Here is a 139,419-nt window from a genome sequence, read left to right as displayed (position 1 = left end):
TGTTTGTATTCATGGGTACTTTAGTTTTTACATAGGGGTAACCTGGAATTACCTTCAACACTTAATGTGCCACTCTGTTGTAGGAATGTGGTCAAAGTGTGGCATGGCCGGTTAACTAGTAGTACAGGCTGAGGACATAGCACATTGTCTATCACTGGAAGGGCTCCAGTAGACCCTGATGTCTGGCAGTGTAGGTGTGTCTCAGAAAAATTGTTCCAGCAATGTTAATTCATCCCAAGTTTGCAAGGCCTGATATGGGAGAATTTTCCAGCATGGAATGTGTGGTAAGAGATCAAACAAAACTTGGTATCTAGAAGTGGATGTGTGCTTGCAGTGGTGGTGGTCTGTCCAATGTGTTTGAGGAATAACACTGCTTGTCAGGGGGGAGTAGTGGAAGAAGGGGATGTTCAGTTGAGCCCCAATGTTAGCTTACGGGTGAACTGGTATCCATCAAGGTCTGATAAGACATATTGTAGTAATTTGGCAGTGTGGAATGTGATGTCCAGGAGTATTTGACACTTCTGAGTGTGGGTGAGGCAGTTAGGGTTTCAGAAGATCCTGAAACCCAACAGTTCATGTCAGTAGCTACATATTAGACCTCCTGTGTATTCCTACACTCCATGACTACTCCTACAAAGCTAGGTAAAGGCTGTGAAAAGTAGATATCACCCTGTAGCTACTGACATGCACTGTTTAGGATTCAGGATCTTCTGACACCCTAACTGCCTCACCCACTCTCAGAAGTATCAAATACTTCTGGACATCACATTCCACACTGCCAATACAGTGATGAGACAGAGTCCTGTATGGTGCAATAAGTAGCAAATAATGTGGGATTAATGTCAATTAGGAATCCAGACCTAGGAATTCATGTAGTGTGTGTGAGAGGGTTTGTTTAGCATAGTATGTCATCTAGCAGTCATTGTGTGGTTTCGTGGGAAGAATTGCATGGCCATATAATTGGAAGTGTAATGTAGGGTGTGTGTGTGTGTGTGTGTGTGTGTGTGATCCTGTGTGTGAGACACCGCCACAACACATCCCCAAACACTTGTGTGTGTGTGAATTAGAAGTGCACTGGAAGCTCTGTGAGTGTATGTGTGAATTAGATTCGGGGCTCTTTGTGTGTGTATATGTGAATGAGAAATGTTAATCCTAGAAAGTATCTCAAGGAGTTAAATTTGAGGAATCTGGCTACTCTCATCGAAGAAACTCCAAACTTAATATGACATCCTATGTGTTTCTGATGTATATTATGATGTCTTCTCTGAGAAATCATCACAGCACCTATGTTTGTGCATTTGCCTCCATATGAAACAAGAATTCCTTCTAATATTGCACACAACTGTTGAATTTGTGACTCAATCCATTCATGGAAAAATGCCTTGCTTGAGAAAAAATACAAAAACATTGGGACTGGAGAGATGGGCAAGCAGTTAAGAGTTGTAGTTGTCCCACTGCCAGGGGCCTCTTAACATATCAAGCCACATAACTGTCACCCACATTCAGAGGACCTAGTTAGGTCCCATCCAGGTTCCTCAGCTACTTTCCAGATTCCATGAGCTCCTATTCACTAGGGTCTTCCCTCTCTTCAACTGAACTCAAAGAGCTCAGCCTGGCGCTTGGCTGTGGGTCTTTACATCTGCTTCTATCTGTTATTGGACATAGACACTATATATGTTGGATTTTGTTGACTCCCCAAGGGAGGTATTACCCCTCTTAGGAATGGGTGGTTTGGGGGTGAGATGGTAGGAGGTGGGGTGGGGTAGGGAGAAGGGGAGGGAGGGAGGGGGAACTGGGCGGTATATAAAATAAAAATAGAGTTTGAAAACAAAAAAGTGTTTTGTGATTAAAAGGATCAATGCAAACAAAGCAGTATAAATTCATAAACAAACAGGACATACCATACAGAAGTTATAGGTAGAAATATAATGGTCAGCAGTGTGGATTTATTTTCAAAAACTGACAAGGAATTCTAGTGGGTAAATTTCTTTTGGTGATTGTACAAAACAGTTGTCTGACACCACAGAGAAACAATTGATTTTTCCAGTACTCTCATGCTTTGCCAGACCTCACAGAATGGAAAAGACAGACTGGGAAGAAAGAACAAGCTATGAGAACAATTATTTGCAAAAGCGCAATGAAAAATTGAGCCTTACTGAGAACCCAGACTGTTAATTTGAATCTCTGAGACTCTAAAAGGCAGCAGGATGGTAAGAAGTAACATTCTCAGTGTTATATTTCTTTGCCCACAGAATTCCTTGGGTGCCAGGTAAGATAGTTTCTGCAACCGTTCAATGTCAAAGCTCTTAGACAGTCTCAGTGGCCATTTGAGTACCACCCTTGCCATAGAAATCCTTCATGGATTTCTATGGGTCCCCCACCATGAAGTATAAGGAACAGCACATCCCTGGTCTCTGTCAGAAAGCAATATCAAACTGTAGCATATTCCTTGCAGATGATGCAACCCTACAAGCCTGAGACAGGGATACCAGATATTAAAGCAGCGGCAGGGACATCAGAAGCAGAAACATAATTTCTACAGAGGAAGCAGGAGCCTGTGACTCCGAGAAGGACTGCAGAGAATTTCAGCAAATCCCTGCCTGTGACGTTTCACTGGCTCAGTCACCTGCAGCAGCATTCCGGAACAGTCTTCCTTTTCTTTAGCCGCTTATAGTCAGGCTTTGGCTAGATCAGGTTCCAGCTGGTACCTGGAATCTAGCCAGGAGCCTGACTGATAAAAGCCTCAGCTACAAAGACTTTTATTACCTCTGGTTGCCTCTGATTGGAAGACTGTGTGCATTCAAATAGAAGGAGGTGTACCAACCAATCAGGATAAAGATCTCAAATCCAGGGATGGAAAGCAAATAATGTGGTAACCTTGGAGATTTCTCCCCCCTCCCTATGCACAGCAGCAACAGCAGGAAAAGTGAAAGTGGAAAATAGGAAAAAATGTAAATGCCCATGAGCTCTGGTTCCAATTAACAAAAGACAAGGCCAGACAATGGTGCCTGTGGGCTGAACACATATCTGGCTGTTTACAGTTAGATCCTTGCTATCTGCAAGAAATGTCCCTTTCTGTCTACGTCATTCTGATTGTGAGTCTGGCCCACCATGCACAGCTTGTGGCTGCCTCTTTATGATCTGTCTGTGTCGGTTTCCCCAAGTGCAATGATTCGATATTTGGATTATAAAACTACATAATGTATTTATGTCTTTTCAGAGTGCCCTACAAAAAGCTTCTTTGTTTGGATAAGGAATATAAATTTTAACTCCTGCTTAAAATATAACCATTTGGCAGAGTATTTCACAATGTCAAATGATAAATAAAGAGGTTTGTCTTTTAGAAAAGAATACCTTAAATATACCTATATTCTCAACAATTCTGTATATATGGTTTTATATAATATTTCACATTTGTCTATAGGCAAGTGGCAACAATTGCTATATCTTGGGTACAACTGATATTCTTAATTATTTTTCAATATTAATATATGAAATAGTGTCTTTGAAAAAATCCACCCTATTCTCCACATTAGAATACTTCCCCATATACCACTATAACTATTCCATTTTAACTTCATATTCTTTCTCTTCAGTAATAACTGAGTTCCATTAAGGCACCTGTGTGTACATGGATATGGGACCATCTACTTTAATATCTGTAGCTTCTCAAGGCAAGAATCCCTGACATAATCTGACTCTACTCATTCATGTACTCATTAAATCCCAACAGCCACTCTGAAAGGAGTTGGGATATGGGATTCTGCATCTAACCATACTGTAATTTTAACAGGCTGAACACAGTATGAGAATTATGCATACAATAACCGATGATGGCAATTAATGAATGCTACTATGCCTACTATCAATCAAGTACTGCTTCAATACAGATGTACATAACAACTAGCTGATTTCAGATAGTGTTTCTCCATTGAACAGAAATTGCCAAACAGACTTGCCTAGCTTGCAAAGCTCAAGGAATTGTACGTCACCACCCTTCCTCATACCTTGGGATTTCATGCTAATACCTGTATGCCTTCGTTTTAATATGTGAATTCTGGAAATAAAACCCAGGTTCATATGTCCACATGAGCATGTTTCTGACTGAGTCATATACCTGGATGTGCATATTACAAATTTAAAGGCAAATAATAAATATGACTCGGGAACAATATTGATGTTCATTTTAGGTAACTATCTTTTCTGCTTCCTCCTTAGCTGTGATTCTGTTCTCATCTGGTTTCAACTTTGGTTCTCTGAACAGTGGACTAAAATAGAATATGGGCAAGTGTCTGTGGCATTCATCTGTGATTGCCAAACATAAAAATGTAACAAAATAAACAAAGAGGACTCTCCTATGTATTCCATCTCAGACTTCAGTCACAATCCACACCTCTGTTGTACATTAGAGTGAGGTTCATTTAAGAATTTATTCAATATTAAGATATTAGATTGATGGGCCCCTATTTAATCCAGACTGTAAATTCTTTACTCACTACCACCATGCTATGATAATGTAAAAACTGCAGCTAACAATATTTACAAAATATCATGATCTTACCACCTTTTTCTAATGTTATAACTTGCCAAATCTTAACCCTTGAAGGGTGTTGGTGCTTGGCCCAAAGTCTAATATGAATTTTTCAGACTTCTATCATGGCCTGGGAAATATTTTATGCATGATACAACAAACCTAACCTACTACTCATGGTTGGTGACATCAGGGATCCTTAAGGCAAACCTTTAGCTGCCAATTTTCCAGAAACAACATAATTTTTGTTTATTCTAAATATATTTCCTTATATCCATAGACTCATTTAGACATTACCTCCAAGAAAACATTCTTTTTGCACCACACAGAAACCATTACCGATTACCACACCTGAGCAAACATCAAAGAAAAACTGAGAATGATGTGTATGACCCACCTGATGGTTCCACAAAATTTACAATTATCTGAAGACTATGATAACATTGAAGAAATTGGACAAGCAGATTACAGTAAGATTCTGTGGAACAGGCTTCTTTCTGTGAGGAAACTAGCTTTTATACAGGATAATGAAGCTACATGCATAAAATATCAAAACATACATATCTAAAAAGGATTAGCATAAAGACACCACAAATTTGTATTTCAACACAGATAAAAATCTATCAAATCTGACATTTTGCTGAAAAACTATAGGCAACTGATGGATGCTAAGAGACAGATAATTATTCCTCTCTAGGGACAAGACCCATGATAGGCTATTCAGTAAAAAGTGTACATGTACATACAAATATACTCATATACATACAACAATAACATAATACACATATCAGGAAGTAGCCATGTGTACATTTGTGTATGTATTAAACAATGGTAATTTATAGGAATTAGTAACCTTTTGATGAATAATGAAGAAGAACTCATGGAAAAAAAACAAGAGTAGGAGAATAAATTACGGAAATAATACAAATGCAATATTTAGTACTCAAGTATATACTTCACAAACAAAGCAAAGAAGCTTATACATATATAACGCATGTATGTATGTGTATACACACACATATATATATGTATATATATATATATATATGAAAATATTTCTGTATATATTTGTGTGCATGTGTGTGTGTATGTTTGTGAAAGGAATTTAAATAACATTATTCCATATTTGGAGGGAGATTTCCACCACAATCACACAGCTAATAACACGGGGTGAAAACACTGGTGCCAGCAATGAGATGTGGGGTCATTGGCCATAAGGGCCCTATAGTCCCCTAATCGAGCCTCACTGACCATTTCCAAAACAATGGCTAAATCTCTACATCATGGTGATATGGCTTATTGCTGAAGATACTACTTACTTACAACAAACAGGCAAAATTGATCCAGTGCTGAATTTGTACCTTCACTGCTAATATATTTAATAGGGCTGAATGATAATAACTCACCCATATCTACAGCTACAAATCCTGCAACATACACTAGTGAGAAGTCTTCAATATACAATCTTGCTGTAATACCATAAATATTATTGTAGTAATCAGTTACTTTATTAGATTTATGTCCAATTCAATGTGATGAAGACATACCTCACACTGGTAATGGGGCCAAGAACCAGAAATAAGATGTTACAGTCTTCTTATCCATTCTGCTAACCTGTGTCTTTCTATGGGCAAGTTAAGAACATTAATATTGAGGGATATTAATGACCATTGATTGTTCATTCTTGTTTGTTTTTGATTCTGTGGTGGTGGTGAAATTATGTGTGAGTTTTCATCCTTTTTTTTCTTTTGGTTGTTGGTAAAGTGGGATTATCTATTGCCTATATTTTTCTGGTTGTAGTTAACTTCCTTGGGTTGCACTTTTCCTTCCAGAACTTTCTGTGGGGCTGGATTGGTGGATATGTATTGTTTGAATCTGGTTTTGTCATGGAATATCTTGTTTACTTCGATCTATATTGATTGAAAGTTTTGCTGTGTATAGGAGTCTGGGCTGGCATCCGTGGTCTATTAGTGTAGGCAGAATATCTATCCAAGACCTTCCACTCAGGCATATACCCAAAAGAAGTACATTCATACAACAAGGACATCCATTCAACAATGTTCATAGCAGCACTATTTGTAATAGCCAGAACCTGGAACAAGATAGATGTCCCTCAGCTGAAGAATTGGTAGAGAAAATGTGGCACATTTACACAATGGAGTACTACTCAGCAGAAAAAAATGGAATCTTGAAATTTGCAGGAAAATGGATGGAACTAGAAGAAACCATTCTGAGTGAGGTAACCCAATCACAAAAAGGAGCAGCAGCCTAAAATCCACACTGCCAGAGAAGCTAGTAAACAAGGAGGACCCTAAGAGAGACATACATGGTCTCCTGGAGAAGGGGAAAGAGACAAAATTTTCCTGAGCAAATTGGGAGCAAGGGAGGTGTGGGGAGGGAGCTATGGGAATGGTAAGTGAAGAGAGGGGTGAGGAAGACACAAGGGAGCAGAAAGGTTGAAGCAGGGGATGAATAGAAGAAAACAAGAAAGGAGATACCATAATAGAGGGAGGCATTTTAAGTTTATAGAGAGTTCAGGCACTAGAGAAAGGTCTGGTTATCTACAAAGATGACACCAACTAACAATCTAAGCAACAGAGGAGAGGCTAATAAATGTCCTCCCCTGATAATGATTGATGCCTGTCTTATATGCCCTCCTATAGCCTTGATCCAGAAGCTGGTGGAAGTAAAAGCAGACACCCAAACTAACCACTGAACTGAATTGGAATCCAGTTGCAGAGAAGAACCAGTGATGGGCAAAGGGGTCCAGACCAGGCTGGTGAAACCCATAGAAACAGCTGACCTGAAAAATGGGATGCTCTTGGTCCCTAGACTGACAGCTGGGATACCAGCATGGGAATGAACAAGACCCCAGGAATGTATGTTTAAATAAGGAGACCTTGGAAATCTATGAGATCTCCTGTAGTAGTTCAGTACTTCTCCCTAGCATAGGTGTGGACTTTGAGAGCCTAATCCACATACAGGGATACTCCCTGAGCCAAGACATATGTGGGTGAGCCTAGGCCCTATCCCAAAGAATATGATGGACTCTGATGACCCCCTATGGAAGGCCTCACCCTCCTTGGGGTCCCGAAAGGATATGTGATATATAGGATATTAGTGAGGGGTGTGATAGGGGATGAGGGGAGGGAGTGGGAACTGGGATTGACATGTAAAACAATCTTGCTCCTAATTCAAATAAAAAATATGAGTTCTTTGAAGGTAAAGAAAAAATGACCAGGTTGGGATTTCTAATATCTTTCCTAATACTTGCAAGTGTTTACAAGACCGATAGGAGGAAAGGACCTGCATACCCATAATCAATTATCTAGGATGCACTGTGCCTGATCCATTCATCTACAGCCCCACACAGCAGCAGATTCTAATAAGGATACATGAAAGTTTTTTTTTTTTTGCTTTAGCTGTACCATGGTGAGATTATCTATGTTCTCAAACCATGTTCTGTGTTTGACAACTTCCAACTACAATGGCTGGCTATTTCCCTTGCTGAAAAATAGACATTGTGCTTGTTTTAGTAAACTCTGCTAGATTTTCCCAGAATAGTATATTAGGCTGTTTGTTGTGTCACTTTCTTTTTCTTACCTTGTGATCAAAGTGTATCCATTAAACAGTGTTCCATTCTTTATAATGGATGAACTGAATATGTACTTTCCCACCAAAACTAAAAGTGCATGGACAGTGGTTTTACTTCCTTACTTTCTACTTTGAATAACATTGCTGTGAGAATTTGTTGAAATGAAACATCATCACTGTTTGTGTGTATGTTTGTTTGTGTGAGAGAGACAGAGAGAGGCAGAGACAGGGACACACACAGAGACACACACACACACACACACACACACACACAGAGACAGAGACAGAGACAGAGACAGAAACAGAGTGGAGGTGTATAAGGCTTAAGAACCTACATGTGTGGAGGTTAAAAGCCAATTCCTAACAATCAGTTTTACTCTGCTGTGGGTTCCAGGAATTGAACTCAGGGTGTCAGACTTGCGCAGAATGTAGAGTGTGTTCTTCCCCTGGGCACTGCATAGTCTGCCCTGTGAAGGTCTGGTGTAGTCAGATATTGTTTTTGCATTTCTCATTGAATGTATCCTAGCATATATTTAAGGCCCAGTATAATTGCTGGGCCTTAAAAGTTCAATATTTAACTGACAATTGTTAAATGGTTGCACAATTCTACCTGCTAGAGGTGAGATTACAGTATCCTGCCTTGTTTGTTTGCTTGTTTATTTGAGGATTTTCCATTCCAGGAATGTCAAAATTCATATTATATATATATATATATATATATATATATATATATATATTCCTAATAATTAATATGGCTTGTAACCATTTTTATAAGTTACATAGAAGTTATACATGTACTGTCCATTTTCAAAAATATATGTCACATTCCTATGAAAAAATTATTTTCTCTTATTCTGCTAGAGAAACAGAGAAATAAGTGAGTACTGAAAGACATACTATTATACCCATAGATTTATACATTTCCCAAGCCTCAACAGAGATGCTTCTCCTTGCACTAGAAGGGAAATAAAACAGAGACGCCCAGGTGAGCTATCTGTAGAAAATAAAAGACTTTGCAGTACTAGGTCCTAAATGGGAATATGCATAAAACATCTCCCTGAATCCCCATAGATCTGAGTTGAATAGCAGAGAGAAATATTGTAACAGATTCAGAGACAGTGAATGACATACCCTGTGGGTTCTAGAATCTGAGTTAATTTAAAGAATAGGAAAGAACGCAATCAAAGTGTAATATTTTAATATATATATACATATATATATATGTATATATATATTAAAACACTAATACACAAAAATATTTTATACTTTGATGAAGCAAATGTGATCTAAATATGTATAATTAGTTTAACATATATAAGAGATTCATGTAAAGAACTACATGAATACAAGGAATGACAAATCTACATGACCACCTCAAAATACAAAAAAACTTTGAGAATCCCTAACCTCTTTCATGATTTCAACAAAAACACTCAAATTTTTTGGTTCTGCAAAAGATCAATGAAAAAAATTTCTCATCAAAGCTCACATGGCAATGTCTCAATTAAGACAAATTCAGTGATTTGGAGGATTAAAACAATGGTGGACAGAGATTTTTTTATTAAAATGATAAAGTCCCTCTCCAAAACTTTGAAAAATCAATGAATAAAAGAAATTGAAGGGTATCAAAATGAACTATACAAATGTTACATAAAGAGGCAGGCAACTATAACTTGAGAATCCAAGCAATGGGTGGGACAGATGGCTCACCATTTCAGAATACTGCCTGCTCTTCCAGAGTATAATAGTTTGATTACTGCATCTACTCAGTAATTCACAAATATGTGTAACTCCAAAGCAGTGATTCTCTAACATTTTCTGGCCATTAAAAGCACAAGACAAGCAGGCATTCAAAGACATTCATGAACTCAAAGCACTTACACAAATTAAATAATTTCATAAAATAACACAAAAGAAAACCTCTTCAGAAAATACTGAATCAAAACCAAGAAAAGCAGACCAAAATTTAACAAGGAGGTAATGGGCATGTGAGCCACAATCATTCCTTTATAGTTCAGTTAACATGTTGCAATATACACATAGAAAATGATAAAAAAGATTTATCCAAATTTAGGAACAGGGAATACTTCACAATTCCCTATTTTATTCATAAAAATACATTGATTCTATCCAAAAGCCCTCATGGCATTATTACAATTGAGGAGAGACACCCATTCATCAGCAGTACTATTGTGAATCATGCCAGATCCATATATGAGTTTGGGGTTTGGGGCATAATTGTACCCAGCACATTAAATGGTACCTACTTGGACTATAGTAGCTAGTTAGTGGACAAGGGATATTTCAGGCCAGTCTAAGATTGGCCTTATCCATATCTCACACAAAAAGCAGTCAATCTACTCAGCAATAAGAACTTTTTATTCAATCCTGATATACAAACAAAAATGTGAAAATAGCCTTTATTCATTTAGGAATTATAGGCTTATTTGGCCAACAACTTACATAGATGTAACCCACTACTAGAACTCCCACTAAAATGTCACAAAATTGGGGCCCCAACAATATCTGCTTTTATACTTTTCTAACATTTGCATGCAAAGGTAATTCCATGCTTTCACACAGTGGTCAGTATCATGTGTGCCTTAGGCAGCAAGAAACCCCCCAAGGATTCTACAACCCCCCTTTTTTGCACTGTTTATAAACTAATGTTCAGTTCCTTATTCCTCAGGTATACATGGTCAGCTCATGTCTTAAATGAGGACCCCAATATGAGAATTGTCAAATATTAGTGTTATTCTGTATTCAAAGAAAAAAACTTATACATTGGTTTGACAAAACAATGAGGTAAATTTCTGAGCCACCTTTCTAAAATAGCAGGCTGCAGGGATGATTAGCTTGGGACAGCATTTCAAAAGTCCATCATTATCTGTTATGAGCAAGAGTCAGAAAAGGAAAAATGTGGCACTAATATCAAATATAAACCAAGTGTCCTAGAGCACCTGTAGATTCAAAATATTAACATTAAGTTTTTATTTCATATATCAATTTCAGATACAATAGTACATATAAGAGTCACTAAGATGGTTAGATGGGGAAGAAATTTTTAGTAATTACACTGAGCTATTCCTCTGTCATAACCTAGTGTGCTTTAGTGGAGCTCTCCTTCATTTGCCCACCACATATTAATTGATGAATCTGTCTAGTATTGCTTTCCTGATCCCCTAACTACATTTGCACCTTAGGTTTCTTCACTTTCATTCTACCTCCAGATTTTTCATACACTTTAGGATTTCCAGATGTGAGAAATCAATGTTATGATAGTGCAGAGAGTTTTCTTTGAAACATGCTTTGCTTTGGATCTGTCCATCGGGATGATTCCTGCAACTAGCACTTTCTCCTTCAATTAGACATTCCTCCAAAACTAGGGATGACTTAAAACCTCATGATGTTAAAGGTTCTATACAGGTTATCTTTGTCTAAACATTTAACCCTTGGTCTCATGGTTGTGTAAAAAAATGTAATAGAAAATGTGGATATTAATATGCACATCATGTTTAAATATACACAGCATAGTAAGCAAATAGCCCTGGATAACTGTCTACACCAGGGATAGACTTCTTTTTCCTGATAATGCTTTACCTTGGATGTCTTCTGCTGAGATTCTTTTCAGTATTTATAGTCTCCCACAATACTATTAGAACAGAATTGGGCAATAAAAGAGATTCCATAATAGAGGGAACCATTATAGGTTTAAAGAGAATTCTGGTACTAGGGAAATGTCCAGAGATCTAAAGTTTGCCCCCTACTAACAATCTAAGCAATAGTTGAGAGGATACCTTAAATACCCTTCTCAGATAATGAGATTGATGATTAGCTTAATGGCTATCCTAGATCCTTCATCCAGCAGATGATGAAAGGAGACTCAGACAACCACTGCTAAACACTGAACTGAAATCTGGATTCCATTTGCAGAGAGTGAGGAGTGATGAGCAAAGGGGTCAAGACCAGGCTGCAGAAACCCACAGAAACAGCCAACCTGAACAAGGTGTTGCTCATGAACACCTGACTGATAGCTGGCAAACCAGCATAGGACTGTTCCAGAACCCCTGAAGGAGGATGTCAGTTTGGAAATCTGGGAAATCTATGGGGACGCTGGTAGTATATTACTATTTATCCCTAGTACACAAATGGACTTTGAGAGCCCACTCCACATAGAGGGACACTCTCTCAAACTAGACATATAGGAGACGGTTTAGGCCCTGCTCCAGATGATATGACAGACTTGAAGATCCCCCATGGAAGGTCTTACCCTCCTTGGGGAATAGATAGGGGTTGGGATGGATGGTAGGGAGTCAGGGGAGGGAGAGGGAACTGGATTGACATGTAAAAGAAGCTTGTTTCTAATTTAAAATTGATCTAATTACCTGTATAAACTTTTCCTCTACAAGAATTACTCGTCTCAGCAAAACCATTATGTTCCAAAAATAGTTGTGAGATGCAAATTGAATTTCATCCTTTTCTAAATCTCTGCTGAAGACTATATTTCAGCTCTAGTAACCTAGTAATCAGACATTGATTCCCTGACATCTGGTTTCCTGAATCATGCTTGGTGCATCGCTATTGTTCTCCAGTCCGTGACATCCATGGAGACGTTCTGTGAGGATGCACAATTGTCCCTAATCACTGATACAAACCAGTGCATTAAATACTGTTTCCCCTGCTCTACCTCATGTTGTGCAGCTTCTGCCTGAAGGTACTTGTTTTGTTGTTTTACTAAATTTGTCTTTTTCCGTGAATTTCAGATGTGTCTCTTTTTCCACTGCCAAAGGAGCCAGTATGTGAGAGATTTTTTTTTCTTTATGGGGCTAAATGTTTTCTATATTTCTACAATTTTTATGTTGTTTGATTTCATTATATTTGTCTCTGGAACCTGACAATAATTATGAAGAATATCTACATGGTAGTTCACTGACTTCTGCTTTCTGTGTGTCAACTTGGGACATATCATTTGTTTGTTTTTTAAGTCACTTCCTTCCTCACAGACACACAACCCTTTCAATATTAGGGTACAAAGCTATGCATTTTAACTATTGGTCTGATCTGGGTCCTCTTCCATTTTTCTCCCCCTACTTATAAAATAAGTAAGTAAACAGTAAACACCTTCATTTGTGTTCTTTTGTAGGATTCACCCACTCTCTCGGGAGACAATCCTAAAATGGCCGCCTAGTATCCCTATCTCACACATCTCCCATCTTAGACAGGCAGTCTCACTCAGTGATATCAGCCTTCCCAGTGACAAATCTGTTTCTATAGAGTGCAAAAGCCATGATGCCTCAAGTATTTATCAATGAAACTTTTTCCTGGATGTGTGACTCACAGGGATGATGTCGAACATACACTTATCAATGAGGTGTGCCACTGATAAACCTGAAAGAAAAGCTTCCATATTATGATTTATCAGAAAGACATATCCCTGCCCTGGTGGTCTTACATTAGTGGTGTTTCTCATTACCCTATATAGTAGCCATGTTAATGCCAGTATCCAGCTTAAACATAACTGGAGTTTTAAAAACTTGCAAGCTAAACTCCTTTATTCAACATGTCCTCTAGTTGTGTATCTCATTCCTTATCTCAATGATAGCATCAATTTACCTTGCAAATGCAACCTTGGTATTGTCATTACAACCCAAATACTTCAAGTACTGATACAATTCCGTTTTTAGTGAAAAATGAAAATACTGCCTAAAACTCCTTCAAATGGCAAAGCAATTTACAAATTTTCTCTGATAAGCAAAGATGTTCTTGGTAAAGCATAGGTGATGGGCTACTTAGTGGAACTGGGGAACTCCAATGCAGAGATGGATCAGAAAGTCTTTTCCTAGTGGGAATGATAGCTTTCAATAGCTGCATAAATGAAGACTTCCTCTACAAGAATTCCCTGACATATATATGCTACACTTCCTGGAGGAAATCTTAATTTAGGGTACACACAGATAACTGGTGGGAGAGAAAGGATGGATAATCAGATAAGGGTCCTGCTAGTCTGCACTTCTATGTGGGAAGGAAAATAGGCAGCAAGCTGAACTTGGTACTGGTCAGGATGTCAGTTGTTTGGCATATAGGATTGTCCTGTGGAAGGAAGCCATTTGCAGAAATTCCAAGGAAACAATTAAAATGATCAGCAATGGCTGACAGGCAGGGTTTGTTGTTTCTCCCTAACAGGTTTGCATTTAGTGATAATAACATTCTTGTCTGGTCTCTGTTCAGCTACAATCCTAAGCCTTAGAGAAGCTAGGCTGCCAGGAGAATACTAAGAGTGGCATAAGGCTCTGCCCTAGAAGAGGAAAAGATAAGATGTCCTTGGTAAATTGGGGGCAAGGGCTAGAAGGGAGGGGATGGGTATATGAGGGATCAGTGTGGTCCAGTTGGTGGCAGGATGGAGGGGGAGAGTAATGAAAGAGAATTTTCAGTAGAGGGGGCCATTACGGGGTTAGCAAGAAACTTGTTGCCAGGGAAACTCCCAGGAACCCACAAGGCTAATTTGTAGAAATAGCTTAGAGGGTGGCTAAACTGACCTTCCTGTGTAATCAGATTAGTGACCACCCTAATTGTCATCACAGAACTTTCATCCAGTAACTGATGGAAGAAGATGCAGAGGTCCAAGAACTCTGCCATGTTCCTCCAGGAGTTCATTTAAAGAGAGAGAGGAGGGAGTTATGTTCAAGGGGGTTTCAAGATCATGACAGGGAAACCCAAAGAGATAGCTGACCTGAGTTATGGGATCTCACAGACTCTGCACTCATAGCTAGGAAATTGCCAAGGGACTTAACTAGGATCTCTGCATTTGGGTGACAGTTGTGTAGCTTGCTCTTTTATGGAGCACCTAGTGGACCAAGACATGCCCTAATGTATGAGCTGGCTCTTTAAAACCATGGGATGCCTTGCCCAGCCTTGATGAGAGGCTTGTTTCTGCCTCAATTTGATATGCCATGCTTTATTGACTCCCATGGGAGGCCTTGCCCTTCCTGAGTGGAGAAAGAGGAGGGGAGGATGGGGTTGGGGTAGAAGAGAGGTAGGGGAAAGAATAGGATGAGAAGAGGGAGGAGAAATTGTGGTTGGCATATAAAATAAAGAAAGAATCTCTATCTTGACTTATGATGACAAGCTTGGAAGTGTTTCTGGGAAGTAGTTGATAGCTTTTCAAGATCCACATGTATTCTGGCACTGACTATAAAAAAATGCAACATAAATTAGTTACTTTCAGCTCACTGATCCTTTCAAACTTAGTCATCAAAGCTTCACACACATGGCTGGCTGCCTTTCAGGCAACTGATTTTTGTTCACAACTGTCCATATTGAAAATGAATTGCCTATTAATATCTATAGTCCTTAATATATTTTAGTAAATAACCAAGAGAGCAAGTATTCAAGGTTGGATAGAGTAACACCTGTACAGAAAACAGTCACTTTGTAGTGGAACTCCAACATATATATATATATGTAAGATGGATCCAAATGGTGATGGGGGGATGCCAGCCCCAAGGATAATCCAGTTAGAGGGATCTATGACATGACCTGTAGACATTTGCAAGTATTTTATCATTAGGATAACAGCTATTTCTTACCATTAGAGGAGCCCTAGCTATATAGACCAGAAAAGAAGAAAGCTTAGCAATAGTGTCTAAAATGGAAAAGTAGTGTGAGGAACAGGAGCAAAGTAGAAATAGCTACTACATATCTCTCTTAATCATGGGAACTAAGAGATTAGGATGATATTTTTTTCAGATTTAGCTTTTGTTTTTTATATCTTTATTTTTATAATTGTAATTAGGCCAATTTTAAATTAGAAACAAGCTTCTTTTACACGTCAATCTCAGTTCCCTCTCCCTCCTCTCCTCCTCTTCCCCCCCACCCTGTATCCCAAACCCTTTCTGCTCCCCAGGGAGGGCAAGGCCTTCCATAGGGGAATCTTCAAAATCTGTCATATCATTTGGATCAGGGCCTAGACCCTCCCCCATGTCTCTAGGCTAAGAGAGTATCCCTCTATGTAGAGTGGGCTCCCAAAGTTAATTTGTGTACTAGGGATAAATACTGATCTACTACCAGAAGCCCCATAGGTTGTCCAGACCTCCAAACTGACATCCTCGTTCAGGTCTGGAACAGTCCTATGTTGGTTTCCCAGCTATCAGTCTAGGGTCCATGAGCAAGCCCTTGCTCGGGTCAACTGTTTCTGTGGGTTTTTCCATCCTGGTCTTGACCCCTTTGCTCATTACTCTGTAACTAGATTCTAGAGTCCATGTCAGTGTTTAGCTGTGGGTGTCTGCTTCTGCTTCCATCAGCTACTGGATGATGTCTCTAGGATGGCATATCTGCTGGTGTGCTAAGAAACGTGCATTCAAACTTCAGAGATTCTTAACCTCTTCTGGTTCTCCTGACAGTGCAGGACTGCACTGCTATACCTATACCTGATTGTAGGAGATGCTTTGAAAAATCTTCCTTTATCCAATTTTAGTAGCCTTAACTAATTCCCCTTCAACCCTGTCTTTGTGATATCCATCAATTAAAAAAACAAAAGCAAAAGCCAACAAACAAAACACCTGTGAGACCTTGAGTATGTGTCACCTTGACACTTTATTCTCACATTCATAATCTATAAACAAGCAAAGGAGCAATGACTCAATAATTTACTTCATTTATGTGAATTCTATAGATGTTGAAATGCCCAGTTTGTTTATGACACATCAACTGAAAAACAGAAACGAATTTGTAAATGCTCAGTGTATGATGGGCTGGAAAATACACAAGCAGCATAGAGAAAAATAATATTCCATCCTATTTATATTTTAAAACAGGTGGATTTGTTGGAATTGTTATAAAGAAAGAATTAGCATTAAGACACAGTCAGGTCCTAAAATTCCAACCTCCTACCACACAGGCTGATAAATTTCCCACTCTCTGTTATAAATGGTCAGGAGGTAGTTTGGCACCTGTCTCTGACCCGGTGCAAATCCACATGAGCTTCCATGATTTGGCCATCTTACAGTTAGGGTCACAAGGCCAGATAAACTGGTAAGTCTTCTTTCCACAAAGTAAATTTATGGACTGAATTTTCTTTTGCAGCAGAGAGGACCAAGGGCTTAATGTATTCAGTAAAGCATTCTGCCACTGAGCCACATATTAAGTCATATAGTTATTTGTCTTACAATATCTTCCCTTCTCCAAAATCATTGTGAGGAATTGTAGAACCTACTGTCTTTGTCAAGGCAAGCAGATGTATTAATACACTAAATAGGGGAAAGGGAACCTGCGGTGGAGAAGTGGCACATATATAGTGAGAGCATCTGCAAGGGTATATCTGTAATCTTCCAGAAAATCCAGACAAACCCATGCTCTTGCTATACCATTCTCTCCCCAAAGTTCATAATTCACTTCCTATATTGAGCCCACAAGAAAATAAAGGCATAGGCTCCCAACTATGCTATAGAAACAGTGGTCATAAAAGATTTGGGGCAGCATGATCAGGCCTCATGTCCTCAGATCAGTCTGGAAGCAAAGTACTAACTTCCAGTTACCCTATGATTTCATGACAAATATTTAAATCACCTCAGAGCTGAAACTCCCCAACAAATCTTTCCTACAAAGAAAGGAACAGCGCCTTCCCTCCTAAGTCAAACAAACCACCCCCTCTTGATTTTCAGAACCCACCACACATTGAAAACAAAGTAAACTTAGCATTTTCAATGCATCAGAAACTTCAAAAGACTACTCCAGGCTGAAGAAACAGAGAACCATATTTCCTTTTTTCCAGTCTAGCCTAGGGAGTTACACTCAGCTATTTCCAGCTCATGTGCCTGGGACTGTGAGATAAGAAGTGATTACAAAGTGGAGTGACTGTCCATGTTGACAATTACTAGTTTTATCAAGTGTGTATCTGCCTTTTGTTACCCAATTAAGAAAAACTATATTGCTTTTATGTGATCCATTCCAAGGTACATTCAAATCAGCCCTCAACAATGCAGGACAGGCATTGCCATATACAAATATTTCCCCATATTTGTCATTCAGGTATATTAACATGAGTAGAGAATTTTGAATATCCTGCATAGGAGTGCTCAAGAATTGTAAAATGAGTTTGGTCAGTTGCAGAAAACCTGAGATTATTTCCCGGTATTGACAGAAGATGAAACTTGTAGAAGGAAAAGTTACAAGGTAGTTTCTCTAATTAGTTAGTGATGTAATGGTCCCAACTTAGGATTCTACAAGTTGAGCTTTGGTTTGCATATTTCAAAAGGTCCCTGGGTCCTCCCATTTCCCTTATTTTCCTGTTTAGACATCAGCCCCTGGAGAAATGAAGATTTCTCCGAGAAATATCTCCCAGAAATAAGAATTCACTATGTCAGTTAGCTTAATTCTGCTTTACCTGTATAACTAAGTCTCTGCAAGTCCTTTAATTGTGCCATTGCTGGAATACCTATACCACTCATTAAAGAGAGCCAAAGAATGTAGGAACAGAAACAGGGATGATGTAAGAGCAATGAAATATGGAAGGGAGGTAGGAAATAGATATGGCTATTGTACGGCAAACTCCCAGAAAAGACTGCATACGTCCTTTACTATCAGGTGTACATAAATTCTATCAAGGAAGGGAAGGATATACGGAGGTCCTATTATATGATGAGGGATATTTCAATTCAATAGATGTAACAGAGAGAATATTACAGTTGGGGGAACAATGTTTGAATAATGCCAGTGTCCTAGTGAAAGACCTAACCGTCACATGCATATGAGGAGCAATAATTGGACCCAGTGGGTTTAAAATAGATAAATGTGTACTTGAAGTTTGGGGGCATAATTTTGATGATGTCTCCATGATTTATTGGAGTGGGCCACAGATATAGATTTATGGAAGGTGGGTGTCATAGCATATGTGAGAAAAACATGTCCTATCCAAATGTGCAAAACATGACTTGGATAGGATAGTAAAGTTAGATCTCCTTATGATACATGTTATATTAATCCAGTTACTCTAGAGAACTCTGACTAAATACACAGTGATTATTTGTGCAAATAGAGATAGACAAATCTACAAGTAAGATCACAGCATCTGTGTCTTTTGATAAATTTCCACTAGTGTCATCATTTTTATATGTTGGTTCTAAAGATGATATCAATCAAGACATATTGACCCCTGAATTACACCTTTATAATCCATAGTAAATTTACTATGTTGCTTTGCTTTCAAATGCACATGGAAACTACTCACAATCTTCCTGTGGATCATAGCCAGGCTCTTGGCCATAGTCAGCATGTGGTTGCCCTTCAGTTTCTCTTCCTGACCATTAAGGATGAATTTACTGATTAATAATTGAAATCTTTTAAGAACTAAAATAAATTTGTGTAAATATACATATGCAATAATATTTCCACATAATTCTAAAGCATGATTTTGATCCTAAAACCTGTCAAATGGCTCACAAGGATGTCTCAATAGTCATATTAATATAATGTAATAAAACAAAAAGTGGCTGTAGGGAGGATTAAGTAAAGTGCACGGCTGACTGTATTGTAGCATTTGGAGAAATTTCAGATTTTCTTTGTTGGTTAATGCACTGCAAGTATACTCAAAATATTTAATTCATGTTCAATCAGAAATTTAATTCCACAAAAGTATTCCAAAGAGCAATATAGGGAGACAGCTGACACAGACTTCTTAACTCCAGGCCCATGATCACACTGTTGTACAAGCCAGCACAACGCAAACAATTATACACACTCAGAAACACACTGTTTAACACCTCACAGTTCAAAAACAAACAGGAATATTTTAAACTGTTGATAGTGAGTTCCTGAGTGAATTTTCTTTGTTTTGCATGGGGAGTAACATACCAAGGAACACAAAACCTGAGGTCTATATGATTTTGAAAGCCTTCCCAAGGTGAGTGTCAGTGGAACCTCAAAAATTTCTTAGTTGACAGTGTATGTAGAAACTCTCAAACATGGCTTCTTCCTCCCAGGATAATTGCAGCCTGAGATGCTACAGAAACCTCTTCCCTAGGTTAGCTAAACCTGCCTCCTTGTTGATCTTATCCCATAGATTAGCTCCTTGTATATATGTTTACAATAAACTGCTTCCATGATCCAGATGCATAAAATAAATGCTTTGAGGTAGCTTGCAAAGTTGATATTCTCCATCAGAGCAAGCAGAGCCCACTTAATCCAAACTTTATTTCCATATATCTGTCCTTGCCTCATTCCCTTGTCCTCTCAGCTACATTAGTGCCGAACAGGCAGAAAACATGCTTAACACTATAATATGATATGACAAAATTAAGGAGATATCTGTTCAAGCAGTATGCCAGTGGGTGGCAAGCTGAGGGCATTCAAGCCATAACATACATGTCCTCCGTAGAGATACCCCATGACAGAGCATACTCTGTGTGGTTTATACACAATTCTCCTGGGATTACCAAACTTTCCATTCATTATCTCATTTATAAGTACTAATAAAATCCTACTTCTAAAATAACAACAACCATCATCAACAGCAACAGAAAGAAATTGAGAATATATACCATGTAGAAAGAGATGTTATACATTCAATGGAGTAAAATGTTTTCAAATCACATGAATGTTAAGTTACCAGATGAATGTCTTACCTGAATAACACATCTAAATATCTAAATAAATAGGCATTTCTCCAAAGATGATACAGCACACTGAAAGAAACATATTTTTTCAATATTTTTATCATAGAGAAATACAAATCTAAACAACTTGAAACAGACTATACAAATCTAACAGGAAAACTATTAATTAGACAAGCTAATTTACTTTGAAGCAAACAAATATGTGATGATATAAAGTTAAACATACCATTCCTGTTTTCAAAAAAAAAAACTAGTACTGGAATTATTTTGTGTAACTGCTTTTTCTCCTTTAAAATTATGCAGACTCATCTATCAAATGCCATAGTATAATAAAACATGTTTTAGGAAAACTCTCTCCAAGTTAACAAAATCATGTTTTTGGCACCCTTACCTTTCTTAGCAGGCTTAATATACTAACTATTGAAAAATAGGGCAAAAATCCTTGAGAATGTTCAGGTCTCTACCTTCTACAGCTTCTTCAAAATGACCAATCCCAACAACTGTGAATTATCCCATAGTACTAAGCTCCTAAATAAAATCATATACAAGTTGGCAGTTGCTCCAGTGAGCCTTGTTACAAATGTCCATGAAAAAGAGAATGGAAACTCTCACTTAATACCATGGGAACTCCTGGACTTATGCTTTACTGGTTCAAAATTATTACAAAAAAGAAGCCTTTGAGTAAAGGAATACAAAATAATAAAGGGGATCTTGCTCAGCTACAGATTATCCTCCCTCACATTTTTATATCTATATGTACTTCTAGCAACATAGTCTCAGTTTTCACTATTAATGCATCATTCTGGGAGGCACGCATATTCTTGTATTGTTACTTGTGATATGCTGTTTTATTGTATCAAAATTGACCATCAGGTCATACACTAAATTCTCCCTCTCTTTCAAATGCTCCACACAATGGAATAGGAGATGCAAAACCAACAGGTCATATGTAAAATATGCAATTGATAAACATTTTGTGATTGAAAGGAACAACTCAGATAAAGTGTATATACACAAATGACATACCACACCAAAGTTATTTTTGGAAAATTAAATTGTTTAAGATTGAGAAGGATATCTGGCAGGTAAATTTCTTTTCTTTCAATGGGAGTGTAGAACACTAGTATGACACCACACAGAAACACCTCACTGTTAAAGATTTTCTAATGACTTTACTGAACTCATTGGGAATAATTAGCAGATAAACTATCAGAACTATTGTTTGCCAAAGCATAGTTATAATTTAAACCTGACTGTTTAATCCCCATTGGAAAGTGGACATCTGACAGCCTTGATGACAAAACACAAGATTACTGTTATAACTTCTTTGATCACAAATGGCCTTGGGTGACAAGTAACAAGACCTGGATAGTGACTAAAAAATTTAAGACTCTCAGAGAACCTCAGGGTGGGGTGCATTGAGAATTGCCCCTGCCATGCAGTTCTTCACAGAGGTACTTCAAGTGATTATAAGGAATAAAACATACCTGGTCTCTATCAGAAAAAGCTTTTCAAAGTGAATCATCTTCCTTGTAGATGATAAAGGATTCATGGACTGTGGCAGGGATGGCAGACCTTAATGTAAAAGCCATGGCTTCAGAGTCAGTGGCATGATTCCTGCATAGGAAAAAGGAGCACATGACTCAGGAGTGTGGAGAATCCCAGCCAGTCCCCATCGTTGCTCAGTTTCCAGTGGTCCTGTTTCCTGCATATCACAGGAATATCCTTTATTCTCTGGAGCAGCATGCTGTCAGGCTTCAGCTAGAATTGGTACCAACTGAAAACTGGATGTTAGCTATAAGCCTTACTGGCAAACCCCCAGAAGCACAGATTTTTCTTATCTGTTTGCCTCTAATTGGAGGATCCTGTACATTTAACTGGAAAATGGGTTAAGAACAAATCATTAAAGAGGTCTCAAACTTAGGCACTGAAAGAAACAAAACTACAATGGTCTTGTAGATCTCCATCAGAGCTTCTGATTCAGGGAAATTTAAAGGAAAAGAAAATAAAATGTAATTTACCATGAGCTCTGGAACCATTAACAATAGACAAAACCATCCACCAATAACTTGGAGCTAACCATGTATCTGGCTGCTTGGTACTAGACGCTATCTATAGACAAGAAAGCCTCCAACTTTCCTAGTACATTTCTGGTTGTGAATCTAGGCTGCCAAGTGCAGATTTCTCTCAAATCTTTGTGATCTTCCTGTGTCAGTTTCCCCACATACTAGATTAAATGGTTGATATATAACCCCACATAAAGTAAAATTAAATAAGAAAAGCTGCTTTCAAGCACTGCTCCAAATATACCAAATTAGCATACTTTACTCAGAGTGCCATAATTATAGAGAAATCATTTCACCCATACTTGTTTTTTTAGCTTAAAGTATATGTATATTCTCAAGAATTCTCTGTGTGTACAAGTTTATAGGTGTGGATGTAGACATGTATGCATGAGGTGACAATCATTTTTATTTCTCAGGTACAACTGATTTCATAAAATATTTTATTCAACACTAGTATGTGAATACTGTGTGTTTGGAAAATTCAACGCATTCTCTACACTAGAATTCCTCTACAATCACTTCTATCACTACTCCATTTGAATTTCATATACTGTTTCTCTCTTTAATAAAAAGCTGAGTTCATTTAAGGTTCCAGAGTGTAGAATATGTGTAGCTACGCATTACAAACATCCCTAAAAAATAGGGGGAGAAGGAATGGGGGTGGGGGAGGGAGAGGGAGAAGGGACTTACATGTGAAACATTATCATTGGCTCATCTGAGAAACTCTTTGTCCCAGGAATACAGTTTGCCTGAGAAGCTAGGTTATCTGGTAGGTATGGGTCCAACACTCTCCTCCAGTGGTGTAGATGGGTCCAAGACACAAATGGCAGCAGATGCTGGGTGACTTGGTATGCTTCTAGGTCTCTCTTGGGGATTTAGTGGCTGGACTTGTCTGAGGGATGTAAGTCACAGAACTCCATTAGAGAAAGATGGGCAGGATAAGGCCTATCTCACACCTCTTCCTGTGGGTGTGGGTACAAGACTGGGATGGCATCAGATGCTGGATGCTTTGGTCTGCCTCCAGGTCACTCTGGGAGATTTGGTGTTGGGATGGGTCCAGGGGCCTTGGTCAGGGGACTGCAAGAGGGAAATGTGTACAGGATTTTAATACTGTAACAAATTCTTAAATGGACCTTACTGGAAAGTAGAAGTAACTAAGTTGGGGAATTTGAAATTCTGAGATGGGATATATGGGAGCATCTTCATTGCTCCTCTTGTTCCATTATCTGTAGGGAGGTCACAGAAGAAGAGTACTGACACTTAACCATCTCCTAATATTTCAGTCCAAAATTCTGTAAACAAATTTGAAGCTGGGGACCTAAAGGACCACATCAGAACTAGGGAGGAGGGAAAATAGATTGTTCCATAGAGTGATCATCAGTGTGATCCTTTAATTGTATTTAGTGCATCACTTTCTGTTATTAAGGTTGTAATATGCACAGTCAATTAGATGGCTCACTCAACAACTTGCTCAGTTGCAAATATGAGCAATTTGGGTTCATTTCAAGAATACACATATTAAAGACCAGGCATAGTGGTTTTAGCATCCAATCCCAAGACATGAGTGAGAAGTGGTTCCAGAAAAATCTCAGACTTTTACTGGCCAGCTAACCTGTCCTCTCAGGAAAACTGTATTCATGGGACAAAGAGATTCTCAGATGAGTCAGTGGTAATATATAACAGCAGGAAGAAAGAGTGATACTGGGCCTGCATTGAGTATGTGAAACCTCAAATCCTACCCATAGTGACACATTTTCTCCAACAAAGCCATACTTCTAATAATGGCATTTCCTATGGACCTAAGTGGGACATTTTCATTCAAATCACCACAAAGGGAAAAATAATTAAATTGTGTTAAAATCTTAAAAAGTAAAGGACATAATTAAAATATAATACTCTATAATAGATGTAAGGAATGTCTGCCACACTAAAATTAATATCCACCAAAGGAGCCTACATAGAATTCCACCAAAGTTTTCTCTGGGGACCCAATGAGTTTATTGGGCTAAGTTACAGAAGAAAGGTGGTGGGCTATGTATTATGTGTATGCTCTGACTCAAAAGCTGCAGTAGAAAGCCTCTGCCCTGGAAAGATGATGTCTCTCCCATACTCTACAAATGAAACCAACTTCCCTGAAATTTCTTGCCCTATATACTACAGACTTTTCCCAAGGTGACACAAAGTTAGTTGAGTTGAATATAAGTTGTAGGAGCATATAGATACTCCATGGAGTGTCTGTTGATCTTTCCTGTCATTTAATGAGGGGTAGCAAATAATCAATAATTCTAGTTAGAGCAATATTTCCCAAGGGACACAGATGAATGCTCAACATGATAGCTGTTTGGTTTGGAGAATAGAAATATACAGCACTTCCACTCATCCTCTAGCTCTTAAATACTTTGCAACTCTCTCTACCTCAAGACTCACTGAACTTTGGAGGTTATCACATAGATATCTGACAAATTCTCCTTCAGGTATAGCAAGTTATAAAATCCCTAAGGATATTTTATGCATATGTCTCTGGAACATTGCTGCTGGGAACCCTTGAGTTTTCTTTCCTACTACAAAGTACAAGTGAGAAAAATGACAAAAAATTGAGAAATGGGAACTATGATATGAACTATATTAATATAGATTTTATATTATGCATATGAACACTTTAGCTGGTACTGAATTTAACCAATCACTAGCAGATTCTTCCTTGTTGGAGACTATGACTTCTCTGCTCACAAGTATTTTCCATGTTTCTCATAGAAGATCTGAATTTTCCACTACTGGAATTAAATCCAGTCCAACATAATCTTTGATTCTTTCCACCTTCCATGACAATAGTGGCACAGCTAATACATCTTGACTTACACTCTATTGCAAAACATTTGATGTCTAAAACAAAGTAAAACATTGGGGCTTAATTATCCACAGCACTCTTCATGGAATCTGATGGGGCTAAAGGACCTAATTCCCAGGGAGTGGACATTTTTGGCAAAGCCAAGCTGTATTTCTCCAAGACACACACCCCAAACTATCAGCCTCCTTAACAATATTACCATGCCATTCAGCCCTGGAACAAAACCAACAAATGTGACAGCAGCCTTGGTCTTTTTAGAACCCTCTACAGGGTCTGTGGCCAATAATTTCTAGGGGACTTAACACATTCCTAGCACTGTGATTCACAGATAACAACTTTAGGGCTTCAACAAGCATCTGCTTTTGCAATTGTGTAATATTAGACAGTTATAAGCAAAGGTTATTGTGAACTTTCTCAGACATATTCATAAGCTTGGTAGTTTGAAAGTAATTTGTCCCCATAAGCTCATAGGGATTGGTACCATGAGGAAATATGGCCTGTAGTAGGTGTGACCTTATTAGAGGAATTGTGTCACTGCGGAGGTGGGCTTAGAGTTCTCCTCTAGTCAAGCTACTCCAAGTGCCACAGCTGATGCCCGGCTGCCTGAAAGATATGGGACTTTCAGCTGCTTCTCCAGTAGCATGTGTAACTGCAGGCTGGGGTTTTCCCTGCTATGGTCATAAGTGACTAAACATCTGAAACTGTAAGCCACCACCTCAGTGAAACATTTTCCTTTACAAGTGCTGCCATGGGCAATAGAAACCCTTCCTCATAGAGGCAGGTAGATCTCTGTGAGCTTGGTAGGCCAGCCAGGGCTACCCAAGGAAAACCTGTCTCACAAAATAAATAAATCAAGATAAAAAAGAGTTCAAACAGCTACCAGTCTTCCTTTAGGTTAGGGTAAAAATTAGCACCCTCTCTGAAACTATTCATGAGAAATTGAGTTTGGTACTACCGGCAATTTTAAGATTAAATTCAGTGGTTTTCACAGAGGCTTAAAAAGAACATGTAGGGCTGGGTATTGGTGGCACACACCTTAAATCCCAGCACTTGGGAGGCAGAGGCAGGCAGATCTTTGTGAGTTCAAGGCCAGCTTAGTCTCCAGAGCAAATGCCAGGATAGGCTCCAAAGCTCCTCAGAGAAACCTGTCTCAAAAAAAAAACAAAAAAATAACATGTAGGAATAAAGTTTGTTTTAATGTTTCCTTCATTTTCATGGTTTGATTGCCTTGAGACACAGTCTCATTTGTAATCCAGACTGGATTCATACTCAACCTCTTCCTTTTGCCTCCTGAGTCCAAAACCTAGCTGGTGTCAGTCAGAACAAGCAATAGCAACCTGCCTAATGTTACTAGTCCCTCTCTATTTAACTTCTACCTCATGGGCCTGGTGGACCCAGTCCCTACCTTTCACACTCAAATATCTGTGTCCTGAACATAACTGGGAGACATCTACAAAATCATGAATATGACAACCGTGTTTTTTTTAAAGACTTTCACATGGTTAAAACTCCTAGCAATGGTGGAGAGGGTGCCTGAATTAGGCTTCCTCTGGAGATAGATTGATGAATACCCAACGATCATCATAGAGCCTTCATCAATGGAACCAAATGCAGAAATCCACAACCAAGAACCAGGCTGAGCTCTGGGAATCCAGTTGAAGAGAAAGAGGATAGAATATGTGAGCAATAGAGACCAAGTTCATGAAGGGGAAAAATATAGAGACAGCCAAACCAAGCTAGTGGAAACTCATGAACTCTAGAATGAGAGTGGTAGAGACTCCAGGGTACTGAACTAGAGATATCATTGAAGATTTCATCCCCTTTGAGATATGCTTTGTTGGCTTCTTATGTGAAATTATTTCACAATAGTAGAGAATTTGGAGATACATTTTAAACAGTGCAAACTGCCTGTTTGAAGAAACATCCCATTACCTTTTGGGAAAAGCACGTTATGCTGGGAAAAAATAAGCCATAAAATTACTCGTCAAAGGCCTTGCAGAGAAGGTAACTCATTGTTCTAAATAAATTTTGAGACTTGCCATTTTATTCCTAAATAACACAAGAGTTGCAAAAAATCCTCTATTAAAAAGAAAAAAAACATACCTGTATTCCTCAACATATTTTTAATTTGCAATTTCTAAAAGTAGATGTTTTCCACGGTCACTAAAATTACTATATGATGTGATGGGTAATCTTCTTGCATGTGTATCAATCATTTGCCACATCTGGTGATTCATAATGAAAGTAAGAATGCCCTCTATACAAAGTAGCAAGCATGGGCTTCTGTAAAGTTCTGAATCTTCTGTGTCACCAACATTCTAAGTGTTACCTTACCATCAGCCTTAACTGCAAGTATATTGCTGAGGATTACCACTGGGGCTGCAAGCTATAATTTGCTTAGCAATGTAGAACTGATTGAAGTGCCCTTCATGGTAATGTAAATTTATGTTCCCAAAGTCTCTGTCTATGTTCATATAAATAAGCATTTAGGATTTCCCAAGTACTTGGACCTGACTCAGAACTTATTTCTATTGAAAATTATTTTATTATATTTTCACTGTTTATGTTATGCCAATGTATTTAAGAAATATGTTACACAAACTTACTCCAAAATAATACTTGGAAAAAAGAAGTAATTAGACTTGTATATGTTTAATAATTATATTGTTGACCAAACTTTCAAGAGAGTAATTAAATTTGAAAACAAAAAATAATCAATGAGGACTACATCTTATATTCCAAGTATAAAAGCATACTGGTATTCTAGAAAGGTTCACAGACAAGAAAATTAAAACAAACCAATTCAAAATTTTTGTATTAAAACCTGTTTTACTGTTACTGATCACAAATAAATAAACTATATATATATATATATATATATATATATATATATATATATATATCAGCATCTTTGAATAGGCCATTGACAAAACACCAAGTAAATTGCAAGGGGTAAAGGGGTAAAGGACCCTTATACTTTGACTGGATTTAAACTTAAAACCCTCATACTAGAAGGATTTAACTGACACAATAGCATGGTCCTCTGAAACAAACACAAAAAACACATAAAGAAATATTTTTAAACAGGCAATTTTGAAAGTATATGAAACATCTGATATTTCCAAAACTCTAAGAACTGTGGTAAAAATGCTCTAGAGACTGTACGTTTACACACACACACACACAAAAATACTTTGAAACCTTCTGCACACTGTGGACACAGGAATTGTGTTCTCTTGATCTGCATTTTCTATTCAATTCAAATATGCAACAATAATCAATTATTTGTGTCAACACATCTTTCTTGACTCTTTCTGTAGCCACCTTGGAATGATTATTCAAACAATATCTTAATTCAGCCAAATATGAGTTAATACATTCAATAGCAAAGACTTACAAAAGATACTTTGCATATGCATCATTTAGATGCTCTATTTCATTCACATTAGGATACTGACAGGGTGATAACTGGAGGATCACCCTGTTGTCTCCATGGAATGTTCAAACAGCTTAATTTCTGAATAACAAATGCCTCTGTGGTGGCTTTTCACATATGGTTTAGTTGGCTGTAATAATTCACATATTTATTTTAATTCAGACTCACATTTAGCACCTGGTCCTGGTCCTAACCACTTCTAAAATCATGTATCTTTATTGTCATGTATCTTCTCTCCTCTCTTACAACAGAACATTTTGAACAAATTGACATTTCCCTAGTAAGAAGATTCATTTCTGTCCATATCTACTGCACTAGATCTTTGAAGGATTTTCCCCTGCTCTCTGTGTATGTATGATTATGTGCCTGTCCTTGTTTGTTGTTTATTGGTGTTATAAATACCAGGACCCAAAGCAATTTGTTTATGAAATGGTTTATTTCATCTTACAGATTATAGCTCTTCATAAAGTGAAATCAGAGCAACCACTTGTGGCAGGGACCTGGATTTTGAAAATAAGAAGAGGCCACAGAGTAATGGTGCTCACAATGGATCGCTTAACTTACTGTCTTATACAATCTGGGACCATCTGCCCAGGATGGAAATTTCTCAAAATAGGCTGCTAATTCCCTCATCAATCGTTAATTCTGAAAACATCCCAAAGTAAATTCCATAGGGGTCAAACTGATGAACAAAATTCTTCATTTGAGATTCATTCTTCCCAAATATATCTATTCTGTAAAGTTATCCAAAACTAATCAGCACAGTGTATGAGTATGAGAATCATCGTATTTATGTCCAAATACACATTGCATAACATGTTGGATTATAGTGAATCCATGTACATCAAGAACTGCATGCAAAAATGAATTATTATGTTTAAAGTCACACAAACAAAATATATGTGAATTAGTTCAGGTGCATTTGCGGTTTGGTTATTCATTACCCAGGATTCACTCATGAAATGGAAGGGGAAGAAAGAGTGTCAAGCTCCAACTCTACGAAGTCAAATAGCCTAAATATGTGCTGTCATGATCTCAGAAGTGAAGCTTTTCAGCCACAACATCTGTCATTTCCCTCAAGGCTCTGGATCACAGAAGCTACTTTTCTAACTATATAATGGATATTAAATTAGGAGACCTTATGCTGCTCAGTATGCACTCACAGTGTACTGGAGGGTTTTTTATTGCTTCTTAAACACTTCCCAAGTGTCCATGTTGTATTTTGCATTCTTTCCTGACATTTCACTAGGATTTCCCTACCCATGTACAACATTTTGTTATACCAACTGCTTTTGGGTAAAACACTTGGTCTTTCTGATCTACCAGTTCAGACTGTAAATCCTATTCTATTGCATTCAGCAGTACATTATATGATATAATCCTAGTATGTGAGTGATAACAGAACACACAGTTACAAAGAATACCTGATGGGTCCACCGATTATAAGGGACTCTGATATGAAATACATAAATGTGAACCCTATTTTAATGGGTTAAATTATTTTTCTCTATGAGGTCCCATTTCCCAGGAATAAGCTAAGAGAATCAGGTAGCATAATCAGTGTGTTTCTTGAAGAAAAATGATTAAATAAAATTTCAGAAATTTAACAACATTAATTCATCTATTAGTGATGAAAGTTGCTATTGTATTATTGTAATTACTACTGTAATAACAAAAGCTTACAAGATAACAAAAGCTTATAATTTCATGTTGTATATTCATGTGAAAAACCCTTAACTTTATCATTAAAAAACGGAGTACACTCACCCTTCAGGTATCTATTCCCCTGTCATTCACAATGTCCTCAGTATGGTCCATCTAGATATCCACATGGAGAAAATTTCCCTCCTGATCAGATTCTAGGAAATCACAGATGCAACAATTAAGTAGCACTGCTGAGCCTTTCTCATCTAATAATCTCCATAAATATTCACAATAACTGCCATTCACTTACAGGGTGATATTGTTAAATGAGACTGACAGCAAATGTTATAGCTCCAAGCTCTCAGAATGTCTCATGGTGACCGGTGAGAACTGACCCTGGTGTAGTAATTCTTCACAGGTACAACAGCAGTCTCATGTTTCTGCCTGATTCTGAAAGCTGGGGGGAACCATCCTTTTTGCAACTGAAGCAGGACTCCAAACCTGCATCAGGAATAATCAATTTTAGAGCAGAAGCACTGATCTCAGAAGCAGAATCAAATTCCAAGCAGACATAACAGGAGCAGGTGACTCTGACTGTGGAAAATCCCAGCAAAACCCTGCCCATCTTGGGTGTCTTGTGTCTTTGTCTCCTGCAGGTCTGGGGAGCAGTCCCAATTCTCTAATGAGAAACATTGCAGTCAAGCCCCTGGCTAGAGCCTGAAACCAGCTGAGAGCTGGACTCCTGCCAGGAGCCTGACCTGCAAAAAGTCTATGTGAATGAACTCATATTAAATTTGCTTGCTTTGATTGGTTTTCTGTGTGCACGGTAATAAAGAACCGATTAAGGACCAATCATAAGAGAGATGTCAAACCTAGGAATGGAAAGCAAAGCCTGCTGTTGCCTGGGAGATCTCAATAGAAGCTGCTGCTCCTTCTCCTCCCCCCTCCCTGCCTTGCCTGGGTGATGCAGCAGACATGGGGGGAAGGGGAAGGAGAGAGACAGAACAAATATTTATCTTTCCACTGAGTTATGGTTCTGAAATTTGACAAAAGAATAAACCCGCCAGTGATGCCTGGAAACTCAAGTCTGGATCTGGCAATTCATAGGCATTAGTCCTGGCTCTATACAAAAGTAAGCCTCCATTTCTGTCTGGTGACTCTCATTGTGAATGTGGACTGTCAAATGGAGCTGCTGCTGACTCTTCCCAATCCTTCTGTGCCAGTTTCTGAAAGCAATGTGATTTTATAATCTATTGCACTGAATCACCGTTTATGTTTGTTGCAGTCCACAAAAGTCAAGGCTTGAATTGTCTAAAGAAAAGGTTTATTCTACTCCTGATTGAGATGTATACAGAATTAACAGTGAGTGTATTAAGATATCATACTGGTAAAGAAAGAATTTAAGAGGAATTCATTTTAGAAAGGAAATAGGAAATGTAAGCATATTTTTACCATTTCAGTACAGCGATACACTGTGTGAATGCTTGTAGTGAATGGAGAATGTCTAAATTGTTTTTTTTTTTTGGGGGGGTATCACTCACCTTTTCAAAATATTTTATTTAAAATTCATAAATATCTATAATATATTTGAAAAATCTAATGCCATACTCTATCCTAGAATTATTCCTCTGAATTCAGTATTAGTATTTCATCAAAATTTATCATAATCTTTTGTATACTCATTGAGTACATATACTACTATTTGTGTTTCTGTTTGTTCTGTTTCCAAAAATGGACTGGCATCATCTACTGGGACATGGGCAGCCTCTCATGTAAAGTCTCCCTGAAGAAGTCTGACTGTAGCCCATCAAATGCCCAGTCTGTCTGATATGGATAATATTTCTTGAATCCTACGTATATCCATAATAATATTTAGCTGGCTTGATCCAAGATCCAGAATTGTACATGCAGTCCTAACTATTATGTGTTCAAATATCTTGTATGCAGCTGTGCTATCATGTCCAGAAAATACTGTTTTAATGCAGAGGTCTATTAATTCTGACTAATTTGACAATGATTCAAAGTGAATTGAATTTTACCATGTAGTCTGGACTAGATGGCCAACAAGATACATTAGTCTTATTGGTTCAAACCATCAAGACCATAAATTTCTTGTTCATACCACAATGACTGTTTTTTTTTTCCTTGGGTATGCTAAAAATAAAACCTAGGTGTTTATAACATCAGGTCACACATGATGCTGACTGAGCCTTCTCTGAGCTCTGCAGATTTTATATTAAAAGCAAAAATAATTGAATTAATATATTTCTGAGGTGACATTCCATGGAGCCTTCAGGTTTTTTTCTACTCCAAATCTGATACTGCCTATAACTTCCTACAAATTCCTAAAAGTTCCATTTAATTATCTGAATCCTCCTAAAGTTGGGAGTACAAAAAAGCACTGGAAAAATAGAGACGTCTAGGGCCTCTGTGACCAACAACTACTGTGGAAGTAACTCACTCTTAACATTGTCATTGGTAATTAGCAATATTAGAACTAAAACAAGGACTTACCATTTGTGGGCAGTTTAACACTTATAGCGAAATTCTATTGTAACTTTTCCATTAGCCTTGGTAAAAGTCACTTGTACTTTATCCATAACTACAGTTCACAAAGATTCTCCAGCAACCTGTTTCCTTTCATCTTTGTGAAATAAATCTCCATGCTTGCCTCTTCAGGTGCACTCACTTATCTCTTTTTTATTTCTTTTTTTTTTAATTAGTTCAAATTAGGAACAAGCTTGTTTCACTTGTCAATAGCTTCTCCTTCTCCCTCTCCCTCTCCCTCTCCCTCTGCCTCTCCTTTCCCCTAACCCCTACCTATTCCCCACCCCATCCACTCTCCACTCCCCAGAAAGGGTAGAGCCCTCGACAGGAGTTCTGCAAAGTCCACCACATCATCCTGGGGCGGGCCTAGCCCATCCCCCATGTATCCAGGCCAAGAGTGCATCCCTTCACCTGGGATGGGCTCTCAAAATAACTTCTTACACCAGGGAAAAATACTAATCCACTACCAGGGGCCCCTAGAGTGCAGACACATCCATGTTCAGGGGTCTGGATCAGTCATGTACTAGCCTCCCAGACAGCTGTCTGGGGTCCATGTGTTCCGCCTTATACAGGCCAGCTGTTTCTGTGACTTTCACCAGCTTGGTACCCACCCCTTTGATCTTTATTCCACCCTCTCTGCAACTAGGTTCAAAAGTTCAGTTCAGTGTATATGTGTGGGTATCTGCCTCTGCTTCCATCAGCCACTGGATGAGGGCTCTAGGATGACATAAAAAGTAGTCATCAGTTTCATTATAGGGGGAGTGCATTTAGGTTATCTCTTCACCATTGCCTAGATTGTCAGTTAGTGTCATCCTAGTAGGTCTCTGGAAATCTCCCTAGTTCCAGAACTCTCTTTGGACCTATAATGGCTCCCTCTGATATGGTATATCTCATCCTGCTCTCCTCTACTCTTCCCCCAGCTCAATATTTCTGCTCCTCCCTTTCCTCCTCTCCTCTTCTCCTCCTCTCATTCTGGCAGCTCCGTCTCCCCTACTCTCAAGCTCCCAATTAGCTCAGGAGTTCCTGCCCCTTCCCGTTTCTGGGGTCCATGCATTTTTCCTTTAGAGTCCTTCTTGTTTGTCTGTTTCCTAGTTTCTTTGATGAAGAGGATTATAGGCTGGTAATACTTTGTTCTGTGTCTAAAATTCATATATGTGTAAGTCCATACCATGTTTGTCTTTTTGTGAGTGGGTTACCTCACTCAGGATGGTTTCTTCTAGTGCCATCCATTTGCCTGCGAATTTCAAGATTCCATTGCTTTTATCTGATGAGTAGTACTCTCTTGTATAAATCTACCACATTTTCTCTATCCATTCTTCAGTTGAGGGGCATCTAGGTTGCTTCCCGATTCAGGCTATTACAAACAATGCTGCTATGAACATGGTTGAACATATGCCCTTGTTGTATGGATGTGCATTATTTGGGTATATGCCCAAGAGAGGAATTGCTGGATATTGAGGTAGACTGATTCCCATTTTTCAGAGCAACTGCCATACTGATTTCCAAAGGGATTGTACAAGATCGCACTCCCACCAGCAATGGAGGAGTGTTCCTTTTCCTCCACATCCTCTCCAGCATAGATTGTCATTGATGTTTTTTATTTTAGCCATTCTGAGAAGTGTGAGGTGGTATCTCAGGGTTGTTTTGAGTTGCATTTCTCTGATGGCCAAGGAAGTCTCCCAATCGTCAAAACAGTCAAAGATCAGCATTATAATATTTATTGAGAAAAAATACTTCGTAGAAAATATTGGCAGAAAACATGAGGCAAATTCTTCAGATACAATATCATATGTGGTAATAAGACTACAGATAGTCTTGGTGAAACTCTTGGGCCATGCAATGCCCATCATTATCTGTTCTCCAGCCAGTGCCGGGCTGTCTCAGGTGATTAAAACTAAAGAGATACTAAGGACAAATATAAGCATGGTCTAACAGCATCATCTCCATTAACATCAAGGAATATCAAGGAATGTTACACTAGCATGGATAGAAGCTAATAAAATAGTTGGCTATCTACGATCCTTAGTCATTTCCTCTGAGACATTCCACTTCCATGCTTGGAACACTTTCAGCTTTTTTCTACCTTTAACCAATTTGGTGAAGCTGGTTCTGCTACTTGACCAGGACAGAAGAAAAAGACAATGATTCCCTGATCTCCCTTGCTGAACGTGTTGCTCAGTTTGGGTTCCTGGGTCATCAGAGAGGCTCAAGGTTGTCATTGTTGCTGTGGTAACAACTGTTGTCTCTCAATGCAATGTAACTGGCTGCGGGAGAAAGCCTGGACTTTATAAAAATACTTCCCCACTGTTATAACTTTCTACAGAGGATAGAGGTAAACTTATAAATCAGGAAGGACAATTTCCCACATCACATCAGGAATTAGCTTTGGTCTTCATCTGTGATTTCTAATAGGGCTTTAAACCTCCTAATTCATTATAAGAGAATTTTGTTGAATTTCAATTTTTTTCTACTTCAGGAACTCAAGCTCAACCCAAGTCTTGCCATATTTGCCTCCCAGTACACAGCATAGTCCTCTTCTTCCATCTTTCCATTCATTTTCCTATCTTCTCCATATGTAATCCCACTTTATGGACACTCATTACATGCTGATCTGTATCAACTGGAAATGCAAGGGACTTTCAAGCTCTTTAAGAACCTGCTTAACAAAGGGCTCAGTGAAGCATGTAAATGTCCATGACAGTCTCAAAATCATTATTGTGAACACGGTACTATCAGCCCCAATCAACTGGGCAACATACTTAGTATTGCATCCCTCAGAATTAATTGGCTCAATAATGTGTGCCACAATTCAAACTGTCCTCTAGCTTCCAATTTCCATAGGGTCTTCTCTGTTAATGGACAAGTATTCCTAATGGCTGATGTGAGACTGATACCATTTGTGCTATGTCAGTCAGATGTCTCAAGGGAGGAAAAATAGTTACATTGCTCAGTTTCTCTGCTTCCACATCCATGAGACTAATCTTGTTACCCCCATTATATAATGTTTATATACCTGTAAGTCTTTGAGTGTCATTTTCTTGTTTAAACATTTTTTTCTTAGCCCAAGCCTTTACTATGTTGAATTTTCTTTGTTTACCATTGCCTTACAAATCTAATCATATGGAAGACTAAAGTCTAAATGCTATACCACAGATTTTCATTTTTTCTGTATCAAAGGCAGGACTCAAATGTTATCTGTTTGTTTTTTGTTTATATTTTTGGTTGTGAGCCTAGCATTTAACGGCTGAGCTATGCATCCTAATTACAACATGACTCTTCCCAATGGCGTTCAGGATTTGGGATGCTTGGTAGTGATCTACATCACTGCTCTAATCTGTATCCCCTTCCCCTAATGTATGTGGGGGTTCCTAATTACCTAATTTCCATATCCCTATCTAATATTATCCCTAGTGTGGGAATGGAATTTGGGTTCCCATTTCATATAGAAGGATACTCCATCAGCCTAGACACACAGCGGAGGGGCTAGGCCCTATCCCAAAGGATATGACAGACACTGAAGATCCCCCATAGAAGGCCTCATTCTCCCTGATGAGCAGAAATGTTATTAGATAGGTAGAATGTTACTGGGGGTAGGGGAGGTAGAGGGAACAGGGAGTGACGTATAAAACATTCTTGTTTCTAATTTAAATAAAGGAATTAATAAAATAAGTATACATAGACTTGTGAGAGAAAAGAAACAGGATAAAATGAATGAAAAGGAAGGAAAGAAGGAAGGAAGGAAAGGAAGGAAGGAAGGAAGGAAGGAAGGAAGGAAGGAAGGAAGGAAGGAAGGAGGGAAGGAAGGAATAAAGAAAGAAAGAAAGAAAGAAAGAAAGAAAGAAAGAAAGAAAGAAAGAAAGAAAGAAAGAAAGAGCGGTGGTGGTGTATGCCTTTAATCCCAGCACTCAGAAGGGAGAGGCAAGCAGATCTCTGTGAAAAGATAAGTTACATATAAGACCTTAGGCTCAGAAAGATAGGATAGATTATAGATTATTTTCTTTAAACCTTGCTAAATGTTAATGGAGTAAATATTATAACTATAGATGTCACTTGATAACTGTATGGGGAAATGCTGACCATGCACATTTGGGGTTGGCACAGGCATGGTCAGATTGATATAGCAAGGCTTTAAATATCAGAGACAAATGCATGTGGTCCTATTTTCCCTCTCCCTTGAACAAACAAGCAGGCATCTGGTGTAAAACTGGTCCCTGGCTCCATTTCATGAGTACTTTCTTAATAAACTATCTGTGATCAATCTAATTCTGATTCCACATTACATTCTGCATTAGATAACTGTTTGGTTATATATTTTACCATGGTAATGTTACGTTCTGCATTAGATAACTGTTTGGTTATATATTTTACCATGGTAATGTTAAAAGCCTTTTTTAAATTTAGACAGAAAAGAGGAAATGATGGGAGAAGTACTTCTGTGTATATGTTTGTCTTAATAATAAAGCACTGTTGGCCAATAAGGAAGCAAGATAGGCAGGACAAGGAGAGAAGGACAATTCTGGGAAATGTAGTAAAGAGAGGTTGCCATGTGATCCCAGGAAAAGAGGATGCACATGTCCAGCATTCTACATAAGATATGTCCTTATAAAATATATAGATTAATAGTTATGGTTGATACTTAAGACTGAGCTAGCAAATAAGAAATCTTAATCATTGTCCAGCAGCATTGCAACTAATATAGGACTCTGTGTGTTATTTGAGGGGCCTGACGTGGGTGGCTGGCAAAAAGATTTAACCTTACAGTGGTGCCTTAATGAACATGCAACTGCATCATAGCTATTTACAAGAAAGCATTCATTTTTGGTCCTTCTGAGAATGACTGTTTACTGACAAATGTAGCATGCTGCTTTTTTTTTTTCTTTGTAATCTTCCAGTATCAGATTCCCCAAATATTGTGATTATATTCACGATGTATCACACTGTATCAAACCTTTTTGTCTGTTCGAGTTTCTCATACAAGCCCACTAGGGGTAAATATAGAAGTGGTGGTTTCTACCTTTACCCTGATCAAGCAACACTCTAATACTCCCTTTTAGCATGGAGTATACTACAATATCGTATTGTTGAAGGGATAACTTAAGATTTGTTTTAGGAACTAAACATTCAAAATGCATGTATATTCTTATCTCTGTCTTCTTCCCTCTTTCTTTGGCTCTGCGGAACACACGACACACGTGTACACATGCGTACACACACACACACACACACACACACACACACACACACACACACACACACACACACACTTTTTTTGGTTTCACAAAACTAACCAAGAACCCATCTCAAATTGACAACTCTCAAAGGGAAAAAAAAATTACTCAACAGCAGGCCCATGCCCAGCCGTATACTTCCAATTAGAAAAGAACCTAGCTATAATTTTGGAGATTTTTCAGGATATTTTTTGCTTATCTTGCAGGTATGTTGTTTGTATTATACTTTCAGAATTGATGATTTTATTGGTATTTATTTTCATTTTTTGTTTTTTTGAGACAGAGTTTCTCTGTGTAGCTTTGGAGCCTATCCTGGCACTCGATCTGGAGACCAGGCTGGCCTCCAACTCACAGAGATTCTCCTGCCTCTGCCTCCCAAGTGCTGGGATTAAAGGCATGCGCCACCAACGCCCAGCAGTATTTTTTTTTCAGTACAGTGTACTCCTGCAAAAAAAGCTGAGCACAGTGCCACATACTGTTTTTTTCTCCTTTTTTATTAGAAAGAAAATTATCTTACATGACAATTCCAGGGCCCTCTCACACCCCTCCTCCCCTGCCCCCCCCCAATAACGCCCTACCTATCCCATACCCTTTCTGCTCCCCAAGGAGGGTGAGGCCTTCCATAGGGGTCTTCAAATCTGTCATATTCTTTGGAATAGGGCCTAGGCCAACCCCCTTGTGTCTAGGCTCAGGGAGTATCCCTCCATGTGGGATGGGCTCCCAAAGTCCATTCCTATAGTAGTGATAAGTACTTATCCACTACAAAAGGCCCCATAGATTTCCAATGTCTCCTCACTGACACCCATATTCAGGGGGTCTGGGTCAGTACAATGTTGGTTTCCCAGCTATTAGTCTGGGGACCAAGAGTTCTCCCTTGTTCAGGAAAGCTGATTCTGTGGGTTTCACCAGCCTGGTATGGACCCCTTTGCTCATTAGTCCTCCTTCTCTTCATCTGGATTTCAGTTCAGTTCCAGGTTTAGGTGTGGGTGTCTGCTTCTACTTCCACCACCTGCTGCATGAAGGCTATACAATGTCATATGAATTAGTCATCAATCTCAATATCAGCAGAGGACATTTAAGGTAGCCTCTTAAATGTTAGTTGATGTTAGTTGTTAGTTGATGCCATCTTTGTAGCTCTCCAGACATTTCCCTAGTGCCTGATTTCTCTTTGAACTTATAATATCTCCCCCAACCCCATAACCGACCGAGGGCTGATCTCTAAAATTTACAAAGAACTCAAAAAAGCTAGTCTCAGAAACACCAAATAATCCAATTAAAAAGTGGGGTACAGAACTAAATAGACAATCCTCAATAGAGGAATCTAAAATAGCTGAAAGACACATAAGAAATTGTTCAACACCCTTTGCCATCAGGAAAATATAAATCAAAACAATTCCAAGATACCATCTTATACCTGTCAGAATGGCTAAAATCAAAAGCACCAATGACAGTTTATGCTGGAAAGGTTGTGGAGAAAGGGGACCGAACACTCCTCCACTGCTCGTGGGAGTGACAACTAGTACAGCCACTTTGGCAACCTGTATGGCAATTCCTCAGGAAAATGGAAATCAGTCTACCATAAGATTCAGCAATTATGGGACAGGGAGGTTGAGTTGGGGGAAGAACAGAAGAGAGCAAGGTAAGAGATAGTATAATAGAGAGACACATGTTATAAGTTCATTGTATATTTTGGAAATCAACCCTCTGTCAGATGTAGGGTTGGTGAAGATATTTTCCCATTCTGTAGGCTGCCATTTTGTCTTGTTGACTGTGTCCTTTGCCTTACAGAAGCTTTTCAGTTTCAGAAGATCTCATTTATTGATTGTGAATCTCAATGTTTGTGCTAGTGGTATTATGTTCAGGATGTGGTCTCTTGTACCAATTTGTTCAAGCATACCTGCCATTCTCTCTACTAAGAGGTTCAGTATGGCTGGATTTATGTTGACTTCTTTGATTCATTTGGATTTAAGTTTTGTGCATGGTGATATATAAATATCTATCTGCAATCTTCTACATGTCCTCATCCAGTTATGCCAGCACCATTTGTTGAAGATGCTTCCTGTTTTTCATTGTATAATTTTACCTTCAGACTTGTTTCCTAGGCAACATACAAGGGGAGTATTCCATATCTTTCTGCCTAGAGGAAAGTCCACGGGACCATGGGAAGAGAGTGCTATGTGCACAGGTGCCTAGACTTACCCTGGAAGTCACTGTTAATCTGCCCAGAAAGGATCCCTCTGAGGACGCATGTTTTTCAATTGACCTTCCCATCTCTCTGTTGAGGACAGCCTGTGTAAAAAGAACATTAAATGCCCAGCACAGTTAATCCCTTCTCAATATGTAACACAAACCTGTCACTGATAAGCCATGTATACATCCCTGTTAATTCCTCAGATCATGTATTAACGTCAAAATTGCATTATATAAAATCTCATATTTATTTATTTATTAGAAAGAAGATAATTTATGTTAATCAAAGGTCCCTCTCATTCCCCTCCTCCCCTGCCCTCCCAACTAATACCCTACCTATCCCAAAGGCACAGAATTTAAACATTCAAACATTTAGAAAAATCAGCCTCTTTAATATATCGAATTATTTTATAAGCCCAAATTATTTAAAAACCCAATGTCTCTGAACTGTTGGGTATAAAATGAAAAGATGATTTAAAACTTTCTTAGCTGTAGCACAGTAACAATCAAATCAAAATCAAAATAAACTCCAACTGTGTAAAATACTTATTATTCATTATGTAGAATCGAATCACAACCTTCTGTGCTCTTCCAAAGCCTTTTATTACTTCCATGTTGGCACCCTCTGCAGATTATCTCCTAGGTATAGGACAGCTTGACTTTGCACATGTTGTTTTCTATTTTGATGTTGTAGTTTTTATGTTTTTTCTTATATGGATTATTTTTTTAAAGTTTAATGATAGTGTTCTCTTTAAGTGTTTATAGAGACCATGTAATAATAAGCTTGCTGATATTTTGAGGAGCCAAGAATAATTTCACTGTTACTGTGTGTTCTATTACCACTCATATAGCAGAATTATATCACTTTGTACTTTGCCAATGATAGAGTTGGATTCAAATCTCCAGTTGTGGATATACAGAAATTCCAAGTTTGTGTCAGTCATGTACTAAAGACTGTGCTGCACAGGAGTATGAAAATCATAAGACAAAAATGTATGAGAAGAGAGAAGATAGTTCATTTCCAAGAGAAAGTTTCAGCCATCAATTAAAAGTCTACAATACATTGTGGGAACATACTGATTTCCATGGGTACCCACACCATCAGGGTTACTACTTCAATATACATAACTATGATGCATTTCTACCTTATTCACATATTCAGTTAGAAAATTAGCTCCTGTGGCCTAGAGCCTGGATGAAGAGTGACAGCTAGCCTATTCCACATGGCTCAATTCTTGAATCAAGGAAGAAAATATTTAGGGTTTTTACTTTGCACATTTGGAACTTGAGAGACTTTCCAAACCATTTCATCTTATAAATGACTCTTGAAAAATAGAAAATCAAACTAAAAATCCACCTTGATTCATGGGGGTTTTCCTATTCATATGTTTTTATTGGCAATAATTCAACTTATACTTCTACATCTTGACTTCAATAGCTATATTTCAAATCAACAGTATAAGCAATGTGTATTTGCAAAGTCTTTACTAGTGTTCATAATATTTCTTAGAGATTTGCCTTTCAATGTGGGTCTTGAGTAATTCTAAACATTTTAGGAGGTCATACACTAAGAGTTATATGGTGGGAATTTATGAACAGTCAGTGTAGACAAAGGGATTTATTTCTTCAACATAAATATTGTCATTTAATGCCTTTTAGGAAATATTTACTATGAACAGGATGAAGAATTTGATGGATCACAATGAGGAAGTTAAATGAGGCAGAGCAAGCAGTGGAAGCATGGAATGTGAGCATAATGTAGTAATTTTCCAAAAAATGTAAGTTTATATTTAGATATATGTGGAAACAACATGAAATTGTGATATTACTTATTACAGAATTTATGGTTTTTATTCTACTATTAATCAGTGTATCTAATCAGAAGGGATTAGGTAAATTCTGTTATAATATTTCTATTTCACTGGGGCATTTTAAATCAATATAGACTAGAATATACTAGCTTGGGCCTATGCCTTTACCTATGAAATGCTAATGCATATACAGAAAAACACCTTGCAGAATAATAGGGTGGACAATTGTCAGTGATATATTTGGCAGAGTACCCATTTTTTCCTCAATAACAGATTGTATTTGTATATAACTAAATTTTGTAGGACCTATGTATTGATATTTTACTCACTATTACCATATCAATAGACTTACACTCCCTTGTCTCTCATACAATAAGGACATCAGTTCAGCTATGTTCATAACAGGGTTGTTTGTAATAGACAGCACCTGGAAGCAACCTAGATGCCCCTCAACCAAAGAATGGATGGACAAAATGTGCTACATGTACACAATGGAGTATTACTCACTGGGGGAAAAACAATGAAATCTTGAAAATTGTGAACAAATAGAAGTACCTGGAAGAAAGCATCCTGTGTTAGGTAACACAACCATATTAAGACAAGCAGTGTATGTGCTCACTCATATATGGATATAGACTTAGAGCAAAGGATGACCAGTCCACAATCCACACTACCAGAGAAAGTAGGAAACAAGGAGGACACCCAAGAGAAGATTGCATGCCCCCCCAAACAGGGAAGGGGCACAAGAACAAATTGAGCAAATTGGGAGCATGGGGAGAGAGAAGAGGGAGGTGGAAAGGGGAGAGGGGAAGGTGAAGAAGGGGGGAGAAGAGGAGAGAACAGAAGTACTGAGATAGGGGAGGAATAGAGGAGGGCAAGAAAGGAGATGCCTTGATAGAGGGAGACAGTACAGGTTTGGAGAGAGGTCTGGCACAGGGAAAATGTTAGGGTATCCACAGGGATGACTACAACTAAGAATCTAGGCAGTGGTGGAGAGGCTGCCTTTGATTCCCTTCCCCTAAAATGAGATTGATGACTATTTTGGTTGCCATTCCTAGAGCTTTCATGCAGTAGATGATGGAAGCCAAACAGAGACCCATAGCTAAACACTGAGCCATACTCCTGGAATGCAGTTGCTGAGAGGGAGGATGGATGAGCAAAGGAGCCAAGACTTTGCTGGAGACACCCTCTGAAACAGTTGACCTGAACAAGTGAGTGGACAGAGACCCTAGTCATAAATCTAGGTAACAAGCATTGGACCAACTAAGCCCTATGAATGTGGGTGTCAGTTAGGAGACCAGGGCAGTCTCTGGGACCTCTAACAGTGGAACCAGTATTTATCTCTAGAGCCCTAATGGACTTTGGGAACCCATTCAGTAGGGAGGGCCTCTGTTGCAGCTCAGATCCAAGAAGGAGGACCTAGGCCCTCCTCCAATTGATGTGGCAGGCTTTGATGATCCCGGGGAGTGGGTGTGGAACAGGTTGAGGGGGTTGGTGGGGAATGCGGTATGATGGGAAGGTGAGGGAAAGTGGGGATTGATATGTAAATAAGAGTGCTTCTAAAATAAAAAAAAGAAAAAGGAAAACATATTTCCATAGCATCCAGATGCAAGGTATTTCGTTAATTAATGATTATTGGATGATGGACCAACTTGCTATTGTTGGGGCCATCCATGGTCTGATGGAGAATCAAATGGACTATACATGGAAGGAGCTAGGGTGAAAGAAGGGTAGAAATGATCTAAGGCATTAATCGTGTATGAATATGTCCAACAATAGTGTAAAATGCCATATATACATATATATAATATATATATATATATATATATATATATATATATATATAAAGAATTTACCTTACAATGGGGAGCAGTCACCAAGGAAACATTTTAGGCCATCAAATAAATCTTCCAGTATCAGAAATGTGTTTTTTTAATTATTCAGTCATTCATTAATAGGATCACAAAAACTCCAAAATCATCACTGGCTTCAGCTAAGGTTATTGGTTATTCTCCACAACCTAATAATAAGGCCTATTCCTACAAATAGTACTACTTATGAAATCCTTACACGGCAAAATTGAGCTTGTGTAGAAGGTATTCTTTACACTACTGGAAGAGAAAAGAAATCATCAATAACACCCAGATACAAATGCTGAAAGTTCAGTGGCTATATGCCTACAGGATATATAGGTGCAATTATTGCACAAATGTTATTGGAGTAACAACTCATTTTTATGGCTTTGTGATGCAAATCCATAAAAAAAAATCACATACCTGACACTGTTAATGCCACTAAAAACCTAAGAAAAGATGGGACGGGGGACTATTGGAAAGCCTATTCATATTATTATGCTAAAGGTACCTATCAATAAAATCTCTCACATAGATGAGTGCATTTTCAACAGTCATTAGGAAAGCTTCTTCCAGTAGATGAGAAATAACAAAACTGGGGTTTCCAAAAATGAGAGACTTTGGAGCACTTGCTCCTAAACAACATGTCTGCACCAAAACTCCAATTCAAACCTCAAATATCTATGCAGAAAAGGAGGTAATAGCATTGTCAGTGTCGAAGATGGGGAATGATTCCACGGAAACAGTATCTTCTAGACAAAATAGGCCTGGTAACTCTGAACCCACAAAGATTGTTTCAGCAAATAAGTCTTGCATATGTTGTATTTCTTTTTTCAAAGCTCCATTGAAAAAGCATAGTATTTCTATTCATAAAAGAAAATGAAGCATTGCTTAGTCTAGAGGTATAATTGCACTGAACAGGAATAAGCTTGATTGTCTTCAGCTATATTAAAAGCCAGATATCATATATGAAATTCTAGTCAGAATATAAATCCATACAAATGTTTTTTGAAAAGGGTTTTCTCTCTTCAATTGTTTCCATTAGGAACTTGAACAAAACACAAAATTTGTCTTCATGAACCACACAAAAGCTTACTCTGACTCTCCCTTCTCGGTGCTTCTCCAGGATGCAATCTTTGCAGGTTGCTATAAATTACTTACATATACCAAGTACTTTCTAACTTTAAAAACATCTGGCTCCACCAAACAAAATGTTCAATAAAATTACTATATCTCCATGTCAATCTCAAGAATCTTGGTGAGTCTTCCGTCCCCCTCCTCCACTAGCCTGACCCCTACATAGGTGAGTGTACCCTCTGCTCCTGTCCTATTTGGACCCAATTTCCCATTCACTCCTGAAAAATCTGGACCTGTGCCTGCTTAGAGTGACCCCACGAAGGAAGGTAGGAGCCCCCTGAATCTGGAAATACCTCACTCTTCCTTCCCTTTTTGGAGGCCTGCCCCCTACTGAGTGAGGAGACTACCAGGAGAGACAAGACCATCCAGAGCTGCAGACCTTGAAGTCGTGGCCCACACACACCACCAGGTGACAAGGGGAGATAAAGACCCCACCAGCACCCACTGGAAGAAGACAAGAGAAGAAGACAGAATAAGAACAAACACAACAACAGAAAGACCAATATGACACCACCAGAATCAAGGGACTCTACAGCAGCAAGATCTGAAAAGCCCAACACAGAGGATGAAGAAGAGATGGACCTCAAAAATTATCTTAGGAAGATGATAGAGATATTTAAAGAGGAAACAAGAAAATCCCTTAAAGAAATAAAGAAAAAAATACAAGCAAAAAAATTACATGAAGTGTGGAAAAGACAAACCAAAAAGTTCAAGAAATAAAGAAATCTCTTAAAGAATCTAAAGAAAGCCAATAAAAAGCAAACAAACAAGAGAAGGAAGCACTCGAAACAGTTCAAAGCATGAAAGCTGAAATAAACAATAAAGGAAACACAGATGAGGTGATGCTGGAAATTGAAAGGCTGGATAAATGATCAGAAACTAAAGATGTTATTATAACCAATAGAATTCAAGAGATGGAAGAGAGAATCTCAGTTGTTGAAGACTTACTAGAGGATATAAAGTCATCGACCAAAGAAAATCTCAAGTCCAACAAATCCCTAACACAAAATATCCAGGAAATATGGGACACCATGAAAAGGCCAAACCTAAGAATAATAGGTATAGAAGAAGGTGAAGAAATACAGCTCAAAGGTATAGAAAACATATTCAAAAATCATAGAAGAAAACTTCCCCAACCTTCAGAAGGATATGCCTATGAAAGTACAAGAAGTTTACAGAACACCAAACAGACTGGACCACAAAACGTAGTCCCCTCAACACATAATAATCAAAACACCAAACCTACATAATAAAGAGAAAATATTAAGAGAAGCAAAGGATAAAGCCCAAGTAACATATAAAGGAAGACCTATCAGAATCATTCCTGACTTCTCAATGGAAAATTTGAAAGCCAAAAGGTCCTGGATAGATATCCCACAAACACTAATGGAGCATGGCTGCCAAGCCAGACTACTGTACCCAGCAAAACTTTCAATCACTATAGATGAAGAAAACAAGATATTCCATGGCAAAATGAGACTTAAACAATACATATCCAGAAATCCAGCACTACAGAAAGTTCTGGAAGGAAAACTCCAATCCAATAAAGATAATTACACTCACAAAAATATAGGCAATAGATAATCCAATTTTACCAAACACAAAAAGAAACAGGAGGGCGAAATCCACACACAATGACACTGCTAACAATAAATCCAAAACAAACCAGAACCAACAATCAATGGACATTTATATCCCTCAATGTCAATGGTGTTAAACTTCCCATAAAAAGATACAGGCTAACAGAATGGATACAAAAACCGAATCCATCCTTTTGTTGTATACAAGAAACACACCTCAACTTCAAAGACAGGATTTACCTCAGAGTAAAGGGTTGGGAAAAGATTCCCCAATGCAATGGGTCCAAGAAAAAAAAGCTGGTATAGCCATCCTAATATCTAACAAATTAGACCTCAAACTAAAATCAATCAAAAGAGATGAAGAAGAACATTTCATACTCATCACAGGAAAAGTCCATCAAGATGAAGTCTCAAACCTGAACATCTCTACCCCAAATATGAAGGCACCCACATTTGGAAAAGAAACCTCACTACAGCTCAAACCACACAAAAAAACCACACACACTTATAGTAGGAGACTTCAACATCCCACTCACACCACTAGACAGGAACACCAGGCAGAAACTTAACAAAGAAACAAAGGATATGAGAGAAGTTATGACCCAACTGGGTTTAACAGATATCGATGGAATATTCCATCCAAACACAAAAGAATATACCTTATTCTTAGTGACACATGGAACCTTCTCTAAAATTGACCACATAGTTGGCAACAAAGAAAACCTCCACATATACAAAAGAATTGGTATAACACCCTGTATCTTATCAGATCACCATGCTTTAAAGCTAGAATTCAACAGCAATACAAATTGTAGAAAACCCACAAACTCATGGAAATTCAATAACACCCAATTCCACTATTCCTGGATTGAGGAATGAATAAAAAGAAATTAAGGACTTCGTAGAATTTAATGAGAATGTAGACACAACATACCCAAACTCATGGGACACTCTGAAAGCAGTGCTAAGAGGAAAGATCATAGCACTAAATGCTCACATGAAGAAACTGGAGAATAGTCACAATAGAGAATTGAGAGAAAACTGAAATCTTTAGAGCAAAAAGAAGCAAACACAATATGGAGGAGTAGACAAGAACACATCAGAAATTCATCTGCTATGATCAATTAGGCTTCCTCCACAGGGATGCAAGGATGGTTCAACAAATGAAAAATCCATCAGTGTAATCCACCATATAATCAAACTGAAAAAGAAAAATCACATGATCATCTCACTAGATGCAGAACAGGCCTTTGACAACATCCAGCATCCCCTCATGATAAAGATCTTGGAGAGATCAGGAATAACAGGGACATATCTAAACATGATAAAAGCAATATACACCAAACCAAAAGCCAACATCCAACTAAATGGAGAGAAACTCAAGACAATTCCTCTAAAATCAGGTACAAGACAAAGCCGTCCACTCTTTCCATATCTCTTCAATATCGTATTTGAAGTGATAGCTAGAGCAATAAGACAAGTAAAGGAGATCAAAGGGATGCAAATTGGAAAGGAAGAAGTCAAACTTTTACTATTTGCAGATGATATCATAGTCTACATAAGTGACCCGAAAAACTCTACCAGGGAACTCCTACATCTGATAAACACCTTCAGGAAAAGGGGGGAGGGAGATGGCAGAATGAGAAGGGAAGAAGAGGGGGAATGCAGAGGACATGAGGAACAGGAAGGTTGAGTCAGGAGAAGAATAGAAGATACCAAGAATGGAGATACCATAATAAAGGGAGATATTTTAGGTTTACAGAGAAATCAGGCACTAGGGAAATGTCTGGTGATCTACAAAGATGACACCAGCTAACAATCTAAGCAACAGAGGAGAGGCTACCCTGATAGTGAGATTGATGACTCACTTATATGCCACCCAGTAGCCCTCATGCAACAGCTGGCAGAAGTAGAAGACAACACCCACAACTTATCACTGAACTGAACTGGAATCCAGATGCAGAGAAGGACAAGTGAAGAGCAAAGGTATCCAGACCAGGCTGGTGAAACCTACAGAAACAACTGACCTGAACATCAGGGAAATCTTGCTACCCAAACTGATAGCTGAGATATCAGCATGGGACTGATCCAGACCCTAGGAACATGGATTTCATTGAGGAAACCTTGGAAATCTGCAGGACCTCCTGTAGCTGTTCAGTACTTATCCCTAGCATAGGTGTGGACTTGGGGAGCCCATTCTACATAGAGGAATACTCCCTGAGCCAAGACACACAGGGGTGGGCCTAGGCCCTATTCCAAAGGATATGATAGACTCTGATGAAACATATGGAAGGCCTCACCATCCAGGGGGAGCAAAAAGGTTATGTGATAGGCCTGGTATTAGTTGGGGGTGCTGGTGGTAGGAAAGGTCGGGAGGGAGAAAGGAACTGAGATTGTCATATAAAACAATCTGGTTTCTAATTCAAATAAAAAAATCAGAAAGAAAAAATACAAAATGGAGGAACAGAAAAAAAAAGAAATTAAGGGGAGAACGGATGCCATTTATATAAGAACTCCAAAAATTAAAAAAAAATACCTTGTGTTTTAATTGTAGCAGTGATAAATAAAATTTGTGACATGGAAGAAGAAAATAAAATAAAAGGAGTTTTAAGTTTTGTGTTATGTTACAAAAAGGAAAATAACTGGGTTATATTTGATATAGTGGATAATCATGTAGGCTACACTAGCTTTCACTTTCAATATTAACATCGAATTAGAATCTGGGATATAAGGTTATTTTATGTACATGTGAAAGAGATTCCACTAATTAAAATCTCATTTAAATAATATTGTGGTATTATGTTAGTTTCTTATAAAATCAAGATAGTAAGAAAAAGTGTTTCACAGATATTTCTCCTCCTTTTTTTTTAAAGTTCATTCAAACATAGAAACTCCAGTAACTTTAGTGACTTTAGCAATTTTCCTCAAGTGTCCCACATTTTTCCCCATTCTATATATTACCAGAATAATACATTGCATTGAATTCCAGATGTGTAACTTTTTGCTGAGAAATAAGTTCTTCACAGTTCAAATCCATGCCTGTGCATTCATCATCATACAAATGATGATGAATTTCATAGTCAAGGCTGGGGAGAGTAATAAAGGTCCATCTCTTCTTTATCTCCTTTCAAGCTCATTTTTTATAGTTCAGTTTCATTTCCCAACCACGTAGGAAATGTTCCCCTCTGAATACTGAATTAAAAAAAAAAAAACATGTGTGCCACCACAACCGGGAATAACAGAAACATATCTAAACATGATAAAAGCAATATACACCAAACCAATAGCCAACATCAAACTAAATGGAGAGAAACTCAGAGAGTTTCCTCTAAAATCAGGAACAAGACAAGGCTGTCCAATCTCTCCAGATATCTTGAATATTGTACTTGAAGTTCTGGCTAGAACAATAAGATAAGAAAAGGGGATCAAAGGGATACAAATTGGAAAGGATGAAGTCAAACTTTCACTATTTTCAGACGACATGATAGTCTACATTAGTGACCTGAAAAATCTACCAGGGAACTCCTACGGCTGATAAACACCTTCAGCAAGGTAGCAGGATACAAAATTAACTCAAAAAAATCAGTAGCCCTACTATATACAGATGATAAATCCAATGAGAAAGAAATCAGGGAAACATCACATTTCACAATATCCACAAGCAACATAAAATATCTTGGGGTAACACTAACCAAAAAGGTGAAAGAATTTTGAGACTTTAAAGAAAGAAATTAAAGAAGATACCAGAAAATAGAAAGATGCCCCATGCTCTTGGATAGGTAGAATTAACATAGTAAAAATGGCAATCCTGCCAAAAGCAATTTACAGATTCAGTGCAATCCCCATCAAAATCCCAACACAGTTTTTCAAAGACTTTGAAAGAACAATACTCAACTTTATGTGGAAAAATAAAAAAAATAAAACAGGATAGCCAAAACAACTCTTTACAATAAAGGATCTTCTGGAGGCATCACCATCCCCTACTTCAAGCTCTACTATAGAGCCATAGTTCTGAAAACAGATTGGTATTGGCACAAAAATAGACAGATAGACCAATGGAATCAAATTGAAAACCCTAAAATTGACCCACGCACCTACGAATACCTTATTTTTGACAAAGGTGCTGAATCTATAAAATGAAAAAAGATAGTATCTTCAACAAATGGTGCTGGTACAATTGGATTTGACATGCAGAAAATTGCAGATAGATCCATACCTGTCACCATTCACAAAACTTAAGTACAAATGGATCAAAAATCTCAGCATAACTCCAGCCACACTGAATCTTCTAGAAGAGAAAGTGGGAATTACCCTTGAACAAATTGGCACAGGAGCCTGCTTCCTGAACATTACAACAGTAGCACAGACATTGAGGTCTGCAATTAATAAATGGGACCTCCTGAAACTGAGAAGCTTCTGCAAGGCAAAGGAAACAGTCAGTAGGACAAAATGACCACCCATAGAATGGGAAAAGATCTTCACCAATCCCACATCTGACAGAGGACTTATTTCAAAAATATATAAGGAGCTCAAGAAGCTAGCCACCAAAACACCAAACAATGAAATTAAAAAGTGGGGTGCAGAACTAAATAGAGAATTCTCAACAGAGGAATCTGAAATGGCTGAAAGACACTTAAGAAAGTGCTCAAAATCCTTGGCCATCAGAGAAATGCAACTCAAAACAACTCTGAGATACCACCTCACACCTGTCAGAATGGCTAAAATCAAAAATACCAATGACAATCTATGCTGGAGAGGATGTGGAGGAAAAGGAACACTCCTCCATTGCTGGTAGGAGTGCAAACTTGTAAGACCACTCTGGAAATCAGTATGGTGGTTGCTCAGAAAAATGGCAATCAGTCTACCTCAAGATCCAGCCATTCCTCTCTTGGGTATATACCCAAATAGGGCATGTACCTACAACAAGGACATATATTCAACCATGTTCATAGCAGCATTGTTTGTAATAGCCAGAACCTGGAAGCAAACTAGATGCCCTTCGACTGAAGAATGGATTCAGAAAATGTGGTACATTTATACAATGGAGTACTACTCAGCAGAAAAAAGCAAGGAATCTTGAAATTCACAGGCAAATGAATGGAACTAGAAGAAACCATCCTGAGTGAGGTAACCCAGTCACACAAAGACAAACATGGTATGTACTCACTCATATATGAATTTTAGACCTGGGGCAAAGGTTTACCAGCCTATAATTCTCGTCATCAAAGAAACTAGGAAACATGAAGGACTCTAAGGGATAAATGGTCCCTAGGAATGGAAGTGGCATGAAATCCTGAACTAATTGGGAGCATGAGGGTAGGAGGCAGGGAGCTGCTACAATAAGAGCAAGAGAAGAGGAGTAGAGGAGAAGAAATGGAGGGGCAGAAATATTGAGTTGGGGGAAGAATAGAGGAGAGAGAGCAGGATGAGAGATACCATATCAGAGGGAGCCACTATAGATCTGAGAAGAGAACTGGAACCAGGGAGATCTCCAGAGACCTACAAGGATGACAGGATCTGACAATCCAGGCAATGGTGGAGAGGATAACCTAAAAGCCATTCCCCTAAAATGAGATTGATGACTTCTCTTTATGCCATCCTAGAGCCTTCATCCAGTGGCTGATGGAAGCAGAGACAGACATCCACAGATATACACTGAGCTGAAATGCGGAATTTAGTTGAAGAGAGGGAGGAATGAAGATCGAAGGGGTCTGTACCAGGTTGGTGAAACCAACAGGACCAGTTGGCCTGAACAAGGGAGAGCACATAGACCCCAGATGCTGTCGGGGAGGCCAGTAAAAGATTGATCCAGATCCCTGAACATCGATGTCAATAAGGAGGACTCTGCACACCAGAGAGCCTCTATTGGCGGATTAGTATTTTTCCCTGGTGCAAGAAGAGACTTTGAGAGCCCATCCCACGTGAAGGGTTACACTCTGGCCCTGGACACATGGGGAAGGGCCCAAGACAGCACAGGAAGATTTGGTGGACTTTGCAGAGCCCCCATTGAGGGCCCTACCCTGCCTGGGGAGTGGTGGGTGGATGGAGTGGGGGGTAGGCTGTGGGTGGGGGAAGAGGGATGGGGGTGAGGGGAGGGAGAGGGAGAAGGGACTTACATGTGAAACAAGCTTGTTCCCTAACTGGAACTAATAAATAAATAAATAAAATGTGTGCTACTACTTAAATTTTAAAATCATTCTTTGGGGTCTATTTGATAATAAAATAGTTAAATTATAAAATACAAGAAAAGAATAAATCCACATTCCCAATGTCAGTAAACTGTAAAGAATGTGCATTAATAATCAAAGCAAAAACCTTAAGAATATAGAAAATGTGTATTTCGGTATGGAAGTAGCACATGTGCATATCTTTAAGTGACAATACTTCTGTGTAATATATAATAATCAAGAATATTTACCCTTGTCATTTCCTTTTCACATTTCCAGGGAGGTTTTCTCTGAACAGTTATTGTGCAAAATAAATACTACACATTTCTGGTTCTTACATGCCTGATACAAAATGCAACCAAGATTTTTTTACAATATTTTTGAAAGGGTATTACTTTGTGTGGAGTAAAGCACACATTAATCAAATATTGTACTTAGGATTAATAATGTACAAATTCCAAAATATATAACAAGATATAAGTTTCAATTTAATTATTTACATGAGCAATCAACAATCCAAATGAAATGGGGAAGCAGGTGGTTTTTACAGTACCATAATTTCAGGGAAGTGATCTTCTCCAGTGTCAGCTTCTCAAGATGTAGGGTGGAAGCATGACTTTAAGGTTTGTGTTTCAACCACACTGAGCAGTACAGATACTATATCAGAAATACATGACATAAATTAAAGCACAACACAGGGAAAATAAATGTGTGTGCTCCCAGTGCTACAAAGATTTAACTAAGAGTACCAATTACATGCATTTATATTTTTAATTGTTTTAATTAATTGATTTCATGAATCCAGTGATTCTCAATGCTGTATAGAGATTAAAAGCATACCATCCATAGTTAAAATATATTACTATTTTTGCCATGTTAAAACTGATTTAAACATCATAAGGAATTTCCATAAGATAGCCAAAATTGGCACACTATTCACATAGGAAATAAAGGTGGAGTACTTTAGATTTTACTCATATTTCAAAACTTAGAAAAAGTTAGTAGGCATGTAGTCATTTGGATGTGGTAAAACAAAGATGAGTGAAATAATTTCAGGTGCTCCAAAATGAACACTTAAATATGTGTATATGATCATGGGTATATGATTGTTCTGCTGTATGTGCACAAGTATTTGGAGGCAAGGTCAACACCAGATCTCTTCCTCCATCCAAATCCTGCTCACTTTTTCAACACAAAATCTGTCATTGATCCTAGAGCCCATGAGTCTGTTAGACTGGCAGACTGATTCTTAGATAACAATGGGTGTGTGTGTGTGTGTGTGTGTGTGTGTGTGTGTGTGTGTGTGTGTGTGTGCAAGCATGAAAAATTAATAATCTCAAAAACTTCTGATATTTTCAGAAGAAACAGTAATTTTCAAAATCATTAAAACAATTGGATACAACATGAAAAATGAATTCCTAACTCATGGGCACACAAAGTAAATTAAAATTTCTGATACACTAATAAATATCTAAATATGAATACTTAGCAAGAACAACAATATACTATGAATTAACTAATTCATTATTAGCTAATTAATGAAAATACTCTGTAAATTGGATTTAGAAATGACTAAAAGGTAAGAAAAGAACACAATTAACATAAAAACACATACATAAAGTGAATATAAACTCACTCAAACAGGTGTGATGACACAAATTCAGGACTTCGAAGGAACAATATTTGCCAAAGAGGTCATGTGTGGGAGGAGCCTAAACATAAGGAAAGACAGTCTGCAAACAAGCCCCATTTACTGCAGGAAATCACCACCTGTCTCTTCAAAAACTTCCTCCTGGAGCTAGAAGAAAGACAGCGGGGAAAAGAGAGGAGAGTAGGAAGGGAGAGAGCAGGAAGATTTACTCAGGGGAAGAACCGAGGAGAGCAAGAAAAGAGATATCACAGTAGAGGGAGCCATTATAGGTTTAAAGAGAATTGTGGCACTAGAGAAATGTCCAGAGATCTATGAGTTCGACCCCAACTAACAAGCTAAGCAGTGGTTGAGAGGGTACCCTAAATGCCCTTCTCGGGTAATGAGATTGATGACTACCTTATACGCTATCCGGAGCCTTAATCCAGTAGCTAATACAAGCAGAGGCAGACACCTACAGTTAACACTGAGCTGAAATCTGCAATCCAGTTGCAGAGCGGGAGGAGTGATGAACAAAGGGGTCAGAACCAAATTGGAGAAACCCATAGGAACAGCTGATCTGAAAAAGTGGTTGCTCATGGACCCCAGACTGATAGCTGGGAAACCAGCACAGGACTGTTCCAGACCTCCTGAGAGAGGATGTCAATTAGGAGGTCTGTGCAATCTATGGGTCCGCTGGTAGTGGATCAGTATTTATCTCTTGTATCCAAATGGACTTTGGGAGCATTCCCCACATGGAGGGATACTCCCTCAACCTAGACACACAGGCGAGGGTCTATGCCCTGCCCCAAATGGTATGACAAACTTTGAAGATTCCCCATGTAAAGCCTCACTCTCCTGAGGAGCAAAAAGAGGTTGGGATGGGGGATGAGGGGCATGGGAGGAGGGGAGGGAGACCCCAATCTGACAGCTGGATAACCAGCAGAGGACCAAACCAGGTCCCCTGAAATGGGTATCAGTTGGGGGGCCTGGGCAGTCTATGGAGCCTCTGGCAGTGTAACCAATATTTATTCCTAATACACAAATGGGCCTTGGGAGGACATTGCCTATAGAGCAATGCTGTCTCAGACAAAACACAGGGGGAGGGCCTCAGTACTGCCCCAAATGATGTGAAGGTCTTTGATAATCCCCCATTGGAGACACCACCTTCCCTGGGGAGTGCATGAGATGGGAGGGGGACTTAGTGGGGAGCATGGGAGGAAGGGAGAGAAAAGAAACTCAGATTGGCATGTAAAATAATATTGTTTTTAATTTAAATAAAATCAGCTAAAAAGAATGGAGAAGAGGAGGATTAGAGATGAGAATTGGAATTATAATACCAAAATGAACACTTAAATATGTGTATATGATCATGGATGTATGAGTTGTTCTGCTATATGTGCACAAATGTATGGAGGCAAGGTCAACACCAGATCACATCCTCAACATACGTCCAGCTACACTGAACCTCTTAGAAGAGAAAGTAGGAAATGCCCTTGAATGAATTGGTACAGGAGACAGCTTCCTGAACTTTACACTTGTAGCACAGACACTGAGATCGGCAATTAATTAATGGGACCTCCTGAAACTGAGAAGATTCTTTAAGGCAAAAGACACATTAAGACAAAACAGCAGCCCACACAATGGGAAAAGAAACTTACCAACCCCACATCTGACAGAGGGCTGATTTCCAAAATTTACAAAATCTCAAGAAGCTAGTTTCCAAAACACCAAATAAACCAATTGAAAAGTGTGGTACAGAACTAAATAGACAATTCTCAATAGAGGAATCTAAAATGGCTGAAAGATAGGTAAAAAAAAAAAAGTGTAGGGGAAACCATAACCACACCTGATAGGGGCTGGCTACAGGTGTGCCTGACCACACCTATGAGGGCATGGTCAGGATGACATAGGGAAGATTTAAGAATAAGGGGCACAAACATGGAAGTCCCCTTCTTCCATTTCATCTTCAGCTTGCTGTACTTACTGCAGACTCGCAGGCTGGCTAGGCCACTCTGTAAGTAAGGCTTTTCCGTAATAAATTCCATTGTATTTTACTTGGATCCATATTGGTAATTCCCACAATAAAAAAGTGCTCAACATCCTTAGCCATCAGGGAAATGAAAAGCAAAACAATTCTGAGATACCATCTTACTACTGTCAGAATGGCTAAAATAAAAAACACCAATGATAACTTATACTAGAGAAGATGTTGAGAAAAGGAAACACTCCTCCACTGCTGGTGGGAGTGCCAACATTTATAGCCACATTGGAAGTCAGCATTAAGATTACTCAGGAAAATAGGAATCAGTGTACCATAGGATCCAACAATTCCACTATTAGTCATTTACCCAAAAGAACCACATTCAAACAACAAGGACATCTGTTCAACTATGTTCATAGCAGCATTATTTGTAATAGCCAGAACCTGGAAGCAACCTACATGCCCCTCAACTGAAGAATAGGTAGAGAAAATGTGGTACATTTACACAATGGAGTACTACTCAGATGGACAAAGGAAAAAAAATGGAATCTTGAAATTCACGGGCAAATGGATGGAACTAGAGGAAACCATTCTGAGCAAGGTAACCCAGGCACAAAAAGACAATCATTTTATGCACTCACTCATATGTGGGTTTCACAAATGGAGAAAAGGATTAACAGCCTACAATCCACAATGCCAGAGAAGCTAGGAAACAAGGAGGACTCTAAGAGTGACTTACATTGTCCACCAGAGAAAGGGAAAGGGGCGAGGTCTCGTGAGCAAATTGGGAGCATGAGGCAAGAGGAGAGGGACGTAGGAGAATGAGAAGGGTAGTAGAGGAGGGATGAGGACATAAGGGAGCAGGAAGGTTGGGTAGATGGAAAAATAGAGGAGAGTAAAATATGAAATACCATCAGAGAGGGAGCCATTATTGGTTTAAAGAGAAATCAGGCATTAGGAAAATGTCCAGAGATCTACAAGGATGACACCAACTAACAATCTAAGCAACAATGGAGAGGCTCTCTTAAATGATCTCCCCTGATAATGAGACTGATGACTAACTTATATGCCATCCTGGAGCCTTCATCCAGTAGCTGATGCAATCAGAAGCAGAGATCACAGCTAAACACTGAGTGAAACTCCTGGAATCCAGGGGTAGAGAGGGGGGAGTGATGAGCAAAGGGGTCAAACCATGCTGGGGAAACCACAGAAACAGCTGACCTGAAAGAGTGGGATCTCATGGACCCTAGTCTGACAGCTGGGGAACCAACATTGGACCAAACCAAGCCTCCTGAATAAGGGTGTCAGTAAGGAGGCCAGGGCAGTCTATGGGACCTCTGACAGTGGAATCAGTATTTATCCCTAGGCAAAAATGGACTTTGCATGCCCATTCCTCATGGAGAGCTACTCTCTCAGTCTAGATACACAGGGGAGGGCCTAGGCCCTCCCCAAACTGATGTGACAGACTTTGATATTTCCTCGTGGAAGGCCTCAACACCCTGGGGAGGGATGGGGGGGATGGGGAGTTGGTGGGGTGCATGGGAGGACAAATGGGAGAGGGATCTGGGATTGGTACGTAATATAAGTTTGATTTAATTTAAATAAATTTTAATTTAAATCTTATTTAAAAGCAGCAGGAATCCTGCTGCTTTTAACAACAGACAAAACCACCCAGTGGCACCAGGAGGCTGATCATGTATTAGGGTGCTTGGTCCTAGAATCTGGCTATTAACCAGAAGTACCCATGTTATTCTGGGACATTCTGAATTCTGCTGATGCTTTGCAACCTGCAGATGTCAGTTTCATCCAGTGCTTTGATAATATGCATGAGCCATCACCCTAATTAGAACTTTATGTATATCACAATGCCCTACAAAGGCCTTCTTTCATTAAAGAAAGAAATGGTGGTTTCAAGCTCCAGTTAAACAGTATACCCAGTGAGAATAGAGTGTCCTAAAGTGTCATGATGGTGATTAAATAATTTAAGGGTTTTTACAAAAACAACACTTAAGCCCTATGTATACATTAACCATTAACTCTCCGTCTTAGTCTCTCTCTCTCTCTCTCTCTCTCTCTCTCTCTCTCTCTCTCTCTGTGTGTGTGTGTGTGTGTGTGTCTCTCTGTCTCTCTGTCTCTCTGTCTCTCTGTCTCTCTCTCTATTTCTCTCTCTCTCTCTCTCTCTCTCTCTCTCTCTCTCTCTCTCTCTCTCTGTGTGTGTGTGTGTGTGTGTTTGCACATGCAGTTCTAGTGTGCGTATAGGTAACATGCTGAAGACAAATTCTACTACTGTTTCTGTGGTGTCTTCATTTCTTAAAAACATTTTATTCAATATGAACTATAAATATTGTTAAATTTGTAAAAAGCCCACCTCCATACTCTGATCTAAAATTGCTTCACCATCACTACTGACACTATTCTATGCTAACTTTGAGAACTCTGACTTGTGGTGTGTGTGTGTGTGTGTGTGTGTGTGTGTGTGTGTGTGTGTGTGTGTGTGTGTTCATATGTGTGTGACTGCATGTCTGTCATGTTTGGAGCCCATTTCCTATCATTTTATGTTTGAGAGTATATCTTAATCACAATATTTCCATTCCCTGTACTTTTTCAAAACTTCTCATATAACACTGCACACTCTCCTTCAACTTTATACCTGGTAGTCATTGTCTAGGTGACTTCATGCTGGTGATATATCTCACAACAAACTGTATTGTCCATACCTCTACCATGAAGCACCACTCTCTTATTTTAAAGACAAACAACAGGGTTAAATTTTCCATTGTAATCTCCACTACTTGTGCAAATTTAGTTCAGTTACTTGTCTCTTTCCCCAAATCAAGGACAAAACCATTTTTATTCCCAAACAAAACTAGATTTTTCTTCTATTCATCTGCAGATTTGTTGTATTCCCACCTGAGGACTTCAGCAGATTGTCTATGCCCAACAGGGACTATATCTTTTATATAGCTGCATACAAAGAGTCCCCTACATTCATGATATCTGACCTAAATACACTTGTCTGTTTGGGAAGCCATTTTCACTTTTGTCAGACTCCATAAAACAATTCATGGAAAATTGGTTATATACACTAAATAACGTTTCTGTGTAACACAAATATTTGTAGAAATCCCAGAGAAAAATAGAATTGTCAGCCCATTGTTAGCTACACTGACAGGCTGCTTTGCAATATAACCAATAGAATCAAGAGTTTTTATATAACAGTGCATTAGTCCTGTTACCAAAATCTATAAAATATCTTATTCTTCTAAATTTAAAGGAGGACTATCAGAATTACACAAGTAATATTTGAATAAATAGTTCTGACAAGAGTTTCTATGAGGAATAAATGAATAAATCTGAAGAAAAACAGAAATAGTAATGATTGTAAAAATGACAAGGAAGTCATTATTTTATATTAACCCACAAATTAGATATGATACGTATAAATACATGCTAAACATTTAATTGAAATTAAGCACACTTGGGGGAGATAACACACTCACCAGGGTAATGAATATATGAATATATATATATATATATATATATATATATATATATATATATATTACAATAACTCTAGAGACAGGCAGGAAAATACTCAGAGTGGTGATTGGTAAGGGGAGTCACAGAGTCCACCATAGGAAGATAGAATACTACTACTGTATTTGGATGCTTCTAAAAAGTGACACTTAAATCCCTATTGAAATAATCACTTCATTTTGGATATCGATCAATGAGAATTTGAACTTGCACTACACCAAACCTGAACACAGGGAACTAATTTTCAGAGAAGGAAGGTGTTAGGAAAGCAGTTATGGGGGTAAGTGATGAAGTGTCCAAAGCATTCTCAAAGCCTTTGAATGACCAGCATGGTAAGATATCATTAAAGATGCACTAGTGGCTCTTATAGCTTATCAGTAAATAGTAACTACCTATTGGGATACAAGGTTTGCCTAACAAGAGAAAATCATTACTTAAAATGTAAAGCAGCAAAGGTCATGTGGCTAGTGAGCCTATAGGACACAGAAAACATTACCACCCCTTTCATTAAACATTATAAGCTTTAAATACATTATAAAATAAATCCTTATACTCACACAATATAGTTGACCCAGGAATACTAATGATATTAATCAGGTTGTGCTTGTATAAACGTGGTGTGTGTGTGTGTGTGTGTGTGTGTGTGTGTGTGTGTGTGTGTGTGTGTGTGTGTACCCATTTACATATATACATGTAACAACAATGTAAAAAGGGATCACGGGTTTGAACAAGAAGAAGGAGGCATGAATAGGAGGTTTTGCAAAACAATTAATGAGAATTTTTTAAAGTACATAAAATTTTAAACTAGGCTTAGACATACTTCCCTGCTACTTGTCTCTTTTAGAAAGACATAAAGGAAGGAGCATTCACCCAGAACAGGGTATCCATAAAATTAAAATGGATGCACTAATCTGCTGCTTATTGAGCCAAAGAGTTTTGGGGTTTACAGATGGAATTCAGACACATGAATCATCAAAAAATCAAACAGAGCAATAGTGATTACTTGGGAATGCTGCAAGCAGCAATACTGCAAAATTTATGGAAGACAGAACTTAAAGATGATAACTAAATGATGATTGTTACACATTTCTAAGGTTTGAAATGTTTATTCATGGCAACAAAACCAAAAATAATATTTATGTCTAATTACAAAATTGACTTCAAAAATGTATATCTTGTCACATATGTCTTTGATAACTATTTTATGTTTTACCAATTATGGAAACTGGATCATATAAAGAACTGTCCTTTTGGAAACTTACGCAATAAAACAATAAGGAGAACGAGGTTCTGAGTCTCTGCATAGACTGTATTTAAAGTTTAAACTTCATTTTATTACAAAACAGAGCTTCAAATCAAAAGTTACAAAATTTGAGGCCTGAAAACTGTAGCAAGAATAAATTCTTAAATCTAATAATTATGTGAATTACTAATTTACTGAAACATTTTAAAAAAATAAAATGTAAAGAATAAATTTCCAGACAATTTCTTATTCATAAAATTATTTAATGTGCTTAGAACTATATTTGTTAACTAGTTAAAGTCAAATGTAATTCATTTAAAGAAAAAAATCTTGGAGGAGAAATCTAGTTTATAACCCCCATTATATACTCTTCTGTATATGGTGCTAAAGTTAAGCAATGGACAGGAACTCAAAATAAGTCTAAAGTAAAATTAAAGTTTATTTAATGGAAACAAAATTTCAAAATGTTTTTAAATTATACAAATATCTTTGCAAATAAGACATCTCAAAACTCAACTAGTACCCTTTTTCTTTGATGGTACATAGAATCACCAGTGTAAACAGTTTGTTAGCCTCATTATAGGGTAAGGACAAATAGGGAATTAAGGCTTGCTGGTCATCTGCTTCCCTTGTCTCCAAAGTCTGAACTTAAGTGAAAACTATTGGTAGAAAGTATTCCCACAACACTGAACAGCTCCAGCTATGTAGGTCAAAGCAGGAAGTCCTCCCTCTTATCTATAGAAGATGAATGATTCCTCAAGTCTCACACCAGAAAGTGATTAATTCTCTTGCCAAATGGATCATAGGGTTTACAGTCACATCCTAAATGTCAAAACTACAGAGAGACAAATAGTAATTATTTAGCCCTCATTATCTCCCAAACTGACATGTAAGAAACTGTGAACAGGGACACTTGTATCTAAGCCTACAACACAGCTGGTATTGGACATGCATGGTATATCACATGACCATGTCTCTTTCTGTGCTTACAATTCTTCCCATTTGCAAAAGTTAATACCATTTTCCATAGCATAATCATCCATGTTCCCTGATTAAGGGAGACTGACAGAGACTTGGACATTAAAAAGGGAACACCCATGGAGGAATTTACCCTCCCTGGGGAACAGAGAGGGTATGAGGGAGGGTGCTGGTGGGGGGTTAGGGGGAGGGGAAGGAGAGGGAGAAGGGATTGCCATGTGAAGTATCTTTGTTTCTAATTTGAACTAACTTGGCCTGAACACATGGGGAAGGGCCTAGGCCTGGCCCAGGATGATGTGGTAGACTTTGGGGAGCCCCTTTTGAGGGCCTTACCCTGCCTGGGGAGTGGAGGGGGGATGGCTAGGGGCAGGTGGGATGCTGGGGTGAGGGGAGGGAGAGGGAGAAGGGATTTACATGTGAAACAAGCTTGTTCCTATTTTGAACTAATAAAAGAATAAAAAAATCAAAAAAAATAATCTCTTGAAGAAAATGTATCACAGCTTTGGGTAGAGTCATTTTGAACTTTGCTAGGCAATTCTGACAGCCTTCTTCATTGGGTGCTATAACAGAATCGAGGAAAGTGAGAAAAGAAAGACAGGAAAAATATAATTTACTCTGGTCTCTGAGAGTCATTGATGACAGACAAAACAACCTACTGCAGTTTTCAGACTGAACATTTATCTGTCTCCATGGGCTTTTATCCTGGCTATATTGCATTTCTTTCTGGGCCTTTTGATTATGACTGTGGGCTGCCAATTTTAGCATGTTGCTGAATCTTCAATTTCCCTATAACAGTTTCTTCAAACACTGTGATTATATTTATGAGTTATATCACAGTGCTGAACCATTATTTCTATTACAGATTTCTTAAAAATATTTAGATTAAATAAAGACATGTGGTTTACAGCCCTGAACATACAACATTCCAAATAAGCATGGAGAGTGTTACAATGTCATAATTGTAAAGAAATAATTTCTGAGATATTTTAGAAAATCAATTATATTCCAATGGTGATGGAAAACTCAGAGCATATAGTGCATTCTGGATACAATACAGACCCACATATGAACTCACAGAGACACTAGCTGGAAGCACAGAACTGTCCATGGCCCAACGAGAAATCATCCCAGCACTGAGAAGAGGAAGAGAAAATGATCACCTATCCCTAAACAATAAGCTATAACCAATTGAAACCACTTATAAAGGGAAAAATGAGATTTCTCCTATACTTTCACTGGGTAACCAAACTAGACTAATGAAGCCCCATGTCCAGAAATTGATTGACAACACAAAATGAACTTCATACAATATTGATTAAAAACTAGACACTTTTCTCATATCTTATGCTAAAGCACGAAGGCTGTAAAGTCACATATCTGACAAGCTGGTGTGTGAAACACCTCTGTAATTGGGTCTCTTGGGTGGAACCTCACTAGTGTTGTAGCACTTCATAAATTTCATGAGATCTAACTGTGACCTAATAGGGATCTTATAACTGCATACTCCATATCCCTTTTAAGAAAGTAATGGACATCTGTGTATTATATGTGTTCTTTGAACCTTAATGCTAGTCTCTTTTGTGTCATTTACCTTCATCATGATGGTGACAGTATGTTTCTGTGGTATTTTGTCTCTTCAGATGTAAATATACAAAGTCTTCATGATATATGATATATTATCCATACAAATGAAAAATTGTGATGAACACAATTATATGATTATTATAAAACTCTAGTAAAATGACAACAAAGCAACCACTTTCATTTCTGCTATTGTAAATCATGTCTGGATGACCTTGGAGGCAAGATGCGTCTTATAAATTCAAAATACAGAAAATAGAAGACACTATTTCTGTGTGTTGGTTAGGAACTAAGGATATCCACCCTTGTCATCTCCATTTCACATTGGCCTGGCAGGTTTCTTCAAAGCAGATGGGGGAAAATAGATACTACAGATTTTTTATTCTTAGATGTCTGGTATTCAAGACAAACAAGATCTTTACTATATTTTAGAAGAGCATAGGCTGGTGTAAAATGAAGCAGTCAATAATCAAATAATGTACTTAAGCTGAATAATTCAGCAAATTCCAGAATATAACAAAATTTACAGTTCAATCTTATTATGTACATGAGTAATCAACTATCCAAAATGAAATGGAGAAGAAGGTGGTTTTAAAATACCTGCTTAGGGAAGTGGTCTCCTCCAGTGTGTGCTTCTCAGGATGCAGAGAGCAACCATGGCTTTATTATTTGAGTTGCAGAGTCACTGAGCAGCAGAGACAGACACTGCATCAGAAATAAATGACATAAATTAACGGATATCATAGGGAGAAATAATTGTGTGTGCTTAAAGCTATAAAAATGTACTTTAGACTATTAATAACATGAATTTACATTTTTAAGTTTCACAATTCATTGACTTTAAGAAGCCAATAATTTCCAAAACTATTCAGAGACCGAAAGTATCCACTTCACAGTGAAGATTATATTAATATTTTCTCTATGGTGAAACACAATTAAACTTTATAACGAACTTCCATAAAATAGCCAACATTGACACAACATTCAGATAGAGAATTAAAAATGGAAAATTGGAACTTTCACTACTATTTCAAAACTTAGCACAAAGCAGTTGTCATGAAGTCATTTGTATATGATATTAGATTAGTGAAATGAAAGCATGTGCTTTAAAATGAATAGTTAAATATATGTGTGCATATGATCATGGGAGTGGTGGGATTGGTTATATGTACTCAGGAGAATGGAGTCAAGGTCAACAACAGATCTTATTATCATTGAAACTAAGAATATCATTGATCCTAGAGCTCAGCATCCTTTTATGCTGGAAAACCAATGCTGAGATAACACTGATGTTGTGTGTGTTTGTGTGTGCGTGTGTGTGTGTGTGTGTGTGTGTGTGTGTGTGTGTGTGTGTGTGTGTTTGTATGTGTGTTTGTGTGTGTGTGGTTTCTGGGGGTCTGTAAAGCATAAATGAATGTCAAGTCTTTGTATAATTGCAGAAGAAAAGTAATTTTTAGAAACTTTAGAAAAATGAATACAATATGAAATTGAATTCCACACTCAAAAAAGCAGTCATTTAAAATTGCTAATATATGAAAACATATATAAATGTGAAAACTTTGCAAAGACATCAATACATATGAATTAGTAATTGTACCCTTAATGAAAATAATAATAAGATGTTGAAAGAAATGACAGAAAGAAAAGATATATTGTAATTAACAAAAAATGGTGAAACATGTATGATGGCACAAATACATGAATTTTCAGGAACAATGTTTGCCACTGAGGTAAGAATACCAGAACAAGAAGAGGCCGGCTACATAAAAGTCCTTGAGCTACAGTATATCATGACCTATATTTTCAACCCTTTCCTCTGTTAGCTCCATTTCCCAGTAAAATATGCCTTATAGATCATCAATCCTTTTTTTTCTTTTAAGTGTTTTTATTTTAATTAGAAAGAAAATTATTTCACATGTCAATCCCAGTCCCTTTCCCTCCTGTCCTCCTTGGCTCCCCCAACTAATACCCTATCTATCCCAAACCCTTTCTGCTCCCAAGGGAAGGTGAGGCCTCCCATAGGAGTCTTCAAAGTCTGTCTTATTCTTTGGATGAATATGACCCAAATTCATAAAATGCATGAAAACAATATATTAATAAGAAAGATTAATCCCCTTGTATTAAGGCTGGGCAAGGCAACCCAGTATGAGGAATACGTTCCTGGAAGCCAAGCAAAGACTTAGAGTCATGCCTTCCTTCCAAAACCAGGAGTCACATAAGTAGATCAAACTACACAACTGTCACACATATGTAGAGGGCCTAGGTCAGTCACATGCAGGTTCACTAGCTGTCTGTCCAGAGTCTGTATGTTCCTATGAGCCCAGGTAAGTTGATTCTGTGAGTTACCTTGTGATGACCTCTCCAGATGTGTACAATCTTTCCTCCCTCTCTTCAACAGGATTCCCCAAGCCTTGCCCAGCATTAATGCAAGCAGAGGTTCTTAGACTTCCTGCTATTTGATATGCCATGCTTTGTTGATACCCAATGGAGGCCTATCTCTTTCTGAACAGAAACAGAGGAGTGGATTGGGAGGGAGGGGGGAATTAGAGGAGAGAAGGAAGCAAAACTATGTTTGGGATGTAAAATAAATGAACAAAATTAATTAGCAATAAAAATTACATATTAATAATAAAATAACACTTGTAGGTGAAGCATGACAGGTTATCTGGATTGTGAATTTGATTTTGTTACTGGACACCCAGGAGAGAAGGGGAACACACTCTGAGTGTATATGTGTGGATGTATACAGACAAGAGGGTCCTCTAATAAGTTGTTTCTTCTATAGATGAATTAAAATTTGAGTAGCAGCAAACTATGGAAAGTGGAATTTCATTACAGAAGTGAGTTTTCAAAGGCAAACCTGTGGAGGGTACATCTTGGATCTGATCCATTCTGGTAACTCTCCTCTGCTTCCTGGTTGTCATGTAGTGAACTCCTGTGCTTTATAATGTCCTGCAGTCATGGGACACATCTTCAATCCAGAAACAATGCAGCAAGCCAGCTGTTCATGGTACCCTCTGCGGTCACAAGCTAAGAGAAGTGTTCCTTTAAATCACTGGTCACAGTAATGAAACGTCTCACTAAGACACTGTGAGTTTGTGAATAGGGATGCATTGCAACAAAACTACATTTGTAAAAATATGCTGAGGAGGATTTGACCCTCAGCAGCTGGAAACTTTATGAATATAAGAGGTCATTTTTCTTTTACAACTCTCTGTGAACTTACTATATAACACTTTTTAAATAATGCAAAAAAGTAAAAAAATCCAAGACTTACAGAAGAAATACTGGCCTTCCATAAATGTGAGTACACATGGTGGAAAAATGTGTTCCATGTATGGCATGACTATTTCATGCTTCATAACTTACAGCAATGAAATTAATCAAACATATTCACTCTTTTAGTATTGAACTCAAAAACATAAGTATCATGCTAATTATTAAAAAAGGGAAGATTAATCAGAGAAGAAAAAAAAGGACTCAGAAATTTAGATCAACTGTAGAACTGTAATTTCATGAATTTAAATGGAAGAAAATACCTAGAGTCCTAAACATTCAGTACTTTCCCAAAAGATAAAAAGGAACAGATTCAAGTGTATGCCACCTTGCAGAACATACACTGGATATTGTCCTCAGTGCAATTAATGGAGAAAATGAACAGGTGGTGTTTGTATGCTTAAAAAAACATAAACTACATCTACATGACATAATATCCTGTGACATCTAAAGAAATAATAAGACATACACATAATGTAAGGAATTTAAATTATGGCCAGCACACATGCTGCTAACACATAAAATATAAATATATAATGGAGTTTTACATACAAGAAAACAATAATGAATACCAACAGGTAGGTGTGGTGACTCTATCTTCAGTGAGAACTTCTCAGCATTTGGGAGAACCATATATTTTCCATGCCTGAGTCTGAGATTATCATGAGCAGGCTTGTGAGACGCAACATACGGATCATGAGATAATACAGAAATTTTTAGGGATAAATAGAGAAAATATAAATCAATACAACTCTCCATATATGTCATTCTTTACTTGTAATGTTAGAAATTCTTTTAAAGTATTTACAGAACCACAAGAAATCCTGTATTGATAACATTGTCCTGAAAATAAGAATAAGATAGGAGCATTCATTTCACTATCTATATTTTAAAATTGAACTATGAAGTATTAATAAACATAATACTTTCTAAGATGTGCAGCAAAATATTTTATTACAAAGAAGATAAATTTCCTCTATGAACCCTCTGTTGAATGGGCTTCCTCTGTGTGTTTCCACGGGCTCCTATTATGACACATGATGCTAAAGAAATAAAATTTTCCAGAGGGTCCAGGAAGTAGAAGTAGAATAACAAGAGGCTTGGTAGCAAATAAATATCTGAATAATATACTTCTGAAAATTTGAGGTACATGGATGCCAACTCGAGTTTCATGTGGAGTTTAGACAAGTAAATGTCTGTAGGAATGCTCAAAAGACTAAAAATTTTCTGTCATATGAGGTAAAGCAAAGAAAACTGGGGAAAATATAACTAATCCAGGAAATTTGAAAAAACTTATTTAACAAGGGAACCACACACAAAAGTGGTTAATGGTCAGCCTTGAAAACATAAAATTAAAATTACACAGACATAGCAGTGTGTACTTCTCTAAATATGAACAGAAATATACTTTAATATGTGTAACATCCACTTACTGTTTTAAATGGTGATCAAATTTGAGCGGAGTAAGGAGGAATGAATAAGAGGATTTATAGGAAGACAAAATAGACATAAAATTATGTAATCATATTATAATCTCAAAACGTATAAATATTTAAATACTAAAATATAAATTGTACCTTGACATGCTTTTCTGCTATTTATCTTTTCCTAGACAAACAGGAAAACATGCCCCTCCAGGACAGGGCATCCATAAGATTCAAAGGAAATTGCTCTAAATTTCTGCTTGGTGGACCAGTTAGCCTATTGGTGTTAAAGATGGAATTGAAGCACACACATAACCAAAAATATCAACCCAGTAATGGGAATGACTTTTGACAGATACACAACTATAAGTTCCCTGCTCTGACTGCCAGCAGCTCCAATGAATAGAAACCACTCCCAATTAATGCACATATATGAATCACTTTTGAAAAATATTTTCAAACTTGGAAATGAATAAGCTTCTTTAATAGTGTAAGTGAAGGCAGGGACCCTAGTCCAGGTACTGCCCTACCCCAAATGGAAATGCTTGAATTCACAGAAAATAGATTCACAACAGAGAAAATACCCTAAGCTGGGTTAGGCAAGGAGAGTTCATAGGGACAGAATGACCACATAAAACATTTGTTTATCCAATTATTATTAAATCACCACATATTGAGAATTAGGCAAGGAAATATGAAGAGTATGTGATTCTTGGTGTAATTTGATGTCTGAATAGAGAAATCCATTAAACTTATAGGTGAGGTGACTGGTATTAATAGAGTCATCAGAGAGTCTACTTGTTGGCCTTGTGGCTGTAGTAGCAGCAGCTGCCTCTCTGTCAAGCATACCTTGCATCTTGAAAGCCCAGGCTGTGCAAATCATCCTCTTCCCTGCATACCTTTTTCACAGAAGACAGGGACAAAGATATTAATCTGGAAGCAGAGTTGCCCACTCCAAAAATAGGCTAAATTGTGTTCACCTATCTTGATTTTTTATAGATGTTCTCTGTGAAGTTCTAATGAGGCTTGAAAGCATCCCAGAAGCATTTTACCTGATAGGGAGGACATCTGTTTAAATGTTTGTCTTATTGATTGATAAATAAAGCACTGTTGGTGAATAGGGAAGCAAGTTAGGTACAACTAGAAGAGAAGGAGCATTCTGGGAAGTGTAGTAAAGAGGGTTGCCATGTGATCCTGGGAAAGAGAGGATGTGTTCTGTGGCTTCCTCGTTAAGATAAGTCTTTATAAAAAATACAGATTAATGGTTATGGTTGATAATTAAGACAGAACTATCAAATCAGAAATCCTAGTCATTGACCAACAACATTCCAACTAATATAAGACTTTGCATGTTATGTAGGGGCCCTAACATGGTGCCAGAACTCAGGCAGCTGACAGAAATAGTTATTGTTACAAATAGCTCCCATGTGGTTTTACGAACTTCCATATAAAAACTTCACAAAAGCTTCAAATGGGATTTTTAGCAGCAAAAGAACAGAGAGAAGCACGATTTCTTGGTAGCAGCATTTTCTCAGGTGAGACAAGCAGAGACTTGAGCAGCTCCCATAAGGGAGGTTTCTTGACTCAGCATAAGTGGTAAAAACTACAGGGCTCTTTTAAGAGGCCCTGCTAACAATTGAATGGTGTGTATGAGAAGCTGGCAATGGCAATCATTTCTTCAAGCCATAAGCATTCTCCTTGATGGCAGCATAGACCAAGGCAGAGCACAGCTCTCAGTGCTGGTGGTAAATACAACACCTCCATCTTGGAATGACAGCAGCTAAAACAGCCATGGCTTTAGTTTTAGCAATGCTGTTTAGGAGATAAAAGACTTGTGGTGAGAAAAATATAAATATATACAATAAAGACAGATTCTGAGGGAAAAAGTAAAATGTCTAAAGGCTTACAATCTGTTTAAAAATATACATAGACTTATGAGGGAAAAGAAACAGGATGAAGTAATTGAAAGAAAGAAAGAGTAGCCGGGTGGTGGTAGAGCATGCCTTTATTCCTAGCATTCTTTTGAGAGGCAGAGGCAAACATATGTCCATGACTACAAGGCCAGCCAGCTGTATAGGGTGAGATCAAGGGCAACCAAAGTTACACAGAAAAACCCTGTCTCATAAAAGGAAAAAAATAAAAGCAAAAGAAATAGAGTTATAAAAATAAAGGATGCAGAGGTCATGAGGGAGCAGAAACTTTTTGTCAGGTGTAGATTAGAAGAAAGGATATGTGATAGGCAGGGTTTTAGTTGGAGAGATTATAGGGGAGGAAGGGAGGGAGAAGGGAACTGGGATTGTCATGTAATTCAATCTTGTTTCTAATTCAAATAAAAAAACAATAAATAAATAAATAAATAAATAAGCCACATAAAGATGGAAAATACACAGAGAGTCGGGATACTATAGGCTATATTGTTGTCTTTAAGTTGTTTGATTGCAGAGGAAAGAGCTACAACTGCTAAAATATCTCGATTATAGGGGCTTCTAAATTAACCCAGCTTATATATTTTTAAAATGCTTTGACTTCTAAATTTAAATATTAGGACAGTTTACTTGGGAAAACAGTTTATGATTATGTTTCCACAGGAAATGTAAAGCTATGAATTCCTTCCAGACTAATATTGTTTGAAGAAGCAAGTCCCATGTGATCCAACCTCTGAAACAGCTAAGACAAAACAGACTTACAGAATACAAAAACTGGACATGGCCAGGTATCTGTGTTTTATCATAATCCCCATGGTATTGACATTGTCCCCAACCACTAGGAAGCAGTTTGGAATGAAAAATGTCCAAATTCCCAAATATTGTTTATAAATGTTTGTTTTCATTTAATTGGGTTGGTTATAAATGGTAATGATCACAGTCAATCTCTTTTTAAAGGAAAAAAAGGGGGAATAGGATATAGAAATGAATTCTTTACATTGGTATGGATTTTCATTTATTAATAAAAATTTAAGGTTAATTTTGTTGTATGCAAATCTATTCTCTTATTTGGCATTGTGTTTATACATATATTTTAAAATGTAATACATAATTAAATACAGATTGTATATAATCAGTTATAATAGTCAAAATTATAGTTAGGTTAGCTAGGATTTCTAGATATACAGAGATGAATTTGAGATGGATAGATATTCTTCAAACCTTCCAAAGACTTTCGAATATATATTGCATTTAAATGGTTTAGGGTTTTTCATGACAATCAGACACAACTGCTCCTGGCACATCAATTAAGTCAGAAAGGAGGATGGGCATTGAAGAAACTCATTATGGAGTTTGCCTTCAACATGGCAAGATTACCCATTTGGCCATGAAAGTGCTCTTGCCTGGTCTGTTTGATAAACTGGACATGCAGGATCCACCTGAAAGTGTCTGCTGAATTTGCAAAAAAAGGCAGTCATGAAGGGTTCCTGTTTCATGGAGAAGTTTGCTAGATACACTCTGGACTATAGACTGAAGATAGATGCACCATCGTTACACAGGATCTTCAGGTGACTGTCCAGGCAGTAAGATGTCTCTGTCAGTTCTAGAGTTTATATATTATCCTTCTGTAGTCTTTGAAGGATTTGAAGACAGATATTTATGGTTATAGTTGTCTTTAATTATTATAAGCTATAACACTTGAGACTCACAAAGATAGGATAGATGATAGAATATTTCTTTAAAATCTTGCTAAATGTTAATGAACTAAATATTGTAACTATATTTCTTACTTGATAAATATTTTGTTACATATTTTACTATGTTAATGTTAAAACCCTTCTTTTTATTTAGACAGAAAAGAAGAGATGATGGGGAAGGTCCTTCTATGTATATGTTTGTTTTGATAGTTGATAAATAAACACTGTTGGTCAGTAGGGAAGCAAATTCGGCAGTACTAAGAAAGAACAAGCATTATGGGTAATGTAGTAAAGAGGGTTGCCATATGAAACCGGGGAAGACAGGATGCATGCTGCTGGTGCCCGTGATAAGTCTTTATAAAATATATAGATTAATGGCTATGGTTGATACCTACAACAGAGCTAGCAAATAAGAAAGGGTAGTCATTGTCCAGGAACACTATAACTAATATAAGACTCTGTGTGTTATTTGGGGGCCCTAACATGGCGGCAGAACTCAGGTGGCTGACAGAAAGAGTTATTGTTACACTTTACCAGAGAATAATGTTTGTTTCAGTATTTGTCCATAGGAGATATGTTTCAAAGAAAATCATAGCAGCATAAGATGGACCTATTGCTTTGCTTATATGTTCAATCATTTTCTAAGATACAATGTCACTTTATGTACATTGGTTACATGATGGGCTATGTCACTAAAATTGAAAAGGGCTCTTATTCTTTTAAAGATCTTGCTGAACATAATGCTCAACAAAGCCGAGAAATGTCAATGACAGTCTCAAACACTTGCTGTGAACAACGCACTATCAACCCAATAAAATTGGCATCATATATGACTATTGCTATTCTTAGTTTTCACAGAAGTGCTTTCTCCACATCTACTGTACTTTAGCTTCTGAGTTCCCAATGGAATACACTGTTGATGGACAGGTAGCCCTAATGGCTAGGTTAGCCGGCCCATCAGAGAATGATGTGCATTGTACTACAATAGTTTATGCATTCTGTGTATCAAGAGCGAATAATAGAAATATTTCTCATTTTCTAGCCTTCCAATTTACTAAGAATGATCTTGTTTGCCCCCTTGTGGCACAGATTCACAAGTAATTCTATGAAAGAGTCTCATTATGCTTTTTATAAATTTGTTCATAACAAAATGTTTTCTATGTTAACCCATGGATAAATGCTTCTAAATAGGTATTAAATTGTATTAAAGGCAATACTCATGTAGTAATTTTGTTTTTATAAATCAATTGCTTCCTATTTACTGCAGGATTCTCCCATAATATCCAGTTTTACTGATCCCTGGCACTGTTCTATATTATTGCTATAATCTGTGACACTTTTCCATATGCTCATCCAAACAAAAAACAATCCAACACCAAAATTTCTCTACTTTTATCCAATTTGATCACTACGTCAGATGTCAAAACAAAATTCCAGATCATATCCATTTCTTCTATGATCCACTTCTTATTTATGAAGTCTCACACCTGCAATATCATTGCCATTGTTAGTATCCATGTTGCTTTTTCAGCTGTCCACTGAAATTATGCCCAAGATGGTACAGCATCAAAACTGACTCCGTGTGTCCACACAAAAACAATGCCTAACATAGCACATGATAGACAAAGACCACAATACTCTAATTTCTCCTACTCTACCAACATGACTTCACCATATAAACATGTTATTACACCCTTCTACAATCCATGACTGTAAAACTACCCCCCACAACACTGTACATTCAAACAATCAAGTAAATATTCCCTATGCAATGTATGCTCCCTCATGCAACTTTGTAGGAATAATACCTCTACAGGCTATGAATACATGTTACTATTATTATTCTTAAAATGATAATTGGCTAAAGGTTAGGCAGGATTATCAGGTTAAAGAGAACACTGGGGAGAAGTGTGAAGTCAGACAAACACTATGAGACACAAATCTGGCAGAATGGGAAGTAAGTTAAAGGATTCCTATGGCAACACATAGATTAATAGAAATGTGTTAAGTTCTGAGAGCTGGATAAAAACAAGACTAAGGCATTGGCCAACCATTTACAATTAACCTTAAGTTCCTGTACAGCTATTTGGAGAGTGGTATTGGAAACAGAAATGTCTACTGACAATTTGTCTGTTTCCCCTCAACAAGAAGAACATCATTGATTTCCCCAATTCATCTGATTATTGTTTATGCACCCCACTAACACAGTGCAACAAATAAACCAACATTTGGAGAGAGACGTAAACTATGCCTATCATTCCTACTGAACATATTCAAAAGAGCAGACCTATTTGTTATATCACCATGATAAACTGTGGGAAAACAATAAAGCTATTGATACTACTTACACCACACAGATGAAATAACCACTGCAGTGTGAGCACTGCCAACCACATGCCCGAGAAGAATGACTTAAGCTAGAAGAAATGGTTTCTTTCCTGTAATGACATAGACAGAACTCCCTCATTTTTCTCATTTTTCTCACCCTATATACTCAAGTCCCTATTTGAATCCCTGTAGACTTTGAACATAGTTGCATAAAATAGGTGGGAGGGATAGGCTTTGTAATCAGGTAACAGTCTTCTTACTGTGCCTCTTCTTCTACATATACTTGAAAATGTTACATAGGATGATCTTCCAAAACTGTCACAGATAAATTCTCCAGGTCATCAGTTGTATGACTTAAAAGATACTCCTATATCTATATCATAATATATTATAGTAATTTAAAGACTTCTGTGGACAGACTTTGCATATCTCCTATGGAAGGCTTCCCCATATCTTTGGAGCAGAAAGAAGTTGGAATAGGGGGTCTGTTTGGGTCATGGGAGGAGTGGAGGGTGAGAGAACTGAGATTGACATGTTAAAGAAGCTAGTTTCTTTTAAATAAAAAAGTTTGTGGAAATGTTTAGATTCATCTGCCTACAACAACTCAAGGTTAATAGACAGGATTGGAAAATTTGGCAAAGGTTTGCAATTGGTGATTGTAATATTTTATGTTATGTCATCATGGTGAGAACTGCCTTTGCCTATCCTAGAGACAACTTCTAGCTAGGTGAACTTCATAGCTGTCATGGAATGAAGTGTAAGCACAGCTAACAAAACTGAAACATTTTTATTCTGTCAGCAAAGTTAAGGGCATGTTGCAGTCTGAATTTAGACCATAGCTTTTCTGCTTATTCCTCCACACATACTTGATATGATTTTCCAACTGCTATCCACGTACAGTAAAATATTTCACCACACATTTAAAAAGCTAAGGAAGGCTGGGCGGTGGTGGCGCACACCTTTAGTCCCACCAATTGGGAGGCAGAGATAGGCAGATCTCTGTGAGTTCAAGTTCAAGACCAGCCTGGTCTACAAGAGCTAGTCCCAGGACAGCTTCCAAAACACAGAGAAACCCTGTCTTGAAAACCAAAAAAAAAAAAAAATAGAAAAAAAGAAAAAGAAAAAGAAAAAAAGAAAAAAGGTAAGGATTCAAATATATATATATATATATATATATATATATATATATATTGTTTTTTCGAGACAGGGTTTCTCTGTGTAGGTTTGGAGCATATCCTGGCCCTTGCTCTGGAGATCAGTCTGGCCTTGAACTCACAGAGATCAAGTCTGCCAGTAAAATAATGATAATTTCTCAAATCTGAAGGTTTGTGAGGTATTTAGAACAGGGATGTAGGAGGCTGAGAGAGTGCTGGCTAATGATGTGGAAGAGTAGAATCATGAACTGTAGATTAGAGAAACCAGACACTACACATCCCTCATAATAATAAAATCAAGAACCTAGGTGGAAAATTACCACAGGAACTAAAAATACAGAACCAGTCTTAAGAGTCCTGGGACTTGACAACATCCCTGCCTAAAACAACTTCCCTCCTAGGCATATTTGACCTTGAAAGGAAAAGTAACCATTTGAATAATAGCCAAAGACCATAAAGGCTGACTGGTCTATGTAAACCTCCAGCATTCTTTTACCATATCTCTGAGTGCCTCCTCAAGTTTCAATTTATTTTTTCTGAAATATTAGAAAGTAAGAAAGTGTCTATGATGTTCTACTCTGAGCCACTAAGATGTAGTGGACATGAGCAGTGCAGAGGCGTCTCTACGGTATTCCTCATCACATGTGAGCCGAGCTTCTCTCCAAACAGTCACATTCACTGCACTTTCCCATAATTTGATTTTAGAATTTCTTACAATACCAATATGGTACAGAGTGTTTTCTATGTTGTCCAGCATATATCTGTGCTTCTCCTTAGCACCATGCAATCTTAAGGTGAACACTGCTGGTAACATTGCTGTAGAACTTCTGTTAAATTCATGAAGAGATGATATCATGTTGTAACTTCTAAAATATAAAAAATATGCAAATATGGAATAATCAGATCAAAAGCAAAAAGGAATGAAAAAGTATTCATGGATTTCAAACTAAATTAGGAAGATTATATCTTAGTATTAGGAGACAAGTAATGAAAAGGAGAAAAGATGTAATCATGTTGTAACTTCAAAAACATAAAAATATGCAATTATGGAAAAATTATATCAAAAGCAAAGAGCAGCAATAAATTAAAGAACAATCAATGATCATATGCCTTACAAATTAGTCTCTGAAACACAATTAAATACAATTGCTTCTAAGTTCTGCAGCCATAATAGTCACAGGAAATAATAGATAACTATCCTCTAGGTTCACTCTAGTGGATGCGGCTACCTTGGTGTGTTTCCACACTCCCTCTTCCCCTGTTACATGATGTTGAAGAGACACAATTTTCCTGAGGATTCAAACAGAAAAGGAAGGATAAAAGAGGGCCTGATATCAAATAATTACCTGAAAATACACTTTAAAATTAAGAAGAATATTGGATGTCAGCTTGACATTGATGATAACTTTACACATGTAAGTGTCTATAGCTAAGCTCAAAACTCTGATATCATTCATTCATTTGAAGTAAAGAAACAAATGCTGAACAAAATAAAACTCATCTAAAATGTTTAAGAATAGGAGAAATTGTATCTAACAATGGAAGCACAAACACCAAATTCAGTATCAGACAGCCAAAACTGAAAAAAATTCTTGTAGGTCTCTGGAAATCTCCCTAGTGCCAGATCTCTCCTCGGGCCTATTATGGCTCCCACCTAATATGGTATCTCTCATCCTGCTCTCCTCTATTATTCTCCCAACTCAATATTTCTGCTCCTCTATTTCCTCCTCTCCTCTCCTCTCCTCTTCTCCTCTTATTCTGGCAGCTCCCTGTCTCCTACCCCCATGCTCCCAATTATCTCAGGAGTTCCTGCCCCTTCCCATTCCTGTGGTCCATGCATTTTTCCCTTAGAGCCCTTCATGTCTGCCTGGGGACTGGAGGGTGGATGGGTGGGGAATAAGTCGGGGATGGGGGAGGAGTGGTACGGGGAGGGAGGAAGAAGGGATTGATATGAGAAACAAGCTTGTTCCTAATTTGAACTAAAAAAAGAAAAAAAAACTGAAAATATTAAAATAAGGAAAATTATACAAACTTACAAAAGGATATAAATGTATGTGTTTTTGTGTTTGTGTATACCCATCCACATATATTGAAGTAGCAACAATAAAAAAGAGGCCATAAATATGAAAGATAACAAGAAGGGATGAATAGGAGGTTTATCAACATACTTCTGAAAATTTGAGTTACATGGAAACCAGCTGAAGTTTCATGTGGACTTTAGACAAGTAAGTGTCTGTAGGAATGCTCAAAAGACTAAAAAAAAAAAATCTTTCATATGGGGTAAAGCAAAGAATACTGGAAAATATAACTTATTTAAGAGATTTGAAAAAAATGAACAAGTTAACCACACAAAAAATGGGAAATGGTCAGCCCTGAAAACATATAAAATTACATTACACAAACATGCAGGGCGTACTTCTTTATTTAGAAATATATATGCACATAATATTATCATATGTGTAACATCACCTTTTATTGTAAATAGGACATGAAACTAAAGGAGAGTAAGGAGGCATGATTAGGAGTATTTCTAGGAAGAAAAATAGGAATTAACTATGTAAACATATTGTAACCTCAACACTTAATAATTTTTAAAATACAAAAATATAAATTGCTCCTTGACATGCTTTCCTGTTATTCATCTTTTCCTAGAGAGTCGGGAACAAATGTCTATTCAATCAGAACAGAGCATCCATAAAATTAATAGAAAATTGCTCTAAATGTCTGCTTGGTGGACCAGGAAGATGGTGGGTTTACAGATGGAACTGAGGCACACACATTACCAAAAAACTCAAAGAAGCAAATGGAAAGACTTTTGACAGCTGCACAGGTATATGTTCCTAGCTCATATGCCAGGAGCACCACTGAACAGACACCATTCCCGTAATAATTATTTTTGATGAACATATATGAGGCACTTTTAATAAACCTTTTCAAACTTGGAAGCTAATGACCTTCTTTAATAGTGTAAGTGAAATCAGGGCCCTAGTCCAGGAAATGTCCCTTCTAAAGGAAATTCATGAAGTCTCAGAAAATAGATTTCCAACAGAAAATGCCCTAAGCTGGGTTATGTAAGGAATGACCATGGGGACAGAATGACCACAAACAACACTAGTATATCCAATTATTATTAACTCAAATCATATTGAGAATTAGGCAAGGAAACAAGAAGTGTGTGTCAGTCTTGGTGTAATTTGATATCTGAATAGGGAAATCCATTAAACTTGTAGTATGGACAAACTACAGGTAGTATTGTGTAATGTTAATTCATCATTTACAAATACATAATTCAATCAACTCTTTATTTTTGAATTACAATACATAAAGGCCATTAATAAAATTTAGAATTATAAATTAAATTTTGATTTTTTATTTATGTTTTGTAGGGTCAAGACAGGGTTTCTCTGTTGGTGCTCTATTGTTCTGAAACTCACTATGTATACCAGGCTAGCCTCAAACTCATAACTTTGACTACATCTGCCTCCCAAGTCCAGGGATGAAAGGCATGAGCCATGACTGTTTTGTCAAAATGAATTCTTAACACTTCAATTCTTATATAATTGTGGAAGTATATATAGTACCATCATTAAATTATGATAAAATCCAGTAAATTATATATTCAGATCCAACTCCAAGAAATGTCTTCCCACCACTTCCCTACACTGCCATGCTTACTACTAATCTCATGCTTTGGTGAAGCAGCATTTATTTAGAAATTCCATATTGCCCTGAAGCATTAGCTTTCTATGCTATTAAAGTCACACTACAGGTTGTTTTACATACCAAATCTCAGAAAGGAGCTTATTGGAACATTTTAAGCAAACACTTTTATGAGTACATATGAATAATCCAATTTACACAATTTTCTCACTAAAATATAATCCCTACAGGCACAAAACTCACTGGAACTTGTGGACCTGACTATTTTTAGTATCATTTGATTCATTAGAGACCTTACTTCTTGGCCTTTCGACTGTAGTAGCAGGTGTTACCTTTCCTTCCATCATATATTTCTTCTGTTGAAGGCCCAGGCTGTGCAAATCATCCTCTTCATGGCATATCTTTTCACAGAAGAAAGGGACAAAGATATTAATCTGGAAGCAAAGTTCCCAACATCAAGGATAGACTTGATTTTTTCACCTATATTGCTTTATCAGAAATGATCTCTGTGAAGTTCTAATAAGGCTTGAAAGCCTCCCAGAAGAACTTTACTACAGAATAATGCTTTTTTCAGTATTTATCCATAGGAGCTCTGCTTCAACAGAAATCATAACAACACAAGATAGACCTCTTGCTTGCTTATGCATTCTTGAATACCCTCGAAAATACAATATCACTTTATGGGCACTCTCTATATGCTGGTCTATATCACTTAAAATGCAAGATAAATATTCTCCTAAAACTTCAGAGTTTATCCAAATATGAAAACAATACTTTCAATCTTTTAATCTGGTTGAACATAATGCTCAGCAAAGCCGTGAAAGGTCAACAGCAGTCTCAATACTTTTGCTGTGAACACAACACAATCAACTGGGATCATACATGACTATCTTCCTACTTAGTTCCCTCAGAACTAAGTCTACTGTTCTGTAGCTTCTGAAGTCCCAAGGAAATCCACTGTTGATTGACAGGCAGAGCTAATGGCTACATGAGCCAGGCAAATCAGAGAAAGATGTGCATTGTATACATCAGTTTATGCATTCGGTATCTCTAGAATGAATAATAATATTTCTCATTTTATGCACTTTCAAAGCCAAAAGAATGATCTTGTTTGCCCCCTTGTGGCACTGATACACAAGCCAGCCTATGAAAGAGTCTAATTTGGTTTTTGAAACTACTTCATATCACCATGATGTACTATGTTGAATTATTTTTATTACAAAGTTTCACATATCTGATCTTAAATACTGCCTATGGATAAATGCTTCCAAATAGGTATTTAATTTTATTAAATGGAGTACTTATATGGTAACTATTTGTATTTATAAATCACTTGCTTCCTACTTACTGCATGATTCTCTCCATGGGATCCAGTTTTTCTGATCCCTGGGAGTCTTCTATATTATTCCTATCATTTGTGACACTTTTCCATATGCTGAAATAACAAAAAATATCCATTTCTTCTACAGTTCACAACTCTTTTATGAAGTCTCATACCTGCAAAATTATTGCCAGCGTTAGCATGCATATTTCTTTTTTCAATTGTCCAATGAATTTATGTCCCAGGTGGGTATGCATCAGAACTGACTCCATGTGTCCCAAAAAACAATGCCTACCATGGTGCATGATGGTGAAAAAGACCACAGTACCATAATTTCCCCTATGCATACACTCTGCCCATATGGCTTCACCAAAGAGACATGTTATTACACCCTTGTGCATTCCATGACTGGAAAACTACTTGCCAATTTACTGTACATTCAAACAATCATGTAAATATTACCTATGAAATGTGTGCTTCCTCATGCAACTGTGTGAATAATCCCGCTACACACTATGAAGAAATATTACTATTGTTGTTATTAAAATGGAAACTGCCCAAAGGGTAGGCAGAATTTACATGGCAACGAGAACACAGGGGAGAAGTTTGGCGTACAACATAATACACAAATCTAGCAGAAATGAAAGAATGTAATGAGGTAAAGCAACCTCAGTGTAGCACATACAGAAATGAAAATGAATTAGGTTCTGAGAGCTAGATACAGAAAAGAATAAACCATTGTCCAACCAAACACAAGACTAAGCCATTTGCGACCATTTACAATTAACCTTAAGTTCCTGTACAGCTATTTGGGGAGTGGTTTGGGGAACATAAATGAGTGCCAACAATTTTGTTATTCTCCACATCAAGAAGAACATCATTGATTTCCCAAATTCACCTGCATTATTTGTTCAAGAACCCCACTAACACAAGTGCAACAAATAAACCAACATTTGGAGAGATGTAGACTATGCCTATCACTCCTACTCAATATGTTCAAAAGAGCAGACCTATTTATTATACCACTAAGATAAGCTCTGGAAAAACAATGAGGCTATTGATGCTACTTACACCGCATAGATGAAATAATCCCCGCAGTCTGATCAATCCCAACCAAATGCTGCAGCAGAATGACTTTCCCTACCAGAAATGATTTCTTTCCTGTAATGACATAAACAGAGCCATATTTCCTTAACTTTTCTCAGCCAACACAATCAAGTCCCAATCTGAGTCCCTGTTGACTTTGAGCATATTTGAATAAAATAGTAGGGAGGGATAGGCTATATAATCAGCTAACAATCTTCTTACTTGTGCTGCTCTTCTACATATACTGAAAAACTCTAAATAATCCTACAGCTGTCACAGCTAAATTCTCCAGGTCAACCATTGTATGAATTAAAAGATACTCCTATGTAACATAGTAATTTAAAGCCATCTGTGGACAGACTTTGAAGATTCCCCCATAGAAGGCCTCCTCTCCCCTGGGGAGCAGAAATGTTTGGGACAGGGATTCTGTGGGGGCAGAGGAGGAGTGGAGGGAGAGAGAACTGGGATTAACATGTTAAAGAAGCTTGTTTCTAATTTAAATAAATAAGTCTGTGGAAATGTTTAAATTTTTCTGCCTACTACAACTCAAGGTTAATAGACAGGGATGGTCAATCTGTCAATGGTTTGCAACAGTTGACTATAATATATATGTTATGGAATCATAATGAGAATTGTGTATGCCTATCCTAGAGACAACTTCTAGCTATGTGAACTTCACACCTGTCTTTGAATGAAGTGTAAGCGCAGCTAACAAAACTTAAACTTTTTTATTCGGCAAGCAATGTTAAGGACATGTTGAAGTCTGAATTTAGGCCACAGCTTTTTGCTTATTCCTCCACACATACTTGAGATGATTTTCCAACTGCTATCCACATACACTTCAGTATGTCACTGCACATTGAAAATGCTAAGGTTACAAAGTTTTAAGAATAATACTTGCATAAAATATAGGTGGCATTTCCTTAAAAAGAGGAATAAATCACTCAGGGGGTGAATTATGTAAATGAAAAACAAGTGACCCTTGTCTTAAAAGATAATGAAAAGATCTATGTTATTATATACACAGCAACGCCGGCCAGTACAATAATATTAATTTCTCAAATCTGAAGACGTGACGTGTTTAGAACAGGGAAGTAGGAGACTGAGAGATTGGTGGCTAATGTGGAAGAACTGTAGTCATGAACTGTAGAATAGTGAAACTAGACACTACACATCTCCCCTAATAATAAATCAACAACCTAGATGGACAATTACAACAGGTACTAAAAATTCAGAACCGGTCTTAAGAGTCCTAGTGCTTGACAACTTCCCTGGCTAAAACAACTTCCCTCCTAGGCAGTACAGAGGCATCTCCACTATATCCCACATCACATGTGAGCAAGCTTCTCTCCTAGCATTCACATTTACTACACTTTCCCATAAATTTGATTTTAGACTTTCTTAAAATATTAATGTGCTAGAGGGAGTCTTCTGTGTTGTTCTGCTTGTATCCAAGCTTCTCCTCACCACCATGCAATCTTAAGTTGAACACTACTGGTAACATTGCTGCAGAACTTATGTTAAATACAAGGTCTTCCTAAATTTCCTCAAACTTCATCATTTTCAAAGCTTAGCACTTACTGAGTAATTAGAGGCCTGGCTCTTCAACACCACATGTCATTAGTTTTTTATATCTTTTGTCAATAAAATACACTTATGTAATGTTTAAGGGAAAATTATGACAAACCTGTATAAACCTGTCGAACTAGCCATAGACAACTGAGATATGGATATTCAAAAAGAACCTTCACCTGGAAATTTTAAGAAAGTAAAATGTCTATCTGTATGTAACATATGTGTCCTTTTACACACAGATCAGTGCAGCAGTCAGGCTCTGTTAAGCATGTTCATTTACCAGCAGAAAGATACAATTACAATAAATCCCCTGCTGGTCACAATGCAACTGCCTCTTTTATGCCCCCAAACATGTGATGGATAAAGAATAGAAAAACATACTCTACACATGAGACTAAGATAATATTGTGGAAGACAAGGCAGAAAGACTATATGTTCTGAGGAACTGTATGTGTGCTGTGAAAATGTGTCTCTATAAGTAACTATAGAGGTTCATCGAATAAAATTCAAAATAAGAAGACACGAAGATTAATAAAAAATAAAATAACACTTTGCTTCCAGTTGAAATGCTAAGCTTTATGGAGAAACTCACAGGGTTTAACTGTTAACTGAAGATCTACCTGCAATGATATTGGCTAAAATATGATGAAGCAGACATCCCCAGAGTGATCCCTTTGATGGGACAGATGAGACAAAGTTTACAGCCCTGAACACATGCATGAAGGCTCTTGTGAGGAATATACAAATGCTGAAGCATTCGGCAGTCTTGTTTAATTACAGATAAATACATATATGTGACCAAACGTTAACTTAAAATTGGTCATGTGGAAGTTTTTCTGTAATTCTAGACATTTCAGTGTTGAATAATCTTGGATGATCATTACTACAGACACTAAATTGCGGCTACATGATTCCATCAGGTTCCAGCTTTAGGGATGTCAGATGCTGCCCTGTATTATTGTTCTAAACAGTGCCCTATCACACGTTTGGCCACCGTACCTATAAAGAATACTAACAGAAACTTGCATGTAATATATTTTATCTAATCTAACATACCTGCAGTATGTGAATCACTTATTAAATTGTCACCCTCACACAGCTTTTGGCAATAGTACTTACCTTACAACTGAAGTATCTCTCAGAGCTGAAAGTCATCCTTAGAGACATTTCTCTGTAAACACAGAAGGAGCCATGTTTCTTCTGCACTGCTTACTGATACTTCAGTCACTGATTTGGCTTCCCAGGTAGAAATCAACCATACATGTATGAAGCTTACCTGTCACCAAGACAGAAAGACTGTTATTCTGTGATTTCTCGAATCAATTTAATTCCCCAGGTGACCTCAACTTAGTATTATACTGCACCACAATCTCCATTGTCCCTGCCTCTACCCCTTCTACTTTCTTACAAAGACCAACAAAAGGGCTAAAATTCTACTCTGTAATAAAATGATAACTTGTGCATATTAGCTTCAATTTATTGTCTTTCTGAAGGGGGAAATGCTGATCTTGCCACTTAGGTGCTGGCAAAGGTGGTGCTGACCATGCCCAATTTGGTGTGGTGAGACTGTCATAGCAGGGCTTTAAATATCAGAGAGGCATACTTGCAGCCCTCTTTTCCCTCTCCCATCTGGCTGAACAGACAAGCAGGCATCTGGTGTAAACCTGGTTGGTGGCTCAGGTGTAAGAGTACTTTCCTAATAAACCCTTATCAATCTTGTACTGATTCCATTTGATCCACTTTAAGTTGTGTCAGATTATAGGGGGAAATGCTGACTATGCCCACCTTGGGACTGGCACAGGTGACTCTGTCCATACCCACTTGAGGGCGTGGTCAGCATTTTCCCCTACATCTTTCACATATTAAGAACAGAATCCTTGTTCATCCCAAACAAAACTACAGTTTTGGTGTTTTCATCTATAGTTTGCTTCTACTCCCACAGAAGCTTTTCATCATATTGATTTTCCAAGCAGGTGTTATAGGTTTATATAGGCACACAGATAGAGGTCTGTGACTTCCTAATCTCTGTCCTATATACTCAAGCCTGTCACCGAACCCATTTTAACTTTTGATGAGCTTGTATTAAAAAAAGTTTTAGTGAATTAGTAATATCCCTGAGAAGATACTTCTGTGAAAAACAGATATTTAGAGAAATGCTAGTTGGAAAAGTAAAATAATCAGCCCATATTCAGCCACACACAAAAGACTGGATTTGCTCTTATTGAATAGAATCAATTCTTTTCATATTAGCCTGCAAAAGTCCAGTGACCAAAAACTGAAAATATATTACTATTCTAATTTTAAAGGTCTATTGGGACTACAAAAATTGTACTTGAACAGTTATTCTGGAAATCAGTTCTAGAAATACTCAAGAAATAAACCTGAAGAAAAATAGAAAGACAAAGATATGATCCAAATAAATGTATGTGAATGTATTAAATTAAAATTTAAAATGTTTGGGGAATATATATATATATATATATATATATATATATATATATATATATATTCTCCTGAAAATAGCTCTAGGTACACACAGTTGTTTGCAAGGGGGTGGTCCAAAAGTCTACTACAAGAATTCAGTCTCTTATTATTGCACTTGGTTTCTTCCAATAATTAACAGATATAACTGAAACTGAGATCTCCATCAATGAGAATTTGTCTTGAATATATCAAAATTTATCTCTGAGGATGAGATTTCAGAGAAAATGATAGTGGTAGGAGAGCAATTAAGAGAGAAAAGTGACAAGTGTCCAACCCAGTTATGATGCTTTAAATGATCAGCATTGCAAGATATTAAAGATGCACCAGTGGTCGAACAAATTGTCAAAAACTATTATCTGCCTAGTGGTATCCAAGGCTTGCCTAACTGGAAAAAAATTAATGCCTCATAAAGTAAAACATGAAAATCCATGTGAGCATTAACAACATAGAACTTAGACGATATTAACACTAATTTCATAAAACGTTATAATCATTAACTACATTACAAATTGTATCCTTATACCCAAAGAATAATGTTAATCCAGAAACACTAGTAGTTTTCAGTGAATTCTGTTTATATATGAGTGTGTTTTTGTGTATGGGGGGGTCTGTGTGTGTGTGTGTGTGTGTGTGTGTGTGTGTGTTTTGAGCATTATCAACAATAGCAATGAATAGGTCATGAATATGAAAGTGGAATGAGGAGTACACTGAAAGTGTTATAGAGATAGATATATGGAAATTATGCAAATACCCTAGCCTTCTATGTTGCACTTAATTGCTTAAAATAAAAATACAAAACAGTGAAGGACTTAGAATGTATTAATTCAGCAGAAGATTAGGATGAGAAGAATTGGGATGAAACAAAACTCATTTTGTAAATGTTTGAATATTAAACTTATTAACTATGGAATCATCGTTAATAAGATTGGCCTCATCTCAGATTTCTTGAGTCAATGGGTACTTTTGCCTTTGCCTCCAAGACATGGGGCACCCTGGTAATATGCAGGTGTATATGGTTTAATTCATCTAACAAATGTGAAAAAGGCATCTCACAGTTTCTTTTTCTATTTTTCTAATTTTTAAACTTGTTACAAAAGAACAACATTTTTGGTGCTACAACCCAGGTAGGCACTTCCTTTGGTCTCTCCCATGGCCACAGGAGTCACAGGGATCCTTCTCTCTGAACCTACAATTCACTCATCTGCCAGTTACTGCAATCTGATCACATTCTATCAGCAATAAGGCAAATGTTATGTAGCCCACAACTATGGAGGTCCTTGGGAGTGGCTATCTATGCAGCCTGTTGACAAATTTCTGCTATTCTTTAATCATTAACTCAGGTAAAATCTATTGCTTCTCAAAACCTCTGATGATTGTGACAACTGGTAATCTTGACAGCTTAAACAAAACAGATTTAAGGAACAGGTATTTTAGGATTTACCTATGTGAAAATAGGAAAGTGTAAGGTGTATGAAGGTCTTGGAATAAAAGTTACAAAGGTATGAGGATGGAAAGGTCTAACAAGGTGGATAAATGCCAAGTTATGGAGTTCAAAGAATGTAAGGTATAAAGGTCTGAGAATGGAAGGTCTAAGAGAGAAAAGCAAGGAATATGAATTAAATTCAATGCCCACTAGGTAGGCAGGAAGCAGTCTTCAGAACTCTATGTCCTTATTCCCTAACCTGCCATGTCTAACACACCACCTTTTTAATAATAAGAAAAGGTGGGAATGAAAGTTTCAGGCATTAAGCTGGCCTGGCCCTGTTACCTGGGAGAATCCATTCAGGAAGTACCCTGGTCAGCTGTGGGTTCCATGGGAACTAAGTCTACATGCTGTTGTAAGGACCCCTATAAAAGACAGACCCCTGTCAACTTACTCTCTATTTTGTTTTTTTGTTTTTTTTGTTTTGTTTTTTTTGCTCTCTGATCTCTGTCTTGCTCACTTCTCTCTTGTTCTTCTGCTGTCTCCCTGTAGTCTTACTCTCTTATCTTGTTCTCTTGCTCTTACCCCCCTTAATAATCTCGATGGTTAATGAAAAAAAAGTTGTTGAATATGAAAATTACAAACAAAGCAAGAATTACAGTACCACAGGGTAGGTATGGTGAGCATGTCTTCAATGAAGCCTTCTCAGAAGTTGGGAAGAACATTTCATCCATGCTTGAGACTGAAATTTTCATGAGCATGCTTGTGAGACCTTCCATCAGAATGATGAAATAAGAAGGCAAATTTAAAGAATAAATAGTTAGAAACAGTAAAACCTATACATTTAAACAAATAATCATTCTGACATGACTATTATAATCTACGTAAGGTACAGAAATTCCCAAATTACTAGACAAGTAATTTTAATATTACTATGAATGCAATATTCACAAGCAAAGAAGAGATTATTTACAGTGGGATTACAGATCTCCATATGTGTTGTTATTTGTCCTGATGAATAAATTATTATATTATTTGGATAGAACCATGTGTAATCTAGTTTCAAAGAAATTGTGCCGAAAAAAAAAGAACAATTCAGGAGCATTCCACTCACACTTCCTGGAATGTATCACTGAACACCCACACTCACACACATACACTTGTATAGTTACAAACTCATATGAGAAAAATAATTCACTCAAAATTATCATTTACTTATAATCACTTAACTCACCTTACAAATTACTAAAAGATATACTAAAGAAATTGTTTCAAATATTCCCATATTTGAAATTTGACTTTTCTCTTATATAACACATATTGTTTGGTTTTCTGTTTATGTATTTAGGAGTGTGTGTATTTCTCAGAGAGAGAGAGAGAGAGAGAGAGAGAGAGAGAGAGAGAGAGAGAGAGAGAGAGATAGAGACAGAGAGACCAAAAGAATATGTGTTTGTGAAATAACAAATTATGAAAACAGACCATCAATTTAAAAGGAAATAAAGGAGGGTTAAAGGAGGATTTGGAAGGAAGAAAGGAAATGCTAAAATGAAGCATTCATATTGTAATATTAATTTTTTAAATATACTATACTTAAATGAAATAAAAATAAAACAGCTCACAGATAGACCAAATACAGGTATAAATTTAAATTTATGCAAATACATTTGGCTGAAAATTAATCTCTGTAGCATTAATAAAAAGAATAATTTCTAGGTGTGCAGCTACAGCTTTTATTGAAAAGGAGATGGAGTTCTTTTTGCCCTCTCAGATAGATGGGTGACCTAGGTGTTTCCACAGGCTCCTACCATGTCAATAATGCTGAAGAAAAGAATATTTCCCACAAGCCCGGCAGAAGGAGATTCAAACAGGTAGGCCTGGTATCAGATTTATTAAGTGAAGAAAAATGACGGAAAATTTGAGGTATTTTGTTACAGGCTTGGATTTAATGTAAACTTTAGACAACGCTCTGGAGAAGTATATATTCAGAACTTGGTTTGATACTAATACAAGCTGAGAGCCGGAATCCAACCAGGAGCATGGACTGCAAGACCCTGTGTGAGGGGACTCATTGGAGTTGTCATTTGCCTCTGATTGGCTGTGTACTATCATATAGAGAATAGCTTTGGTTCAGAGAGAGAGAGAGAGAGAGAGAGAGAGAGAGAGAGAGAGAGAGAGAGAGAGAGAGAGATGCTAAACCTAGTAATGGAAATTCAAACTCTGAAGTAACTATGGAGATTTCTATCAAAGCTGCTTTTTCATCTACCTGTCATCCTCCCTGTTTGTTGCAGCAGAAGCAGAAAAATTGAAAGGAAAACATCTGGTTAAAATGTTATTTAACGTGGGATACCACTGCATTAAAAAACAGAGAAAACCAACCAGTGGAACCTCAAGGCTGAGCATTATCCTAGAAATTGGCTACTGCCCAGAAGCTTTCATTTTGTTCTGGGACATTCTGATTTCTTCTGACCCTTTGCAATCTTCCTGTGTCAGTTTGCCCCCAGTGTTTGACTATTACATGAGCCATGGCCCTGTTAAGAACTTTATGTGTATCTCATTGCCCTAAAAAGAACATGTTTTCATTAAAGAAAGAAATGTAGTTTCACTCCAGTTAACCAATATACCCAGTGAGAATGGAGTGTCCTAAAGTATCTTGATGGTAATTGAATGATATAAGGCTGTTTTAAAAGGAATGACTTAAATCCTATGTATATATTAACCTTTCTCTTTCCATTTTTTCTGTCTCTGTGTCTCTCTCTGTATCTGTCTCTATCTCTGTCTCTGTGTCTGTCTCTCTGTCTCTGTCTCTGTCTCTCTGTGTCTCTGTCTCTGTCTCTGTATCTCTCTCTCTCTCTCTCTCTCTCTCTCTCTTTGTGTGTGTGTGTGTGTGTGTGTGTGTGTGTGTGTGTGTGTGTGTGTGTGTCTTTATGCATGTGCAGGTTTGATTGGGATTTGCACAAATATGTTCATGAAGTTGACAGCCAGAACATAAACTTTTCTATTGCTCCTGTGGTACCTTTATTTCTTAAAAATATTTACTCAATATAAAGATATAACTATTGTGTGTTTCCAAAGATCCATTCTCCATAACCTAACCTAAAATCCTCCCTCAAACCTGCTATTACTATCTTATACTAACACTGAAAAATCTCCTCCTTCTGTGTATGTATGTGTGAATGCAAGTGATGTGTGTATTTCTGTGTTTTTCTCTCCCTCCATCCCTCTCTCTCTCTCTCTCTCTCTCTCTCTCTCTCTCTCTCTCTCTCTCTCTCTCTCTCTCTCTCCATCTATCAATCTATCTGTGTGTGTGTGTGTGTGTGTGTGTGTGTGTGTGTGTGTGTGTGTCTGTGTCTGTGTGTCTGTGTGTGTGTATGTGTGTAATAAAGGATATGGGAACCAGTCCCATGTGGAGGGATGCACTTTTAGCCTAGACACATGGGGGAAGGCCTAGGCCTTGTTGAGGATGATATGACATATTTTGGGAATCTGCCATGGACGGCCTTTCCATTTCTGTGGAGCATAGGGAGTATCAGGGAGAAGGCTGGTGGGGGGTTGTGTGGGAGGGGAGGGAAAGGAATCATAGATTGACAGGTGAAGCAGGCTTATTTGAATTTGAAATAATAAAATAATTTACCTCAATATCCTCTTCTAAAATTCCTCTACCATCCCTAATCACACAATTCTTTGTTAACTTTGTTGACTTCTCTTTGTGTGTGTGTGTGTGTGTGTGTGTTTGTGTCTGCATTATTGGTATGCATATGCTTTTGTATACTTAAGTGTGTGTTCATGTTTGTGTGCCTACATGTGTTTCATATTGGTGACTTATAACTTTTCATTTTATTTTTAAGAATATATCTTAATTACAACAACTTCTTTTCCCTGTTCTCTTTCAAACCTTCTCATATAACACTATACATATATCTTCAACTGTATGACAGATAGTCATTGTCTAGGTGAACAAGTGTTAGTGATATAACTCACAACAAACTCTATTGTCCATATCATGACCCAAATCTATTACAAAAACAAACAAACAGGTAAACATTTTTGTTGTAATCTCTAATATTTGTAAAAATGTATTTCATTTATTTGACTCTCTTCCAAAACCAAGAACATAGAATCATTGTTCTTCCCAAAGAAAACTAGAGATTTCTTATATCCATCTATAGTATTCTTGTACTCCCACCCAAGGTTTTCAGCAGATTTCCTTTGCCCATAGGAGGATATATTTATTTACCTGCATACATAAATAGAGTCAAATACCTTCATAATATGTGGCCTATATATACTTGTCTGTGTGGAAAGCCATTTTCACTTTTCACAGAGTCCAAGAACAATTCACGGAGAATTAGTTGTGTGCACTAAATAATGTTTCTGGGTAACACAAATATTTGGAGAAATCTTAGAAAAAAATAGAATTATTGGCCAAATGTTGGCTTCACTGGCTGGCTGCTTGGCAATTTAATTAATAGAATCCAGAGATTATATAGAACAGTGCATTACTCCCGTGACCAAAACCTATAAAATATATTACTATTGTAAATTTAAAAGTGACAACCAGAATGAAATGAATAATAATTTAATAGATATTTCTACTAAGAAGATTTATGAGGAATCAAGTGGCAATCTGAAGAAAAACAGAAACACTAAGGATTCTAAAAATGACAAGGAAATCATAATTTCATATTTACCCACAAATTAGATATGATGTATTAATACACATTAATATAGTTAACTAAAATTAAACACACTTGGGGATATAACACACTTACCAGAGGAATATATATATATATATATATATATATATATATATATATATATATATATATATATTATTCTAAATTACATCTTGAGAAGGGAGGAGAAATCTCATTTAGAGTTATTGATAAGGGGAATCCCAGAGACCACCAAAATAGGATAGAATTACACTGTACTGTATTTGGTTGTTTCTAAGAAGTTATACTTAAGTCCCTACTGCAGAAATCACTGCATTTTGGAACAGAATCAGTGAGAATTTGAACTTGAACTAAATTAAAGCCTGATATAAGAGAACTAATTTTCTGAGACCTGGAAGTTGTTAGGAAAACAGTTAAGGGGGGAATTGATGATGTGTCCATCCCAGTTTCCATGCCTTTGAATGACAAGCATGGCAAGATAGCATTAAAGACAAACTAGTAGTTCTGATACCTTGTCAGTAAATAGTAGTTACCTAATGGTATACAAGGCTTGCTTAACAAAGGAAAGTCATTCCTGCCAATGAAAAACAGCAAAGGTATTTTGGCTAGTGAGCCCATGGAACATAGAACACCTTATCACTCCTTTCTTAAACATTATAAAATCTAACTACACTATAAAAATAATCTTTATACTCACCCAATGATTTGACCCAGGAACATTAGTGATAATCAGCAGATTGTGTTGATGTGGATGTGTGTGTGTGTGTGTGTGTGTGTGTGTGTGTGTGTGTGTGTGTGTGTGTGTATGTGTGTGTACTTAATGACAATAATGAAGTCATGAATTTGAGAAAGAACTGAGGAGGACACAGGAAGATGTGGAGAGTCAGCGACATCGAAATTGTGTAGTCTTGCTTGAAGTACTCAATTTTTTAAAATAGAAAATTCAAAATAGATAATAAGGGGATTTTGCAAGGATGAGTTCAGCAGAACAATTAGGATGAAAATAACCAAACCTCATAGTACAAATGAATGAAAACATGGTATTTATGAAGAAATATTAATCCAAGAGGAAATGTATTGATATTATTTATAAGTGTAATTGTCACATATAATGTGAATAGTGGGTGAAATGTCCATTCAGGTCCCAAAATATGTCGTTTCTCTGACTTAATGATCAAAATAACTCTAAAACTTGTACCAATGAAATTGTTCTGAAAATGAGAAAAAGGAAAATCACATAATCAGTTTTAAACTTACTGTAATGTGCCCACACAGGAAAAAACACGCTACTATAAATTGAAAAGTATTTGAGATGAATCAAGGCCCAAAAATGTCATTTAATTCTTCTTACAAATTTCCAAAAGATAAACAAGTTATAATGCTTCTCAAAAGTTCTAGGACCAGTGGATACCACAGGAAAATTGGATTCTCATTCACATAACACTCACTGTAGAAGTTTATTTCAGTAATTAGCATTTTATGTTTGTGTACCAGCTTCTGTATGAGTGGTGTGTGTGTGTGTGTGTGTGTGTGTGTGTGTGTGTGTGTGTGTGTGTGTGTGTGTGTAAGAGTAAGGAAAAAGTAGCCATGGATTTCAAACTGCATAAGGAGGATTATATGGCAGATTAGGAGAGAATAAATGAAAAGGGGAAAAATGAAATCATGTTGTAACTTCAAAAACATAACAAAATATGCAATTATGGAAAAACCAGATCAAAAGCAAAGAGCAGTTATAAATTAAATGACAATGAAAGATCCTATACATTACAAATTAGTCTCTGATGCACTCACTATTAAATACAATTGCTTCTAAACTTCTGCAACCACAATAGTCACAGAAAATAATAGATAAATGTCCTCCAGGTTCATTCTAATGGATGTGGCTACCGTGTTGAGTTTCCACACTCCCTCTTCCCCTATTACATGATATTAAAGAAATACAATTTTCCTAAGGATCCAGACAGAAAAGGAAGAATAAGAGAGGACCTGATATCAAATAATTACCTGAAAAATATACTTGAAAATTAAGAAGAGTATTTGGATATCAGATTGATTTTTGATGGTAACTTTTGACAAAGAAGTATGTATAGCTACACTCAAAACTGATATCATTCATTCATTTGATGTAAAGAAACACATGCTGAAGACAATAAAACTCATTGAAAATGTTTAAGCAAAAAAGAAATTTTATCTAACAAGGGAAGCACAAACACCAAACTCAATCAAACACAATCAATACTAGATTGTTAAAACTGAAAAATTAAAAATTAGGAAAATTATACAGACTTACTAAATGATATATGTGTGTGTGTGTTTGTGTGTGTATGTGTTTGTGAGTGTTTATGTGTCTGTTTGTGAGTGTGTTTGTGTGTGTGTGTGTGTGTGTGTGTGTGTGTGTGTCCATTCACATATATTGAAGTAACAACACTGAAAACAGGCCATAAATATGAAAGAGAACAAGGAGGGATGAATAGGAGGTTTAGCCAAAATTTAATGAGAATATACAAAATACATAAAAAAAATTTAAACAGGGCTTAGACATACATTTCTACTATTTGTCTTTTCTTAGAAAGTCATAAAGGAAGGCCCATTCATCAAGAATAGGGTATCCATAATAATAAATAGATGCACTAAACTGCTGCTTGTTGAGCCAATGAGTTTTGGAGTTTACAGACAGAATTCAGACACATGCATCATCAAAAACTCAAGAGAGCAATAGTGATTACTTGGAAAAGCTGCACACCTGTAATGATGTAATGTTTTTGGATGGTAGAACTTAAAGATGAAATCTGATTGATAATTGCTACATACTTGAAAGTTAGCATTAAGGTATGAAATGTTTATTCATGGTAACAAAAACAATAATAATATTTATATCTAATTACAAAGTTGATTCAAAACTGTATATCTTGCCACATATGTGTTTGATAACTTCATTAAGTATTAGCAATTATGGAAACTGGCTCATATAAAGAACCATCCTTTTGGAAACTCATGCTATAAAAGGTTAAAGCATATGAGGTCCCAGTCTATGTGTAGACTTTATTTAAAGTTTAAAGTTTATTAAAAACCAGAGCTTCAAACCAATAGTTAAAAATTTTGAGGCTTGAAAACTGTAGTAAGAGTAAATTCTTGAATTGAATAATTATGTGAAGTACTAATATACTGAAACACTGTAAAAATAAACATAAAGAACAAATTTTCAGACAACTTCTAATTCATAAAATTATTTAATGTGCTTAGAACTATGTCTGTTACCTAGGTAAACTCAAACCTAATTCACTAAAAGAAAAAAATTTGGAGGACAAAACTAGTGTATAACTCCAATATTATACTCTTCACTATATGGTGTTAAAGTTAAACATAGAACAAGAACTCAAAATAAGTCTAAGGTAAAATTAATATTCACTTAATGGAAAATAATTTTCAAAAATATATTTAAATATTGCAAATATCCTTGCAAAGCAAGACATCTCAAAACTCAACTAGTACCCCTTCCCTTAATTTTACACAGAGTCACCAGTGTAAACTGTTTGTTAGCTTCATTTTAGGGTAAAGATAAATAGGGAATTAAGACTTGCTCAACATCTGCTTCCCTTGTCTACAAAGTTTGAAAGTACATGTAAACTATTGGTTGAAAGTATTCCCACAACACTGACCAGCTCCATCTATGTAGGCCAGAGCTGAAGGCCTCCCCCTTTTCTATAGGAGATAAATAAGTCCATATTTCCCAAACCTGAAATTGATTAATTCTCTTACAAAGTGGATGATCTTACGGTTTACAGCCACATCCTAAATGTCAAAACTACAGAGAATCCAATAGTAGTTAGTCAAACCTCAGTATCTCCCAAACTGACACATGAGAAATGGTGAGCAAGAAATTTTGTACCTAAGCCTACAACCATACTGGTTTTGGACATGTGTGGTATTTCACCTGACCATGTCCTCCCTTTCTCTGCTTCCAAATCTTCCTCTTAGTAAAAGCTAATTCCATTTTCCATATCTTAATCATCCATGTTCCCTGATTAAAAGAGACTGAAATACACTTGCACATTAAAAATTACAGCTTTGGTTAACGTTTTAGAAAATTCAAGTAGACTCCTTTTGAACTTTGCTGGCAATGCTGATTGCCTTCTACAAAGGGTGTACTACAGAATCAAGGAAAATGATAGAGAAAGACAGGAAAAATGCAATTTGCTTTGGTCTCTGGTTCCCATTGATGACAGGGAAAACAATCCACTGTTGTTTGGAGGCTAAGCATTTCTCTGTATCCACAGGCCTTTCTTTTATCCTGGCTAATCACCAGCAAGTGTCCATTTCTGTCTGAGCCTTCTGATTGAGACTGATGGCTGCCAATTGTAGTATGCTGTGGATACTTCAATTTCCCTTTGATAGTTTCACCAAACACTGTGATTCTATTCTTGAGTTATATCAAAATGTTGGACATTTATTTCTAGTACAGTGTTCTTAAAAATACTTGGATTAATAAAGACATGTGTTTTACTGCCCTGAATATGCAACACTCCAAACCAGCATGGAGTATATTACCAAGTCAGAATTGTAAGGAAATAATTCCAGGGATATTTTAGAAAAGCAATTATAATCCAATGGGGATGGAAAACTCAGAGCATACAGTGCCTTGTGGATACAATATTGACCCACATATGAACTCAAAAAAAAATCACAGGAAGCACAGAACTGTCTAGCACTAAAACAGAAATCATTCCAACATTGAGAAGTGGAAAAAAATGATCTCCTATCCCTAAACAATAAGCTATACAAACTTAAAAACAACTACAAATGAGATTTGCTAAATGCAGTTTTACTGGGTAGCCAAACTACACCAACAACAGCCCCATGACAAGAAACTGATTGCCAATTCAAAATGAAATCAATTGTATGTTGGAAGGAATGCTGTTTAGTGTTTCCTTCTAAAACCAATTAGTAAAAATTGAAACTTCATAATATATTGATAAAAAGTAGACACACTTGTCATATCTTATTCTAAAGCATGAAGGCTGTAAGGGCACATGTCTGACAAGTTGGTGTGTGAAAACCGTGTGTAAATGGGGCTGCTGGATGAACGTCACCAGGGTTGCAGCACTTCATAAATTTCAGGAGATCTAACTGTGCCCTAATAGGCATCCTACAACTGCATCCTCCATACCGCTGATATTATAAAAGGGAGGTCTGTGCATTATATGTGTTTTTTGAATCTTACTATTGCTCCACTTTGTGTCATTTCCATGTTTTATGAATGTGGTAGTATGTTTCTGTGGTTATGAATTTCTTTGCAAGTAAAAATATATACTGTAGTCTTCATGATATAGGATGAAAAATTGTGAAACACAATTATTTAATTATTATAAAACTCTAGCAAAATAACATGAAAGTAAACACTCTCACTTTTGCTATTGTAAATCATGTCAGGATGACTTTGGAGGCAAGATGTGCCTTCTAAATACAAAACAGAGAAAAGATAAGTATTGAATATTTATTACGAAGTGCAAACAAGTGAAAAAGGTGGTCGGTGCTTACATTTGTCAAACCACATTTAACAACTATCAGCTACATAGTTTTATAATTCAAAGTATGTATGTCATTTTTCCAAATTGGGTGGTTTTAAGGGTAAATTGACTGTGGGTGTATTTCATGTACTTCTGGGACATTTTGTTTTGTACAGTAACAACTTATGTTCTACTGAGTACGACTGTAAAAAAGATTGTGGAATGATTGTTTAGTCCTTTCTCCTCTGTGACCCTGTGTTTTCTCAGCACAAATTGGCACGGATTATATCTTTTCACATACACTAGGATTTTCCCGTTTGTGTGGCAGAAGCTCAAAATTGTTGTTTAAATCTCATTTTAAAAAAAGACCTGTGTCTTCCTCTTAATGGACTTTATTTTAAGTAGTGGTAAAATGAGTGTTTGTCATGGAAGAAGAAAAGAGAAAAGGAGTTTTAAGGGAGTGTGTTGCATTCCTGGTGAGGACACTCTCTGAGCTGTGTTTGTACGCTAAATAATCATGTAGGCTATACTATCTTTCACTTTGAAGCTAACCAATTAGCCTCTCAGGTATAAAGTTCCTTTATGTACATGAAAAAAGATTCCACTAAATAAAATCAACTTTAAACATTATTGAAATGTTAATTTAGTTTCATGCATTATCAATGTGTGACTGGGACAGTGTTTGAAATATACACACATAGAGAGATACTCATACATACTTAATTTCATATTGTGAACTTCATTCAAACAGACTATGTTAATGTGAAAGACATTGCCTATAGTCCTAGGACTCTACAGAGTAAAATCCATGTTTTCCAGGAATTTTACCAATTTTCTTCAAGTGTCAGCTTTTGTTCACCTTAATAATTTCCAAGATGTCACACTCCACTGAACGCTATACAGGTAACTTATTTTCTCTACAAAAATCAAGTGCTTTGATGGCTCAAATCCACACCTGTATTTTACATCATGACACAAATCTAATCTCATTTAATTTCAGGCTGAGGAGAGTAATGAAGGCTGAGCTAGTCTGTACCTGCTCCCAAGCTCATGTTGTTGTTTCTTTATTCATTTACTGACTATTTAGGAAAAATTCTCTTTTGAATATCAGTAATTACATTAAAAATTGGACTGCTACATAATAGGCAACATCGTTATTTTTTAACTTTTTAACTTTCAAAATCATTTGGCAGATTTATTTGAGTAAAATAAATGAAACATCATAATAATAGAAAATTATAAATCCATATGCCAAAGACAAACTGCAAAAATGAGTTAATAACTGAAATAGACCCCTCAAACTTATAGAAAGTATGCCATAATATGTATGGAATTAACAGATCCTTAAAGACAGTATTTCTGTATTTCTGTATATTGGTTAGTATCTAATAATATCAACCTTAGTTATCTCCATCTCACATTGTCCTTGCAGTTTTTCTCAAAGCAGTTAGTGGGGAAAATAAATAGTACACATTTGTGGTTTGTAGATATCTGGTGTTCAAGACAAACAAGATAGTCACTATTTTGTGCAAGGGCATAGCCTGGTGTATAGTGAAGCACTCAATAATCAAATATTTTGATTATTGAGCCAATTACTTCAGCAAATTCAACAATATAAAAAATTTAAATTTCAATACTATTATGTACACTAGTAATCAACTATACAAAATGAAATGAGGAAGCAGGTGGTATTAAAATACCATAACCTCAGGAAAGTGGTCTCCTCCAGTGTGAGCTTCTCTGGATACAGAGAACAAGCATGGCTTTCCTACTTGAGGTGCAGACATACTGAACAGCACAGACAGACACTCTATCAGAAATAAATGACAGTAATTAATAGATAACAAAGGAAGAAATAAATGGGACTGTTCTTAAAGCTATAAAAATGTACTTAAGACTATTAAAAACTTGCATTTACATTTTAAGTGTTACAATTCATTGAATTTAAGAAGCCATTAATTATCAAAGCTATTCAGAGAATGAAAGTATTCTATTCACAGTGAATATTATATTAATATATTCTCTGTGGGAAAACACAATTAAACTTCTTAATGAACTTACATAAGATAGCCAGAATTGACACAACATTTAGATAGAGAAGTAAAGATGGAGAATTTGAACTTTCACTACTATTTCAAAACTTAGGACAAGTTGGTTGTCATGAAGTCATTTGTATATAGTATATAATTAAATATATATTATTGAAATGAAAGCACATGCTTCAAAATGAACAGTTAAATATATATGTGCATATGATCATAGGTGTGGTGAGGTTGGGCATATGTACTCAGGAGAATAAAGCCAAAATCGACATATATTATTATCTTTGAGACTAAGTCTATCATTGATCCTAGAGCTCAGCATCCTTTTAGGCTGGAAAACCAATGCTGAAATTACACTAAGATTTTTGTGTTTTGGTGTATGTGTGTGTGTGTTTCTGGGTGTCTGTAAAACAAAAATTCATGTCAAATGTTTGTATAATTGCAAATAGCCTAGTAATTTTTGGAAAAATTGAGAAAACTGAATAATAAAATATGAAATTTTAATTCCACAGTGCCATTTAAAATTGCTAAAATATCAATGTATACTTAATGTGAAAACTTGCAAAGACATCAATACATATGAATTACTAATTGTAACATTAATGAAAATAATAAAATATGGAGAAAGAAATGACTGAAAGAAAAGATATATTGTAAGTAACACAAAAATGGTCAAACATGTATGGTGGCACAAATACAGGACTTTTCAGGAACAATATTTGCCAGTGAGGTAAGGAAAAAGGAGGAAGCCCAGAACAGGAAGAGGCAGGCTGCATAAAAGCCCCTCGAGTGACAGTGATCACCACCTATATTTTTAATGCTTCCCTCTGTTAACTCCATGTCCCAGTATAATATTTCTTATAGATTATCAATCCTAATAAATGTATAACAGCAACCACCACATAATAGAACACAAAAATAGTAAAAATTAAAATATGTAACACGTCCTGACATAACTAAATAAAAACAAAAGCTCAATGAGGATAATCGAGGTGGGATTATTTTTTATGGGGGCTATCAAGACAGCGTTTCTCTGTATACCTTTGGAGCCTGTCCGTGAAATCACTGTGTAGACAAGACGGGCCACAAACTCAAATAGATCTACCTGCCTATGCTCCTGACTGTTGGGATTAAGGATATGCACCACCACTGCTAGGTTGATAATCAAATATTTTAAACATCGTATTGGAAAAGTGTACTGAACAGAAAGTATAAAATAATATACTGGTCAAAATTAAAAGATGAATTTTAGAATTACAAAGTAACATTATCAATTTTCATTTCTGCAATGGAGTTCTACAAAGTTTCAAGAAGTAAATTTTGAAAGTAAATAAGTAGAGACACTAAAGATGGGCAAAAATGAAAAAATATTATATTATATTTACTCCAAATTATCTAACACATATGGTTTATGGAAATAACACACAGTTTGGAAAATAATTGGCCCACCAAGGATCACAAATACCTAAGAACATCTGAAAAAGTCAGGAGAATCTTCTTTCAGATTGTTGGTGAGTGAATGCAAGTTTGTAATGATTTTGTTAGACACAAGATAAATGATGATGGGTATTTACTGAGGAACAATTTGAGGTGTAGAATCCAGGAGATTACAAAGAGTATTGTCTATTATCACTGCTCTTTACTGCTTCCAAGTAGCAGAAGTTAAGTCCATATTCCTGAGTTATTGTTATGGATCTCTACAAATTTGAACAGGAACTCATAAATCCATGAGACTTGCAGAAGCCAGAGGAGCATTAGGAAATCTTTTAATGCAGAAAGGCATTCAATCAATCAATTTAGTTATGGTACTTTTGAATTACAAAGACTACCACGACTAGATTTAACTAAATGTGCACTACTGGTTCAGATATCTTCATAATAAATAATATATCCATAATGTAATCCAATTCACCCTTAAAAGAGATGAATCATGCCTAATATTGTAAATCATAAAAAAATCACAGGACTCATAGTTCATGGCAGTTAGAGGCCCTTAAAACCACTTTAATAAAACAGTATAATATCTAACTGCATTACCCTTTTGTCAGTTTTTCCAATGCATATTTCAGAGCTAGAAACAACAAATGGATTCATTGGGTTATATTTATAAATTAGCAATATGTAATTTTGTACAGATATAAAAATTTATGAATTTTTAATAAATTTCAGACTGGAGTGATGTGTGCACAGTAAAAGTTTGGGAATGCTTAGGTGGAAGTAATTTAAATGTACAAGTCATGTATTACATAGTTGTAATTTTTACTAAAAGGAAAAAAGTGTGGGAAAGTTACTTGGAAAGTACAGTTTTAACAGGAGTGTAGAATGAGATAGGATAATTTGGATGAATATGACCCAAGCTCATATTAATCTATGAAAACTATATATTTATTTAGAAACATTAATCCCCTTGTATTAAGGCTGGGCAAGGCAACCCAGTATGAGGAAGAGGTTCCTGGAAGACAGGCAGAGACTTAGAGACAGGCCTTGTTTTCAACACCGGGAGTCCCAAAGTAGATCAAGGTAGACAATGGTCAGACATATGTAGAAGGCCTAGGTCAGTCCTATGGAGGTCACTAGCGCTCTATGCAGAGTCTGTTTGTTCCCATGAGCCCAGGTTAACTGATTCTGGGAGTTACCTTGTGGTGACCTTGATTCTCCAGACTTATACAATCCTTCTTCCCTCTCTTCAACAGGATTCACCAAGCCTTGTCCAACATTAATACAAGCACAGTTTCTTAGTCTTACTGCAATTTGATACTCCTATCTTTGTTGATACTTAATGGAGGCCTATCTCTTTCAGAAGAGAAACAGAGGACTAGATTGGGAGGGAATGGGGGAAATAGAGGAGAAGAGTAAGCAAATTATGTTTTGGATAAAAAATAGATGAAAATTTTAATTAGTAATTGGAAATACAAATTAATACTAAAATAATACTTGTACATGAAGCATGACAGATAATCTGGTTTGTGAAGTTGATTTCATTGCTAAACATCCAGGGGTAAAGGGGAACACACTCTGGGTGTGTATGTTCAGATGTATAAAGAAAAGAGGGTCCTCTTTTCTTTATACATCTATGTTGTTCCATCTATGAATGATTTAAAAGTTGTTCCATGTATGAATGATTTAAAATTTGAGTAGCAGTAAACTATCAAAGTGAAATGTCGTTACAGAAGTAGGTTTCCAAGGGCAACACTGTGGAGGGTACATCTTGGATCTGATACATTCTGGTCATTGTTTTCTGTGCTTTATAATGTCCTGCCTTCATGGAACACTGCTTCAACAGAGACTGGGAAACAATGCAGCAAACCAGCTGTTCCTGGCACCCTCTGCAGTCTCAAGCTAAGAGAAATGTTCCTATAAATCATTTGTCACAGTATTGAAAAGTCTCACTAACACACTTGAGTCAGTGAATAGGATGCATTCCAACAAAACTAGATTTGTAAAAATATACTAAGGAATATTTGACCCTCAGCAGCTTGAAACTTTATGAATATAAGAGGACACTTCTTTCACAACTCTTTGTGGAATTACTGTATAACACACTTTTCAATAATGTAAAAAGGAGCAAATAATGCCAGACTTACAGAAGAAATACTGGGCTTCCATCAATGTGAGTAACTCAGTGTGTTTCTATGGGCTCCTAATTTGCCACATGATGCTGGAGAAAAGAAAATTTCCTAAGGGTTCAGGGAGTAGAAAAGAATAACAGGAGGCCTGGTATCAAACAACAGAAGAATATACTTCGGAAATTTGAGGTACATGGATGCCAGCTGGAGATTCATGTGGACTTTAGACAAGTAAGTGTCTATAGGAATGCTCAAAAGACTAAAAAAAATCTTTCATATGAGGTAAAGCAAAGAATACTGGAGAAAATATAACTAATCCAAAAGATTTGAAAAAAATTATTTTAACAAATTAACCACACACAAAAATGGACAATGGGCAGCCCTGAAAAGATAGAAAATTATATTACACAAATATAGCAGTGCATGATTCATTTCTTAGAACTATATATGCAAATAATTATAGTTTCATATGTGGAACATCAACTAATATTTTAAAAACACCATGAAATTACAGGATAGTAAGGATGTATGAATCAGAGGATTTATAGGAAAAAATAGGAATAAATTATTTAATCATATCATAACCTCAAATCTTAATATTTTTTTAAATAAAAAATATAAATTGTTCCTAGACATGGATTATTGTTATTCATCTTTTTCTAGAAAGAGACAGAAAAATATGACCCTTCAATTAGGACAGGAACATAAATCCCATTAAATTAAAATAAATTGCTCTAAATTTCTTCTTGTTGGACTAGGAAGATATTGTGTTTAGGGAGGCAATTGAGGCACACATATAACCAAAATCCTCAAACCAGCAATGAGAATGACTTTTGTCAGCTGCACAGGTATATGTTCCCTGCTCTGCCTGCCAGCAGCTCCACTGAATAAACACCACCTTGCACAATAATTATTTTTGATGTACATATATGAGGCACTTTTAAGAACCTTTTCAAACTTGGAACTAATAAGATTCTTTAATAATGTAAGTGAAATTGGGGCGCCTAGTCCAGGAAATATCGCTTCTAAAGGAAAATAATTAATTCTCAGGAACTAGATTCCCAACAGAGAAAAATCTCTAAGCTGGGTTATTTAAGGAAACACCATGGGGACAGAATGACGACAACACAACACTTGTCTATCCAATTATTATTAAGGCACCTCATATTGAGAATTAGGCAAGGAAATAAGAAGACTGTGTGAGTCTTGGTGTAATTTGATGTCTGGCTAGAGAAATCCATTAAACTGGTAGCAGGTGTAGACAAACTACAGGTAGTATTTTGTACTGTTGATTCATTATTTACAAATATATAATTCAATAAACTCTTTAATTTTGAATTGCAATTAATAAAAGCCATTAATAAAATATGACATGATAAATTGCCTTTTATATTTTTTTAGTTTTATATTTTGGAGGGGCAAGACAGGGTTTCTCTGTGGGGCCCTATTATTCTGAAACTTAACATGTATACCAGGCAAGCCTCAAACTCAGAACTTTGATGCCCCTCCCCCAAGTCCTCTAATGAAGGCATGAGCCAAGACTGTTTTGCCAAAATGAATTCACAACACTTCAATTCATATACAATTATGGAATATATATATATATATATATATATATATATATATATATATGATCATTAAATTATGATAAAAATCCAGTAAATTATACATTCAAATCCAACTCCATGAAATGTCTTGCAACCACTCTCCTACACTGCTATGCTTACTACAAATCTCATGCTTTGGTGAAGCACCATTTACTTAGAACTTCCATATCACCCTGACACATTAGGTTTCTATGTTATAAAAGTCACACTAGAGGTTGTTATAGAAACTACATCTCAGAAAGGAACTGAGTGGTTCCTTTTAAGCAAACACCTGTATGAGTACATAAGAATAATCTAATTAACAGTGTTTCTCAGTAAAATATAATCTCTATATGCAGGAACTTATGGAACTGATGACTTTTAGTATTACCTGAATCATCAGTGATCTTACTTCTTTGCCTTTTGGCTGTAGTAGCAGGTGTTATTCTCTAGACATGCTATTACATTCTTGTACATTCCATGACTGTAAAACTACTTTCCAAATTCCTGTATATTCAAACAATCATGTAAACATTACCTATGGCATAGACAGAGCCATTGTTCCCTCATTTTACTCACCCTATATACTCAAATCCCAATCTGAATCCCTGTTGATGACCATTACCACAGACCCTTTACATTATGGCTACATGATTAGATCAGGTTCCAGCTTTGGGGATGCCAGTTGCTTATGTGTATTACTGGTCTAAATGTAACTCCTAATCTTTTGACCTCTGTACCTATAAAGAACACTAACTGAAATTTGCATGTATTTTATTTCATCTAATCTAGTATACCTGCAGTATGTGAAGTACTTATTAAATTGAAAAACTCTCACAGCTTTTTGCTATAGTTCTTACCTTACAACTGAAGTATTTCTCATGGCCAAAAATTATCATGAAAGACATTTTTCTGTAACCACAGAAGCAGCCATGTTTCCTCTGCAGCTGCTTACTGACAATTCAGTCACTGATATGGCTTCCCAGGTAGAAATTATTCATATGGGTATGAAGCATACCTGTTACCAAAGAGAGAAAGACTATTATCATGTGATTTCTCAAATAACTTTAATTGTCCAGGTGACCTCAATTTATTGCTATACTGCACCACAATCTCTATTGTCCATGCCTCTCTACCATGAACCCTACTACTCTCTTATGAATTCAAACCAAAGTGCTGAAATTTTACTCTGTAATAAAATGATAATTTGTGCAAATTATTTCAGTTTATTGTCTCTTTCTGTAGGTTAAAATGCTGAACACAAACACTTGGGGGATGGCACAGTTGCCAATGACCATGCTTGCTTGGGCAAGGTCAGAATGACATAGCAAGGCTTTAAATATAAGAGATGCACTCTTGAGGCCCTTTGTCCCTCTCTCCCCTGAATAAATGATCAAGCAGGCATCTGGTGTAATCCTGGTTGGTGGCTCAAGAGCGTGAGGACTTTCCTCATAAACCATCTGTTATGAATCTAGTTCTGATTTCATTTGTTCCACTTAAGGTTGTGTCATATTGTAGGGGGAAAGGCTTACTGTGCCCACTTGGGGACTGGCACAGGTGACTCTGTCCATACCCACTTATGTGCATGGTCAGCATTTCCCCCTATATCTTTGATATATTAAGAACAAAATCCTTGTTCTTACCAAACAAAACTTCAGTTTTGGTGTTTTCATCTACACTTCTGCTACTGCTCAGCCCAATGTTTTCATCAGATTGTCTTTTCCCATCAGGTGCTTTAGACAGAGGTCTCTGACTTCATAATCTCTGTCCTATATAATCAAGCCTGTAACAAATCCATTGTCAGTTTTGAATAGCTGCTTAAAACAAGTTGCAGTGATTTAGTAATATCCATGAGAAGATATTTCTGTGAAAAACAGATATTTGGAGAAATGCTAGTTGGAAAAGTAAAATAATCAGCCCATATTCAGCCACACCCAAGAGACTGGATTTGCCCTTGTTCAATAGAATATAATCTTTTTATATTAGAATGCAAAAGTCCAGTGACCAAAAAATATAAGATATCTTACAATTCTTATTTTAAAGGTCTATTGGGACTAAATAAGTACTTGAACAGTTATTTCTGCAAATTAGTTCTATAAGGACTCAAGAAATAAACCTGAAGAAAATAGAATGACAAAGGATGATAAAATGCCCAGGAGATTATCATTTTATATTTACTGCCAAAAAGTTATGATACAGAAGTATGAGAATGTATTAAATTGAAATTAAAAATGCTTGGGGAGTAACCCCCAGAAGATATTATATATATATATATATATATATATATAATATATATAATATATATAAAATATCTCCTAAAAATAGCTCTAGGTGCATACAGTTGTTTGCAAGAGGGTGGTATCGAAGAGTATACTACAAGTGTACAGTCTATTACTATTTGTTTTGTCATTTTTTATTTGAATTACAAACAAGATTGAATTACATGACAACCCCAGCTCACTTCTCCCTCCCTTCCTCCCCTACCATCCCCCCAACTAAAGCCGTACCTATCACATATCCTTTCTTCTAATCTAAACCTGTTGCAAACTTTCTGCTCTCTCATAACCTCTGCATCCTTCTTCTTCCCTTCTCTTTCTCATAGCTCCCTACCCCCTCTTCCTCTGTTCTCACTTTGTTCAGGGGTTTGTGACACTTTCCCCACTCTAGGGGACCATATATATCTCTCTAGGGTCCTCTTTGTTTAGTAATTTCTCTGGCAGTGTGGGTTGTAGGCTGGTAATCCCTTACTCTATGTCTAAAATCCATTCTTAGTTTGAGTGGTATCTAGGCTGCTTCAAGTTTCTGGCTAGTACAAATAGTGCTGCTATGAACATTGTTGAACAGATTTCTTTTTTATGAGTGTGCTTATTTTGAGTATATGCCTAGGAGTGGAATTGCTGGATCCTGTGGTACAGTGATTCCCATTGTGTTGAGGAGTCAGCATAGTAATTTCCAAAGAGGCTGTACAAGTTGACACTCCCACAAGCAATGGAGCAGTGTTTTCCTTTCTCCACATCCTCTCCAGCATAAAATGTCATTGGTGCTTTTGATGTTCTCCATTCAGAAGGAGTAAGATGATATCTCAGAGTTGTTTTGATTTGCATTTCCCAGAGGTCTAAGGATGCTGAATACATTTTTATGTGTCTTTCAGCCATTATAGATTCCTCTATTGAGAACTGTCTATTTAGTTCTGTACCACACTTTTATTTAGTTCTGTACCACACTTTCAAATTGGATTGTTTGTTGTTTTGGAGACTAGCTTTTTGAATTCTTTGTGTATTTTAGAGATCAGCCCTCTGTCAGATGTGGGGTTGGTGAATATCTTTTCCTAGTCTGTGGGCTGCCATTTTTTCTTGCTGACTGTGTCCTTTGCCTTACTGAAACTTCTCAGTTTCAGGAGGTCCCATTTATTAATTGTTGATCTCAGTGTCTGTCCTACTGGTGTTATGTTCAGGAAGCTGTCTCATGTACCAAATAATTCAAGGATATTTCCCACTTTGTCTTCTAATAGGTTCAGAGTGGCTGGGTTTATGTTGATGTCTTTGATCCATTTAGACTTAAGTTTTTTTGCAGGGCGAAAGGCTTGATTCTATATGTAGTCTTCTGCATGTTTGCATCCAATTATGCCAGCACCATTTATTGAAGATGTTGTCTTTTTCCAGCGTATATATTTGGATGGTTTGTCAAAAATAAGGTGTTCATAGGTGTATAGGTTAATATCATGGTTTTCAACACTATTCCTTTGGTCTACCTGTCTATTTTTGTGCCAATACCAAGCTGTTTTCCGGACTATAGCTCTGTAATAGAGCTTGAAGTCAGGGATTGTGATGCCTCCAGAAGTTCCTTTATTTAACATGGTTGTTTTGGCTATCATAGGTCTTTTGTTTCTCCATATAAAATTGAGAATTGTTCTTTCAAGGTCAGTGAAGAATTGTGTTGGGATTTTGATGGGGATTGCATTGAATCTGTAGATTGCTTTTGGCAATATTGCCATTTTTACTATGTTTATCCTGCCTATCCAAGAGCATGGGAGATCTTTCCATTTTCTGTTATCTTCTTTAATTTGGTTCCTTAAAGACTCAAAATTCTTACGGTACAGGTCTTTCACTTTTTGATTAATGTTACCCCAAGATATTTCATGTTGTTTGTGGCAATTGTAAAGTGTGATGTTTCTCTGCTTTCTTTCTTCAACAATGTCTCATCCATAAATAGTAGGACCATGGATTTTTTTAGTTAGTCTTGTACCCTGCCACTTTGCTGAAGGTGTTTATTAGCTGTAGGAGTTCCCTGGTAGAGTTTTTTGGGTCGCTAATATAGACTAACATATCATCTGAAAATAGTGAGAGTTTCACTACTTCCTGTCTGATTTGTATTCCCTTGATCTCCTTTTCTTGTCTTATTGCTCTATCTAGAACTTCAAGGACAATATTGAAGCGGTATGGAGAGAGTGAATAGCCTTGTATTGTTCCTGATTTTAGAGGACTTGCATTGAGTTTCTCTCCAACTTGATGTTGGCTGTTCGCTTGCTGTATATTGCTTTTATTATGTTGAAGTATGTTCCTCCAAGACCTACATCATAAAGGGGTGTTGGATTTTGTCAAAGGCTTTTTAGGCATCTGGTGAGATGATCATGTTTTTTTTCCTCAGTCTGTTAATATATTGGATTACATTCTTGGATTTTCATATGTTGAACCACATCATATGTTGTATCCCTGGGATGAAGCCTACTTTATCATGGTGGATGATTTCTCTGATGTGTTCTTGGAATGTTTTGCCAATATTTTATTGAGAATTTTGCATCAATATTCATGAGGGATATTGGTTTTCACTTCTCTTTCTTAGTTGTGTCTTTGTGTGGCTTGAGTATCAAGGTTATTGAAGCCTCAAAAAAAGAGTTTGTAATGACCCTTCTGCTTCTATTGTGTGGAAAACTTTAAGGAGAATTGTTATCAGCTGTACTTTGAATTTCTGGTAGAATACTGCCATGAAGCCATCTGGCCCTGAGTTTTTTTTTTTGGTTGGAAGACTTCTAATGACTGCTTCAATTTCATTAGGGGTTATAGGTCTGTTTAACTTGCTTATCTGTTCTTGATTTAATTTTGGCAAGTGAAATCTGTCCAGAAAATTGCCCATCTACTTCAGATTTTCGAAGTTTGATGTACATAGTTTTTCAGAGTATGACCTGATGAATCTCTGGATTTCTTCTGTATCTGTTGTATGTCTGCCTTTTCATTCCTGATTTTATTAATTTGCCTGTTCACTCTTTATTGTTTGGTAAGTTTGGATAAAGGTTTGTCTATATTGTTGATTTTCTTGAAGAAACAACTCTTTGTTATATTGATTCTTTGTATTGTTCTCCTAGTTTCCATTTTATTGATTTCAGCCCTCAATTTGATTATTTCCTGGTGTCTGCTCCTCCGGGGTGTATTGGCTTCTTTGTTTTCTAAAGCTTTCAGTTGTGCTGGTAATTCTCTTGTGTGATTATTCTCCTGTTTCTTCATGTGGACATTTAGCACTATGAACTTTCCTCATAGCACTGCTTTCAAAGTATCCCATAGGTTTGCATATGTTGTGTCCGAATTCTCATTGAATTCTAGGAAATCTTATTTTCTTTTTATTCCTTCCTGGACCCATGAATTGTGCCATTGGTTATTACTTAATTTCCATGAGTTTGTAGGTTTTCTGTAATTTGTGTTGTTGGTGAATTCTAACTTTAAAGTATTTTGGTCTCGTAAGATACAGGGGGTTATTTCAATTTTTGTACCTGATGAGGGTTGCTATGTTACCAAGTATGTGGTCAATTTTAGAGAAGGTCCAATGTGGCACTAAGAAGAAGGTAAATTGTTTTGTATTTGGATGGAATGATCTATAGATATCTGTTAAGTCCAATTGCGCCATAACTTCTATTATTTCAGTCTATTACTATTGTACTTGGTTTCCTCCAAGAAGTGACAGGTAAATCCCTTTTGCAGATATAACTGAATCACAGATCTCTACCCACAAGAATTTGACTTGAATATGTCAAACTTTATCTCTGATGACTAGATTTCAGAGAAAATGGTGGTGGTAGGACATCAGTTAAGGGAGAAAAGTGACAAGCGTCTAACCCAGTTATGATGCTTTTAATGAATAGCATGGCAAGATATTAAAAATGCTCCAGAGGCCTTAAACTTGTCAATAACTATTATCTGCCTAATGGTATCCAAGGCTTGCCTAACTGTAAAAAAATTCATTTCTCATAAATCAAAACATCAAAACTTATGAGATTAATAACATAGATCTTAGACGATATTACCACTAAATTCATAAAACATTATAATCACTAACTGCATTGCAAATTGTATCCTTATACCCAAAGAACACTAATATGTTAACCCAAGAACCATTCTGTTTATATATGAGTGTTTGAGTGTGTGTGTGTGTGTGTGTGTGTGTGTGTGTGTGTGTGTGTGTGTGTGTTTATCAACAATAGCAATGAATGGGTCATGAATATGAAATGGAATGAGGATTACACAGAAAGGATTTTAGAAATAGAGATGTGGAAATTATGTAAATACCCAAGCTTTCTATACAGCACTTAATTTCTTAAAGTAAAAAAAAAATATGTAACAGTAAGGGAATTAGAAGAAGATATTAATTCAGCAGAAGAGTAGGATGAGACGAATTAGGATGAAACAAACAACTCATTTTGTAAATGTTGGAAAATTACACATATTAAGTATGGAAATTTCGTAATAAGGCTGACCTTATCTCAGGTTTCTTGAGTCAAAAGGTACTGTTGCCTTGGGCTCAAAAGCATGGGGGAATTTGGTAGCATGCATGTGTATATGGTTGATTCCCTGGCTAATTTTTAAAATATTTTAATGGTTTTTGACATTGAGCCTAGGACCTTTCTTTTGCTTGTTAAGAATTTTACCATTGAAGTACACTCAAATTGATTCTGGAAATTATAAATATTTTAAATATGGAAGAAAAAGACATCGTCACAATACTTTATGACAAAATACTAGTAAGTTTCCCAGGTAGAGTGTCACACAACCAGTAATCCTAGAACTTGAGAGGTGGAGGAAAGAGGAATAGTAGTTCAAAGCCAGCTTCAACAATGTAAGTTTGAGGTAATCATTGGCTGAGATACACTCTGACCCTTGTAACTCAGAAAACAACTGATTAAAATCATTGCAATGTTTCTAAAATAAGAAAGGTACCTGGTAGCTTTTGCCAAATGAGAAAAGGGGCTCACATCCCCAAATCTGGTTATGGTCTCTGTGTTTCTTTTCTGTTAATGTCCTTCCAAATTAAAAAGAGAGAGATTAATCAATGATGATAAAAGACTCCACAAAAAAGGTCAGGTATACAACTGGAATTTCATGAAATTAAATGGAAGGTAATACCTAGAATCTAAAATGGAGAGTGCTTTCCCAAGAGTTACAAAGGAAAATATACGAGTGGACGGCTCATCACAGAACATTTAGAACACCGTGCTTAGGGAAATTTGTGAAGAAAATTAACATTAGGTGTTTGTGGCAAGAAATTTAAGCTACTTATAGGTGGAAAGAGTATCATGTGATTTCCATATAAATAGTAAGACATGTACAAATGCATGTAGTTAAAATATGGTGAGTATATTATGCCATGTTTGTTTGATGTCCCTGGGAGGCCAGCTCTTTTCTGAGGGATGTTGTAAGTTAGTTAAATCTGGGAGCAAAAATGCCAATGCACAGAACTATACAAATCTCATTGAGTTTTCTACACATGAAACTAATAGTGAAATATAAAAGGAAGAAAGACCTTCAAATTAAAATACAAGCAGGTAGGTGTGGTGTCTCTGTCTTCAGCAAAAGCTTCCCAGGAGAAGTCAGAGATGGATGTCTGCACTTCCTTATCCTGAGACCATCATGAGCAGGATAATGAGGTCATGTGTCAACATCATACAATGAAAAAGAACAGGTTTATAACCAATAGTTAGCAAATATATGTATATAATTATATGTATATGTATGTATATGCACATATGCTTAATCAGGAAATCACTTCATGTTATTAGTAAAATCAATTTTAGCATAAAATATAAAATTAATGTATAAATTATGTTAATATTATTAAAATGCAATATTCACAAATAATAAACAGATTGGAAGAAATAGGCATTCAGGTTCCATTATGTGCCATTCCTTTGTCCTAATTATCAACATAACTATAGAATATGTACAAAGCCACAGTAAATCTGTTATCAAATATTTTCCTGAAATTGAGAAAAAAAATCACCAGATTCCAATTACATTGCTTGTTTGAAAAACATACTGAAATGTTACAATCTGCACACACATACATACATACACACACAAACACACAAAGAGATAAGAAAATTGTTTGGGATGACTATTGCATTCAAAATTATCATATAATTATTATCATTTAACTCATCTAACAAATGCCAAAAGTAATCTTATGGTTTCTCTTTCTATTTTTCAAACTTTTAAACTTTTACAAAAGAACGTTTTTGGGACTGAAACCCAGGAAAGCACTCCCCATGGTCTCTCCCATCACCACAGGATACACAGGGATCATTTTCTATGAACCAACAACTCACTCATCTGCCAGTTTGCTACAATCTGCTCATATTCTATCAGCAAAAAAGGCAAATTTCCAGCAGCCCACAATCAAGGAGGACTTTGTGGTTGGCTGTCAATTCAGCCTGTTGACAAGTCTCTTTAATTATTAATTACAAGTTATTCTTTAATTTAACTCAGCTAAAATATTTTCCTTTCAAGAACTCTGATGCATTTGATGACTGGTAGTCTTGCCAGCTTAAAGCAAAATCAATTTTAGGAACAGGATTTGTGTATCTGAAGATAGGAAAGTGTAAGTTTTATGATGGTCTGGGAATGGAAGTTACAAATGTCTGAGGATGGAAAGGTCTAACAAGGTGGATGAATGCAAGTTATGGAGGTCTGAGTATGTAAGGTATGAATGTCTGAGAATGGAAGGTCTAAGACAGCAAAGTAAGGTGTCTGAATTAAAGTCAATACCCACTAGCTCAGCACAAATCAGTCTTCAGATTCTCTTTCCTTATTCTCTAACCTGCCATGTCTAACACACCAACTTTTTAATAATGAGAAATGGTGGGAATGAAAGGTTCAGGCATTATGCTCACCTGGCCCTGTTACCTTGCAGAATTCACACAGGACTTACCCCCAGTCAGCCCAGGGTTCCATGGGAACTAAGTCTGCATGCTGTAGTAAGGACCCCTTTAAAAGACAGACCCCCTGTCAACTTACTCTCTCTTTTGCTCTTTGCCCTCTGCTCTCTGTCTTGTTCACTTCTCTCTCTTATTCTTGTGCCCTCTCTCTGATCTCTTACTCTCTTTGCTTGCTCTCCTCGCTCTTGTCTCCCTTAATAAATGACACAGCTAATGAAAAATTAGTAGTTGAATATGAAAACCACAAACAAAGCAAGATTTAAAATACCACAATGTATTTATGGTGAGCATGTCTTCAATGAAGCCTTCTCAGAAGTTGGAAAGAATCATTTCATCCATGCCTGAGACTGAGATTATCATGAACAGGCTCCTGAGATCTTCCATCAGGATCATGCAATAAAGGGGAAAATTATAAGAATACATAGTTAGAAGCAGTAAAACTGTCCGGGAGGCCAGTAGGACTGATCCAGACCCCTGAACATGGAAGTCAATGAAGAGGCCTCTGCACTCCAGAGGGACCCTGGTAGTGGATTAGTATTTTTCCCTGGTGTAAGGAAGGACTTTGAGAGCCCATCCCACATGAAGGGATGCACTCTTGCCCTGGACACATAGGATAGGGCCCAGGCCCAGCCAAGGATGATGGGGTGGACTTTGCAAAAGCCCCTTTGAGGGCCCTACCCTGCCTGGGGAGTGGAGGGTGGATGTGGTGGGGGTAGGTCAGGGGTGGGGGAGGAGGAATGGGGGTGAGGGGAGGGAGAGAGGGAAGGGATTGACATGTGAAACAAGTTTGTTCCTAATTTGAACTAATAAAAACAAAACAAAAAAGGAAAAGAAGCAGTAAAACTTATACATTTAAACAAATAATCATTTTGACATGATTAAGAAAATCTACAGAAGGTACAGAAATTCACTAATTTCTAGACAAGTAATTTTAATATTATTATGAATGCAGAATTCACAAGCAATGTAGAGATTATGTACAGTGGGCATACAGACCTCCATATGTGTTCTTTATTTGTCCTAATGAATAAATTATTATAACATTTGTACAGAACCATGAGTAATGCACTGTCAAAGAAATTTTGCTGAAAAAAAAGAAGACAGGAGCATTCCATTCACACTTCCTGCAATGTAACACTAAACACACACACTCCATACACTTCTATAATTATGAAATCATATGAGATAAATGAGTCACTCCAAATTATCATTTACTTATAATCACGTAACTCACCTTATAAATTGCCAAAAGATTTACTAGGTAAAAAGTTTCTCAAATGTTCTCATAAATGGAAAATATAGTAAAATTTGATTTTTCTCTTACACAACATATAGTGATTGGTTTTAATTTTTGTATTTACAAGCGCATGTATTTCTATGAGAGCGAGAGAGACAGACAGAGAGAGAAAGAGAGAGAGAGGGAGGGAGAGATAGATACAGAGAGACTGAAAAATTAGGTGTGTGTGAAAGAACAAACAATGAAAAAGAGATGATAAATTTAAAAGGAAATATGAGGGTTAAATCAGAGGACTTGGAGGGAAGATAGGAAATGGTAAAATGATGCAAATATTGTAATAATTTTTAAAATATGCTTAAATAAAACCAAACAGTCCATAAACACACCAAAATACAGGTATAAATTTAAAATTATGCAACAATCATTTGGTTGAAAATTGATGTCTAAAGAATTAATGAAAACAATACTTTCTAAAGTGTGCAGCTATAGATAATATTGATAAGGAAGAGACAGTTCCTGTATGCACTCTTAGATTGATCGGTGACCCTTGTGTTTTCACAGGCTCCTGCCTTGGCACATAATGCTGAAGAAAATAAAATTTTCTATTGGTCCCTGCAGTAAGAGAATTAAAGGAGCATCCCTGGTATCAGATAATTAAGTAAAGAAAAATGTCTGAAAATTTGAGGTACACTGTTACAGGCTTGGGTTTAATGTAAACATTAGACAACACTCGGGAGAAGTTTATAATCAGGGCTTGCTTAAAGACTAAGACCAGCTAAGAGCTGGAATCCAACCAGGACCATGGACTGCAAAAGCCTGTGTGAGGATACGTATATGAGTTGTCACTGCATATGATTGGCTGTGTACTATCATATAGAGAATAGCTTTGAGAGAGAGAGAGAGAGAGAGAGAGAGAGAGAGAGAGAGAGAGAGAGAGAGAGAGAGACAGAGACAGAGACAGAGACAGAGACAGAGACAGAGAGTGAGAATGCTAAGCATAGTGATGGAAATCCAAACTCTGCAATAACTAGGGAGATTTCCATCAAAGCTGCTGTTTCATCTACCTGTTTGTTGCAGCAGAAGCATTAAAAAAAATTGAAAGGAAAACTCACACAAGACGTTTGACCCAGGAATACTATTGATATTCAGCAAGATGTGCTTCTGATGATGATGATGATGATGATGATGATGATGATGATGATGTGTGTGTGTGTGTGTGTGTGTGTGTGTGTGTGTGTGTGTGTGTACTCAATGACAATAAAGAAGTGTTCATGAATTTGAGAGTGAAATGAGGGCTACACAGGAAGTTCTGGAGAGTCAGCAATGTGGAAATTGTGTAGTCTTCCCTGAAGAACTAAATTTCTTAAAATAGACAATTCAAAACCCATAATAAGGGGACTTAGAAAGTATGATTTCAGCAGAAGAGTAGGATTAGATGAAGAATTAGGTTGAAAATGACCAAAACTCATAGCACAAATGAATGAAAACATGATATTAATGAAGATTAATCCAAGAAGAAAAGACTCAAAAGCTCAGATCTTGCATACTACTGTAATTTCATTAACTTCAATGGAAAATAATACCAAACATCTAAAAGTTTCAGTACTTTTCCCAACATTAGAAGGTAAGAGAGAAAAGGGGATGTCACTTAACAGAACATTTACAGGACACTATACTCACACAAATATGCAGGGAAAATGAACAGCAGTTTTTTCTATGGGAAGATATATAAACTACACATAGGTAGAAACAACATCATGTCATTTCTACAGAAATATTCAGACTTGTACGAAATGTATGGATTCAAACATATGGTGAGAAGACATGCCAATGCTCAGAAACACAATATAATTGGGTAGTCGATATAAGAAACTAATAATGGAAAATAAAAGGAAGAAAACCCTCAAATGACTATACCAACAGAGAGGTGGGGTGTCTATGTCTTCGGGGAAAGCATCTCAAGAGAAGGCAGAGAAGGAAGTCTTCAGTACCTGAGTCTGAGTTCCTCATGAGCAGGATGAATAGGTCATGTTTCCACATCCTAGAAGGAAGAAGAAAATGTTTAAGAACAAATAGTGTATAATTGTGTATATTATATACATATATATGTGTGTCTGTGTGTGTGTGTGTGTGTCTGTGTTTGTGTACATAAACATATACATATTTAAGTAGAAAATCATTTTCATATGATTATTGAGAATGAAATAGCGTTAAAAATTACTAGATGGGATGTTTGATATTATTTATAAGTATACTAGTCACTTATAATAAAAACAGTGGATGCAATGGGCATTCAGATCCCCAAATGTGTGGTTTCTCTGTCTTACTGATCAAAATAACTCTAAAACTTGAACACAACCACAATAAATCACGTATCAATGAAATTGTTCTGAAAATGAGAACAAAGGCCAATCACATAATCTATTTTAAAACTTAGTGTAATGTGCCAAAACAGGCACACACATGCTAGTATAAATTGAAAATTATTTGAGATAAATCCAGGGCCAAAAATTCACTTAACTCTTCTTATAAATTTCCAAAAGATACAGAAGTTTTAATGCCTCTGATAAATTTTAGGACAAGGGTTACAACAGGAAAAATAGATTTTCATTCAAATAACAAACATTGTCAAAGTTTATTTGTTTAATAAGTATTGAGTGTTTGTGTGCAAGCATTTGTGTGTGTGTGTGTGTGTGTGTGTGCTGTGTGTGTGTGTGTGTGTGTGTGGTGTGTGTGTGTGTGTGTGTAAGAGTAAGGAAAATGTAGCCATGGATTTCAAACTGAATGAGAAAGATTATATGATAGTATTCGGAGAGAAGTAATGAAAAGGAGAAAAGACAAAATTATATTGTAACTTAAAAAATATAAAAAATATGCAATTATGCAAAAATCAAATCAAAAGCAAACAGCAGCTAAATTAAAGAACAATGAAAGATATAACTTACAAATTAATCTCTGAAGCACTACAATATACAATTGCTTCTAAGTTCTGCAGCCACAATAGTCACAGAAAATAATAGATAAATGTCCTCCAGGTTCATTCTGGTGGATGTGGCTGCCATGGTTTGTTTCCACAGTCTGTCTTCCCCTATTACACGATGTTAACGAAATACAATATTCCTGAGGATCCAGACAGAATAGGAAGGATAAGAGAGGGACTGATATCAAATAATTGAATGAAAACTATATTTAAAAATGAAAAATAGTATTTGGATGTCAGCTTGAATTTGATGGTAACTTTAGACAAGTGATTGTCTATAGCTATGCTAAAAGTCTAAGATCATTCATTCATTTGAAGTCCAGAAACAAATGCTGAACAAAACAAATCTCATCTAAAATGTTTAAGAAAAAAAAGAAATTTCATCTAACAAGGGAAGCACAAACACTGAATTCAATACCAGATTGTCAAAACTGAAAAAATAAAAATAAGGAAAATTATACAGTCTTACTAAAGGTTATATATTTTTTGTGTGTGTTTTGCATGTATGTGTGTGAGTTTGTGAGTGTGTGTGTGTGTGTGTGTGTGTGTGTGTGTGTGTGTGTGTACCCATTCACATATACAGAAGTAACAAAATGAAAAATGAGGCCACAAATATGAAAGACAACATGCAGAGATGAGTAGGAGGTTTAGCAAAAATTTAATGAGAATATTGTTAAATCCATAAAAATTTAAAACAGGATCTAGACATACATTCCTGCTACTTGTCTTTTTCTTAGAAGATAAAAAGTAAGGCCATTCATCAAGAATAGGGTATCCATAAAAATAAATTAGTTACACTAAATTTCAGCTTGTTGAGTTTTGGAATTTATAGATGGAATTCAGACACATGCATCATCAAAAAAAATCAACAGAGCAATAGTGATTACTTGGAAAAGATGCAGACAGGTAATGATGTAATGTTTATGGAAGAATGAACTTAAAGATGATATCTGATTGATGATTGTTACACATTTCTAAGGTTTAAAATGTTTATTCATGGTATCAAAACAATAATAATATTTATATCAACTTACAAAATTGACTTCAAAAATGTATAGGTTCCCACATGTGTGTTTGATGACTTAATTATGTTTTAGCAATTATGGAAACTGGGTCCTATAAAGAACTGTCCTTTTGGAAAATCATGCTATAAAAGGATAAGGCAAATGAAGTTCCTATTCTCTGCATAGGCTGTATTTGAAGTTTAAAGTTCATTTTATTACAAAACAGAGCTTCAAATCAAAAGTTACTCATTTAGAGGCTTGAACATTGTAGCAACATTAAATTAATAAATGCAGAGATTATGTGAATTATGAATTTACTGAAACACTTTAAAAATGAAAGATAAAGGATAAATTTCCATACAAATCATAAAATTATTTAATGAGCTTAGAACTATGTCTGTAACCTAGTTGAAAACAAATGTAATTCACTAAAAGAAAAAATCTTGGAGGACAAAACTGATTTAAAAATCCCATTATATACTCTTTAACATATGTTGTTAAAGTTAAACATAGAACAGGTACTCGAATATGTCTACAGTAAAATTAAAGTTTATTTAATTGAAAATAACTTTCAAAAATATTTTTAAATTACACAAATATACTTGCAAACCATGACATCTCAAAACTCAACTAGTACTCTTTCTCTTTGATGGTACACAGACTCACCAGATGTAAATTGTTTGTTAGCCTTATTATAGGTTAAAGATAAATAGGGAATTCAAGATTGCTGGACAACTGCTTGCCTTTTCTCCAAAGTTTGAACTTACATATAAACTTTTCGTTGAATGTATTCCCACAACACTGACCAGCTCCAGCTATCCAGGCCAGAGCTGGATAAGTCTCCTACCAGAAATTGATTAAGTCTCTTGTCTAGATGAGGATCTTAGGGTTGACATCCATATCCCTAATGTCAGAACTATGGAGAGGCCAATAGCAATTAATCAGCCCTCAGTCTCTCCCAAACAAAACAAAAGAAACTGTGAACAGGAGAAACTTGTACTTACGCCTAAAACCCTACTGGTTTTGGACATGTGTGGTATTTCACATGGCCATGTCCTCTCTTTCTCTGGTTCCTATTCTTCCACTTTGTAAAAGCTAATTCCAGTTTCCATAGCTTAATCATCCATGTTCCTTGATTAAGGGAGACTGACAGATACTTTGAAATTAAAAATAAAAGCTTTGGGTATCTTTTTAAGAAAATTCAAGCAGAGTCCTTATGAACTTTGCTAGGCAATCCAGATAGCCTTCCTCATGGGGTGTTATAAAAGAAACGAGGAATGTGAGAAGAGATAGAGAGGAAAAAAAGTAATTTACTTTGGTCTCTGGTTCCCATTGATAATAGACAAAATAAGCTATGGTTGTTTGGAGGCTTAGCATTTATCTGTCTCCACAGGCCTTTATCCTGGCTATTTATCAAAAGCTTCCTTTTCTGTCTGGGCCTTCTGATTATGAGTGAGGGCTGCCAATTAGAGCATGATGCTGAATCATCAAATTGCCTATGACAGTTTCGCCAAAAACTGTGATTATATTCATTAATTATATCACTGTTGGACATTTATTTCTATTACAGTGTTCTTAAAAGTACTAGTTCTAAATAAAAACATGTGTTTTACTGCCCTGATCATGGAACACTCCAAATTAGAATGGAGAGTATTACAAAGTCATTATTGTAAAGAAAGAATTATTTCAGGGATGTTTTTAAAAAGCAATTATGATCCAACGGGAATGGAAAACTCAGAGCATACAGCGCCTTCTAGATACAATATTGGCATATGAACTCACAGAAACCCTGGCAGGAAGCACAGAAGTGTCCAGGATCAAGCCATGAACCATCCCAACATTGAGAAGAAGAAGGGAAAATAATCTCCTAACCCTAAATAATAAGCTCTAACCAATTAAAACCACTTACAATGGAAAAAATGAAATTTCCACAATGCAGTTTCACTGGTTAACCAAACTGCACTAATGACATCCCCCTGCCCAGATATTGGTTGCCAACTCAAACTGAATTTAATTGTAATTTGGAATGAATGCTATTTAGTGTTTCCTCTAAAATAAATTAGTGAAAATCATAACTTCATACAATATTGATAAAAACTAGACACTTCTCATATCTTATTCTAAAGCATGAGGGCTGTAAAGACACATATCTGACAAATTGGTGTGTGAAACCCCTTGTAAATTGGTCTGATGGTTGAACCACACCAGGGTTGTAGCACTTCATAAAGTTCATGAGATGTAACTGTGCCCTGAGAGGGATCATATAACTGCATCTGCCATATCCCTGATATCAAAGAGAAAAGGTCTGTGTATTATATTTGGTCTTCGAACCTTACTTTTAGTCCCTTTGTGTGATTGCTCTTTGTCATGAAGGTGATAGTATGTTTCTATGGTTCTTTGTCTCCTCAGAGGTAAAAATACATACTGGAGTCTTCATGATATATGGTGAAGTATCCAAAAAATGAAAAATCTTGATGACCACAATTATATGATTATTATAAAAATCTAGTAAATCTAGTAAATCTGATTATAAAAAAAATACCCGTGTCCTCCTGTTAATGGATCTTATTTCATGCAGGGTAAAATGAGTGTTTGACATGGAAGAAGAAAAGAGAAAAGTATCTCTTAGAGTGTGTGTTACATTCCTAATTAGGAAACTCTCTAATCTGGATTTGGATCCTGAAAAATCAGGTAGGCTACACTAGCTTTCACTTTAAACCTATCTAATTAGCCTCTCAGTTATAAAGTTCTTTTATGTATATGTGAAAGGAGATTCCACTGAATAAAAATAAACTTTAAACCATATTATAGTATTATTTTAGTTTCTTACATTATCAATGTGTGACTGGGAGAGTGTATGAAATACACAAAAGAGAGATACTCATAGATATTTAATTTCATATTTTGAATTTCATTCAAAATGACTATATTAATGTAGAAACATTGCTAATAGTCCTAGGAATCTACATAGGAAACTCCATGATTTTAAGAAATTTTTCCAATTTTCTTCAAGTGTCAGTATTTTTCTCAACTTACTAATTACTAGGATGTAACATTGTACTGAAGGCCATACATTGAAATTTTTTTCAAAAAAAACTGTGTTTTTATTACTCAAATCCACACCTGTATTATACATAATCCCACAAATGTAATCTTCATTAATTTTCAAGGCTGAGGAGAATAATGAAGGCTGAGCTAGATTGTATCCCTTTCCAAGCTCATATTCTTGCTTATTTCAGTTCCTGACTCCTCAGGAAAAAATCCTTTTGAATATCAGTAATTATTTTAAAAATTGGACTAATACTTACTGGGTAAAGTTGTTCATGTTTAACTTTAAAAACCATTTTTTGATTTTATTTGAGAATAAAATAATTAAAAGTACAAAAGGAAAGAAAATTATAAATGCACAGGCCTAAAGACAAACTGGAAAAATATGTTAATAACCAAAATAAACCCCTTCACCATATAGAAAATATGACATATTATGTAAGTAATCAGCAGATCCTTAAAGACACTATTTCCTTGTGTTGGTTTGTAACTAAGAATATTAACCCTTGTCATCTCCATCTCACATTGTCCAGACAGGTTTCATGAATACAGTTAGTGGGAAAATTAAATGGTACACATTTGTGGTTCTCAGATGTCTTGTTTTCCTTTTGTTTTTGTTTTTGTTTTTTTGTTTGTTTGTTTTGGTTTTACGAGACAGGGTTTCTCTGTGTAGCTTAAGAGCCTATCCTGGCACTCACTCTGGAGACCAGGATGGCCTCAAACTCACAGCGATCCTCCTGCCTCTGCCTCCTGAGTGCTAAGATTAAAGGCATGCGCCACCAATACCTGGCAGATGTCTGGTTTTCAAGACAAGCAAGATATTTACTATTTTGTGAAGGTACATAGCTTTGTGTAAAGAGAAGCACTCAATAATCAAATAATGTTCTTAGGTCCAAAGACTTCAGCAAATTCCAGAATATAACAAAATTTAAATTTTAATATTATTATGTAAATGAGTAATCAACTATCCAGAATAAAATGGGGAAGCAGGTGTTTTTAAAATACCATTAGCTCAGGAAGGTGGTCTCCACCATTGTGAGCTCAGTATGCAGAGAACAATTATGGCTTTACTACTTCAGCTGCAGACTCACTGAGCAGCATACAGAGACACTGTATCAGAAATAAATGAAAGAAATTAATAGATAACATAGGAAAAAATAAATGTGAGTGTGCTTAAAGCTATAAAGAAGTACTTAAGACAATTAATAACTTGCATTTACATTATTAAGTGTCACAATTCAGGGACTTTAAGAAGCCAATAATTCTCAAATCTATTCAGAGAATGGCAGTATTCTATTCAAAGTGAAGATTATATTAATATTTTCTCTATGGTGAAACACAATTAAAATTTAAAATGAACTTACATAATATACCCATTATTCATGAAGCATTCAGACAGAGAAGTAAAGATGGAGAATTTGAACACTCACTACTATTTCCAAAGTTAGGACAAATTAATTTTCATGAAGCCATTTGTATATGTTACATATTTAAATATTGTATTAATGAAAGAAAAACACTTGATTCAAAATGAATAGTTAAATATATTTCTGCATATGTTCATGGGTGTGGGGATTCAGGTATATGTACTCAAAGAATAAAGTTAAAATCAACTACAGATCTTATTATCTTTGAGACTAAGTCTATCATTGATTCTAGAGCTCAGCATCCTTTCAGGCTGGAAAACCAATCCTGAGATTACACTGACATTTGTGTGTGTGTGTGTGTGTGTGTGTGTTTCTGCTGTTTGTAAAGCAAGAACTCATGACAAAATTTGTATAATTTCAGAAACCAAAGTAATTTTTAGAAATATTGTTAAAAGTGAATACAACATGATATTTGAATACCACACTCAAAAACAGAGTCATTTAAAATTTCTAATATATGAATACATAATTAATGTGAAAACTTTGCAAATACACCAATACATATGAATGAGTAATTGTACCATTAATGAAAATAATAAAAAGATGGAGAAAGAAATGACAGAATGAAAACATATTTTGTAATTAACAAAAAAATGAACAAACATTTATGGTGGCACAAATACAGGACTTTTCAGGAACAATATTTGCCAATGAGATACGGAAAAAGAAGGAAGCCTAGAACAAGAAGTGTCAGATTGCATAAATGCCCCTTGAGCTGCAATATACCACCACCTATCTTTTTAACCTTTTCCTCTGTTAACTCCATTTCCCAGTATAATATGTCTTAGAGATCATTAATCCAAACATAGTTATAACAGCAACCAACGCATAATAGTAGATAAAAATTTAGTAATATCAAAATATTTAACAGGTCCTGACATAACTAAATAAAAAAAGTAGCTCAATCAGGAGAATCAAAGAGGGTTTATTTACTTGGGGGTTGAGTGTCAAGACAGGGTTTCTTTGTATAGCTTTGGAGCCTGTCCTGGAATTCACATTGTAGACTTGTCTGGCCACAAACTCAGATAGATCTGCCTGCCCCTGCTCCTGAGTGTTGGGATTAAAGATATGTACCAAGACAGCCAGGCTGAGAACCAATTTTTTTTTAAACATCAAAAGGAAAAGTGTATTGATGACAGAGTAAAAAATAATATACCACTCAAAATTTAAAAGATGAATTTGAAAATTACAAAATAATATTATCAATTTTCATTTCTGCAAAGGAGTTCTGCAAGGATTCAAGAAGTAAATTTTCAAAGTAAATAAGTAGAGACAATAAACATGGGAAAAAATGAAAAAATCATTATTTTAAATGCACCCCAAATTATCCAATACATGTGATTTACAGGCATGGTTTACAGGAAATAAAACACACTTTGGAAGATAGTCGGCCAACTAGGGATCACAGCTACCTAAGAACATCTGAAAGAGTCAGGAGAATCTTCGTTAAAATTGTTGGTGAGTGAAGGCAAGCTTGTAATGATTTCAATAGACCCAAGATAAATGATAAATGGGGATTTACTGAGGAACATTTTGAGGTGAGAGATTCAGGAGTTTACTAAGAGTATAGTCTATCATCACTGTTCTTTACTACTTCCAAGAAGCAGAAGTTAAGTCCCAATTGCTGAGTTATTGTTATAGATCTATATAAATTTGAACAGGAACTCATAAATCCATGAAACCTGCAGAAACCAGAAATGCATTAGGAAATCTTTTAAGGAAGAAAGGTATTCAATTAATCAATTTAGTTATGGTACTTTTGAATTACAGACTACCACGGCTAGATTTCACTAAATGTACACTACAGGTTCAGATAACTTATTAATAACTAATATCTCCATAACATAACCCAAGTCCTCCTAAAGAGATAAATCATACTTAATATTGTAAATCATAAAAAAACACAGGACTCATGGTTCACAGAAGTTAGAGACCTTAAAACCACTTCAATAAAACATTATAATATCTAACTGTATTACCATTTTTGTCGGTCTTTCCACTGCATATTTGAGAGCTAGAAACGACAAATGGATTCATTGGGTTATAGAATATATTATCAATATTTAATTTGTATTATGTGTATAGATATAACAATAATTATTTATGAGGTGTTAATAAATTATAGACCGAGTGATGTGTTCACAGTAGGAGTTTGAGAAATACTGAGGTGGAACTTATTTAAATGTACAAGTAATGTATTACATAGTTGTAATTTTAACTAAAAGGCAGATAGTGTGGCAAAGTGACTTGGAAAGTACAGTTTTAACAGGAGAGTAGAATGAGACAGGATAATTTGGATGAATATGACACAAGCTCATATAAATGTATGAAAACTATATATGTATTTAGAAACATTAATCCCCTTGTATTAAGGCTGGGCAAGGCAACCCAGAATGAGAAACAGGTTCCTGGAAGACAGGGAGAGGCTTAGAGACAGGCCTTGGTCCACTACCAGGAATCCCACAGTTAGATCAATCAAGAAAATGGTCATACACATATAGAGGGCCTAGGTCAGGGATTCCCCAAGCCTTGTCCAACATTAATACAAGCAGAGGTTCTTAGTCTTAATGAATTTGATATGCCAACCGTTGTTGATAACCAATGGAGCCCTATCTCTTTCAGAACAGAAACAGGGGAGGGTTGGATTGGTGGGAGGATATGGGGAATTAGAGGAGAAGAAGGAGCAAAATTATGTTTGGGATGTAAAATAGATGAAAAGTTCATTTAAAAATAAATATTACAGATCAATACTAAATTAACACTTGTACATGAAGCATGACAGATAGTCTGGATTTTGAAGTTGATTAAGTTGCTAGATACCCGGGGGTGAAGGAGAACATACTCTGGATGTATATGTCCGGATGTATACAGCCAGGAGGGTACTCTTATTACTTGTTTCAAATATTGTATGATGTGTGGCCAAAGGTTTTATTGCAAAGGAGATAAATTTCCTATATGCACCCTTTTGCATAGGAACTGACTTGGTGTGTTTCTACGGCTCCTAATCTGCCACATGATGCTGGAGAAAATGAAAATTTCCTAAGGGTTCAGGAAGTAGAAAAGAGTAACAGGAGTCCTGTTCTCAAATAAACAACTGAAGAATATACTTCTGAAAATTTGAGGTACATGGATGCCAGCTGGAGTTTCATGTGGACTGTAGACAAATAAGCGTCTGTAGGAATGCTCAAAAGAGTAAAAAATTTTCTTTCATATGAGGTAAAACAAAGAATACTGGAAAAATATAACTTAACCAGATGGGATACAGATACACATGCATGCAGGCTCTAAATGAGGAATACACAAATGCTGAAGCATTCAGCAGTTTTGTTTAATTACATATGATTAAATATATGCCACTAAATACTAATTAACAATAGGTCATGTGTAAGTTTTTCTGTAATACCAGATATTTAGTGTTGAATAATCTTTGATGATCATTACCACAAACACTTGAACTTACTGCTTCATGACTCCATCTGGTTCCAGCTTTGGGGATGCCAGATGCTGCTCTGCATTATTGCTCTAAATATGGCTCTTAATCTGTTGATCTCCATACCTATAAATAATACTAACTGAAGTTTGCATATATTTTATTTATTCTAATCTAACAAAACATATATATATATATATATATATATATATATATATATATCTTATTTAATTGTCAACCTCACACAGTTTTTGCTATAGTTCTTACCTTTTAAGAATTATCTGAAGTATCTCTCAGGGCTGAAAGTCATCATGAGAGACAGTTTTCTGTAAACACATCAGGACCCATGTTTCCTCTGCAGCTGCTTATTGATACTTACATCACTGATATGGATTCCCAGGTAGAAATCAGCCATACATGTATGAAGCATACCTGTCACCAAGGAGAGAAAACTGTTATTCTGTGATTTCTAAACTCACTTCAATTGTTTTGGTGACCGCAACTTAGTGCTATATTGCACTACAATCTCTATTGTCCATGCCTCTACCATGACACTCCTATTCTCTTACAAAGACAAACAAAAGGGCTGAAATTCTACTCAGTAATAAAATGATAATGTGTGCAAATTACCTTCAATTTATTGTCTCTTTCTCAAGAGGGAAATGATGACCATGCCAACTTTGAGGCTGGCAAAAATGCCGCTTACTAGACGCACTGTCACATGGTGGGAATGATGTAACAAGGCTTTAAATATAAGAGAGGCACACATCTGGACATCTTTTCTCTCTCATGCCTATCTGAACGGACAAGCATGTATTTGGTGTAAACCTGGTCGGTGGCTAAGTTGAGAAGTACTTTCCTAATAAACCATCTGTTATCAATCTAGTTCTGACTCCATTTGTTCCACTTAGATGGTGTCAGGTTATGGGGGGAATGCTGACAACTCCCACTTGGTGGTTGGCATAGGTGACTCTGTCCATGCCCACTTACTGCTGTGCTCAGCATTTCTCCCTACATCTATCCTATACCAAGAACAAAATCCTTGTTCTTCCCAAAGAAAAGTACAGCTTTGGTGTTTTCATCTATACTTTGCTTCTACTCCCACAAAATGTTTTCATCAGAATGCCTTTTCCCAGGAGGTGCTATAGGTTTTATATAGGTGCACAGACTCAGGTCTCTGACTTCATAATCTCTGTCCTATATACACAAGACTATCAGCAAACCCATTTAACTTTTGATAAGCTTGCATAAAACAAGTTGTAGTGAATTAGTTATATGCCTGAAGATACTTCTGTGAAAAACAGATATTTGGAGAAATGCCAGTTGGAAAAGTAAAATATTCAGTCCACATTCAGCCTTATCTAAAAGACTGGATTTGCCCTTATTCAGTAAAATGAAATCCTTTTTTATTAGACTGCAAAATTCCAGTGACCAAAAACTATAAAATATCTTACTATTCTAATTTAAAGTTCGATTGGATCTACATAAATGATTCTTGAATAGTTATTTCTGCAAATAAGTTTGGTAGGGACTCAAGAAATAAACCTGAAAAAAATAGAAACAAAAAGGATGATAAAATGATCAGGATTCTCTTATTTTATATTTACCTCCATAAAAGATATGATGCATATAAATATATTTGAATGTATTAAAATGCAATTAAAAATGCTTAGGGAGTACTCCCACCAGTACACGAAGTTGTTTGTAAGGGGGAGGCTCCCAAGACTCTACTACAAGATTTGGTTTCTTCCAAGAAGGGAAATGTAAATCCCCTTTGCAGATATAACTGAATCTTAGATCTCCATCAATGAGAATTTGACTTGGAAATGTTAAACTGTATATCTGAGGACTAGATTTCAGAGACCATGATGTTGGTAGAAGAGACACTAAGAGAGGAAAGTGATAAAAGTCCAACCCATTATGGTGATTAAATGATACACATTGGAAGATATTAAAGATGTACCAGTGGCCTTACATCTTGTCAATAACTTTTATCATCCTAATTGTATCCAAGGCTTGCCTAACTGGAAAAAAAATCCATGCCTCATAAAGAAAAACAGCAAAAGTCTTCTAAGTATGTATCTATGATGAGAAAAGACTCAAAAAACCAGGTCAGGTATACAGCTGGAATTTCATAATATTAAATTGAAGTTCTAATTCTAATTCTAAATTCTAATTCTAAATTCTAAATCTAATTCTAAATTCTAATACCTAGATTCCTAAAATGTAGAGTGCTTTCCCAAGAGTTACAAGTAGAAAGCACTTCACAGGACATTTAGAACACTGTGCTTGGTGACATTTTTGGAGAAAATGAGCATTAGGTGTTTCTTTGGCAAGAATTAAAAGCTACTTATAGGTGGAAAGAGTATCATGTGATTTCCATAGAAATAGTAAGACATGTACAAATGCATGTAGTTAAAATATGGTGAGTATATTATGCCATGTTTGTTTGATGTCCCTGGGAGGCTTGCTCTTTTCTGAGAGATGACAGAGGGGGGTTAGATCTGGCAATAAAATTTTTAATGCACAAAAACATAAAAAAATTCATTGAGTTTTAAACACCTGAAACTTATAGTGAAATATAAAGGGAAGAAAGACACTAAAATTACAATACAAGCAGGTAGTTGTGGTGTCTGTGTTTTCAGAGAAAGCTTCTCAGGAGAAGTCAGAGAAGGATGTCCTGAGTTCCTGAGTCTGAGACCATCATGAACAGGATGATGAGGTCATGTGTCAATGTCATAGAAGAAAAAAGAACATGTCTAAGATATATATATATATATATATATATATATATATATATATGCTTAAAGAGTAACTCATTCTATGTGATCAGGAAGATCAAAATGAATGAAGATTAAAATATCAAATTAATAGATAAATTATATTAATATTATTACAAATCAATATTCACAAGTAATGTACATATTGGAAGAAGTGGGCCTTCAGGTTCCATCATGTGCCATTCCTTTGTCCTAATTATCAACTTAACTATAAAATATATACAAAACCACGGTAAATCTGGTATACACAAAATTATACTGAAAATGGTAACAAAATCACTGAATTCCAATTACATGGCTTGTTTGAAAAACATACTGAAATGTACAATGTGCCACACATACCCACACACAAATACAAATTTTGGGGGGATAAGTTTTTAGGTAAAAATTAATATAATCATTATCATTTAACTCATCTAACAAATGCCAAAAAGCATATATGTGAAAGGATTCTCTACAGCTTTAGAACATGTGGATACCACAGGAATACGGTGAAATGAGGGATCAGGAAGATAGACACAAGGGAAGAATGCAGAATGAAAGCAAGAAAAGAGATTCCAGAAGAGAGAGCCATTATACATTTAAGGAGAAATCTGGAACTAGGGAAATGTCCCGCGGTCCACAAGGATGATCCCAAAACTAATCTAAGCAAGAGTTGAGAGGCTACATTAAAAGTTCTTCCTGTATAATGAGACTGATGACTTCCTTAAATGCAATCCTAGAGTCTTCAAACAGTTGCTGATAGAAGCAGAAGCAGAGATCCACAGCTAAACACTGAGATGAATTCCTGGATTCCCGTTGTAAAGAGAGAGGAGTGATGAGCAAAGTGGCCAAAACCATGCTGGGCAAACTCACAGAAAAAGATGACCTGAACAAATGGGAGATCATGGACTCCAGACTGAAAGCTGGGGAACCAACATAAAACCGAACCTGGGTCCCTGAAATTGGGTGTCAATAGGGGTACTTGGGCAGTCTATGGGCATGCTGGCAGTGGAAACCAGATTTATCCCTAGTGCATGAACAGGAATTGTTGGAACACATTCCCTATGGAGCAATGCCCTCTCTGCCTAGATACAGGTTGAGGGAGGGCCTCGGTCCTGTCCCAAATTTTATTACAGATTTTATAATCCCCAAGGGGAGGCTGCACCCTCCCTGAGGAGTGGATGGGGTTGTGATGGACACATGTTGGGGGGGAATGGGAGGATAGCAGGAAGACAGAACTGGGATTAGTATGTAAAACAAGATTGCTTTCAAGTTAAATAAAAATAATTTTAAAAAGAAAAGAAAAGCAAATGGTCAGGAGAAACACCTTTCAAAGTGTTGACAAGGGAGTCCAAGAGACTACTAAGAATATAGTCCATTTCTACTGCTGTTGGTTGCTTCCAAGAAGTGGAAGTTAGATCCCAATGCTGAAATGCTGAATTTTGTTAAGGATCTATAGATATTGGAACAGGAACTACATAAAAACCTGAGACCTGCAGATTAGCTTTCAGGAAGCAGGAAGGCATTAGGAAATATGTTAAGAAACAGAGGTATTCAATTTTCAAATTAGTTACTATACCTTTGTATACTATGACCAGCATGGTTAGATTTCATTAAAGGTAGACTACAGACTCATATATCTTATCAATAACTAATATTTACATAATTACACTCAAGTCTTGCTAATAAAGAGGTAAATCATGCTTAATATTTTAAATCACAAAACATCAAAGGGCTAGTGAGAAAGTCTAATTAGAGACCATTACCAGCACATTCATTAAACATTATATCAAACTGCATTGTCATTTTTGCATTTACATCCACAGAATATTGTAGAGCACATGAAAACAAATGGACTTGGCAGGGTATGTACATATGTGTGTTTGTATGTGTATATGTTACAATAATGACCAATTAGGAGTTAATGAATTTGTAAGTGGCTGTGAGTGCTCAGTAAGAGTTTTAGAAAAAAAATGATGTGGCTATTATAAAAATACCCTTGTCTTGTATTAAACTCTAATATTTTTTGTAATAGAAAATAATGTGGCAAAGAGAATTAGAAAATAAAGTTTGAGAAGAAGTGGTGATTAATGAAATTTGGGGTTAAAATTTATATAATTGTATGTAAACATCTTAATTAGGAAAAACCCAAGAAGAAGAGACTCAGCAGTTCAGGTCTTGTATAGAACTGGAAATATATGAATTTATATAAGGAAATTCTGAGGATAGTAAAAGGTTCTGTACTTTCCCAAATGTCATAAAGAATGGTGCAAACAGATACCACTTTGCATAACATGTACTGGACATTGACCTCCGCATAGTTACTGGAGAAAATGAGCACTATGTGTTTCAATGGCAAAAAAAAAAAAAAACCCAAAACATAAACATCGTCTTCCTGGAAATAACATCACATAGGGGATGGGCGTTGGTGGCACACGCCTTTAATCCCAGCACTCAAGAGGCAGAGGCAGGTGGATCTCTGTGAGTTAGAGGCCATCTTGGTCTACAGAGCAAGTGCCAGGATGGGCTCCAAAGCCACACAGAGGAACACTGTCTTGAAAAACAAACAAAAAACAACAACAACAAAAACAAAAAAGGAATAACATCACATGATTTTACATAAATATTAAGAACCAGACACAATGTGGTCATCAGACATGCCTATGAATAAAACATAAAAATGAAATGTGACATGCAAAAAATAGTAGCTGACATTTTTGCAATTTGCTGTCTCCACTCTGATGTGTCATCTCTCTTCAACTCTGCTCTGCCCTGTTCTTCCATTTCTCTCTCCCGACTCTCACTGTCCTGCCTGGTAACAAAACTCTATGGTTAATATACCCTACAGATCATGTTCCATGGTGCAAGTTTTCGTCTCACGGTTTCTTTCTCAATTTTTCTAATTTTAAAACTTTTACAAAAGAACAACATTTTTGATGAGGAATCCCTGGAAGGCACTTCCCGTGGTCTCTTCCATTGCACCAGGAGACAGAGGGACCCGTCTCTCAGAACCAAAAACTTACTCATCTGCCACTTCGCTGCAATCCTGTCAGATGCTATCAGCAAAAATTCAAATGTCCTGCAGCCCACAACCATGGGGAACCTTGGGAGTGGCTGTCCATGCAGCCTCTGACAAGTCTCTGTTATTCTTTAATCATTAACTCAAGTAAAATATTTTCTTTCTCAAGAATTCTGATACTTTTGATGACTGGTAGTATTGCCAGCTTAAAACAAATCATATTTTAGGAACAGGTATTTTAAGGTCTATCTATGTGATAATAGGAAAGTATAAGGTCGGGGAATGTAAGTTCCAAAGGTCTGAAAACGGAAAGGTCTACACAAGCTGGTTAAATGCAAGTTATGAAGGTCTGGAATGGAAGGCCTAACATAGTAAAGTTAGATATATAAATTAAAATTATGAAGGCCTAAGAATAAATGTCTTAACTAATGATAAAGTGGTTTGAGTCTTTAAAAATAATATGTTCCAGATTTCTCGTTTCTCATGCTACTGTTCTAGTCAATAAAGATCTAAAATACGACTGTACGACCATCAGTACAATGTCAAGATTAAGATGCTTTTCATTGTCTTAAATAATATCTGTAATTTTAAAAAGTCAATGCTTTCAGCCAAGTCAAATCTAACATAAATATCCTGCTAATATATCTTGTACTTATGTTCTCACAAACTCTAAGGACTCCTATAAGTTCCAGGGAGCTGAACTGAACCCACCAAAACAGGTCAGATTCAATCCAGATATTATTCAATCTTTCCCTGGTCCTGATTCCCATCCTTCATCTTGGGACTCCTCGGGAACCACTCACTCATCTTAAATTCTCCTCTCAAGTATCAGGATCTAAGAAAAAAATTCCTAAAAATAAATTGTCCTTTGCTCTGCAAACATCTTGCCATGTCTAAGTGGCAGAGTTCCTCAGCAGGAAGCAGTCTTAAGAACTCTATGTCCTTAATCCCTAACCTGCCATGTCTAACACACTACCGTTTTGATAATAAGTGAAGGTGGGAATGAAAGATTAAGGCATTACAATTGGCCTGTCCCTGTTACCTGGCAAAATCCACTCAGGAATTTCCCTCTTCAGCCCAGAGTTCCATGGGAACTAAGTCTAAAGACGCTGTTAAGGACCCCTTTGAAAGTCAGACCCCTGCCCACTTACTCTCTCTCTTTTGCTCTTTGCTTTCTCTTCTCTCTCTTACTCACTTGTCTCTCTTGCTCACCTGCCCTCTCTCTCTTCCTTACTCTTTTGCTTTGATCTCTTGCTGTCACCCTCTTTAAAAAACTCCACAGTTAATGAAATAATTAGTAATCGAATATGAAAAATACAAACAAATCAAGACTTACAATACCACAGGGTAGATATGGTGAGTATGTCTTCAATGAAGCCTTCTCAGAAGTTGCGGAGAATTATTTCATCCATGCCTGAGTCTGAGATTACCATGAGCAGGCTTGTGAGACCTTCCATCAGGATCATGCAATAAGAGGGCAAAATTTAAGAGTACATAGTTAGAAACAGTAAAACCTATACATGTAAACAAAGAATCATTTTGACATGATTAGTAGAATCTACATAAGAAACAGAAAGTCCCAAATTGCTAGACAAGTAGTATCAATATTATGAATGCAGTATTCACAAGCAATGTAGAGTTTATGTACAGTGGGCCTACAGAACTCCATGTGTGTTGTTATTTGACCTAATGAATAATTATTATAACATTTGTACAGGATCATGAGTAATCCAGTATAAAAGAAACTGTGCTGAAAAATAAGAAAAATAAGAACAAACAAGATAGGAGCATTCCCCTCACACTTACTGAAATGTAACAATACACACACACCCTCACGCACACACACATACTTGTATAATTACAAAATCATACCAGATAAATAAATCACTCAAAATTATCATTTACTAATAATCGCTTAACTCACCTTATAAATTACCAAAAGATATACCAGGTAAAATATTTCTCAAATATAACATAAATGGATAATACAGTAAAATTAGATTTTTGTCTTATATAACATATATTGATTGTTTTGTTTATGTATTTGGGAGTGTGTGTTTTTCCATGATTGAGAGAGAGACAGACAGTTAGAGAGAGGGAGAAAGAGAGAGAGAGAGACAGAGAGAAGAGAGAGGGAATATGAGAGTAAAGTAACAAACAATTAAAAAGAGACCATAAAACGAGGGGTAAATGAGAGGATTTGGAAGGAAGAAAGGAAATATTAAACTCAAGCAATCATACTATACTGTTAATTTTAAAAACATATTTAAATAAAATTAAACAGATCATACATACATCGAGATATTTAAATTTAAAATTTATGCAAAGACCATTTGGCTAAAAATTAATCTCTGAAGCATTAATAAAAACAATAATTTGTAAGTTGCACAGTTATAGATTATATTGAAAAGGAGATGAAGTTCTTTTTGTGCTCTCAATAGATGGGTGACCTTGGTGTATCCACAGGCTCTTACCCTGGCAATAATGCTGAAGAAAAGAAAATTTCCTTTGGGTCCGGGCAGTAGGAGAATTAAACATGCAAGCCTGGGATCAGATTATGAAGTAAAGAAAGATGTCTGATAATTTGAGGTACAGTGTTACTGGCCTGAGTTTAATGTAAACTTTAGACAACACTCTGGAGAGTGTACATTCAGGACTTGGTTAGAGACTAGAACCAGCTGAGAGCTGGAATCCAACCCTGTGTGAGGAGACTTATGTGAGTGGCCATTGCCTCTGACTGGCTGTGTACTATAATATAGAGAATAGCTTTGGATCAATAGAGAGAGTGAGAGATGCTAAACCTAGTAATGGAAATCAAAACACAGCAGTAACTAGGGCGATTTCCATTAAAAGCTGCTGTTTCATCTACCTGTCAACCTCTCTCTCTGTTGCAGTAGATTCAGAAAAATTGAAACGAAAACATCTTGTTAAAATGTTATTTAATGTGTAACTCCTTTTATAAAAGTGCAAAAGCCTGCAAAGTTAAACATAGTCAATATAATTCTTTTTTATTTTATTTTATTAGTTCTAGTTAGGGAACAAGCTTATTTCAAGTCCCTTCTCCCTCTCCCTACCCTCACCCCCAAACTTCCTCCCTCACCCCCAGCCCACCCCCCACCTGTAACTTGCTTTTGTCTCTCAACATTATTCTTATTATATGTAACTGCATTTCATTAATTTTTTGTACTGTACTTCATTATATTATACTGTACTTTAAATGAATAGATGGAGATTTTCATATAAAAAATGTTATTTAATGTGTGATACAATTGCATATAACAAAAGAGAAAACCACCCAGTGGACCCTCGAAGCTGAGCATGTATTAATTGTAGCAATTGGCTACAGCCCAGAGGCTTTCAAATTCATGTGGGACATTCTGATTTCGTCAGATCCTTTGCAACCTGCCTGTGTCAGTTTACCCCAGTGTTTGATTACTGCATGAGCCATTGCCTTGATTAGAACTTTATGTATGTCTCATTGCCCTACAAAGACATACTGGTATTAAAGAAAGAAATGGTGGTTTCACTCCAGTTAACCGATATACCCAGTGAGAATGGATTGTCCTAAAGTGTCATGATGGTAATTGAATGATTTAAGTGTGTATTAAAAAATAATTTAAATTCTAAACACACACACACACACAGCATTCTCTCCAATTTTCTACCTCTGTGTCTCTCTCTTTCTCTCTCTCTGCCTCTCTCTATGTCACTCTGTTTGTGTGTGTGTGTGTGTGTGTGTGTGTGTGTGTGTGTGTGTGTGTGTGTGTGTTTATGCATGTGCAGGTTTGACATGAGATAGGCACATATGTTCATGGAAATGACAGCCAGAGGATAAACTTTTCTATTGCTCCTGTGGTACATTTATTTCTTAAAAATATTTACTCAATATAAAAGTATAACTATTGTGTGTTTCCAAAGATCCATTCTCCATAGCCTAACCTGAAATCCTCCCTCAAACCTGCTATTACTATCTTATACTCACACTGAAAAATCTCCTCCTTCTTTGTATGTATGTGTGCATGCAAGTGATGTGTGTATCTCTGTGTTTTCTCTCTTTCCCTCCATCCTTCTCTCTCTCTCTCTCTCTCTCTCTCTCCTCTCTCTCTCTCTCTCTCTCTCTCTCTCTCTCTCATCTATCAATCTGTGTGTGTGTGTGTGTGTGTGTGTGTGTGTGTGTGCAGTTCTGGTTTGTAGTAGGTAACATATGGAATACAAATTCTACTACTGATTCTGTGGTGCCTTTTATTCTAAAAAATACCCATGATTGTGGATGTCAGTGAGGAGACCTCGGCACACTATGGGGCTTCATTCTGTTAGTATATTGGTAATTTTCCCTGATGTAAGAAAGGATTATGGGAACCAGTCCCATGTGGAGGGATGCACTTTCAGCATGGACACATGGGGGAAGGCCTAGGCCTTGCCGAGGATGATAGGACATACTTTGGGAATCTGCCATGGATGGCCTTTCCATTTCTGGGGAGCATGGGGAGCATCAGGTGGAAGGCTGGTGGGGGGTGGTGTGGGAGGGGAGGGAAAGGAATCATAGATTGACAGGTGAAGCAGGCTTGTTTGAATTTGAAACAATAAAATAATTTACCTCTATATCCTCATCTAAAATTCCTCTACCATCCCTAATGACACAATTCTTTGTTAACTTTGAGTACTCTGACTTATCTTTGTGTGTGTGTGTGTGTGTGTGTGTGTGTGTGTGTGTGTGTGTCTGTGTGTGTGTGTGTGTGTGTCTGTGTGTGTGTGTGTGTTTGTGTCTGCATTATTGGTATGTGTATGCTTTTGTATACTTAAGTTTGTGTTCACGTTTGTGTGCCTACATGTGTTTTATATTGGGGACCTATAACTTTTCATTTCATTTTTAAGAATATATCTTAATTACAACAATTTCCTTTCTCTGTTCTCTTTCAAACCTTCTCATATAACACTATAAATATATCTTCAACTGTATGACAGATAGTCATTGTCTAGGTGACCAAGTGTTAGTGATATAACTTACAACAAACACTATTGTACATATCATGACCCCAAATCTATTATAACAACAAACAAACAGGTAAACATTTTTGTTGTAATCTCTAATATTTGTAAAAATGTATTTCATTTATTTGACTCTCTTCCAAAATAAAGAACTTAGAATCATTGTTCTTCTCAAGAAAAGTATAGTTTTCTTATATCCATCTACAGATTTCTTGAACTCCCACTCAAGAATTTAAGCAGATTCCCTTTGCAAACAAGGGACAATATATTTATTTATCTACATACATAAATAGAGTCCAATACCTTCATAATGTGTGGCCTATATACTCTTGTCTGTGTGGAAAGCCATTTTCACTTTTCACAGACTACATAAACAATTCATGGAAAATTAGTTAAGTGCACCAAATATTGTTTCTGGGAAACATAAATATTTGGAGAAATCCTGGAGAAAAATAGAATTATCGGCCATTGTTACCTTCACTGGCAGGCTGCTCTGCAACTTAATTAATAGAATCAAGAGATTTTATAGAACAGTGCATTATTCCACGGACCAAAATTTATAAAATATTTTAATATTGTAAATTTAAAGGGGACAATCAGAATGACACTAGTAATAATTGATTGGATAATTTTATAAAGCATATCTGTGAGGAATCAAAGGGTAATCTGAAGAGAAACAAAAACACTCAGGATTTTTTAAATGACAAGGGAATCATAATTTTATATTTACCCACAAATTAGTTATGATGTATTAATACATGTTAATAAATTTAACTAAAATGAAACACTTGGTGATATAACACACTCACCAGGGGAATGAATATGTATATATATATTTATATATATATATATATATATTGTAAAATACATCTAGAGAAAAGATGGAGAAAACTCATTTAGAGTTATTGGTAAAGGTAATCCCAGAAAGCACCATAAGAGAATAGAATAACACTACTGTATTTGGTTGGTTCTGAGAAGTAACACTTAATTCCCTACTACTGAGATCCCTGCATTTTGGAACAGAATCAATGAGAATTTGAACTTGAACTAAATCAAAGACAGATGTAAGAGAACTAATTTTCTGAGACCAGTAAGGTGTTAGGAAAACAGGTAAGGGGGAAGGGAATTGATGATGTATGTGTCCATCCCAGTTACTATGCGTTTGAATGGCAAGCATGGCAAGATATCATTAAAGACAAACTATTGCTCTTATACCTTGTCAGTAAATAGGAGTTACATAATGCTATAAAAGGCTTGCCTAACAAAGGAAAGTCATTCCTGGCAATGCAAAACAGCAAAGATATTTTGGCTAGTGAGCCCATGGAACACAGAACACCTTATCACTCCTTTCATTAAACATAAAAATCTAACTACATTATAAAAATAATCTTTATACTCACCCAATCT

The 139,419-nt window shown here is 36.5% G+C and overlaps 2 long non-coding RNA genes across 2 annotated transcripts in view; both read right to left on the bottom strand.

Moving 5' to 3' along the window:
* Positions 1–71,094, bottom strand: part of LOC103163195 — a 202,762-nt gene extending 131,668 nt beyond the window's left edge. The window contains exons 1-8 of the long non-coding RNA XR_004769177.1: positions 68,019–71,094; positions 67,051–67,220; positions 64,791–64,895; positions 40,702–40,791; positions 31,038–31,228; positions 30,851–30,942; positions 22,221–22,350; positions 20,743–20,802 (exon numbers count right to left, since the gene is read on the bottom strand). This is a non-coding gene — a long non-coding RNA (uncharacterized LOC103163195). The remainder of the gene's footprint in view (positions 1–20,742; positions 20,803–22,220; positions 22,351–30,850; positions 30,943–31,037; positions 31,229–40,701; positions 40,792–64,790; positions 64,896–67,050; positions 67,221–68,018) is intronic.
* A 4,958-nt stretch (positions 71,095–76,052) lies between these two features.
* LOC103163196 lies at positions 76,053–137,087 on the bottom strand. The gene is made up of 16 exons (XR_003483481.2): positions 134,360–137,087; positions 127,510–127,674; positions 118,299–118,473; positions 117,345–117,394; positions 114,385–114,493; positions 112,706–112,801; positions 112,123–112,204; positions 106,561–106,700; positions 105,778–105,935; positions 102,402–102,580; positions 88,208–88,315; positions 84,756–84,912; positions 82,047–82,136; positions 81,003–81,151; positions 79,987–80,055; positions 76,053–76,860 (listed from the first exon to the last, which is right to left on the bottom strand). It is a non-coding gene; the product is annotated as an uncharacterized LOC103163196 (long non-coding RNA).
* Positions 137,088–139,419: the final 2,332 nt, after the last annotated feature.

Source organism: Cricetulus griseus, chromosome 3 (genome assembly GCF_003668045.3).
Source record: "Cricetulus griseus strain 17A/GY chromosome 3, alternate assembly CriGri-PICRH-1.0, whole genome shotgun sequence".
NCBI lineage: Eukaryota > Metazoa > Chordata > Mammalia > Rodentia > Cricetidae > Cricetulus > Cricetulus griseus.
The sequence above is the reverse complement of the archived record's forward strand: the minus strand, read 5'-3'. Positions and strand labels throughout refer to the sequence as shown.